Source organism: Sylvia atricapilla, chromosome 4 (assembly GCF_009819655.1).
Source record: "Sylvia atricapilla isolate bSylAtr1 chromosome 4, bSylAtr1.pri, whole genome shotgun sequence".
NCBI classification, from domain to species: Eukaryota; Metazoa; Chordata; class Aves; order Passeriformes; family Sylviidae; genus Sylvia; species Sylvia atricapilla.
This window is the reverse complement of record NC_089143.1, coordinates 32,049,819-32,191,551: the sequence shown is the minus strand read 5'-3', so window position 1 is coordinate 32,191,551 and position 141,733 is coordinate 32,049,819. Positions and strand designations below refer to the sequence as shown.

The following is a 141,733-nucleotide window of genomic DNA, read 5'->3' as shown; positions in this document are numbered from 1 at the left end:
CATTTCCTAACGAGCTGAGCTGGGGCTGGGATTTAATGGGGAACAGGCCAAGGCTCAATGAGCCCTCAGGATCACCCAGGATGAGTGGGATGTCTTGGAAAAGCCTTGGGAAAGGGAAGGGTGGGAAGTGGGAAGGGAAAATCCCATCCTTTGCAGGTCGGGTGTGAGGGCGGGAAAGGAACGGGAAAAGTGGAGTTTTCAGTTTAATTGGCTGGTCTGGGACCAGGCTGGTGAAAATCCCAGGATAGAGTGGAACGGGAGCTGGGCAGGGGTGGGATCCATGGGAGAGGAGCAGGATCTGGGAACATCCCTGATCCATGGAATGGCAGGATTTGGGCACATTCGTGGTTAAGGGATCTGTGCCCATCCCTGATCCATGGAAAAGGAGAATCTGTGCCCATCCCTGCTCCATGGAAAAGCAAGATCTAGGCATGTTCTTGATCCATGAAACAGCAGGATCTGTGCCTGTCCCTGACCCATGGAATAGCAGGATATGACATGTCCCTGATCCATGGAATGTCCAGATCTGTGCCCACCCCTGCCCCAAGGAACAGCAGGATCTGAGAGTGACAGAGGGACAGAATTCCCCCCTTTCCTGCTGCCCAGCTACGGGATCATCCCGGGACTCTCACTCCGTGAATTCCCATGGCTGTGCCGTGCCATCAATCCCGTGATTTGGAAATTCCCCCTTTTCCAGCTGGGAATGTGTCAGCGCCAGGCGGCCCCGCGGGATTCGAGATTTACGAGGTGCTGAAAACCTCCCGATTCCCATTGTCCGGATAATCCATTAAACGTCCCGGCACTCCCAGGGAATTTTGCAGCCTGTCTATATTCCTGCAGGCCAGATGCTTCCCGAGGAATCAAAGGGATGAAGGAAGACATGGAATTTTTTTCCTGGATGGGGTTGAAGTGTCTGGGATGTGGTTTGGATACAAACAGCGAGGGAAAGAAAGGATTTTATAAATGATGGGAAAGAAATTCTTTTTAAGAAGGGAAATTATTCATTCCAAACATTCAAAATTATTTCTTTTTTAGGGATTTTGGAATTTTGTGTGCTGGAGATGTGGGTCCAGGTGTTAAAAATCTGAATGTAAAAGGGAAAATACCAATCTTACTGCAAGAAAAGGGAATTATTTGTTCAGCCACCACCAGTCCAGGATGATCCAGCAGAGCCTGAACTTCTCGCAGGATTTTCCTCTAAAATGAAGAATCTGAAGTGTGTCTGTCTGGGGAATGCACCTCCCATCCAGCCAAAACATCCCAGCCAATCCTGCTTCTCCTGTGACCTCTGCAGCATTTTAATAATCATGGAATGATTTGGGTTCGAAGGGATTTTAAAAATCATCCCATTCCATGGGCAAGGACACATTCCCTGATCCCAGGTGGATCCAGCCTCAACTTGGACATTCCCAGGGATCCAGGGGCAGCCCCAGCAAATCTGGGAATTCCAGCCCAGCCCCTCCCCACCCTCCCAGCCAGCAATTGCTGCCCAAGATCCCAGCCCAATGTCCCCTTTCCCAGTGGGAAGCCATTCCCTGTGTCCTGTCCTTCCAGGCCTTGTCCCCAGCCCCTCTCCAGCTCTCCTGGAGCCCCTTCAGGGACTCTGTGCATTCCCTGGATTTTTCCTTTCTCCAGGGGAACATTCCCAGCTCTCCCAGCCTGGCCCCAAAGCAGAGGGGCTCCAGAATCCTGGAATATTTTTGTGGGAACGGACTCTAAATCCCATCTCATTCCACCCCATCCATTGGCAAGGACACCTTTCCCTATCCCAGGCTGGTCCAAGCCCCAGTGCCCAACCTGACCTTAAATATATCCAGGGATCCAGGGGCAGCCCCAGCAAATCTGGGAATTCCAGCCCAGCCCCTCCCCACCCTCCCAGCCAGGAATTCCTGCCCAAATTCCCATCTATCCTTACTGTCTTTCCATTTAAATGCATTGATCCCAAAAGGAGCCCCTTGGCTCTCTGTGATCTCCTGGCCAGAGCTCCCTGATGGATCCATTTTCCATCATTACCAACCATCCGATATTTTTTAGGAATAACAGTGCTGCAGAATTCTGGGACATCCACCAGCCACAGTTCTCTGAGGGATATTTTGTCACCCTTCAGTGAAGGACTCGCTGTTCCCATGGATTCCTTTGTGGCTCCTTAACTCCTGTGGAATCCAAAGGGATTTGGGAAAAATACGTGTTAGTGAATCCCAGTTTATCCCACTTTTCCAAGCAGAGTCATGTCCTGTTCTGAAGGAAACAGTGGAAGACTTCTCTGGAAAGGGGAGGGAAACTGAGGCATGGATGGACATGGACCAACTCCTCTTGGAGATGCGGGATCCTGTTTTCCCATGGCTCTTGGATTGGATTTCCCAGGAATCCTGGGACATCGCGATGATCCAAGAGTGGGTTCATCTTCATCTCTCCAGATTTCTGGGAGAAACCTCCCTGCTCCCCTGAAATCTGGCGGGAGTTGGAATGGGATTTTTTCCATCCCTTTTATCCAAAACCACTCCATGATTCCCACTAAAACTCTCCTTCTCTGGGAATCATGAAGGGATCCAATCTCCCAAAAAAATGAGAATAATTCATTCCTGTTCCCTTAGGAGCCACAATTCCCTGTGTTCCCAAGCTCCCCCTGTTCTTTAGGATTTCCAGGGATCTCCCATGACAAATTAAAGCTTTTGGATGAAACCAATCCCCCTTTTTTTAAATATTATTTTTTCCTGCTTTTTTTTCCCCCCTGCTAGAACTCAAAGATTTCAAATCCAGCATTTTGGATTTTCCCTTGGAATTTGCTCCCGACCTTTCTGTGCAGAACTTTAGTTTCAGCTTTCTGGGAAGAGAGCTCCAAGGATTAAATCCATCAAGGATTTACCTCCAGTCCCTCAAAAACCCTTGGCAAGACATGGCTGCTTTTGGCCCCCTTTTTCCAATTATTCCTGACTCGGGAATGACTCATCGGAATTGGCAAACAGGAATTACTCCATGGATTTTTCCACTCAGTAGCAATTCCTCCTTAAAATTCCCATTAAAGTATCTCCAAACATTAATTCTCCCCACTTTGGGACTCTTGGTGGTCTCCCCACCTCAGGAAAAAAAGGGATTTTTCTTCATCTTTAAGTCCTTTTTTCCAGGTTTTTTTTAAGGAATTCCTGATTTTGGTGTCTTGACCATCTCCCTTTTATGGGAGGTTTAGGAGTGGCTTTCAAAGACTGGGAAATTCCAGGTGGGAAACAATTCCTTCAGGATACAGTTCCAAGCCCTTCTATGTCTGGAAGAACTGAAAGGGTTTTATTCCAAAATCCCAGAATATTCCTGCAAACTGGAAATGAGCCACTTGAGGATAACACAGAGTGAACCCATCCTGAACCTCATTCCAGGTTTAGAAAAGCTGGGATTAACTTTTCCCGCTCCACGTTTTCCTTCCATCCCAACTCCTTCCATTTTAGGATAACCCCGGACAATCTGTGGGCCAAAATCCTGGAGAAGAAAAACAACAAAATAAGAAACTCATCCCAGAAAACAAAAAACCACCCACAAATGAAGCCTCTTCGCTCCTGGGAATTCCCGGAACAGCTGGAAGCTGATTCACAGGGAATGAAAACCATTGGATTGGAGAAGTTAAACAAACACCACCCAGGTCCTGCTTTGGCTCCAAATCCACGGAAGGAATACAATGGAAGAGTTCATCTTCCCATTTTTTTCTGGCTGTTTACTGAAGTCTAATTGCAGTAAATTGCCCCTTTTCCCCCAGAAATTTGGGATTCTGCTCCATAATAATAAGAGTAAGCATGGATTGGGACCAGGATTTGGATCAGGATCTCGATCTAGACCCGGTGGGAAGCTTCCACTATGGGATCTGGTTGTTGTAGGGTGGAAATCATGTCCAGGCCATTTTTCTGGGACTTCAGGTAAAAAGGGTGCAGGAACTGTGGAGAGGGACTGGGGACAAGGCCTGGAGGGACAGGACACAGGGAATGGCTTCCCACTGGGAAAGGGGACATTGGCTGGGATCTTGGGCAGCAGTTGCTGGGTGGGAGGATGGGGAAGGGCTGGGCTGGAATTCCCAGATTGGCTGGGGCTGGTCCTGGATCCCTGGGAATGTCCAAGGCCAGGTTGGACACTGGGGCTTGGAGCAGCCCCAATAGTGGGAGGTGTCCCCTCCCTTTCTCATCCATGCAACTCCAGGCACAGACCATTTTCCCAAATCCCAAAAATCAGATTCTTCTGCACCAGCTCCAAACAAGGAATTCAAATCCTCTCAAGAGGAGAATCAGGATCAGATCCCTATGGATCAACACCACGGAAACCTGGACAGGGATTCTGGTGACTCCAAGGTTTGGGTTTTCCATCCAAGCTGTGTTCGGAGCAACCTGGGATAGTGGGAAGTGTCCCTGCCCCTGGAACCGGATGGAACCGGATGGAACCAGATGGAACCGGATGGAATTTTTCCCACCCAAACCATTCCATGAATCTCCAGTTCCATGATATTTTTACAGCCAATGGAAAGATGAAAATAACAGGAGAAGAGGACAAAATCCGTGAGGATAAAACCCAAATTAATTCTTTATTATTTCTCTCCAGGTTCTGCTCCATCAGAAATATCCCCTTTGTTCTCCTGGAATCTGGAGGGATGAGGTGAGGTTGAACTCGGGTGGGCGAGAATATCTGGAATAAATATTCCCACTGGGATCATTGTTCCAAAATCGACTTTACCCACGGAGAACAAGGAGCTTTAAGGAGATGAGCTACTTAAAAATCCCCAGAGCCAAGATCTCACTTCCACCTCGTGATCCAACCTCTTCCCACAAATTCTCGGATGCAACAACAGAGCCATCCATCCCTGCTGAAATCCCAGGATTAACGACAACCACACTTGTTTCCAGCGGGGATAAAAACAGCACCAATCTCAAAAAAACCTCCCAAAAATTGGGATGGGTTTCCAGCCTGTGAGTGTTTGCTGGACCTGCTGATCCGAGGGGAAAATCATTCCCAAAATAATGTCCTGCCGCTCCCTGGAGGATTCCTGGGAACAAAGCATCCGATTCATTTGTACTGCAGGGCAGGAATGAGGAGGAGCTGTTCCTCCTGGATAAACACAACTGGAAAACACCGAGGGGGAGATAAATCTGGGGAAAAATAAAATCCATGGGAAGGGAAAGAAATGGAAGGGAGGAAGTGGTCAGGAGTGGGGGAAAAAGATTCCGGAGAGTGGGATTGGACAATGGAGAATGGGACTGGACATTGGAGAGTGGGATTGGGATTGTGGAGAGTGGGATTGGGATTTTGGAGTTTGGGATTGGATTTTGGATAATGGGATTGGGATTTGGAGTTTGGGATTGGATTTTGGATAATGGGATTGGATTTTGGAGAAGTGGGATTGGACATTGGAGTCTGAAATTGCATTTTGGAGAGTGGGATTGGATTTTGGAGTCTGGGATTGGATTCTGGAGAGTGGGATTGGGATTATGGAGAGCAGGATTGGGATTATGGAGAGCAGGATTGGATTTTGGAGAGTGAGATTGGACATTGGAGAGTGGGACTGGAAATTGGAGAATGGGACTGGGATTTTGGATTCTGGGACTGGGTTTTGGAGAACAAACAGGGTCACACTGGGCAGTTCTTATCCCATTAGAATCCAAGGAATCCTGGAACGCATTGGGTGGGAAGGGACTTTAAATCCCATCCCATTCCCACCCCATCCATGGGCAGGGACACCTCCCACTATCCCAGGTGGATCCAAACCCCAATGTCCAACCTGGCCTTGGACACGGCCAAGGATCCAGGGGGAGCCACAGCAAATTTGGGAATATCCGTGACTTTGCTCCACGACATTTTTCTCTCCAGCTCTGCCACACTGAGCCTCTCCTGGCAGCTCCATCTTTATTTTTACCATCCCAAATCTGGTGTTTTTTGGGATTTGCAGCCTTTCTGCTCAGAAAGGCTGGATCCCCACAGCAATATTGGGACATTCCACTGTTTTCCCTCTGTGCCTGATCCAGGCCTTTGATGTGAAATCCCCTTTTCTAATCTCTCCTTTTTATGGGATTTATCCACGTTTCCCTTGGATTCTGCTCAGAACGTCCCATTCTGGAGCCATTCCCAAGCTGACCCTTGGTGCTCCGTGGTTTTTGGCCCCTTTCCTGACTCTTTTAAGTCGCTTCTCCAAAATTCCCGCTATCAGGATTTTGTCACAGACATCACGTTCTTGATGGACATTCCCGACATTTATCAATCCCATCGGGATCAGCTCTTTCCTGGAAGAACCTTGTGAGGCAATTCTGCTTCTAAAGGGACTTTTCTTCATCCCAGAATCCAAGAAAAGCACTGGAAAGAATTTACTTATTGTTGCCTTTACAGATTTGGAGAAACAGAGATGGAGAAGGAATTTTGATCCCGGTTGTACCAAAATGGGGATAAATTCATTTAATTCCAGACAGGAATTTCGAAGAAGAAATTTCGATCCCAGTTCTACCAAAATGGGGATAAATTAATATCATTCAACACAGGAATTTCACCTCCAAAATCTAAACTGGGCTTGGACTTCTTGAAGAAATTCCAGGAGTTTTTGGGACATGGAATTCTCCAGGAACTCCAGCTCTGTTTTCCCCTTTTTTGAACAAAACAAGATTTTTTCCCCAGATTTTTCTCCAATTTGGGATATTTTCCTGGCAATTCAAGATTTTTCCATGAACTGGGAGAGGAGGTGACCCAGGAGGTGACATCCCAAATCCCTCTAGAGGATGATGTCATTAACAGCACCTCTCCCTCCAAACCATCCATGGGAAAACAGTGGGATCACGGGAATGCTGACCCTTCTGATTTCCCAGTCCATCCATTTTGGCTCCGAAATCCAGAGGAGAGCTAAGGTTTTCCTTTCTCCTTTCCTTCTGGAATTACAGGAAAGAGCCCCATTACCTCAGGACTGGGATTTTGTTTGGATACCTCTGACGTGGAAAATCCAGGAGGAGTTGGTGGCTCCCAGGATTTTTCCTTTGCTTCCCACTCCTCCCTCTTTGTTTTGGGATGAGAATTGTCCTGTTTTATCCCTGCCCCAAAATCCTTTGGATTCATGGGATGTGCCTCAGCTTCCCTTCCCCTGTCCCAATTTTCCTGCTGGCTGATGGAATTTCCATAATTTTCTGATTTTAGGGAATGTTGACATGGTCTTGGAGCTCGGGAGCTGCACATGAACATCTCCACTTCCTTTTCCTGCCAAAAAAAGACCAAAAGATCCATTAAATGTGGCTGAATTGTTTGGAAAAAACATGGATTAAACCATTTTCCAGGGTCTGGAAGTTAATAGAAGGTGATTTACAAACTGGGAATTGTTATTTAATTTAATTTTATTTTTCTTTATTTTATATATAATATTTTGATTTATTTTTTAATATTTTAGTATTTAAAATTTAATTTATTTTAGTTTTTGGAATTTTATTTTATCTTCTTTTATTTTGGTTTTGTTTTATTTTATATTTTATATTGTTTCTTTTCATTTTATATTATTAATTTTATTTTATTTTATCTTGTCCTGTATTTTATTTTATTTCTATTTTACTTCTTTTTATTTTATTTTTTAATTTTGTTTTATCAATTTATTTTTTATTTTTATCTTCAAAATATAATATAATTTAATTTGGGGGTTTGTTTTACTTTATTTTATAGTGTATTCTATTATTTTATTTAATTTAAGTTTATTTTATTCATTATTTTATTTTGTTCTGTTCCATTCTGTTCTATTCTATTCTATTTTATCCATGGGAATCACTGAACTCTTCCTTTAGAAAACTACTGCCATCCAAAGAAAAAGAAGTCAAAAAAACCCCAAACCCTTTTACATAATATTCCTTAATATCCATAGGCAGATGGGAATATTTCCCTCCTTAGCACGAGACAGAATTCCAGTAATCCTGATATTCCTGCACCTGGACAGGATATTACTGAGGAAAACAGAGAATCCTGGTTTTCCTTCACCTGGGCCGGATATTCCTGAGGAAAACAGGGATTCTGTTATCCCCATTTCCCATTAGATGACAAGTCACTCTGGAGTCCATTCCCAGAGGATAAGAGAATATTAAACCCCTAAGAATTCCAAAACTGGACAGAATTTCAGATGGATCTAGCCTGAGTTCAGCTCTAGTCATGCTCATCCCCAAAAAAAAAAAAAAAAACAAAACAAAAAAAAACCAAAATGTTTAATTCCCAGAAAAAAATGGTCAGATCTGACCCCAGTTGTTGAAATCCCAAATTAAATCCATTGATTGTTTCCATCCATGAATTTTCCAGCTCCAACCACTGACATTTCCCAACGTTGGTGTTGTCAAATAAACACAGATTTTTGGGGGGAAACCCTTTATTTTGGGGGATTTTTCTTCTAATTTTTGCGGAAGTTTTTGGGGAATTTGGGGGGAATTTTGGGGGAATTTTTGAGGGTGTTTTGGGGATTTTTTTGAGTTTTCTGGGAATTTTGGGGGGAACTTTGGGGGATTTGGGGGGAATTATTTTGGGAATTTTCAAGTAATTTTTGGATATTTAATAGGCCCTCTGGCATCGATCATTCCAAGGGCTGGAAATGCAATTCAAAAGGGTTGAAAATGCAATTCCAGAGCTCCAGCCATGCACTTTTTAGGATATTCTCAGTGGATTAACCCCCCCAACAACTTTTTTTTTTTTTTTTTTTTTACCTGCAAATGAATCCAAACTCAGCCGGGAATTTTTGGGAGCTGGATCGATGATCCCAGCAGATCCATTCCAACCCAGGTTATTCCATTATCCCCAAAAAAATGCAGTTATGGAATTTGAGGCTGTGTTTTGCCAAGAAATCCAGAAATTCCAGGCAAATCCTATTCCATTTTTGGGATCAGAGCAGGGGGTTTTTTTTCCCAGTTAATTGAAGAATAATTGAGATGAGATCCATCAGAGCATCTCCATCAAAAATTCCAGCCCTTTGGGACAAAGAAAGAACATTGGGAGGGTAAAAGGCATCCATAAAAAGATCTGGAGAGGGGGTAAAATAAAACTCCTGGAAATCCATATTGGAATCCATTCCTTTCCCACCATTTTTATGGCTGAACACTTCATTTTTAATAATTCCAACCCAAAATATTCCCAAAAGTTCTTGGAAAAATCACGTTTCCTTCCGCTGGGGATAATGCCACCAGTTTTTCCCCTCTGTTTTAATTCCCAGCTGGAAGCTGGGAGTGAAAATGTGAAGCTCTGTGGGGAACAGAATTTAAAAAAAAAACCCAGTTGGGAATAGCAGGATATTCCTTGTGGATGGCATGGGGTTGTTTGATTTTATTGTGGCGGGAATATTTGGATTTGATACCATCGGATTCGGGCAACCTTGGAGATCTGATTTGGAAAAGATGGGAACATTTCTTTCCACCCAAAACCCACCAGAAAATGAAATATTTAAGGAATTCCTAAAAGTCAAAAAATTCCTACAAAACTAAACAAAAACTGGGAATGAGCCCGTGGGCAACACTAAAAATAAGGGAAAAGTTGGAATGGCGAAGTCAAGGTGGGGAGAGGACATTTGGACAATTTTTTATGCAGAATTTTATGGAAATGGAGGTACACCCACAAAATATTTGGAATTTTTTTGGGGGGGAGACCTCCAGAGCATCCATGGATGTGGAAGTGCTTTGGTTCCTCTTCCAAGACTGGATCTGCCAGCATCTGTGGCATTCTTCTGGATTTCTTTTGGGCATGGCCACAAATTCCAGATAAATCTCATCCATGGGATCTTAATTCCCTTTTTTCTCTGATTTTTCCAGCTTGGAATTGCTGGAGAGCTACAATCACATAGGGATATCATCTGAAAACATGGAAATGTTTTTCCCCCTTTAAATGATATCTATCCATGGATTTGCAGCCATTCGTCATTTCTGGGATGTGAAAATCCAAAATCCAAATTGGCCTTTTTGGAAAAGGTCGGGCCACATGCAGATCCACCTCGGCATAAACTCAGCCTAAGGTGAATTTGTCAGAAATCCCAAATATTGCAACAAATCTGTTTTCACGGGAAGATCCATGTCCCCAACAACTCAAAAGGACGTCACAATTCCCTCCCCTGTTGTTTCCCGATCTTTCCTCAGGTTTGGGAAGAGAAATCTCTCCCTCTTCCCTGCAATTTTTCCCTGGGGATGGATCCGCGACATTGGCACTAGGGAATGTGTTTTGTGTTCGCTTGGAATTCTGCCTGCAGCCACCACAAATCCTCCTGGATCGGGTTCAATCCATGCTCCAGGCGGGGCCTGTCAACAAATCCTTGATTTTGTTGTTGTTATTGTTGTTGTTTTTTTTTTTTTTTTTTTTTTTTAGGAAGGGAAACTTCTGCTCCAGGTCAGGAGGGAGAGGGGCTGGAGAGGGAGTTCTGGGATTTTTCCATCCATTTTGGGGCCATCTTGGCCCTCTCTTTTCCAAGTTTTTCCTGGGTGTAGCACCTCTCATCCCTCCCTCCGGAGTTAGCTTTAGAGTTGTTCCCAAATCCCACACCTCTGCAGAAACCACGATGCAAATCCCTGCCCAAATTCCATGGATAAGGGAATCCCAAGGACAGCAAGACTTTTCTCCAGGTCTTGCTCTTCCCAGCCCAGGAACAGCATCAGGAGCACCAGGATGGTCGGGATCCCATGAAACAGGATTTGGGCCAGACTGATTATCCTGATTCCCACTTTTATTTTAAGAGAATTGTTTTTATTTTCCAGCTGCCAAAACCACTGGAGGATCACGGAATCATGAAATTGTTTGAATGGGAAAGGGACCTTCAACAACATCAGTTCCAGTCAGGGACCCCTTTCCACGATCCCAAGTGGATCCAGCCTCAACTTGGACATTCCCAGGGATCCAGGGCAGCCCCAGCAAATCTGGGAATTCCAGCCCAGCCCCTCCCCACCCTCCCAGCCAGCAATCGCTGCCCAACATCCCAGCCCAATGTCCCCTTTTCCCAGTGGGAAGCCATTCCCTGTGTCCTGTCCCTCCAGGCCTTGTCCCCAGTCCCTCTCCAGCTCTCCTGGAGCCCCTGTAGGGACTCTGAGCATTCCCTGGATTTTTCCCTTCTGCAGGGGAACATTCCCAGCTCTCCCAGCCTGGCTCCAGAACAGAGGGGCTCCAGAATCCTGGAATGGGTTGAGTTGGAAAAGACCTTTAATCCCCTCCCATTCCCCCCCATCCATGTTCAGGGACATCTCCCACTATCCCAGGGGGATCCAAACCCTGATGTCCAACCAGGCCTTGGACACTTTAAGTCACCTTCCTTCTTTCCAGGCTGCCCCTGGATCCCTGGAAGTTTCCAAGTCCAGGTTTTACTTTGGGGCTTGAATCCATCTGGGACATTGGAATATGTCTTTTCCCATGGCAGGGGCGGGAATGGGATCATCCTTGAAGTTCTTCCAACCCAAACCACTCCATAATTCTGTGCCTACCACCAACTCCACAAACTCCAGCCAAGGATGCATCCAACAGCCAGGAAGCACCAGGAAAAAGGGAAACATTGGGAATGCGCCAAGCAGAAGGGTGGGATCTGCAGGGAATACCCAGGGCAGGAGGGCAGACAGAAAAATCTTCCATTCCTTGAGTTATCCTCAATTCCAGCCTGAAATCAAGACAAACTCCTGGATAAAAGTGGGAATCTCACAGGCTGCCATGAAGAGAGACTCCCTTGGCACAAATTCCAGAGTTCCCAGCCAAGACAGGGAAGAGCAGAAACAAGGAAAACAACCAAGAAAGAGCAGGGATACAACCAAAAGTCTTGGAATGAACCCGGGAAGGTCAGGAGGAGATGTGGGATGGAGCATGAAACATTCCCAGCTCCCGCCCTTCCCGTTCCTCAGGGACATGCCACCGGCAGGATCCTGGGAAAGCTTTGATGGAAGTGGTTTCCTTCCCTGCTCCAAAGTTCCCACTCCCATCCAGGCCACCAAAAAAAACCACGGGATAATTGGATGTGTCAATGTCTCCCCCGTCCAGTGATGGAAGATGCTATAAAAAGAAATGCAATAAAAAGCCATAAAACGCTTCAGGATGAAAAAGAGTTGGAGAAGTACGAGGAATGGGAAAGTCCCATTTTCCTGTTGGAGGAATGTCCAGGATTCCGGGGTGCCAAAAGGTTTGGAAGGAGGGATTTCAATAATGATCCCACCTTCATCCAGCACTTCCAGGGGATTTTTTTAGTCTCCATTTCATCATGGAAAGTAAGGAAGATGCACACAGCACCCTGCAAGTGTCTCTTGGAGATGCTGCAGACATGGGGCTCCTCGGTGGTGTCCAGAAATCAGGATGGATCCCAGAGTCATGGAATGGTTGGGATTGGAATGGACCTTAAAACCGATCCCATTTCCACTATCCCAGGTGGATCTTGGCCTTGGACACTTCCAGGGATCCAGAGGCAGATTTTGTGATCAGTGGGATGAAGAATTGCCAGTCCAACACCCAACAGGAGCCTCCAACATTCTCCAGGCCCTGAAAGCATCCCTGGCAGAGCAAAATTCCTGAATCCTGGAATTTTCCCCACCTTTAACCATCCACCAGCAAATCAGGGAGGATGAGAGGCACCAGTGGAGCCTTTTGTGGTCAAGGCACAAACCCCAAACCTACAGAAAACCAGGGATGAAATTCCCAGGTTTTGCACCCCAAATTCCCTTCTTTTCCAGGGCAGAAAAACCACCATGTAGATAGCAGTGTACATCACCTCCAACAAACTCCACGGATTTGCTCCCATGCCCAACCCGTTCCCTCTCCCCACAGCCTTCCTGCGGTCTTGGCTGCCCCAGGAATTTTGGCAGGAGCCGCAAGCATGCTCAGAGATGGAATTGAGCCGTTCCCAGTGCAGCCCCAGGATGACAGGAAAATGCTGGTGGATTTATTGGATAATTAAGGAGCCTGGGCACGTTGGGAAAGGGAGCGGGGAGGTGGCGTCGGTGACTCAATGGGTGGCAGAATTCCATTTCCTGCTGGAATAACGGGAGGGAGAAACAGAAAAGGGGCATTGTCCCAGCTCCAGTGGCTCCACGAGGCACCCGGAGTTCTCCTTTGATTTGTTTCTTTTGCAAGAAAAAGGTGTTGACCTGCTCCTGCACTTCTGTCCTGAGCATTTTCCCACTAGGATTGAGTGGTTTTCTGGCTTTTCTGTGATTTTTGGAGTGGCATTGTGGAGTCTTCATGGAATGTATCTGGTCTGAACAATCCTGACCTACCAGAGCTCCAAGTCACAGAATTTCAGAGGGATTTGGGTTGGAAATCACCTTCCAAAATCTGCCATGGGCTGGGACAGCTCCCACTATCCCAGGTGGATCCAAGTCCATCCTACCTGGCCTTGGACATTCCCAGGGATCCAGGGGCATTCCCAGCAAATCTGGGAATTCCAGCCCAGCCCCTCTCCACCCTCCTAGACAGCAATTCCTGCCCAACATCCCAGCCCAATGTCCCCTTTCCCAGTGGGAAGCCATTCCCTGTGTCCTGTCCCTCCAGGCCTTGTCCCCAGTCTCTCTCCAGGTCGAGGCATTTTTCAGTTTTGAGCTACTCAGGAAATGTTGGTCTGCAATTGGAAACCCAAAATCTCCTCAGCTCACCTTTGGAATTTTGGGTTCCCAGCTGCAACTCCAGAGCTCTGTGAGTGCTGTAGATCCATCCCAAATCTGCTTCTTCAGCCAGGCTGCAGGTCTCCAAGGATTTCCACAATCCTGGAATTCCTGGAATGTTCTGTGATGGATCAGAGAGAAAAAAGACACAGAGGAAGCCCTGGAGAAATTCCTGGATCTGCTCTGCCATGGAGCCAGGCTAGGAGAGGGGGGAATGTTCCCCTGGAGAAGGGAAAAATCCAGAGAATCCTCAGAGTCCCTGAAGGGGCTCCAGGAGAGCTGGAGAGGGACTGGGGACAAGGCCTGGAGGGACAGGACACAGGGAATGGCTTCCCACTGGGAAAGGGGACATTGGGCTGGGATGTTGAGCAGCAGTTGCTGGCTGGGAGGGTGGGGAGGGGCTGGGCTGGAATTCCCAGATTTGCTGGGGCTGCCCCTGGATCCCTGGCAGTGCCCAAGGCCAGGTTGGACATCGGGGATTGGATCCACTTTGGAGTGGTGGGAAGTGTCCCTGGAATTGGAATGGGATGGGATTTAAGGTCCCTTCCCACCTAACCCATTCTACGATTTCACACTCTCTCTGAAGGAGAAAAAGAGGATGGACCTTCCAATGTCCCTTAGGGGACACAGAGGTGCCATCTCTGTCTGGAAACATCCATAAATACTATTTTTTGGGAGGATCAGGCTCTCTTTGGATCAAAACCCTTTTTAGCTTAAAACATAATGTTTGGTTTGGTTTGGTTTTTTTCCTAGAAATGTTCAGCGCTTCCCGGCAATTCCTCGGCTGCCAGGAGCTGAATTCCGGGACTTAATTCCCTGTTTCTCACTCTCCAAACACTTCCCAACTCCCAGCTGTGAAAAGGAGGTGAAGCCACTTCAGTGGCAGCTCTGGGGAAGGTGAGAATTTAGACTTTGGCATCCAGGGAAAGAAATGGATTCTCTCCCAGCAAATCTCTCCACGGAACCTTTTCCATGATGAACGGAGCCTTCAGCAAATCCAGGGATTAATCATCCTGGAGGTGTCCCCTGGGTAAATTCAACTCCAGCCACTACACAAAGAAATAAATTCTCAGTTATTTTTTTGAGTTTGGAGTTTTTAATTCTGCTTCAGGATTCTCTCTATGGTAAAAGGTGGGGAATTTTTCCAATTTTTTTTCCTAAAATATCCTCAAACCTCTGGAGGGCCTGTCCCTGATCCAGTGTGCCTGGCAAAGCTGTGGCTCCCAGAGGATTGGTGAGAAGTGAAGTTTTTTTCCTGATGAGGGTCATGGGGAGACTGTGGAGGAGTAGAGGATTCATCTTGGGAGAGAAAAAATTATCCTGGTTGTTGGGTTGTGCATGGAACAACATCCATGTAATCATGGAATGGATTAGGTGGGAAGGGAGCTGAAAGTTCATCCCAGTTCCGTGAGCAGGGACACATTCCCTGACCCCAGGTGGATCCCAAGCCCCAATGTCTAACCTGACCTTGGGCACTGCCAGGGATCCAGAGGCAGCCCCAGCAAATCTGGGAATTCCAGCCCAGCCCCTCCCCACCCTCCCAGCCAGCAATTGCTGCCCAAGATCCCAGCCCAATGTCCCCTTTCCCAGTGAGAAGCCATTCCCTGTGTCCTGTCCCTCCAGGCTTTGTCCCCAGCCCCTTTCCAGCTCTCCTGGAATCCCTTCAGGGACTCTGAGCATTCCCTGGATTTTCCACTTCTCCAGGGGAACATTCCCAGCTCTCCCAGAGCAGAGGGGCTCCAGAATTCTGGAATGGCTTGGGTGCGAAGCGACCCTAAATCCCATCCCATTTCCACCCCATCCATATTCAGGGACACTTCCCACCAACCCAAGTTTCTCCAAATCCCAATCCTCAGAAACAGGATCCAGGTACAGCCACAGTTTTTCTGGGAATATTAAGGTGCCATCAACATGTTCTTGTCAACCCCTGCCTGGGAAATCTTTTCCTTTAAGGTTTGAGTTTGGAATCCGCCAGGACCCCCCAGATCTCCCGATCCCTGCAGAATGAACGGGGCTGGATCTGATCCTGGCCTTTTTAAAATCCATCCTGGAACAGATTAACCCAACTTTCAGCTCATCAATGAACAGAACGTTGAATTCCTGGATCTTTTCCCAAACAACTGCACACGGGAAGCATCCCTTACTCCCAGACATCCCTGGTTTTGATTTTGTGGGGAAAGGATTGACTGAGATTTCCCAAAAAAACCCCATTTTTCCTTCTCCTGCTGAAACATCCATCCTTCCAACACCCCCCTCTTCCTGCTTTTGATCCCAGCTGGAGCTGGGAAACACTGAAGAAGGCAAAAATGGGAATGAGGAGAGAGGCAGGGAGAAAAGGGAAAAGGGGAATTGGGCTCCTCGGAACCACAGCAGACATTCCTGGGATGAGCTTATTTTATGGATCCATCATGGATGCGCCAGCTGCTCCGTCACCCCAAAGGGCTGGAAGACATCCACGGCTTCCCTTGGAATCTGGAGGAGGAGGGAAGAAAGGATGAAGTCATGGGATAATGAAGGAAATCCTGTCCTGAATTTGGGACTGGAGGAACCTCAGGGATCAAAGCCCCACCCTGGAGTCTCCTCATCTATGATTTCCTGAGCTGCTCCTGCCATTCCCAGAGAATTCCTTCTAAATAAAACAGACTGGCATTATTTCAAACAGGCTTTTCCCATGGATAAAATGGGATTAATGATTTTCCACTTCTTTTCTAGTTGTCCCTTAAGTCTGGATCCTGTGATGGATCCTCATGGAATGTGGAGGTGCCTCAAGCACAAAGGGCTCAGCTCAGGCTCTGCTGTTTTATCCCAAGGAAAACATGGAAAACACCCTTGAGCCACCCTGAGTTCAGGGAGAGCCAGAGGAGAGGTCCCAAAGAAGTCCCACCCTGAATTTTGCGATACCCAGAGATGTCCTGAGCAAAAATTCACCTGAGCAAGCTCAAATGTGGGTTGTCCCACTGGAATTCAGAGCAATTCAATGATTTTCTCATCTCAGTCAGGTGGATTATTCCCAATACGACCTTGGAAAAATCTCTGAGCGCTGATCAAACTCAGCCTGTGGATCATGGAAGGGTTGGGGTTGGAATAGACCTTAAATCCTACCCAGTTCCATCCAGGGACATCTTTCACTGTCCCAGGGGGATCCAACCCGGCCTTGGACATTCCCAGGGATCCAGGGGCAGCCCCAGCAAATCTGGGAATTCCAGCCCAGCCCCTCCCCACCCTCCCAGCCAGCAGCTGCTGCCCAAGATCCCAGCCCAATGTCCCCTTTCCCAGTGGAAAACCATTCCCTGTGTCCTGTCCCTCCAGGCCTTGTCCCCAGCCCCTCTCCAGCTCTCCTGGAAGAGAGAGAGCTTTCTTCCCAACCCTCTCCCTCTGTTGGGTCCTGGAAGGTTTTTATTCCCTTTAGCAGCCACATCTTCCCATGGGAATGGGAATAGGAATGGGAATGGGAATGGGAGTGGGAACATCCCAGCTCTGCTCTCTGGAATCTGGAGAGCAATCCCTCCCTCATCCCTAATTTTACGGGGATGACGTGATCCCACTTCCTGTTATCCCAAACCTCCCAGAGCAGCTTCCCACGTTCCCTGGAGAATTCCCAGCCCTGAGAACTGAGAATGATGAAACTGATTGGAATTGATACCAATCCAATGCTAAACGGTACCCTAAAGATTCCCTGTCTCACATCCCACTTGGCTCTGTTCCCAGCTGATCCCATCCGCAGGCAATTCCCTTTGGAATGAGCGTCTGGAATCCTGGCTGCTTTTCCTGCTCCTCCAGGTCACTTTTCCACATCCTTGGCCACCATTCCCAATTTCCAGGATGCTCCAAATCCTCTGGAATTCCCAGATTTGGGAAGGGTTCATTGTTCCGAATATTCCCTGCTAAGGAAGAGCAGATCTGGGGAGAGCAGCTGAATCTGAAGAGGGGTAAAATGGGTGAAAAATAAAATAATGGAATTGTTGAGGCTGCAAAAGGCCCAAATCTGATCCATGGGTTGGGAAGAGGAAATGTGGGATACTGGGAATGGCTAGGAAGTGTCTCTGGGGCAGGGAAAAGGACATGGAAAAGGAGGAATTTGGGAATTTTGGGAACAGGGATGAGCCAAGGGCTGGAGTGAGGAACTCAGGATCATCTTGAGATGAAGAAAATCGAATAAATCCCCCTGGAAAAAAAGATATTCCTCAGATGGATCCACACTTTGATAAACTTTTGGAAAGGATCAGGAAATCTTTTCTATGGAGCAGGAATTCCAGAGGGAACAGGGAATTCCCAGGGATCCCCCATCAACCATTCCCAAGGAAATTCTTTGGAAAACATTTCAAAAATTTCCATGGAATGGATTTCTCAAATATTTGAGCCAATTGGGAAAATCAACCGGATCCCAATTCCTTCCAATCCCAAAGGAAAAGAGGGATCTCCTCTCCTTTCTTTTCTCTGATCCTTCTTCCCTTTAATTCCTTGGAAAGGGCGAAGCGGAAATTATGGGATGTCTCCACAACGGAAAGGGAATCCCTGGAGAAGCTCTGATGGATCCAAGCACTCAGCATTCCATAGGAACCTGGCAAATCCCTGAGACTGGATCCATGATACCACAACCCAAACTCGACAGGGAACAGGAATTTCTCCTCAGAATCCTCTTGGCTCCTGTTGTGCCATCGGGACAAAATTTTTCCATGATTTTCCAGGATTCTTCTCTCCCATCAGCCTCAGAGCTGTTTTTCCACCCCGGGGGGAGGAAAAAAAAAAAATCCTAGGAATATCCGTGGAGTGGGAATTTTAGAGGGGATACGGAGCAGGGATCCTTGTAGGGGTGGAGGTGGAGGGATTTTCCAGGAATATTGGGATAACAGATTTTTTGGGGAGCATCAGGAAGGGGCTCCAGCTATTCCAGGTGAGATCTGATCCCAGGAAAAAAAAACTTGGAATGGGAGATCCAGGATTTGATGGATTCTGGCCTCATCTGGAATGGAAGAACTCCCTCTGCTGCTGACAGGAATTCCTGCTTTTCCCGTTTTTTCCTCCCCACCTCCCCACACCCCCGCTCTTTTACAGGAAAAAATCACCTTTGCTGCCAGAGAGGGAAGGGCAAAGCTCATCCCAATTCTTTTCACAGAGTCAGGAAAATCCAGTTCCTCCTTGGAATATCCCAAATACCCACAGACACCCCAAGAAAGGCTGAAACCATGAATCCCAAAATCCCAGGGCAAATATTCCTTGGGAAAGCAGGGCAGTGATCCCCACCTCAAAGAATGTTGTGGAATTCCATGCTTGGAGTCCATCCAGGGAATTTTATTCATGCCCAGTGGGATGGAGGCCTGAGTTGGGAAATTTCCCACTACCAAACCCTGTATCCCTTTTTTTTCATCCCAGTCCTTTTCCAACAGGAAACTGGAGTTTTTTCACTCTAGAAAATGAAGGAATTATTTTTTGTGTGTCAAAAATCCAGCCCAAAGAAAATGAAGGAAAAGCTCCAGAGAGGATTTTTAGGATGGGGCTGTTTGAGAGTTTCTTCCATGGCCACAGGATCATCCCCATACCTGTGGATTGAAGAGATTCCTGCCCTCTGAATGAGGAGTTATCCAAGGGTTCTTTTGGGATGCAGAGACAAGAGAAATGCCCAGCAAAATATCATCAAATAAAAAATGTTCTCGGGAGATTCCAGGGAAAACTTGGAGCTTTTTCCAAGGCCTAAAGGGGCTCCAGGAGAGCTGGAGAGGGACTGGGACAGGAGGGAATGTCCTGGAGGGACAGGACACAGGGAATGGCTTCCCACTGGGAAAGGGGACATTGGGCTGGGATCTTGGGCAGCAATTCCTGGCTGGGAGGGTGGGGAGGGTCTGGACTGGAATTCCCAGATTTGCTGGGGCTGCCCCTGGATCCCTGGGAATGTCCAAGTTGAGGCTGGATCCCCCTGGGACAGTGGGAGAAGTCCCTGGATGTAACTGGGCGGGTTTTAAATTCCCTTCCCATCCAAAGCACTCCAGAATTCCACAATTCCCTGAAATATTTTTCCCTCCTGCAGTTCCTGGGATCCCCCTCAGGACAACATTCCTGGTAATTACCCCATTCCCTTCTCTTTAAATCCCAGCCCCATCCATAATCATGGAATTTGTTCTCACCCAGCTCATTTCTCCCTTCCCAGGTAAAACAGGAATCAGAATTTTTCAAAGACCTTTCCATTCCCTGGACCCATCCAGAATTCCAGGTTTTTCCATTTGCCTTTGTAATCAGGAGAGACTTAATTACCCAAAAAAAAAAAAAAAAAAAAAAAAAGGAATAAAAGCTCAAACAAACAAACAACAAAATCCAATGGGAATTCTCAGATTCTCCTTTGCCAGGTCGGTTTTGGGAGGGAAAAAGGAATTTTTCCTTGGGATGGAGCTGCTCCCTTCCCCATCTGGGATGGATCCATCCCAACAGCTGCTCCCTTGGAGCTCCTCTGATTCCTGTGGCTTCCCAGGGCCCCTTTCCCAGCTATTTTAGGAGGGAATGTTTTGCCCAGAATCCCCATGGAGCTTTTCTGGGAAAAGGAGGGAAGAACCTGCGGCTTTGGGTGGATGGAAAAGCAAAGACAGAGGTTGGGATGCATGGAATCGTGGAATGGTTGGGGTGGGAAGGGACCTTAAAGACCTTCTAATTCCAGTTGGATGTGCAGGGACACCTCCCACTGTCCCACGTGGATCCAACCTGGCCTTGGACATTCCCAGGGATCCAGGGGCAGCCCCAGCAAATGTGGGAATTCCAGCCCAGACCCTCCCCACCCTCCCAGCCAGGAATTGCTGCCCAAGATCCCAGCCCAATGTTCCCTCTCCCAGTGGGAAGCCATTCCCTGTGCTCTGTCCCTTCAGGCCCCATCCAGTTGCTTCCAGTTGGATCCCACATCCCAATCCAGTTGAATCCCATCCCAACCCTTGGAGCGTCCTGTCCTCACGGTTAATGGCTCCTGCCTCTGGGAAAACAAAAGGAGCTTTATTCCCACCTGGAATTCTGAACTGGACCTAGCAGAGCACGTTCCTTTTTTATTACCACCTTTCCTACCTGCTCCGGCGAGGCTGAGGCAGGATCTAAACCCAGCCTAAAGCCAGGCCTGACCTCCCAGGGCCTGCCGGGAATGTCCATGACCCGCTCCCTCATTCCTCCTTGGAATGGTCCATCCTGGTTTCAAAGTCGGGGAATTCAAATCCCCACTGGAAAAACCACCCCAGGATTTTCTGGCCACAAAGAGGAAATTTCAAATTTCCCTCATCTGGGAAAGTGGAATTGGGAGTAGGGAATAAACCCATCATTCCTCATTTTTTCTGGATGTTTCATGGATTTCCTTGCTGGTTTTAAGGAAACCCTGGAATACTTGTTTTCTGGCAGAGCACAGGAACAGCTGAGCAGAATTCTCTCAGAATTTCAGGAGATGTTTTCCTGGGATGGAACTGAGAGTAAACAAGCAAAACTCCAGCCCTGGAGCTACCCAGGAATGTTGTCCTGAAATCCACCAGCAGCTGCAGGTCTGGAATGGCTCCTCTGGGATTTTCAGGCAGCAGGTTGGTGCAGATGTTGGGAATTTGGGATTTTTCCTGCCAGAAGCAGGGATACTCCCTGCGAGGTGTGGATGTGACATTTTAGGGAGCTCAATCCCACCTCGGAGCTGGGATTTCCATGGGACTGCAGTGTCTGTGTTTTCTTTGGATGTCCATCAGGGGAGCAACCACCCAAGGTTGGATAAGGCTTGGGTAAATCTGGGACAGTGGGAGGTGTCCCTGAACATGGATAGGGTGGGAATGGGATTTAAGGTCACTTCCAATCCAAACCATTCCAGGATTCTGGAGTGCCTCTGCTCTGGAGCCAGGCTGGGAGAGCTGGGAATGTTCCCCTGGAGAAGGGAAAAATCCAGGAAATGCGCAGAGTTCCTGAAGGGGCTCCAGGAGAGTTGGAGAGGGACTGGGGACAAGGCCTGGAGGGACAGGACACAGGGAATGGCTTCCCACTGGGAAAGGGGACATTGGGCTGGGATCTTGGGCAGCAATTGCTGTCTGGGAGGGTGGGGAGGGGCAGGGCTGGAATTCCCAGATTTGCTGGGGCTGCCCCTGGATCCCTGGGATTTTCCAAGGCCAGGTTGGATCCCCCTGGGAGAGTGGGAATTGTCCGTGGGTGGAACTGGCTGAGCCTTAAATCCATCGCATCTCAAACCTTCCCAGGATTCTGTGAAAACTGGGATATTTTTGCACTCCCACAGCTGCTCCCTGGTGCAGCTGCTCCGAGAGGACAGTTCCGGATCCGTTTCATGCCGGAGGAGCCGCAATTCCCTCCTTGCCCTGCCTCACCTGCCTGAGCCTCCCAAGGGCCTGGAAAGCCTCCTGGAGGGAAAAAAAAAAAAAAAACAAACCCTGAAAACACCACTCCAGGAATTAATTAATTCTGTTCTCCTAATGAGCCGATCTTTATTCCTCAACAATTCCCTAGCTAATTATGCTCTTCCCTCTCTTCCCCAGGCATTGAGGAGCACGTCAGAGGAGCCGCTCTCCCTACGGATCAAGAGGGAAGAACGGGAAGGAACCTCCAATCAAGGACTTTTCATCTCCGCTTCCGTGGGTGTTTTTCAAGGGCTCTCCCGCGTCCCTGGATAGATTTTAATCCCATTTTCATGGGGAAAAAGAAGAGATTCCCGGAAAATCTTGACAGCCCCTGAGCACCTGCCAGTCCCTGAGGGGTTTTTTTTTTGTTGCTCTGTGTGTTTATTCCTGGCCCAAGGAATGAGGTCAGAGAGTTGGAAACGGCTCCAAGTGTTTCTCGCTCCAAAGTTTTCCCTTCCCACTTCCCAGGGATGGGCCTGGATTTTTTGGGGGATAGGATCATGCTGAGGACGTCCCATGGAAAGGCTTTCCCTGATCATCCCAGGATGGGATAATGGTAAGGGATGGGATAGGATTGGATTGAGATGGGGATGGAATGGGAATGGGAATTGGAATGGGATGGAATGGGTTTGAGATGGGATTGGGTGTGGATGGGATAATGGGATGGAATGGGAATGGGATGGGATACTTAGAATAATGGGATAATGGGTTTGGGATGGCATAGGATTGGGATTGGGGTTGGGATGGGATAATGGGATGGATTTGGGATTGGGATGGGAATGAGAACGGGATGGGATGGGATAATGGGATTGGAATGGAATGGGTTGGGTTTGGGATTGGGACAGGATGGAATAATGGGATGGGATGGACAGGTCCTGCTCTGGGGTGTTCACCCAGCTCCAGCTTGGCATGGGAATTCTGGGATTCCCTGGATGTGCTGCTTCCTTTTGGGGAGTTCAGCTGCCAGGGGAATATTTTCCATATCTCTCATAAAAACATGGAATGCTTTGGGTTGGGAAGGGACCTTAAATCCCAACAATTCCACCTCATCCATGTACAGGGACACCTCCCACTATCCCAGGTGGATCCAAACCCCAGTGTCCAACCTGGCCTTGGACATTTCCAGAGATAAGACATCCACAACTTCTCTGGGAATAATCAACCACATATCCCCCCAAAAAACATCTTTTCCCCCAAATCCCTTTTTATCTCCCTCCCTCATTCCAACCCCAAACTTTCCCCAAGAAAACAGGGATCCAAAATATTCCCAGCACCTCCATCCCTTCCACATGGCCACGGGATCTGAGCCGAACAGAAGCCCAGACTGGGAATAACGAGGAAAACAAGGAGTAGGGGGGTGGAATGTGGATTTTTTAGGGAAAACAAATGTTGTTTGTTTACTGTCCCCAGCCAATAAAATTCCCAACATGGAAATAATGAAGGGAAGCTGGGAAATGGAACCAGCTCGGAATCACCGAGCTCATAAAAAATTATGAGCCCAGAAACAGAAGGAAAGGAAAAGAAAAAGTGGGGAGGTTTTTTGTCTTCAGCTGGATTTTTATTTGGGAATTAACAGGGGTCGCGTCAGGGCATGGAAATCCCATAAAGAGGAGCAGAGACAGGAAAACTCTTTCTGAGGAGGAAGCAGAGCTGGATCAGGGGGATGAAAAAAGGAGGAAAAGGTTGTTGGGAATGCTGGGGTTTCATTAAAAAAAAAAAAAAAAATGGAACTCCAGGGAGGAGCAGGGATAGAAAGTGTCCTGGATTTTTTAATCCCAAAATCTGGCAGGAACAGATAAATAACTTTTTGTTCCACGTGGATTTTATCCCGCAGATTCTGAGTTTTCCTAAGGATCCCAAGACTCCTGCCTGTCCTTCCAGGTGATTTTGGGATGAAATCTCCATTTTCCAGTGAAATCTCGATTTTCCAGTGGAATTCCTGCACCTGGAAGTGCAGGAATGAGGATTGGTTGCTGCTGGGAATTCCCTTCTTGGGCCCTAAAATGGGACGTGAATTGATAGCTCCTGGAGGAAAAGCTGGAAAATCCTTGGATTTCCAGCATTTCCATTTAATTTTCATTAGGATTTGGGATTTTTGAAGGTCCTAAAATGGGATGTGGACCCATAAGTCCTGGAGGAAAAGCTGGAAAAGGGGGAAAATTCTTGGACTTCCAATATTTTCACCTCATTTTTTTTTTGTTGGTATTTGGGATTTTTTGGGGAGCTTTTGTATGGGATTTTTTTCCTAAATGCAGAAACATGAAGATCCCAAATCCATTCCAAGCTCCACTGCCGCTCCCAAAAAACCTTTTGCAGCCCAGCTTTTCCCAAGGCTCCTCATGGATGTTTTAGGAGCAAAGATCAGGATTTAGGGTGGCTGTTCAGGAGCTGCTCCAGGGTTTTTTTAGGAGAGATATGATCTGAGAGATGGAGTGCCTCTGCTCTGGAGCCAGGCTGGGAAAGCTGGGAATGTTCCCCTGGAGAAGGGAAAAATCCAGGGAATCATTAGAGTCCTTGAAGGGGCTCCAGGAGAGCTGGAGAGGGGCTGGGGACAAGGCCTGGAGGGACAGGACACAGGGAATGGCTTCCCACTGGGAAAGGGGCCATTGGGCTGGGATCTTGGGCAGCAATTGCTGGCTGGGAGGGTGGGGAGGGGCTGGGCTGGAATTCCCACATTTGCTGGGGCTGCCCCTGGATCCCTGGGAATGTCCAAGTTGGGGCTGGATCCACCTGGGATAGTGGGAATTGTCCCTGGATGAGCTTTTAAGTCCTTCCCATCCCAACTCTTTCCATTATCTATATTTTTTTTCTTTTTTTTTTTTCTTTTCTTTTTCTTCTTCTGGGATGAAAGAACCTCTCCCAAGGTGTGAATATCACCAGGGAGCTGCTCCTGCTCCCAAAATCCAGATTCTCGGGATGACTCTTCCCAATCCTATCAGGGTGAATCCCTCTGCAGGGACTGGAGAAGAACTCAGGGAATGAATTCCCAGTGGGAATCTGATCTATGGATATGGAAAATCTGTGAAACGACCTGAATTTTTGCTGCCTTTTTTTTGGGATAAATTTCCCCAAAACAATCCCTCCCAATATCCCACCCAACTCTGCCCTCCAGCAGTGGGAAGCCATTCCTAATTTCTCTGTCCCTCAGTGGTTGCAATCCCATAAATCATCTTTTTTCCCCATAAAGCTACACATTCTGCCCGAATCTGGACATAAAGATCCTTTCACTCCCCTGGATCACATCCCACCTTCCCAAAAATCTGCCCTTTTTGGGTGCCCCTTTCCCAGTTTTTACACCAGGGGAGCCCCCTCAGAATTCCAGGGTATTTACCCGGCCAAATTTCTGATGTGGGTAAATAAATCTTATCCTGGATTTTCCTCCTGGAGCTCAGAGCTCCATCAGCAATGCCATTTTTCCATGGAAAAAAATCCTGGATTTCTTCTGACTCCCAGAATCCAGCTTCACTTTAAGTGGCTTCCAGCTAAAATCAGGAAGGGGAGAGGTGGATTTTCAATCCCTTTGGGAATAACCCAGCTCCTGCTGGAATTTCTCCCCATCCTTGCTGCAAGAAACAAAGAATTCCCTTCTTTCCCTCCCTCTGGAAGAGCAGCTCAGCCTCCTTTTCCACCACTTCCATTTTTTTTATTTTTTTTCAAGCCTCCGTAAGCCAAGGAGGCCAAGGAATAAAATCCCCGAGCTGAAAAAACGGGAGAGAAGGAGCCAAGCAGACTTTGGGCTTCAATTTAGGCAGGAGAAAAACCCAAAGAAAACAAAACCCTTTGAAAAATTGATTCCAGACCCAGAGCAACCGGGATGAGGGAACAGCTGCCACCATCCCGAGTGCATCCAGATGTGCCACCACCCCACACCCCCTTTCCCTCACACTTCCCACCCTCCCTGTGTTCCCAGAGCCAGGAAAAACCTGGGAATAGCCGTGCTGACAGGATGGATGGGTTGCTGCTGCTGTTGCTGCTTCCCGGCCTCTTGAGAAGGAGGATTTTTTTGGGAGTCGGGAATGTCCCGACAGCTCAGGGTTGTGATGTCACCATCAGCTGATGGATCCAGTCTTCAAGGAGTTCAGGAAGGACGGGCTGGAAAAGGGTTGAAGGAATCTGGGATAGGGGAAGGTGTCCTATGGGATGGAATTTAAGGTCCTTTCCCATCCAAGCCAATCTGGGATTTTGGGATTCGTTGATTTTCCCAAATTTCCTTGCAGATGGTACTGAATGATCCCTGGGAAACCACCTTGGATGGCATCCCCCTGTTCCCTCTGGGAGCACGTGAAGCGCCTTCCAGGTCTGGAATTCTGCACCTGGGAGAGCACTGAATTGGAATTCTGGAATGGTGTTGATGGGAAAGGGACCTTAAATCTCATAGATCACATCAAGTTCAATGGACAGGAACATATTCCCTGATCCCAAGTGGATCCAAGTCCATCCAGCCTGGCCTTGGGCACTGCCAGAGGTCCAGGGCCAGCCCCAGCAAATCTGGGAATTCCAGCCCAGCCCCTCCCCACCCTCCCAGCCAGCAATTGCTGCCCAAGATCCCAGCCCAATGTCCCCTTTCCCAGTGGGAAGCCATTCCCTGTGTCCTGTCCCTCAGGCCTTGTCCCCAGTCCCTCTCCAGCTCTCCTGGAGCCCCTTCAAGGACTCTAATGATTCCTTGGATTTTTTCCCTTCTCCAGGGGAACATTCCCAGCTCTCCCAGCCTGGCCCAGAGCAGAACCCTGGGATGGTTTGGGTGGGAAGGGATCTTAAATCCCATCCCATTCCCACCCCATCAATGGGCAGGGACAATTCCCACTATCCCAGGCTGCTCCAAGCCCCAATGTCCAACCTGGCCTTGGACACTCCCAGGGATGAGACTTCCACAACTTCTCTGAGAATTCCAGCCCCTCACTCACCTCACAGCCAAGAATTCCTTCCTAAATTACAGAATCATTTTTGTCCATTCCATCCCATTTCTCCTAGTTTCGAGGTCCCCCCAGCGGTGCTTTTGGAAGAAGGATCCCCATCCCTATTCCCAGGCAATCCATTCCAGGATGGAAATTAAAACCCACATTTTCCCTCTACAAATCCTGGCTATTCCAATCCTGGAATACTGGATTCTCCATTCCCTCCAGGTGCTGAAGGTTCTGATATTTCTAAAAGGATTTTTTTTCCATTCTCAGGATGTCAGAGTAGAGAATCCATGTTTGACATTCCAATGGGCTTTTTCCATCCCGCATCCCATCATCCATATTTTATTTTTTTTCCCCCAGCTTTTTTTCCTTTTTCAGCATCTATCCCTCAACTCCCTGGATATAAAAAACAAACAGCTGAAACCCAAGCCAAATTCCCGACAAAAGTGGCATTTAATGGACTCCAGAACTCCAGCTGCTCTCCAGCACTTTAATGGGAAGCAGAAAACCTTTGGAACTGGCCAGCCTGGAATGTCTCGTCCACCCGCTGGCGTACCAGGAGTGGAATTCCTGCTCCAGACCCTCTCCAGCCTCGGCTTCTCCTTGGCACAGGGAGCACTTGAACCCATAGGTTTCCGATTTTTCCATGGAGCCCAGAAGTTGGTCCAAGGGGGAATTTTCTCAGCAGTGAGGAGAGGGCAGAAAATTGTCCTCTGAACCATCAGAATATGGGATTTAGTTCTCCATGAACTTGTGGCTTCCCCACCCCTGGAAGTGACTGAGGCTAGGCTGGAATGGATTTGGAGCATCCTGGAATACTGGGAGGTGTCCCTGCCTGGGAATGGGATTTAAGGTCTCTTCTCTGAACCATTCCATGTTTCTGGGAAAACTTGGGAAGACAAAGGCTCATGGAAATATTCCAACCTTGAGGGAATGTTAAGGCCCAACCCAGCTGCTGCTCCCACTGGAATAAAACCTGGGAAGAATCCACAACCTTTTCCTCTCTATTTTATCCCTATATTTCCTTTTCTGTTTTCCTGTTTGGCCAGGATTTATTCCCGGCCGTTTTCTGGTTCTGGATGGGTTCAACAGGCCTGGGAATTCCAATCTCATTCCACACAGAGTCTCCCTTCTCCCAGATATCTCAGCTCTTTTCCCTGTCTTTTTTCCAGCTTTTTTTCCTTGTCCAATTCCCTCCCATCCAGCTCTTCTGTGGGAAGGCTGGAATTTCCCAAAATTAAATATTTGGGGACAAATCCTTGTTTTGAGTAAGTTCCTGGTTGAGATTGGAGATGGGAGAAGCAGGAGAAAGTGAATGATCATCTCCAAGTTAATTCTTTTTAGGATCTAGTTGAGAACTTAAAAATAATTAACATTAAATTATTCTATTAAAATGAATTAATAACTAATTAATTATTCATAAATAATTAATGAAAGTCTTCAATATTCTCGGGATTTCCGGAGCTCAGACCATGAGGGAGATGATCCCAGATATCTCCATCACCCACAAAATTTGGGATTTTTGGTATTTCTTAAAAATAAATATAGTGCTGGAATTGAAGGGAAATTCCATTATCCTACGGGAATATTTTTAGGTCTTTATCCTTGCAAAAGAAATCATGGAATTCCACAATCCCTGATTACTTGGAAAACTGGAAAACAGAAATAAAACAGAAATAAAATCCAACCTGCTTTTGTTTTGTTATCTTTCTATTTGTTTTCCCTCAGATTGCATAATCTCTTTAAAAAAAAAAAAAAAAAAAAAAAAAAAAAAAAAAAAAAAAACACCAGGAATGATTTTGAGGCTCCTGACTCTGATTTATCCTTGTCCCTGGGGAGGAAAAGTGGGATGAGCTCTTCCCGGAATTCCAGCACAGAGACCTCCAAACCCTTTCAGTGACCTCCCTGTCCCTCCTTGGGAAGCTCCAAGGCCATTCCCACCCTTTGGGAAGTGACTCATCCCAGTTGTTCCCTGTTATCCATGGAGGGAGACAATGAATCCAGGCTTTGTTTCCCAGCCACGGAGGATTCTCCCCGCTGTTTTCCTTGGCAAAGAGGGAATTGTAAACCTCTGGCTTTATCCTGGGATTTTCTTCTTCCCGGTTTTCTGTACCCACCAAACCCTGTTTTTGTCTTTACTGCCTTGGGAGAGAAGCACAACCTTCAGAGTCTGCTCCAAAAGGAGGAAAAAATAGGACGGAAGGACGGAAGGATGGAAGGAAGGAAGGAAGGAAGAAAACAGGGATAAAGAAGCTTCTCCCTCCTTCCATCAGCCCCAGGAATTCCATCCAGTTAAAGTGCCCTGGCTCCATGATTTCCATAAATATGGGATTAGGCTGTTTCCAGGGGAAACCTCCTGAAGATCTCAACATCAAGGTGGGAGGATAAATGAATTTCATTCCCAGCAGTTGTGGGAAGAAGGAAGGGAAGAGGGGAAAACGGGCTGGATTTGGGAGAGTTGACACTTCCCTGATTTGTGAGGTTCTAATTCCCATCCCTTCCTGGGATGCTGGACTTGGATGGGTCCTGGAAAAGGCGGAGAGGGTGGAGGGAAAAGTGGGAAAAGACAAACAAACAAAGAAAAAAAGGGGGGAGGTGGGGAAGGAAAGGGAAATGGCACCAGGAGAGGTTTAGGTTGGACATCAGGAAGAATTCCTTCATGGAAAAGGTTGCCAAGCATGGAAAATCCTGATGTTCAGCCCACGGGACAAGGAATGCTGACAGGGATGAAACAGCCAAGGGTCTCCCTGGAATCATCCCAAATTTCAAAGAGGATTTAGAATCAAGAAATCCTGAAAGTTGGGAAAGACCCTCAAATCCAACCTTCAAAATCCTGTTTTCCAGGGAGGTTTGGATTCCCCATCCCTGGACTCATCCAAGGTTTGGAGCAGCCTGGGATGGGGGAAGGTTCTGGATGGGCTTTAAGGTCTGTTCCATCCCAAGTCATTCCATGATCTCCATGATTCAGCCCAAAAATCCCAAATATCCACCAAACCTTTCCCAAAAGTCAGAATTCCACGGCATGAGGTGGGTGGAAGATGAAGGATCATGGATCCCACAGAATGGGAGGGGTTTTAAGGTCCCTTCCCTGAACCATTCTGTGATTCTGGCAAAAGTTTGGGAAGGGGAAGAATCATGGAAAACATTCCAGCCTTGAGGGAAGATCCAGGTCCAACCCAACCAACCCAACCTCCAGCTGGAATAAAACCCTGGATGCATCCAGAGCCTTTTCTTCTCTTTCTCTCTCTTTTTTTTTTTTTTTTTTTTTTTTTTTTTTTTTTTTTTGATAAGGGATAAAAACACCCAGCACATTTCAGGGATAGGTTCTTTGGGAAGGCTGGGATGGGAAACGGGAGAAGCGGATGGGAAACAGGAGAAGCAGATGGGAAAAATTCAACTCAAAATGGGACAAATTAAACTCATTTTCCTCTGGAAGCGGATTTGGGATGGAGAAAAACCCAGAGCAGTTTCATGGGATACTCCCGCAGACCCCCACAAATCATCCCTCAGAGCCGAGGTTTGGGTTTTTCTGGGATAAATATCCGCAACAACACAAGGTTATCCATGGAAAAAGCAGATTTCAGGAATTTCAGGTTTTAACTTTTAAATTTATTTAACCTTAGTATTAAATTATTTTTATGTTTTATTATTATAATTATTTTAATGTTTTAAATTAAATTATTAATTCTATTTTTTAACCTTTAAATCAATTTTAACCTTTAAATTCATTATCACCTTTTCCATGGCTGCATTTTCCAAGGGGGAAATTCCAGCACTGAGAATCCTGGGAAAAGCCTGAAAGGGTCAGGCCTCAAGGCAAGGCTGAAATGCGTCATGTCACTCAAATCCTGGGAAATCTCCAGCTTCCCTTCAGAAAATTCATGGATTTTGGAGGCAGGAGGCCACAGTGGTGTTTTTTAGAGAACATCCCATTGGATCAGCGCTCCCGTTGGATCCGTGTTCCTTGGGAATGGGAGAGGGGGCTTAAACCAACAAATCCAGCTGCCAACAGCTCCCAAAATTTTTTTATGGAAGTGCCTTGACCTGGATCCCACTTCTCATCCTTTTCTCCAGGTACTGCCTCCCTCCTTTTCCAAGCGCTCCGGCAAAATCCAGGATTGTGGGTGGAAAACTATCCCTTTGGAGCGGATAAAAGCAGGCACTGTCTGGAACTTTGTTCTTACTGGGGAGGAAAATCAATCCAGCTCATTCCTGGGGATTTTTGGGGATGGATGCTGGAGATTTTGGGAATTCAGACCCAGTGTGGGATGAAAGTTTTCCAGCTCCTCTAGATCCTGGAAGGAACGGGAATACAATGGGGGTGTTGAGTGTGGATGGTCCCAAAGGAGCTGCCGCACTTCAGAATTCCAGGCTGGAATTACTCCTGGCATCAGGCCGAGGAAATCTGGGATCAGGGAAGAGCTCGAGCAGTGGAACATCAGGAAATTAACTTCCATGCATGGGTAGGGAATCCTGGAACGGGTTGGGATTGAAGGGATCTGAAGGATCATCCCACTCCCACCCCATCCATGCGCAGGGACAGCTCCCACTGTCCCAGGTGGATCCAAGTCCATCCAACCTGGCCTTGGACATTCCCAGGGATCCAGGGGCAGTCCCAGGCAATCTGGGAATTCAGCCCAGCCCCTCCCCACCCTCCCAGCCAGCAATTGCTGCCCAAGATCCCAGCCCAATGTCCCTTTTCCCAGTGGGAAGCCATTCCCTGTGTCCTGTCCCTCCAGGCCTTGTCCCCAGTCCCTCACCAGCTCTCCTGGAGCCCCTTCAGGGACTCTGAGCATTCCCTGGATTTTTCCCTCCTCCACAATCCCAGTTTTCCCATTCCTACATCCATGACGAGCCGTAGTTCCATGCCCACAATGAAAACACTGGAAACGGGAATGTTTCAGAGCATTTCTTCGGGAATCACAGTGCTTCGGGCATTATTGCAGATAAGGCAGGCACGGGTGATCCATGACAAATTCTAGCCAATTCCCTGGAAAACCGGAAGCCACAGGGAATTGTCTCTACACATCCCACCTGGATTTGGAGGAGACACAACCAGGCCCAGAGCTGGATGTGGTTGTTCAGGGAAAAAAAAAAAATAATGGGATGGAGTTGGTTTTTCCAGATGCTACAACCTGAATTCACCCACCGGAATCCCACGGGACCCTCTTGGCATGAAAACTGGGCAGGGAACATGGATTTCCCTCTGGAAATCCCATCTCCATGGAATTGGATGCCCTGGATCCTTCCCTCCTCTCCCTGCTGACCCAGGGGAATTCTGGGAATAAAACCAGGATTTCCTCTGGGAATAAAACCAGGATTTCCTCTGGAAGTGTCTCTGGAGCGAATCCCAAACTTTCAAGCCTGTCCGATTCTAGGCATTCCACAATCCCCGGCGGCTCCAATCCTTATCCAGGCTGGCCTTGGGCATTCCAAAGGTAACCCATGGTGTTCCTGATGGATCCTGATGGGATGGGGGATGAGCATCCCACGTGTAGCATTCCAAGATGGATCACACATCCATTTGGAGCTCTTGGCTCTGGGATTTTGGGTTGGGATCACAGGGAATTACAACAGGATGGAAAATCCTAAAATCTCTGCAAATCTAAGAAATTCTGGACCTGAATTCCTACTGTGTAATCCAGGAGACCACTCAGGGAATTCCAGATTCCCTCTAGCACAGCTGGTGGGAAAAGAGCTGGGACCAATATTCCCACAAAACCCAAATTCCCAATCCCAGCAAAGGCCAAACAGAAGCAACTTCTGTCCTTGGCTCCTCAGATCCTCTGGGATAATAAAACCTCCAGAAAATTGGAGCCACTCCTGGTGATTTGATGGTGGCTATAAACAGGGAATGGGGGTGGGAATGTGGCTGGGGGGATTTTAGGGGGGGAAAAAAATGAAGGAAAACGAAGCATTTAACAACGGAAAACGAAACCTCCGCCCTGGGATGTGAAAATCCGGATCCGATTCCTCCACTCCCAACTTTTTGGGAAAGCGCCACGGATCAGCCAAAGCTCAGCAGCAGGGGATGGGGTTATAAATCCCTATAAATAAACCCTATAAATCCCAAAGCCGTGCACTTTTCCATGCAGAAAACATGGAGAAGGAGCTGCCCCAGGAGCTGTTTCAGTGAGAATCCCAGATTTAATGCCCCATGGATTGCATCCCAATCCAGTAAGAAACTGGGCTGTTTTCCCTATTTTTAAAATTTTAAAATTAAATTTAAATTCCCTAATTTTTTAAGCTTAAAATTAACTTAAAATCTTAGCCAGAGCGGGGCAGGAGTTGCCCTCAGCACAGCTTTTCCCGGGAAATTGATCCCTTGGGATCACTTTTCCCAGAGCAGCCACAGCTCCAAGGAAAACATAGAATCAGGGATAAGTCTCATCCTGCTGAAGGGAGGGTAGGAAGATCTCCAATCAGCAAAGGTGCTGGAGGAGTGGGATATTAATGGATTTTTTTCCAGTGGAAAAATGGGAGTTGATTCCTTGCAGGATGAGAATTTCTCTCACAGCACTGGAAAAGCCTGGGAATCATGGAATTATGGAACCAACTAGGGTGGGAAGGACCTCTGAGTTCAGATCCAACCCTGCCAAGGTCAGCAATCCCCAAATGTCACACCCCACGGGATCATACCTCTCCAGGGACAGGAGGAGGCAAGAGGAAAAGCGGGAATGTCCCAGCATTCCCACAGGAAGCTGAGTAGGCTGTGGATCATGGATTTGTTTGGACAACAAATCCCATCCTGGGATAGATTTTTCACTCTGTTAATGTGAGGACAGGTTCAGGATGTTTTCCATAAGAATATTTGGGAATACCAGGGAAAACGACTTATTTTAAAAGAATAGCAGTGAGGCTCAACCTGGAGAAAAGGAGGATCCAGAGGGACCTTCTGGCTCTCCACAATTCCCTGAAGATTTGGAACCAGGTGGGAACTGGGATATGATCCCAGGGAATAACAGGAAAAGAGGGAACAGCCTCAGGAGAAGTTCAGGTTGGGCAGCAGCAGGAATTTCCTCATGGAAAGGGCTCTCAGGCCTTGGAAGTGCCCAGGGAGGTTTGGAATTCCCATCAGTGGAGGTGTCCATGGAATTCCTGGATGTGGTACTCAGTGCCAAGGTGGAAATTTGATGATCTCAAAGGTCTTTTCCACCCTTAGGGATTCTGGGATTCTGCAAATACTAAAAAGACCAAAAATTCCCCCCAAAACGTGGCTGGGAGACAGCGGGAGAGGAGGAAATCAAAGCCCAGCTGCTCCTGGGATCCCTCTCCCAGCTGGAATGGGAGACCTGTGGGATTGTGGAACAGCTCCATGGGAAAACCAGCTCCAGAATTCCATGGTGAAATGGCAAAGGCTCAAAATCCAAGAGAAACTGGGGTTTTGAGGAGCATCAACTCCAAATCCTGGGTTTTGCACTGCAGCTTTTCTCATTCCCAGGATTTCAGCTTTGGGAAAGCAACATGTCACCCCTGGGATTCTGGTTTTCCAACACATTTTTTCAGAGGTTTACAATAGATAAACAGGATAATACAGGGGGAAAGGGAAACTGAGGATGGATCAGAGAGCAAAAAAAGTGCTTGAGATCCATGGGATTCGCTCAGGCCGGCAAATCCCAAATCCTGCCCTGAGGATTCTCTGCCCATCCCCAATTTATGGATGGAAAAGTCCTTTCCCTGATCCCTCCTGGGATTTTCACCAGAATTTGGGATTTACCAACCAGAGCAGTAGGAAAACTCAAACAAAACACAGGAGGCTGGAAAACCAGGAATATTTTTGGTGGAGGTCTTTGGTTTCGTGATGCTTCCCGGGTGGAATTCCGATGGGGAGCGGAGCCTTTGGCAACAGCTGGAGGCTGGGATAAGGTTGTTCCTTCTCCACTTTCAGAGGCAAAAATTCCTTCCCAAAATTCCCAGGAAGACACAAGGGAGAAGCTTCAGTTGAAAGGTTTCACCAGTTTCATAGCAGCGTAGTTCTGGAAGGATGGAAAAACATGGGAATTGTTGGAAAAATGAGGGAATCGTTGGAGGAATGAGCGAATCATTGAAAAAATGAGGAAACGACTGGAAAAATAACAGAATCATTGGAGAAACGAGGAAATCATTGGGAAAATCCTGCTCCGCCCACTCCCACAGGAAAACATGGGAATCATCAGAAAAATGAGGGAATCATTGGAAAAAAAAGGGAATCATGGAACAATTTAACAAACACAGGGAGTCATTCCTAGATTTTGGTTGCCCTTCTCAAAATTTTATAAGAGAAATTCCCACCTCTTCAAACCCTTGGAATAAATTTGGCCCCTCCCTCCAGCACCATCCCAGTGTCTGGCTGGTGGGAAGAATTCCCAGTTTTCCCTGATTTGCTGGTGCCTCCTCCTCTCTCCTGGATCCCACTACTCCTTCCCATCCTCTGAGATTCCCACAAATCTCGTGGATTCACCACCCCACCCCTGGCCCTGTATCCATCTAGCTCCTTTTTCCACGATCCCACAAAATCCGGGACATCACCCATTCTGCCCCTTTGGAAAGGGGTCCTGGAGCATTCCCAAAGCCACATCAAGATTTTTCTGGAATACAGAATTTTCCATCAGGAAAATGCTTCTCCAGCCCTGCCCCATCCTCATTTATTCTAAGGACAAATCCAGCCAGCATGGAATCCATGGAATTTTGCCAAAGGCAATCAAAGTGGGCCAAGCTATCCCAGATTTTTTTCCCCTCTGCATCCCAGAAAACCTCGGGATCCGTCCCAGTGCCAGGTCATTATGTTGCTGAGGAAACCCCAGGAATGATCTTCCTGTGGGTTTTTTTCTGGGATCTCCACCATTCCTGATATCATGGAATTGCTGAGGTTGGAAAAGAGCCCCAACCCTTGTTCATCATTATCCATGTCCTCAAATGCCACGTCCGGATGTTTTTGGAATAATTCCACAGATGTGGATTCCACCACTGCTCCAGGGCTGGACACCCCTTTCTATGAGGGATTCTCCTTAATATCCATCCTAAAATTCCCTTGGAACAACTTGACGCCATTCCCTCATGTCCCAAATGCAGATCCCAAATCCCAACCTGGCTCCAAACTTTCAGGGAATTGTGGAGAGCCACAAGGTCCCTCCTTGATCCCACTTTTCTGTGGGATGAGCCCCTTTCCCATCTCCCTCAGCTTTTCCTGGTGCTCCACCCCCTTCCCAACTCCATTCCCATGCCTGGACATGCTCCAGCCCCTCCATATTTTTCCCATGAGAATCCCAACCCCTCCCTCACCAAAAAAAGTCCCTTTTTAACCCATTGCATTCCTCAGCATGGAATTTTCTATCCCCCTGAATCCATCCTCCCCCTCAGACCTCAGCCCATCCCTGTGCTCTCCCAGCCGCTCCATACCGGGAAGGCGTAGACAAAGATTCCCAGGAAAAGCAGCAGGATGAAGAGGAGGATGGCCAGGATCAGCACCCACTTGTAGCGGCGCCACAGGATGAACTTGAGGGTCTTGTAGGGGGACGTGAACCACAGGAAGGAGGTCTCAGGACGCCTGGAGACAAGGGAAAGAGGGCGGTCACCTTGGAATTCCATCCTCCTGGATCCCAAATCCCATCTGCCTTGGTGGTACAGACTAGACTCCAAATCCCAGCGGATTGGTGGTCCAGACCAAGCTCCCAGTCCTACTGGATTTGTGATCCAGACCAGACCCTCGATTCCACTGGATTGGTGATCTGGATTGGTGATCCAGACCAGTCTCCCAAATCCCAGTGGATGGGTGGCCAAGACCAGCTTCCAAATCCCAATGGATTCATGGTCCAGACCAGTCTCTCAATCCCACTGGATTGGTCATCCAGGCCAGTTTACCAATCCCACTGGAATGTGTCAGCACTCCATCCCTCTGGGAATGTCCCATCAGTGTCTCCCACATCCCACTGAATTCATGGTCCAGACCAAGCTCCCAATCCCACTGCTCTCAGCTCTTCCATGTTTCTGGGTACATCCCATGAATATCCTCCTTGGTGAACCAGACCGATTTCCCAATCCCACTGGATTCATGGTCCAGACTAGCCTCCCAATCCCTCTGGAATGTGTCAGGTCCTTCATCCCTCTGGGGACTTCCCACCAACATCCTCCTCGGTGATCCAGACCAGTCTCCCAATCCCACCAGACTGGCACTGCAGACCAATTTCCCAATTCCACAGAATTGATCCTCCAGGCGTGTCTCCCAGTCCCCATCAGTTCAAAGTGGACCTCACCAAGTTGCAAACCCATTTCATCCCAGTTCTCTCCAGCTGGAAACCCAGAATTCCCATTGAGACCTCAAGAATTCCATGCCCCAGTGGTTGCTTTTCCGTTGGGGATGTTCTTACTTGGGATCTTCCAGCCTGGGGTTCATGTTTGGCTCATCCCGCCCCATCCCGGCCGGACGCTCCTCGTGCTCCTGCTCCGCCACAATTTCCAAAGTCATCTCCAGCTTGCCCTGGATGGGTCAAACAAAAACAGATTTATTATCCCCAAAAACATGGGGGAAAGGTGAGGAATGAACATGGCATGGGAAATAGGGTTTAGGGGAAGAAAATATCCTTTGGGCACAACCAAACCACTCCCCACAATGGCCATGAGGATCCCAGGGTTCCAGAGATCCCTCACCTGTCACTGGAGATATTCTTGGAAATCCCAGATCCCACTGATACCCAAATACGGGCAGATCACTGAGGCTGAAAAAACCTCTGGGATCGAGTCCAAGCTGTCACCGATCATCCCTAAATGCCACATCCCATCTTTCCATATTTCCTGATTTCCCAGGAACCAGCTCAGGGGTTTTTGGTTGAATGAGGCAATTCCCTTCCTGGATTCCCTTAGCTGCATGGAATGGTCACCAAAATCTGGAAGAGGAATCCAGACACCTTTAAAATTATCACTGAGACAGCTGGAATTTTTTCCCTGGTACACAAGACCATTGGGAATAATCATGATATGGACCAGATTCAGTGGCACATTCCAAAACCCGCAGTGAAAATCCCGAAACACCTGACCATTCCTCTGCACGGCACTGGAAAACTTCCAGCCAACCACAGATGGATCCACAAAACTCTAGATCCACAAAATCTCCAGCTGGAAATGGAATTTTTTTTTGCCCTGATTGAAGCTTCCAGGGAACCCTGGAGCGGTTTTGGATCGGGAAGGAATTTAAGTTCCGCCTCATGCCGTGATGGGCAGAGAAACTTCTGTCATCTCAGGGTGCTCCAATCCTCATCGAACTCTGCCTTGGAGGCTCCCAGGGATGGGAACTGGAGTGGAGGATCCAAGGGAAAACGTGGAGAAGCCACTTTACCGCCAGGATCTTCTGCTTGTCCTGCTCCGCCACACAGGGCCACCAGCCCTTGACGGTTTTCTGCTCAAAGAGGGACACGGAGTGGCCGGAGGACAGGGAATCACCCACGAGATCCAAGGAGCATTTTTCTGCCGTCTTGGCAGGCTTGGGCATCCTGTTGAGATCCATCTGGATGGATCCTGCAAGGGAGAACATTCCAGGGTGAGGCATCTCGGCAGGACAATGCTTAAAACACGGAATGTTCCCTGATCTCATGGAGTTTGGGCCACTCTGACCATCCCAATCCAAATTCCCAATTTCCATTATCCCAGGTGGCTCCAAGCCTCATCCAACCCAGCCTTGGACACTTCCAGGGATGGAGCATCCACAGACAACCTGTGCAGGTGATTCATTTTTTTTTTTCCGTTTTTTTGGGGGGGATGGATCCCCAAAATTCCCAACTTACCCAAATAGTCATCGAAGGAGAACTTGTCGTTGTCCCAGATCTGGAGGATCAGCTGGGGTGGGATCTTGTTTTCTGTCTTGTCCAAGCTCCAGAAGTGTTCCTAAAATCCCACCGAGGAAAGAAACCACAAGAAAATGAAAGATTCATCGGGAAAACTGGGCAGAGCCTGCAAATCCTGGAATTCCCAAGGTGTCCTGCTCTGGACCTGCAGGAGCACAGACTCTGGAAAACTCTTGGATAAGGATAACCAGCGGAAAACACCCTTCTGGAAGGTGTTGGCAATAATTTATGCCTTAATTTAATGAACTAAATTAATGCTATTAATTTTACTTAAATATTTTAATTTAATTTAGGGAAGGCTTCATGGGATCCCAAACAGGATCCTTAGGAGTGATAGAAATTCCCACAATTCTGGTGAGGGAAGGTGAAGAGAGCACTTGTTGTGCCAGCACTGTTGTGCCAGCACTGCCAAACTTTGCCTTCCATTTAATTCATGGAAAAATTATGGGATTGATGCCTAAATCAGAATTTCTGGTAGAGAATTCCCAAGGATAGACTTCCCTTCCAGATCCACCATGGCTCAAATTTGCTCCCAGGTCTGTCACAGGCAGTGGGACAATCAGAGACCATCAAATGCCAGCTCAGGCTCCTGAATTTAATCACAGAACATGGACATGGAAAGGAAGATTCCCTGGAATCCCAGGAATATCACACAGGCTGTTCCAAACCCCAATGTCCAGCCTGGCCTTGGGCATTCCCAGGGATCCAGGGGCAGTCTCAGCAAATCTGGGAATTCCAGCCCAGCCCCTCCCCACCCTCCCAGCCAGCAATTGCTGCCCAAGATCCCAGCCCAATGTCCCCTTTCCCAGTGGGAAGCCATTCCCTGTGTTCTGTCCCTCCAGGCCTTGTCCCCAGTCCCTCTCCAGCCCTCCTTAAGCCCCTTCAGGGACTCTGAGCATTCCCTGGATTTTTTCCCTTCTCCGGGGGAATATTTCCAAGCTATCCATCAGTCCTGCACTCCAGAGTAAGGAATATTCACTTCCTGGGAAGTAGCGTCCGCGCCATTATTCCCATTTGTGAAACCAGGAAATTCTTCCAACAGAGATCCAAATCCCACTGGTGGGATGCTTGGGAGTTAGGACAAAGAATCCCAGAATCCTTGCGGCTGGAAAAGCCCTTTGGGATCAGCAAGTCTGATCTGTGCCCAATCCTCAGCTCAGCATCCTGGAATTTCTTGGATACCTCCAGAGATGGGGACTCCAAACCTCCTTGGGCACTTCCCAAGCTTGACCCTCCTTTCCATTTAAAAAAATTCCTTCCTGACGTCCAAAAAAGAAATGTCGGGATAAAGGAGAAAATTCAAAATCCTGCCCAAAGCCAAGGGATATTTGGGATTGCTATTCCTGGCTCCAGCAAAGAGGAGGAAAATCCCAGTGGGAGTCCCAATACCTGTCCAAAGGGTGTCCCAGCAGCAATTCCTCCTGGAAGTGTCGGAAATGATGGGATTTAATTAAAACCAGGAAACTCCAGCGTTATTCATCCGTCGCTCCATAAATTTAACCTCAAGACTTGGATTTGTTATTCCGTCCAATATTAAATTATAAAAAAAGGAGCAAAAACATTCCATAGGAACATAAATATTCCAGCTGGGAGTCCGTGGGCACTCCAATCCCATTGGATTCACTTTAAGAGACCCCCCTGGACGGTTCTGTTTCCATTTCCGTCCGTTCCCTGCCCGATTTTGGGAAAACCTGCCAGGAGTTTTGCACTGGAGCATTTTATGGACGCATTTGAGATATTGGATAATCTAGAAATCCCAAATGAAGTCCATGGAAAATTCCCTCTCTCCCCTCTGCCGGTTGCAGTGGGTTGGGATGGATGTTTATCCAGGGGAATGTTTATCCCGAGGGATTTTTCCCAGCTTTTACAGCCATTTTAAATTAAAATTGCTAAAAAAGGAGGAGAAGAGCTGATGGAAATTCTTCCCTTTCCCAGAAACTGGGGAAAGAAGGGATCCACAGGGATCCAGGAGCCAGGGCTGGAAAATTCCAAGGTGGTAGAAAATCCATCTCCACCATGTGAACACCATGAGCTCCTTTGGATTGTCCCTTTCTGGAGAAATCCAGATGCCCATCTAAGCTTGGCTTAGAAAAGGGGGAAATATACGGAATTCCAGACTGGTTTGGTGCTGGAAGAGACTCTCAAGGCCATCTTATTTCCCGGCTGGAATATTCCCTGGAAAGGAAACTTTCTCTTTGTCCTCCAGGTGCCTCTTCTTCCCAGAGAATCCCTGGCCCAGGGGTAATTCCCGCATTCCATGGACTGGAATTTCCAATGGAGAACCCGATATCTCATCCAACTTTTCCTTCAGCATCATTATTCTGAGGGACGGACAAAGAACCTGTTGGGATAGGTGGGAGATGACCCCAAGCTGGATGGGATATTGGGAACGAATTCCTGGCTGTGAGGGTGGAGAGGAGCTGGGATGGAATTCCCAGATTTGCCATGGTTGTCCCACCCCTGGAAGTGTCCAAGGTTGGACAGGGCTTGGATATGCCTGGGATAATGGAATTTGTCCCTAGATGGGCTTCAAGATCCTTCCCATCCCAAACCATTCCACAATTTCATGGAACTGGAAAACTGGAAAACTGCTGGCAAACCAAACAGACTTTGGGATCCCACCTTCCCACAGCAACAGCCAAGGAAAAAAGGGAACAAAACCTTGACTCCGCACCCTCTGCATCCCAATCCCTCAGAACAACATCCCGGTATTTCAGGGATAACTCAGGTGGGGTTCAACCTTTTCCAGGTGGGAATTCAATGCTCCATCTCTCAAAATATCCCCCCCTTTTTTTTTTCTTTTAATGGAAAAACACCATAAAATATCATTTGGCTGGAGACAAAACCTCCCTGCTCTGAGCCCTGACAACCCAGAACTCCGCAGGAAAGGTGGGAAAAGGAACAGGGAATTGGGAAGGGGGAATTTGATGCTCAGTGAAGTTTATGGGTCCTTCTCAAGGTGGCGTGAAATTCACGTCCATGATTAAATTGAGCTCTGAACATTCCCTATAAAAACAACCTGGAGCACGAAATTTATATCCCAGCCTTGTCCGAGCCGTGGGGGAAAAAAACCGGCTGGAATTATTGTTTGGGGGTTTGTTTTCCAAGGGAGGGGAGGCTCAGGGATGTTTTATGGATTTGTGTGGGTAAAGCAGCAGGGAAGGCAGAGGGAAAATCAGCTCTGATTCCGAGGAAAGTTGATAGGGTTGCATCTCTCCTGGATTGTGAATGTGCTCCAAAATACAAAGGAGGAAACGGGATTTTGGGGAAAGAGAAGTTTGATCCTGGAAAGTCTTGTCTGAGCCTCACCCTGCATGAATTTGGGAGTCCTGGACTGGCTCCAGACTCCCCTTGGATGTGACAGAATTTCTCAAGTTGGAAAACCCCTCCAGGATCATCCAGTCCAAGCTGTGCCCGATCCCCACCTTGGCACTGAGTGCCATACCCAGGGATTCCTCGGATACCTCCAGGGATAGGGATTCCAAACCTCCCTGGGCACTTCCAAGGCCTGAGCACCCTTTCCATGAGGAAATTCCTGATGATGTCCAACCTGAGATTCTCCTGAGCCCATTCCTTCTTTTCCTGTTATTCTCCGGGATCAGATCCCAACTCCCACCTGGTTCCAGCATTCCAGGGAGTTGTGGAGAGCCAGAACGTTGCCCTAATCCCTGGTTTTTTCCAGCCCGTTTCCCAGCTCTCTCAGCTTTTCTTGGTGGTTCAGTCCCATTCCCACCTCCCTCAGCTGCTCCTCGGGATTTGCATTCATCAACGCATTCCCAACTATCCCTAAAATACTTTTAATTTAACCTTTAATGCCACTTTTCCATTGAGGAATCCTCCCCTCCCACCCAAGGATCCCAGATCTCCCAGGGTTTCAAGGCTCTGTTTTTCCACATAGGGAAAGCTCCAGATGTTCCCCAAATCCCTGAGACATCCTGGCCCCCCTTTCAACCTGGTTCCAGGGAGTTGTGCAGAGCCTGAAGGTCCCTCTGGGTCCTCCTTTTTTCCAGGCTCAGGCCCTTTCCCAGCTCCCTCAGCATTTTTTGGTGCTCCAGCCCCTTTCCTCCTCCATTCCCTTCCTTGGACACGCTCCGGCCCTTCCATGTCCATAAGAATTCCAGAACTGGACACGGCACATCCATGGAGATGCTGTTTCCTCCAGCATTCCATGAAAACCCTTTTCCTGCCCTAAAGAACTTCCCAGATCCAGATTTGCCAGCCCCACCCAGCTGCTGCTGGAATTGGCAAGGGGAAGCTGAACTTTCCAAAAGCAATTCCACGCATTTTCACCCCATGAGATGTGGAAGTTAAGCTCTTCCCTGAGTGGAAAGGAAAAGATCCTGGGAAAACAGGATCCACATCCAGGTGACCTCGGATTGTCCTGATTGTTCCACAACCCATCCAAAACCAGGCACAGACAGGGAATCCAAAGTTGAAACTTTGGATTAAAATTCCAGTTTATGTTGGAATTCGGGGAAAATGTCTCCATGGAAAGGGCTGTCCAGCGGTACGGAGGCTGCCCAATGAAATGATGGAATGTCCATCCCTGGAATGATTTTAAATCCCTCTGAATGCAGCACCCAGGGATGTGGTCAGTGTCTTAGAGGTCTTTTCCATCCTAAATGATTCCATGATCTTCTCATTTTCCATCCCCAGAAACTGTTTTCCTGCAGGACTCAAAAACCCAGGAATGTGCTCTTCCCATGCAGCCAACATGGAGTGAATTTCCCAGAGTTGGGAGAGAAAGATGGCACCAAAAAAAGCAGGAAAAGGGATGGAAATTCCAAAGAAATGCTGAGAAAAGCATTAAAAACCATGTCTGTGTTTTCAGGAGAGCTGTCCTAAAGATGGGAATATTTCTCTTTCATGGAAATACTGTAGAAACTGGGATTGTGAGAAATTCCTCTCTCAGAAGAAGAAAAATATTTATAACATGAATCCAGGCAGCAAAGTTATGGAAAACCATCCCGAAGAGGTGGGAAGGTTCAGAAAAGCAGGAATAAGAGTGGCACCTGGGTTTCCCTGGCTTTTCCATGGTTTTCCCTGGATTTCCCTCGATTTCCCTCGATTTCCCAGGCTCCCAACCACCCCAAGTGTTCACAGACAAAAATATTACGGACATCCTCTTACCCAGGGGCATCCTTGTTTTGTTGGGGGGAGAGTATTTGCAACCTGAGTTGGGATGACCACGGAGCCCTAGCTAGAGGAATTCCAGCTCTGGAATTCCCAGTATAGGAAGGACCTGGAGCTCTTGGAGCGATCCAGAGGAGGCACCAGGTTGGTCAGAGGGATGGAGCAGCTCTACTGTTGGAAAGGCTGGGAGAGGAGTTGGGATTGATGGAATTGGAAGGGAAAAATTCCAGGGAATGCTCAGAGTCCCTGAAGGGCCTCCAGGAGAGCTGGAGAGGGACTGGGGACAAGGCCTGGAGGGACAGCACAAAGGGAATGTCTTCCCACTGGGAAAAGGGACATTGGGCTGGGATCTTGGGCAGCAATTGCTGGCTGGGAGGGTGGGGAGGGGCTGGGCTGGAATTCCCAGATTGGCTGGGGCTGCCCCTGGATCCCTGGGAATGCCCAAGGCCAGGTTGGACACTGGGGCTTGGATCTCCCTAGGATAGAGGAATTTGTCCCCGGATGAGCTTTCGTCTCCCTCCCCACCCAAACCATTCCATAATTCTGTGATTCCAAATCCACCTGGCCACTGTCCCGGGATCTCCAGCATGGAGCAAACAAAGGAAAACCATTGGAAAACTCTTTCCCTCCTGACCCACTTGAGCACAGGTGGTTTTGAGCAGCTCCCAATTCCCCACAGTTGCTCCCGACCTTTTGATTGGAATTCCACCTTCCCAGAGCCAGGATTTTTTACAACCACAGGAACCAAGCCGGAGTTCAAACAGCACATGGCCAGATCAAAAAAAAAATTCCTGGGGCCGGGAATGCCCCACCCGGCTTTTCCCTTCATTATTCCGGCCTTTACAGAGAGCTTTTACAAGGTGTTTATTTTCGGATCCAGCCATGTGGTGGGAAAAGATTCCAGATCGGGCACAGCAGGATGGATTTTCTTTAAAGAGTTTTTTTTAATGGAGGGCTTTTTTTTTTTTTCCAAGTGGGATAATTGGATGTAGTACACCCTGTACTCGGGATTTGTTGGGATATGAAGCGTGAAAACGGGCCCGGCTGCAACACTGTCAATCATTGGAACTGCCCAGGAAAGGCTTTGGAAGCTTTTGGGAGTTGTCTGGGATGGAGGATTCATTAAGTGTCTTCCCGGGCCAGGCACTGGTTCCGTGGGAAATAAGATGGGATGGGGATCTCAGTGGGGTTTTGGGATCACAGGGGTTTCAGGGATTCCTGGGGGATTTTGGGGGGGATCTCTGGGAGTTTTGCAGGGATTTTTGGGGATCACAGTGGGGGTTTTTGGTGCTCAGGGAATTTTGGGGGATCCAAGTGGGTTTCAGGCATTCTGGGGGTTTTGTGGATCCCAGGGAATTTTTGGGGATCACAGTGGGGATCCTGGGGGTTTTGCAGATCCCAGAGGATTTTCGGGGAGGGTTTTGCAGATCCCAGGGGGATTTTTGGGCATCCCAGTGGGTTTCAGGGATCCCCAAGAGTTTTGCAGATCCCAAGGGATTCTTGGGGATCACAATGGGGGGTTTTGATACCCAGGGAATTTTTGGAGATCACAGTGGGTTTCAGGGAACTCTGGGGGATTTTTTTGGATCCCCAGGGGTTTCAGGAATCCTCAGGGAATTTTTGGGGATCACAGTGGGTTTCAGGGATGATCCCGCTGCAAGCAGGAATCTTTGGGCGCCTCATATTCCTTGAATACTGAGGCTGAGCTAGAGCAGGGAGCAGGGACGGTGGGATCATGGATCACTGAGGCTGGAAAATCCTCCAGGATCATTGACTCCACCCTGGGACTGATCCTCACCTTGGCACTGAGTGCCACATCCAGGAATTCCATGGACACCTCCATGGATGGGGACTCCAAACCTCCCTGGGCAATTCCAAGGCCTGACCACCTTTTCCACAAGGAAATTCCTGCTGATGTCCCAAATCCAAGCATCCCCAAGGGATGAAGGCTCAAGATGAGGCGGAGGAAGGACTTTGAGCCTCCAGGGAGGTGCCACAGGAAGTTGGGATTTTCCCTGTTGTCCACAAACCACAAAGAGCCAAAAAAATTCACAGAATCATGGAATGGTTTAGGGTTGGAAGGGACCTTAAAGATGATCCAGTTCCATCTCCTGCCATGGATAGGGAATCTCCCATTGGATTATCGCTCTTAATTCTTTTAATCTCCAGGCGAAGGAAACTTAAATTAATTCATCTCCTCTCTTCTTCAGTGTCAAATTTTTTTCCTAATTCCCATCTTTTCCATCATCCAACTTTCCCCTGTGTTATTCCATGCACCGATCCCAACCCCATTCCTGTTTCATTCTGATGAATTCCACACCAGGAACAGCTGGAGGAACAAGGAGATCAAAATCCCATCCAAAAAACCCCAACTCCCAATCCAATTCTCTCCCTGAAGCCAAAGCTTTTTTCCAGTGGCACATCCCAGCCCATGTTCCCATCAGGAATTTGGAGGCAGCTCCTTTCTTTCCCCATTTTTAGCCTTTTTTTGGGGAAGTTTTGGCATGGCACGACACCTGTTATTCCATGCTGGAAAACAGAGGTTCCCACCAAACCATCCCCATGGAATCACCATCTCCAGCTTTGGAATATCCCTGTTCTCCAAGGGCATTTGGACACTCACTCCAATATTTTTCCTGTTGCAGCCTGGATGGATCCTTGCTGGAAGGAACAGTGCCTCCAAAAAAAACCACCTCTAATCCTGACCCCATTTTGCTTCCAAACATGGGTTTTAGAACAAAATTCCCAAAAAATTTCACTGTCAACACCGTGGAAAGGCCAAGCTTTCCAGGGCTCAGCTTGTGAAGGTGCAAAACTCCCATTACCCCCTGGAATTCCCATGAGGATGCAGAAATTCCACCCAGGACCACTCACCTTCTTGGCCACGTGGCACATCTGCTCTGCCGGGAGATAATCAAAGGGGAAGATGAACCTCCAGTTGAAATTCCCTTCTCCTCCCATGGATCTGTAGTGGACATCTGTCTTCTGCTTGTTCTCCTCGTGCCCCACAAGCCACCTGCCAGTGACAAGCAGAGCCCATGGAAAACCGGGATCACAGCAAGGATTTGGGATCCCACTCAACGTCACAGCAACATCCAGGAGTGGGAAATGGAATGTCCCTGATCCCAGTAGCTGCTGGGGGTGGGGAAAACCTGGAGATGGAAGAGGGAATGCAACAGTCCCAGAGTTCGGAAATCAGTCAGCGCTGAGAGTAGCAACTCCAGAATTCCAGGATTATGGAATGGTTTGGGTGAGAAAATTATAAAGTATCATCCCATTCCACACCTGCCATGGGCAAGGACACCTGCAGCTATCCCAGGTGGATCCAACCTGGCCTTGGGCATTCCCAGGGATCCAGGGGCAGCCCCAGCAAATCTGGGAATTCCAGCCCAGCCCCTCCCCACCCTCCCAGACAGCAATAGCTGCCCAAGATCCCAGCCCAATCTCCCCTTTCCCAGTGGGAAGCCATTCCCTGGGTCCTGTCCCTCCAGCCCTTGTCCCCAGCCCCTCTCCAGCTCTCCTGGAGGCCCTTCAGGGACTCTGAGCATTCCCTGGATATTTCCCTTCTCCAGGGGAACATTCCCAGCTCTCCCAACCTGTAAATCACTTCTTGGCAATCCCTTTCCATTGCTTGACAGCTTTTCCATAAAGAATTTTTCCCTATTATCCAGTCTAGGACAGGCAAGTTCCAGTCCGTGTTCCAGAGGCAGCAATGGATGGAAGGAACAGTCCCCACTGGATTCCCCATCCATAGGGCAGATCCTTAGGCACAAAAAGAATCATTTCATCCCTTCCCAATAGGATTTTTCCTTTGATGAATAGGATGACTTTCCTTTGGGATGGAAGATCTGGAAGCTGAGCAAGGTTTTACTCATTTCAAGCCTCACAGGATTCTCTTGGATATTAAAAATCAGGAAAGGGATCTCAGCAATCTCAGGATGTTCCCACTTTTCCAGCAGCACAACTTTTTAGGATCCCCAAAAGACACGGAACAGCTCAGCTGGAGCTGATAACAACAGAATTAATGGGAATACCAGGAAAGCCGCACAGAATTCTGGATTTACAGGGCGAAAATAGGGATTGTAAACCAGAGATTTACAGTCTGTTCCCAAATCCTGCCTCTTCCTGCCCATAATCCCCAAAAAAAGGAACTCCCTTGGCTGGAATTGCACTCTTTGAAAGAAGGGGAAGGGGAAGGTGCCAAAGGTGCTGTTTTCAGGAATAAACGGAATTCCAAAGAAATCGGCCATGCAAATAATCCAATCAGTGATCATGGAAAAAGTCTGGAGACGACCTCGGAATGAGCAGACAACTAATTCCTCTCACCACGGCCAGGCTGCTCCCACATCTTATCTCACTGTGGGAACGTGCAAGTTGTCCAAGGAAAAATATTGACATGGAGTCATCCCAGAGATCCAAAGGAAAAGGTTGACAGCTCAGCAGAGATGTGTCTTCCAAAAAGCTGTATCTAGAGATGGAGAGGTGTGGATCCATAACTGGAAAGGTGGATCGATAGTTGGAAGGGAGTAGATCTATAGCTGGAAAGGTGTGGATCCATAATTGGAGGGGTGGATCCATAACTGGAAAGATGTGCACCCATAGTTGGAAATTCATGGACCCATGGCTGGAGAAGAGTGGATCCATAGTTGGAAGGGTGTGGATCCACGGCTGGAGAGGTGTGGATCCATGACTGGAGAGACAGATCCATAGTTGGAAACATGCGGATACATAGCTGGAAACATGTGGATCCAGAGATGGAGAGTTGTGGATCCACGGCCGGAGAATTTTGGATCCACAGTTGGAGATGTGAACCACAGTTGGAAATTCATGGATCCGTGATGGTCCCTCCATCCTGGCAGGATCCAAGTCTACCCCAGCAACCCCAATCCAAGGACCACCTTAATTCCTTCCCTGCTGCTCCTGCGCCTCCAGAATAATCAAGAATTACCTGGGAGATTCTGGAGAGGGGTACTCACCCTTTGACGTAGATGTCGCTCATCTTCTCCCCGGTGATGCTGAGATCGTCCAGGATCACATCCTTGGCATTCCAGACGATGCAGCGCAGGTAAAACCTGGGAAATCCCATGAATAAAACCATGAGAAGGTGGAAAACTCATCCAGCTGGAAGCCCGGTTGTCCCACTGATGGATTTCCCTGCAGGAGCCGTTTCCCTGAAGGTGATCCCACATTTGTCCCTCATCCAGATGAGTGAATCCATCCCCACCTGAGGCTTCTGAGCATTCCCAGCTCCTTTCCCAAAGAAAAGGTGTGGAAGAAATGTTACCTCTTGGCTTTGCGCGGAGTGATGTTGAAAGGGGGGCCAGGATGTCCCAGGGATTTGGGGAACAGATCCACCCACATCTGGAGCTTTCCCTATGTGGAAAAACAGAGCATTGAAACCTTGGGAGATTCCAAACTGGAACACCTGAACCTCCCTGGGGAGATCTGGGATTCTTGGGTGGGAAGGGAGGATTCCTCAATGGAAAAGTGGCATTAAAGGTTATATTAAAATTATTTTAGGGATAGTTGGGAATGCATGGATGGATGCAAATCCTGAGGAGCTGCTGAGGGAGGTGGGAAAAGGGGCTGTAGCACCAGGAAAAGATGAGGGCGCTGGGAAAGGGGCCCATCCTGGAAAAAAAACAGGGATTAGGGGTAACCTTTTGGGTCTCCACAATTCCCTGGAATGCTGGAACCAGGTGGGAGTTGGGATCTGCTCCCAAGGAATATCAGGAAAAGAGGGAATGGCCTCAAGCTGTGCCACAGGAGGCTTAGGTTGGACATCAGCAGGAATTTCCTCATGAAAAGCCTTGGGAAGCATTGGAAATGCCCAGGGAGGTTTGGAACCTCCATTCCTGGAAGTGTCCAGGGAATTCCTGGATGTGGCACTCAGTGACAAGGTTGGAGATTGGGACTTGATGACCTTGGAGGGCTTTTCCAACCTCAGTGATCCCAGGATTCTGGGAGAACATTTCTGAATGGGACTTTTAGACCAAAAACATAAAATAAAAAATGAATTAAATGAAAATCAAATAAATTAAATTAAATCAAATTAAATTTGAAAACAGGAGAATATGCCAAAAGGAACGACCACCTCCCCTCCCTGGGAACACCCCGTATCCCAGGGTGGACATTCCCAGCAGGATTCTCCCCCTGGACAGGGCCGTATCAGGAGATGCCTCTCCTGGGCTCATCCTGGCCACGTTCCCGGACCCACCTGCTCGATGTCAGGCTGGAGGGGGCTGAAGAGGCGCCGGGTCTCCACGTGCTCCGGAACCAATCCCTGTTTCCGGAGGGCAGCCAGGGCCAGCCGCTCCTCCACTGGCCCCAGGTGTGGATTCAGGGGTTTTCCATCCTCTGCCAGAGAGAAAAACCCAATGAATCCCACAGGGATGGATTTTGGGCAGGAGGAGCTGGAGCAGCATGGCCTCCGTTCCCAAAGCCACCATCACAAATCTTCCTGGGATACCATTCCCAGTGGGAAAACCTATGGAGGCCCTTGTGCAACCACCTCACAAATCACAGCCAGGGAAAGAGTGCGAGGATCCCATTGGATTCCATAGAGAAGAGAATCCAATGATTGATCCCACTCCTGGATCCAGCTCTCCTAAAGTCCTGGGAATCAGGATTCCCATCAACCTTTTGCCGATGTCCCCACTCCCAAGAGTTCATCCCAGAATTTAAAGATATCCAGGATCTTCAGTTGGGCAGACAGAAATGAGGTCTCAGTGGAATCTTGTTTCTTCTCTGCGGGATTTGGGGTGAAAGATGGGAATTGGAGGAGGAGGAAGGACATGGAGACATCCTCCAGCACAGCCTGGAGAGCCATGATGGTCCCTCCATGCCAGCAGGATCCAGTTCCAAGAGAGAGAATGAGAATCCATGAGAATTCCAAGTTCCTGGAATTCTCAGATATTCTAAGAGGGGCAGAAAACAGGAACAAACTCCTAAATTTTAGGGCAAATTTGTAAATTTCCAAATTCCTACTCCACCCCAAGTCCCTGCTCCAGTCTCACCAGCATATTTGTGGCCCTGGAATTATCTCCTCCTCCTCACCTGCTCCACATTAGCCCCTGATCCTGCCACAAATGGGCCCAGATTCCTCAAAAATGGAATTCCTTCCTTTTCTTCTCATTCAGGATCCATCCATCATCTATCCATCATCCACCATTCATCATCCAACAGCCAACTCCTGCCTCCCCATCCCATTCCTGAGATGGGACACCATGCCCTGTCCTTGGATATCAAGGAAGCGGTGAAGTCCCCACCCCTGGAGGTGTCCAAGAAACGACACTTGGACACAAGGACATGACACATGGACAAGGTGGATTTGATCCTGGGGCTCTTTTCCAACTTGAATTCTGGAATTCCAGGGTCTTAAAAATCTTTTCTAACTTCAAAAATTCCCTTATTCTCTGAGTCAAACTCAAATGACCCCAAAATCCCAGGCTGGGGTTGGTGGACTTCACCTCACTTTGGTCCTGAACATTCCAGGACATTTGAAACACAACATGCTCCATAAATATTATCCCGTAAATATCACTCTATATTTATTATTTTATAAATATTATTCCATAAATATCATTCCAACTCCACCAAATCCTGGTGAGATATCCCAGCTCCTTCCTTGGCAAGAAAATCCTTAACTCCAGCCAGCTGGGCTAATTCCCAACAACTTCCCAAACCCTGGAATTCCGGCATGTGAGCGCACACGTGCAGCTTTACACGCCGGGAAAAGAATGAGCCCCTCTCAGAGAACAACAAAATCTGGGAGTTATGGAATAATGAGCCAGGGGGAAAAGGGGCTTGTAAAATCCCAGCTCTTGTGTTTAACGGCTCCGGTTTATTCCTGGTCTGGCCCCAGAGCTCGCAGCTGGATTCCAGATCTGCTCCGGGTCATGCCTCGGGCTTTGTTCTGCTGTTTGAACTTGGAGAAGGTGACAGCAGGCACTGGCACGGGGTGGGGGGGACACATTTTAACACCTCCCTGGCCCTCCCTGGAAAACTTTTCCATAACAGTTCCTTGCTTCCCTTCTCCTCAGGGGAAAACTGGAATTCCTGAAGGAATTTGTGCTTTGTTTCCCAAGAGCACGGAGAGGGATCGAAACAAAAAAATCCCATCAAAAATCCTTTAAAAATCCCATCAAGATTTAGGGGGGATATTGGAAATTCTTGGCTGTGAGGGTGGGGAGGGGCTGGAAAAAAATTCCCAGAGAAGCAGTGGCTGCCCCTGGATCTCTGGAATTGTCCAGGGCCAGGTTGGATCCACCTGGAATACTGGGAGGTGTCCCTGTCCATGGAGGGGGTGGAACCAGATCATCTTTATGATCCCAATGTAAATCATTCCACGATTCCAAAGTACAGCTCCTGGGCCAGGCCCGGGTGGGATTTCACCTCCTCCTGGGTCTAAAACCCTCTTTTTGCCCCTTAAGGTTGAGTTTTCAAAAAAAGAACCCTCCTGCCCCGAGAATGTTGGGTCAGAGGGAGGTGCCATGGGAGAACAAAATCTCCTCCCTGAAAGTCCAGGAGTTTTCTCCTCTTTGTAGAAGTTGGTTTTGTCTCCCGCTTCCCACAAAATCCCGAAAGAATTCCCAGGTCTGTGTGTGGGACGTTGTCTCCCTCTAGTGACCATTCCCAAAATTCCAGTGGAAGAGCTGCTCTTCTGTCTCTGGCAGCGCCAGAGCATCAGGTTGGAGCTTCTCACTCCCAATCCAGGGGTGCTGGGTTTGGTCCAACTCAAGGTCAACATTCCCTGAAGGAATGTTTGCATTCCTGGGACTGGAGGTCTGGGTACAGCCCCAGGATTTGGGGCACGGCCAAGTTGGGGAATGGTTCAGAGCCAATGGGGAGAGAGAGGAGGAGGAGGATGAGGACAATGCCATCAGCCACTCCTGGCCTCCATGATGTCCCTTCTCATGATGTCTCCATGCACTTGGAACATCAGACTGGAGTTTCCCATAAACTCAAGGCCAACATTCCTGGATTGAAAGTCTGGGTTCAATCCCAGGATTTGGGGCACAGCCAAGTTTGGGAATGGTTCAGAGCCAATGGGGAGAGAGAGGAGGAGTATGGAGACAATGCCATCACTCACCCCTGGCCTTCACAATCACCTTTGTTGTGACATCTCCATGCACAGGGAACACCAGGTTGGAATTCCCAGCCACAATGGAGCTCCCACCTGGGGATGTTGGGTTTGGTCCAACTCAAGGTCAACATTCCTGGATTTGAGGTCTGGATTCAATCTGAGGATTTTAGGTACGGCCAAGTTTGGGAATGGTTCAGAGCCAATGGGGGCAGAGAGGAGGAGGATGGGGACAATGCCATCACTCAGTCCTGGTGATGTCTCCGTGACATCCAGGTCCATCCCTTATCCTTTACCAAGAAATTTCTGCCATCCCAAAGCATCCCTAACACCTTACCCAGCTCAGAGAGGATGTACTCCTGATCCCGGAAGATGATCCGGTCGGATTTGTAGGTGGGAGGTTTGAAGTTGTGCTGCAGGGAGAACAGGTGGAGCAGCTGGGAAGGGCGGAGTTGGTCTCGCCACTGGTTGGGGCCGGAGCTGAAACCAAACAGAACCAGGGGATCATGGAATGGGATGGAGAAAGGTTAAAGTTTGTCCCATGTGGATCCAACCTGGCCTTAGACTCTGCCAGTCTGGCAGAACAGAGGGGCTCCAGAATCCTGGAATGGGTTTGGGTGGGAAGGGGCCTTTAATCTCATCCCATTCCATGCTTTCCATGTTTAGGGACACCTCCCACCATCCCAGGGCGATCCAAGCCTCAATGTCCAATCTGGCCTTGGACACTGCCAGGGATCCAGGTGCAGCCCCAGCAAATCTGGGAATTCCAGCCCAGTCTCTCCCCACCCTCCCAGCCAGGAATTCCTGCCCAAGATCCCACCCCAACCTCCTCTTTTCCTGGGATGGAGCAGCCCCAGCATCCTCCAGGAATGCCCTCAGCACAAGACCACTGTGAGACACCAGGGATGGAACGGAACCTCCTTGGAGGACAACCAGGACTTTGGAAGTGGGGCCCCCAGGACAACCCTCTTGTGATCCTGTGGCCACCCCAGCAGCCTAATCCCGAGATGCACAGGCATTCCAAGCTCAGGGAGGAACCCACATGCAGTAGGTCTGGGGAAGGCCACAGCGGGCCCCGTATTTGGACAGGAAGCGGTTCTCCAGGTCGATGACGGTCTCGCCGATCTTCTCGTCCTTAGACAGCAGGTCGTAGTCATAGAGGGTGACCTTGAGGTCTTTCTCCAGGGGCAGGGTGCAGCTCAGCTCAAACATCCTGGGAACCGGGGAACAGGGAAAAGAGGATCATGCTGACAGAATTCCGTGGAGATGGATCCACATCCCATCTCGACCCCACGGGGGATGGGATGGGTCAGAGTCCCCTGATCCATGTCACCTTGAGCCAGCAGGGCCAAGGCTGTCTTGTGCTGGCTTCATTTATCAAGCAATCATGGAATTATGGAATGGATTGGGTCAGGAGATGCTTCAATGACCTTCTCATTCCACACTTTCCCTGATCCCAGGTGGATCCAAGCCCCAATGTCCAACCTGGTCTTGGACACTGCCAGGGATCCAGGGGCAGCCCCAGCAAATCTGGGAATTCCAGCCCAGGCCCTCCCAGCCAGGAATTCCTTCCCAAAATCCCATTTAAATTCATCTCCCTTTCCATCTTGCTTTGTTGGGAAGGTGTCCCAGCACTGGCAGCCTGGACTGGTGGGAGCAGCCTTAGAAAATCAGATGGATTTTATGGGAAGCAGGATTTGATCCCTGTCCATGCCCCCATTCCCAGATTTTGGCAGCCTGGCGCTCATCCCAAGTGACAGCTCCGATCTCTGGGACAGGATCTAGGGAATGGCTGGAGCTGTGCCAGGGAAGGTTTAGGTTGGATATTGGGAGAAGATTTCTCATCCAAAGGGTACTGGAGCACTGGAACAGCTTCCCAGGGAATGGCCACTTCCCAAAGCTGACAGAGCTCCAGGAGCACTTGGACAACATTCCCAGGGGCAGGGTGAGATTGTTGGTATTGTCCCAGAAAGGAGTTGGATCCATGATTCTTACGGGTCATGTCCAACTGAATTCCATGATTCTCTGATTTTCTGGGAGAACAACACCTTGTGGAGTTGAGCTTTCCTGAGTTTCCCCACTCCTTTTCCACCCTTGCCAAACACCTTTTCCCAGAATAAACCATTATCCTTGGAATTTCATCCCATTTCTGAGGAAAACAACTCAATTATCCACGGATAATCATCTTCCAGAACATTTGGAGGTGTCCCATTCCTCTCCATTTCTCAGGCTTTTCTTTCAGGCATTGGATCAAAGTTCCTGGATGAGAGGAATTTCCCCAAACTCTTCCCCATCAATAGGATGATCTAGATTCCTCCACTGTGGAATTCCAGTTCCAAAATCCCAGGGATTGATGAATGAGAGCCAAGGGAATCATGGAATAGCTTGGGATGGGAGAAACCTTAAAATCCATCCCGTTCCAAATCCCTACTGTGGATTCCATTCCCACTCCAACGTGGAATCAAGTGTTGGAATGGGAAGATCCGGTTGGCCCAGTGCAATTCCCTCAACAGCACACCCAGAAAATTCCACAGATCCCAAACATGGAATCCACACTTACTTCCCAAAGACAGGTTCCAGAGTGCAGGGGAGGTAATTTTCCTGGTCATTTATGGATTTCTTTCCCACGGAAATCTTCACATAGGGATCACACTGGAGGAGGGCATGGAAAGAAACACAAAATTCCTGTGGGACTGTTGGACTGGGAATGACCTTAAAGCTCATCCAGCCCCTCTCTTTTCCACAAGTTGTTCCAAATCCCATCCCTCTCCTAAATGAAATTATTCTGGGAATTCGGCAAGGATTTTGAAAATTTAATTCAAGTTGGGAATTTAATTCAACTTGAATTTTTTGCCAGGAGAAGGAAAAAAATTCAAGGAAAAATCCAATTCCACCTAAAAGATTTTAACTATATCTACAGGGATCCACCATCCCAGTCCCATCCAAGAATTCTCTGGAAAAACATCCAGGACAAATTTTCTCATCACTTCTCCCTGATTTTTCTTTTCCTGCTGAGTTGTTTCTTAAGGAATGGATGGGAAACACCCCTCAGGGAAGAGAATGAGCACCCAGGTATTTCTTGGGTTGGGATCAGCCTCTGGAAAATCCCCACCCCAGGGGAAATTCAGGATCAGATTTGGGTTGGTTTGGGGTTTTAAATGGAAAAACTCCCGTTTTTTCCCCCCTTCTTTTTAATCCTCAGGAATTACTCATGGGAGATTCCTAAGGAATTAAACACTCCCATTCCAAATCCATTTTTAAAAAAAGAGAGAAATTCCAAAGTAGTTGGAATTCCTTCATCTGTTTTCCCATATATTCCATACATATTTCCCATATTCCATATATTTTTCCATATGTTTTCCATATATTGTCATATCTGCTAATTATTTTTCCACAAATTTCCCATGTGTATTTACTATTTTCCCATCCATTTTCCCTATATTTCTCCACATCTTTCCTTTAATTTTCCCCTCTTTTCCAGTGGAACAGAGATATAAAAAGGATTTTTTCCTTCCCTGAGTTTTTGGGTAGTTTTGGACCTACACAGTTCCCATTTTCCCAGAATTTTTCTTCCTGATCAGCAAAACTTTGCAAGAAGAAATTTTGGGAAAAAGTGGGATTTTATTTCCTTCAGCATCAAAGCATCAATAAAAAAAACCCAAAATAAAACCAAACCCAAAACTCATGGAACTAATCCTTCAAAATCCCAGCGGACAAAGGAAGAGTTGGCTCGTGGAATTCCCAGGTATTCCAAGGGAGGCAGAAAACAGGAACAAATCCAAAAAATTTAAGGCAAATTCATAGATTTTGACTCATTTTTGACCTAATTTTAACCCAATTTTGACCAAAAAAATGGGGCTGAGCTGTTCCAAGAACCCACTGCAGGAGCTGACCAGGAGCTTTCCCACCGAGATACCTTCCCGTTGGAATCCTTGGGCTGGAGGTCGAAGGCGCGGATGATGTAAACCCGGACCAGGCATTCCTGGAGTCCCCGGGCCGGGAGCTGCTGGAATTGCCGGGGAGGCGCCGGGATGTGAGGATCGTCGGGAAGAGGGTAAATCCTGAAGGAACCCTGGGAAGGACATGGGAATTCAGGGAGATGGGTCCTGTGGGAGCAGGCTTGGAATGACAGGCATGAATCGTGGAATTATGGAATTGGTTGGGTGGGAAGAGAGATAAAAACTCATCCCAATGCCAGGGGCAGGGAAACATTCCCTGATCCCAGGTAGATCCAAGTGGATCCAAGCTGGCCTTAGACATTCCCAGGGATCCAGGGGCAGCCCCAGCAAATCTGGGAATTCCAGCCCAGCCCCTCCCCACCCTCCCAGACAGCAACTGCTGCCCAAGATCCCAGCCCAATGTCCCCTTTCCCAGTGGGAAGCCATTCCCTGTGTCCTGTCCCTCCAGGCCTTGTCCCCAGTCCCTCTCCAGCTCTCCTGGAGCCCCTTCAAGGACTCTAATGATTCCTTGGATTTTTCCCTTCTCCAGGGGAACATTCCCAGCTCCCCCAGAGCAGAGGGGCTCCAGAATCCTGGAATTGCTTGGGTTTGGAAAAGGCCCTAAATCCCATCCCATTCCCACCCCCTTCCATGTTCAGGGACACCTCCCACTATCCCTGGGTGATCTGAACCCCTTTCAGGCAGCCTTGGACACTTCCATGGACGAGGATTCCACAAGTCTCACAATTCCTGAGCTGGCAGATCAATTTGGGATTGAAAAGGGCTTTGAAGATCCCCCAATACCCACCCCTACGGACACAATCCATGGGGAGAGGGCCCATCCCACCTTGAATTCCCCCACCACTGAGGGGTCATCACTGGAATCCTGGGATCTGCCCCGGAACAGTTTGAAGGTGTGGCAGAAGTCAGAGAGGTGCTCAAATTCCTCGATGTTTTCCAGCTCAGTCTCATAGACCTGAGAAAGAAAAAATGGAGCGGGGGAAAAAAATTCCAACCAAATTCCTCCAATTCCTGGAAAATCCATCCCATGGGGAGGAATTTCTGAGAATTCTCCCCCTGAGGCACTGAGGAGAGGAGAATTTGAGAATCCCATAATAAATTTCAGCCCAACCCAAAACCCAGACAAAGCTAAGGTCTCCTGGTGGGTTTTTCATGGATAGAGATCTTCCAGCTGGGAATATTTTCCTTAAATCCGAGGAAAATCTTCCCTGTTTGGGAGTTCGCGTTAAATTTAGCATTTCTTGTGCCTAAATCTCCCTTTCCCCTGAGAAATCCCTGATTTTCCTCATTTCCAAACCCTTCCCAGGGTGGCAGCTCCCCACTCCCTTCCACCACTTCCCAAGGGAAAATTTCTGGAAGTTTCCTAGAAGGATTTTCCCAAGGAAATGGAATTTTCAACATCTGGGGGAAATGTTTTGGGGGTTTTTTGAACCCAGATGGAAAAAAAAAAAAATCCCAAGGAAAATGCGGAGAGCAGAATTCCAAGGATCCACACCCACTGGAAGCCACTCACCTTCAAGGTGTCAAATCCCTTTTCCAGGTAATATCCACATTTTTCCCTTTCTCCCGTGGAAGCGTAAAATTTGCTCCACCAGTCAATGAATTCCTCCTCCTGCAGCCAGAGATCTCAAAGTTACTAATTTTCCACAACAAAAATCCCAGGAAAATAGCATCAGCAGCTCCCAGATTTGGGAAGTGAATCCTGCATCAACCCCATCCCTGAGTTCCAGGTTTTTTCAGATGCTCCCAGCTGAAATCTGGTCATTACAGCCACTGTGGATATTCCCAAAAAGATTATTCCCCATAGGAAAATTAGGTAGGACTCCAAGAAGAATATTCCAAGAATTTGGAGCATTTTTTACGGATTTTTTTGCCACTCGGAGGGTGGTATTCCTGGGATTTCCATGCAGGGAATGAACCAATTCAACTTGGTTAAACTAATTAATTTGGTTAACCAAATTAACCAATTTTACCAAATTAACCAATTTAATTGAAATGCTCCAGTTTTAGGCTTTCCCTAGAAAATTTTGGGGTTTGGGAGACAGAGACACTTCCTGTACCTCCCAACCTCCTCATCCCAACAAAACATGCACATAAATCAATAAATCCATAAAATTCCCAACTTTCCACCAAAAAAACCCAACGGTGCTCAGGTGTCCAGAAGGACACAACTCCCAGACAAAAAAAAAACAACCTGGGAAAATCCCACAAAAACCTCAGCTCTCACCATCTCCCATTGCCTCATTCCTAGTGCAAACCCTTCCAACTCCAAGGATTCTATTCCAAGAGGAAAAACGGCCATGCTGGCTCAATATTCCATGGATTTTAGAGGAATCTCATGGTTTTTGCTGGCAATCCATGAAAAAATTCCAGGAAAATCCTGGTGTCTCCTTTTAGAAGGCCGCAGAGTTCCAGCTTGGTGACCCCATGGAGGATTCCAAATGTAGTTCTGTTGGATTTACATTTGAAGCCAACAGCACGGGATCTAAGGGATGGACATTGGATTTAATTGGAATATTTTGGAAATTCACTCTGAGGCTTCTGCCACCTCCTTTTTTTCAGGAAAATTCCAATTTTTTGTTTCATCACATCCCATTTTTTTAGTCCAAGGGCTCCATTCAGACATCATGACATTCAACAGGTATCAGGATACAAGGAATACCCTTGGATTCATCCCAAGGACTTACCCAAGGAATCTTCCGCAGCCCAAAAGGGAAAAGAGTTAGATTAGAGATTTTGGTGGATTTTGATGGATATTCCAATGAAAAAACAGGGAAAACATAAAAAGGAAGGAAGGAGAGCGGCTGGAATGTTAATGGTGATGGATATGATTCCATTTGGGAATGGAAAAGCAATGGATGGGCAAAGGATGGGTTGAGGAATTTTGTTTATCTGGGGGATGGATAAAATTCCCTACAGGTATCCCAAACCACCTCCAGGGGTTTATCCATGGCACACACAACCTCTGGGATCTGTGCTCCCTTTCCAGCTTTTTCATGGATCCCACTGGACACAACCCCCAGGGGAGAATCCCTTGTGGATAAATTTAACCACAAGTGACCAAACCCTGAAATTTTCCTGGAAAAGGAGCTTATTCCAGCCTGGAAAGCTGCTGCCATGATTATCCAGAGGTTTCCTGTCTCCCTTTCCTTGTCCCATCCCTCTTCCCTCTCACCACCCTGGAACCCCAACTTTTTTCACAAGAGGGACCCATTACTTGGATATCCTGGGAATAACTGGATCATTTCACCCAATCCCGTCACCCCAGGAGCTGCAGCAGCTCCGGGAACAAAGCACGGCTGGAGGAAGGAGAATTTCTCCTCCATGGAAAAAATTCCTGGCTGGGAGGGTGGGGAGGGGCAGGCTGAAATTCCCAGATTTGCTGGGGCTGCCCCTGGATCCCTGGCAGTGCCCAAGGCCAGGTTGGATGGATTTGGATCCACCTGGGATCAGGGAATGTGTCCCTGCCCATGGCACTAGGATGAGCTTTCAGTTCCCTTCCCACCCAAACCACTCCATGATCCTACAAACCTCAGTTGTGGAATTCCTGAAGTTTTCCCTGGGAACACTTTCCACCCCCCGCCACCCCCCCAGTGGCAGTGCCATGGGCTGGCTCCCAGCTGGGAATATCAGAACCATCAGGAACATTCCAGGAGGAGCTCTGGGATGGGAACCATTCCCAGGAGGAGCCATCTGACACCCAGAGCCCTTCCAAAGAACGGTAACCGGAGAAGCCGTGAAATGGCGGCTTGGATTTGGAAGGAGCAAACGCAGCAAACAACCAATTATCCCAAATAGTTTACAGACATGGACTGGCTGGAATTGGCTCTGCTTGGCTCCATTAGCGTGGCCTGGGATGGGGGATTTGGAAAGGAGCAAGAGCTGGAGTAACGGCTTTGGAGGGATCCTCGGCAGGGAATGGAGGAGTAGAGGGGTCTGAGAGGCCCTCCTGAGCTCCTCTCCTCCAGGAGCTGCCCAGGAATTATGGAATTATGGAATGGGAAGGGAGCTGAAAGCTCATCCTAGTTCCATGCGCAAGGACACATTCCCTGATCCCAGGTAGATCCAAATTCATCCAACCTGGCCTTGGACATTCCCAGGGATCCAGGGGCAGCCCCAGCAAATCTGGGAATTCCAGACCAGCCCCTCCCCACCCTCCCAGACAGCAACTGCTGCCCAAGATCCCAGCCCAGTGTCCCCTTTCCCAGTGGGAAGCCATTCCCTGGGTCCTGTCCCTCCAGGCCTTGTCCCCAGTCCCTCTCCAGCTCTCCTGGAGCCCCTTCAGGGACTCTGAGCATTCCCTAGAATTTTCCCTTCTCCAGGGGAACATTCCCAGCTCTCCCAGCTTTTCCTCCATCCCTCTGATCATCCTGATCCCACCTCTGGATCATTCCCACATTTCCGTGTCCTTCCTGCACTGGAATCCTCAAGGTGGGGGACAGAATTCCTTCAGAATCACCCTCATTGACTTTGGAATGAATGGAAAACCCAAGGACACGCTGGAATTGCCACTTTCCCAAGCATCAATCAGAATTATTCCCAGAAGGAAAATGCCTCCTTCCATCTTTATCCGCATATCCCCGTGGATTCAGGCCATAGATTAAGTAATCAATTAATTAAGCGATTAATTAGCAATTAGAAAGGAAGCGATACCTACATGAGGCGCGGCCCGGGAATCCGGGATGTTAATTAGTGCTGAGCTCGTCAAGCCCTCGGAAAGCTACAAATCAAAACGATCTGTTATCCAAGGAATTCCAGGAACGGGGATGAACACACAGCAGCAAAAGCAACAATTAAAGGGATTAATCCAAACTAATTAATCCAAGTTAATCCAACCCCGGCGTTTCCCGGGATGAGGCAAATCTGGGATGAGGTTTGTTTTTAGGGATGTTTGGCCAACAGCTGAAATGAGGTAGAGGAAAAATGGGATATAAAAGGGGGGAAATGGGATAATTAAGGGGAAAATGTGGAAAAGTCATTAGTAATTCCCAGTGGAGGAGAGGCTTTTCCCTGGATACTGAGGGCTGCAAACTCAGCCAGTTATCCCAGAACCCAGGGAAGGATCTGAGCCAAGGGGATTGGGAATGGGATTGGGAATGGGATTGGGAATGGGATTGGGAATGCTCAGGATCAAGGTCCAGGCCCAAGCCCAGCTCACTCCGGGCAAAGCAAAACCTGGGATCACTCCCATAGGCAAGAAGCTGCAGCTCTGCTCCAGGATTCCAAGGATCCCTTCAGAGGTAGAAAAGGGAACGAGGAATGAGAGGTTCTTCCCAGAAAACAGCCAGGTTTGAGGATCAGCCCCATCCCAACAGCATTCCCAAAAACCCTGCTCTGATCCCACCAGATGCAGACTCATATCCTTGGGCCAAATTCTGCAATTTCCAGCTGTTCCACAGGGAAAAGAATTCCTCGAGGACCATTTTCCACCAGGATTCCCTTGGGGCTTTGCAGGGAAACAGCTCCTTTTCCAGCTGATTTATCCACAAGAAGACAGAACAAATCCCTGCTCATCCCATGGAACCATGGAAATCCTTCCCAAGCCTCTTCCCGTGGAAATGAACCCTTAGAAAACACTGGGAGCAGCGCAGGCAGGACAAGGCCTGATCCAGCAGCCTCTTCAACAAATCCCACATTTCCAAAACCCTGCTCCATGCCTTTCTCCCAAAGAATCAAACTAGACAGGATTAACTGGGGAAAAAAATCACTTTTCCATGTTTTTTTAGGAGGATTTCCCTCACTTTGGGTGACCAGGATGTGATTCCCGTGCACTAAAAACTGGTTTTAAACTCCGGCTGAACTCCTGATCCCACTCAGATGAGATGGATAACGCACTCCCAAAAACCTCATGGCAGAGGGATTTCACCTCTGGTTGTTTTTTCCCCTGATTTTCCAGGGAAAGCAACAAAGGGATCCTTTGTTCCAACCATCCTTCGGAGCAGGGAGCAAAGCCAGGCTTGGCAAGCAGGGAGAAAAAAAAACTCCAGAGCTGCACGAGGAAACGCATCCATGAAAAATCCTGGCTCCTGCCTTCCCAAAGAGCCCTGAGCATGAGCTGCTGGCTCAGGATCCATCCCTTTTCCTGGGAAAAAGCAGAGCAGGATGGTCCCTGTGGGATAGGATTGTTCCTTGACCTCCCAAAATTTGGCCCTGGATGGGCAGAATGATCCCAACGGGTCCATCCACGCCTCCATCCGTGTCCACCTCCAGGAGAGGAGTGGCTTCCAGGGCCAAAATCCCAAGGAGGGAATTTTCGGGTTGGCTTTTTCAGAGAAGAAGCTCCATCCTTTCCCATAGTAATGGGAAAAACAAGGCAAGAAACAAAGGGAGAAGGATGGATTTGGGATCAAACTGAACAACTTCATTGGTGGCAGGGGGATTGTTTGGGAAATGGTATTTTTTCCAGGAAAAAAAATGCCGGAATTTTCCGCTTTGGAATGGTTTTGTCACATCTCTCTCCCTCTTTTCCTGCTGTATAAACTCTTCCCTAAATTTGATGTGAGCTTGAAGACATTTCCAATAAAATTATCCCAGGGAACAAAGCTCCAGGATTCCAAAGCTCCATCTCCTTCCTTCCCCTGGAATCTTCAGGATGGGATCCCAAATTCCCAGGACCAGCTCCCAGAGCTCCAGGGGGTGTAAAGGGAGGTGTGCTCCTATCCAGAGATTTTATTCCCAAAGGAAAAAAAATGGGAGCAGATTTGCCACCAACGGGGTTTTCCAAGAATAAATCATGGAAATCTGAGCAGAGAATTCTAGGGAACAGTGGGCATGGCCAATCCCGCTCTGGGCATTCCAGGGTGTTACCCCCATCCTGACCACTCAGAAAAATGGGACAAACTGGGAATTCCAGCAGTGGGAATGACCAACACCACATTGTCAGAGCACTTCTGGCACTGGATGCTGGGAAATTCTGATTCCAAGATCATAGGAAACCCAGGATTGGGATCACGGCCAATCAGGCTCAAGCTCCACATCCCAAGTTAGGATCCCACAGTGGGTTCAAGCCCCCAGAAAATTTCCACATTATTCCCAAGGTTTTCTCCCAAGTTTCCTCATTCTAGACTAAAAAAGGGGGGTTTTGATACAGAAATTCCTGTTCCCAAATACCATCTTTTCCACAGACATGCTCCCAGTTACTTCCCTGATAAAAGACAAAGCTCAGCTGTAAATTTTAAGGATAAATGCTTAAATGGGAAGGGAAAAGGAGAGAATGAGGCCACTTTCCCAACTTCCCAATGCTCCAATCAGGAGCATTTTCAGGAGCTGCTTTTCCCTTTCCACACTTTCCACCGGAGCCAACTTTTCCCAATTCCACTGACTGGTTCCTAATGAAAGATTTTGGGACAAGATCCCAACAGACCCGTGAATAGGATCTCGGAACGATTTGGGTGGGAAGGATCTTAAATCCCATCCCATTCCACCTTTTCCTTGGGCAGGGACACCTGCCATGATCCCTAGTGGATCCAACCTGGCCTTGGACATTTCCAGGAACGAGGATTTGGAATGAACAGGGTCACATCCACTTTTTGGGGGAATTAGCCAAATTCCTGATCCCCAGCTTGATGTGGGACCAAGCCCGAGCCTGCTTTGGGATACACCACAATTATCCAACAGCACCAGAAAATCCTTGGGAATAGAAAACCCCTGGAACCATCATGGATGTGGATAAAGAGCAGGATCCATGCCCAGGTTGGAGACATCCTGGATTTAGCAGCTCCTCCATCCCTGGAATCGCTCAAGGGCAGGGGAAACTGAGGCAGGAAGCAACCAGAAGGCAGATTCCTCCAGGAAACTCCAGCTTTTCCAACCCTGTGGCATCCAGGAATAGAGGAGAAGGAGAAATTCCAGCCCTTGATATCTCACCCAGGGATGGGAGACCAGGAAAAGCTCCACCAAACATTCCTGATGCCATTCCCAGCTGCTCCAGAGGCACCAGGATCGCCTCCAGATCCAGGCATCCTACACAGAGCTCAGCACTGCTCTATCCCAAAGATTCCTTCTGCTGGAGAAGGAATCTGAGGGCCGTGGATACAGGAAGTTTCTGGAAGAATGGAACCTCCAGTGCAGTGTCCATCCTGATCCATTCCCAAGGCAATGCTGAGATCCTCCAAATTCATTGGAATTGCACTAATTCCCTCCCTCCTTCCATGCCACCAAGGATTTGGGATTCAGGATTCCACAATCCCAGTCCGGTAAAATTCCTGCAAATCAGGAGCCAAATTGGGAAAAGGAGACCCAGCCATTGAGCCTCAGGGAATTTTTGCTTTCCTTGGGAAGAGCCCAGCATGGATTTATCTCCATTGGAAAAGCAAATCCAGCTCCTCATTCTCAGCATTGGGAATGGAGAGGAGTTTGGGGTTGTGCAGGTGAGGAGAGCAAAGGAAAAACCGTGAAAGTGGGAAACGGATGGATCCAACTGGATCTGGCCTTGGATCCACCCTCACCAGACCCACCAGAGCACGGAAAGGATCCGGGGTCTGGGAAGGTCTTCGGGGTCTTCCCGCATTTTCTATACCTGGATGGGGATCAGGGGCTCTTTGTCATCGATGTCAATGAGAACATCATCCCTGGGCGTGAGGCTGACGTCATCTGCAACCGGAGCAGGGTGGCACCATCATGCCAGGATTCAGGAATTCCCAAAGAAAGCCCAAAAACCTTGGGATCGACCTCCAGGAATGATCCCAGCTTCTCTCAGACCCCATCTCTGTGATCCCAATCCCATCCAGACCCTTCCCACCCTTCAAAGTACATATCCATGATCCCAAACTCATCCCAGACCCTTCCCATTATCCAAAGTTGATATCCATGATCCCAACACTTCCCAGACACTTCTCACCACATGAAGTCCACCTCCATGATCCCAACCTCATCCAGACTTTTCACACCACCCAAAGCTCATCTCCAAAATCCCAATCCAGGTCTCCAAGGAGTCAGGAGAGGGACTTGGGACAAGGACACGGAGTGCCAGGACAAGGAATGGATTGAACTGAAGGAAAGGGGAGATTGGGCTGGGATCTTGGGCAGCAATTCCTGACTGGGAGGGTGGGGAGGGGCTGGGCTGGAATTCCCAGATTTGCTGGGGCTGCCCCTGGATCCCTGGCAGTGCCCAAGGCCAGGTTGGACATTGGGGCTTGGATCCACCTGGGACAGTGGGAGGTGTCCCTGCCCATGGATAGGGTGGAACGTGATCTCCTTTAAGTTCCCTCCCACCCCAGCTATCCCATGACAGACACAAATCCCGACACTCCCACATACCTGGCTGCTCCTGGGGTGCCCCTGTGTCCTGCTGGGAGGGATCCCAGTAGAATTCCTGGAGGGAGCGGATGGTGCACTGTCCTACCACGGGCCTCCGGCCAAAGGGGCGGTTGTCAATGATCTTCAGGATGATGGGGGGGCTGTAGAGGCTCTCCTTGGGAAGACGCTGTGGGAACAGGGAAGAGGGAGGATGGAATGAGGCTGGAAAGGGAGGGCAGAGGTCCTGCACCATCCCAAATAAACCCCCAAAATGGCAGAAGAAACTTCACTGGAAGAACCATTTTTATGGAATTTCAAGGCGCTTCAACAGAAGAACTAATTTCATGTCAATTTCATGACACCTCCAGGTCCTTCACCACCTGATTCATTTTTATGGGGTTTTAAGGTCTTCCACCAAATCCATTTTTATGGGATTTTAAGGTCCTTCACCATAAAATCCGTTTTTATAGGACTGTGAGATCTTTTATGGGACCTCCGGATCCTTTAGAACAAGGTGGCTTTTTATGAGTCTTTGAGGTCCTTCACAGGACACATTTTTATGGAAATTCGAGGTCCTTCACCCCAAAATCCACTTTTATGGGACCTCCTGACCCTTTAAAACATCCATTTTTCTGGGGTTTTAAGGTCCTTCGCCAAATCCATTTTTACAGGACTGCAAGGTCCCTCACAAGATCCACTTCTACAGGACTCTGAGGTCCTTCAGCACAGGATCAAATTTTGTCGGATTTTGAGGTCCTTCATCAAGATATCCAATTTTATGGGACTTTGTAGTTCTTCACCCCAATATCCAACTTTTATGGAACCTCCAGATCCTTCAAAAAGCCCCACTTCTATGGGACTTTGAGGCCCTTCACCCCAAGATCTAGTTTTATGGGACCTCCAAGCCCTTCACAAAATCCACTTTTATGGGACTGTGACCTCCTTCACTAGATCCATTTTTATGGGATTTTAAGGCACTTCACCCCTATTTGAGGACCTTCCCATTCCCACTGGGACCTCACCACTTCCATGAAGAGCACGCAGACATCAAAGTTGGGGTTCTTCTTGACGTTCTTGATGACACTGGACTGGACGCACTGACCCCCGCACTCCACCAGGAGGCTGGGCGAGGTCACGCTGGCCAGCTGGAAACTCTTGAGGTTCCTCAGGCCCCAGGCCAGAATCTGTGCAGTGAGGGGACACCAAATCCTTGAGGTTCCTCAGTCCCCAACCCCAGATCTGTGAGATGAGGGGACACCAAATTCTAAAACAAATCCCAGCCCCAGATCTGTGGGATGAGGAGACACCAAATCCTGAAACAGATCCTTGGAGATCCTCATGCCCCCGATCTGTGGGATGAGGAGACACCAAATCCTAAACCAATTCCTGGAGGTTCCTCATCCCTCTGGCCAGGATCTGTGGGATAATGGAACACCAAATCCTGATCCAAAACTCTGCTTCCAGGTTCCCATGGAGCTCCTCAGCAACGGAGGAGAACCTGGAGGTTGAACTGTGTAGGACAAGCAGTGTGGGGAATTATGGAATTGTTGAGGTTGGAAAAGACCTCCAAGGTGATCGAGTTCAATCTATGACCAATCCCCACCTCGCCACCAGGAATTCCTTGGACGCTTCCAAGGATGGGAATTCCAAACCTCACTGGGCACTTCCAATGCCTGAGCACCCTTTCCATGAGGAAATTCCTGCTGATATCCAACCTGAACTTCATCCCCTTGTTTCCTGACCTTCATCCCTATCCCACCCTTGTCCCCTGCCCTTCATCCTTATTCCATCCTTCCTTCTCTGGGAACAAACCAGCCCTTCCCAACCCTTCCAGCTCCACCTTCCTTCAGAGAACTGCAAAGAGCCAGAAGTTCCCTCTGGAGCCTCCTCTTTTCCAGATCCGTGGCTCACCTCGATGGCCGTGCGCTGCAGGACAGGTTTGATTCCCTGTGGGATCATGTAGACATTGGGCTCCCGCTGCGGCGGTGGGTAGGGAAGGTCGGAATCCTCAGACTGCAGGAAAGGAAAATGTTGGGAAGTGGCCGGGATGCGACATCCGACCCCATTCCCATGTCGGATCCACCCGGAATCTCCATCTTTGCCAAACTCATCTCTCCTGGGAAATCCGGGACAGCCGGAGGAGAGAGATGAGGAAGGGCAGGATGGAAAAGCAGTTTTCTCTCTTTAATCCATCCTGGAGAAGATCCAACATTCCCAAGCTTTTCCCAGGGAAATGCAAAGGATCTGCCCTCCAAGGTTGAACATTTTTTAGGGAAAGGCAGGCTGGAACCACTTCTATCCCATCCCCTTTTTTAGCGAATGGTGGGATGGAACCACCTCTATCCCACGTCCTTTTTTTGGGAATGGCGGGATGGTACCACCTCTATCCCATCCTGGGATCACAGCAGGATGAGGAAAGGGATGAAGCAGCAGCAGCAGGTTTGTAGTCGGGCAATTCCCAAAAATTTTAGTGGGAGCAGCAACTGTGGGATGGGGGATTGGCTTCGCCTCTAGATCCGGGAAGGGGCTGTGGTTCATCCCACATTTCATGGATAATCCTGAAATCCACAGAATAGGGCGCAGGTGAAACTACCTGGGAATTCCATTTGGAATCATCCCAAATCTGAGAGGCAGCCGAGGAATTCCCAGTTCTCCTTCCTGGAGGAGGGAAGTGGGAGCCAGAATTCCTGCCCTTTTCTTTCCCAGAATGGGTGGAATGGAAGCAAAACCTCTGGAAATCCATCCCAGGAGCATGGAATTCTCTCCCAGCTGGAATTTTATGGGATTCAATGATGCATGGATGTGTTTTAATGACAGGACTGGGTGAGGGATTGGCTCTCCGAAGGGATTTTCCACGTGGAATCATGTTGGGGTTGGAAAGGACCTTAAGGATCATCCAATTCCAGCTCCCCTTCCCATAAAATTCCTAGCTTTAATTTTCCTTGAGAATGGCTGGTTCCTGAGTCCACCTGCTCATAAGCCAAAGGTTTTTGGGAATTCCATGTGGGAGAAGGTGCCTGGGATTCCCACACAGAGCAGCCACTCCTCCATCCCATGATCCACACACTCCCAGTGCTGGTTAGTGCTGGTGGGGAATGGGAATTTTATCCAGGAAAACCTGAAGAAGAAGGGAGACCTCCAGAGAGTTCCCACAAACCTTGGGAATTACCTCTGGAACTCTAATTCCCAAAAAAAACCCTCACTTCAGGCTGCTCAGGCCCAAAATCATGGAATGGCTTGGGTTGGAAGGGATTTTAGCATTCAATCCTTCATCAAATCCAATGGGAAATCCTTGGGAAAGATCTCCTGCCCCATACATCTCCTCTGGGATCCACTTGGATTTGAATCCTTCATCATTCCAGGGTTTGTTTTTTGGTTTTTTTAAGCCCTTCCTCCTGCTCTCCCAGTGGTTTTCCAGGTGTTCTCCTGGATTCCAGATGAATGTTCCACTAGATGGGCAGGAATGAGTAGGGAACTCCGAGGGTAAGGCAGGAGCAGGGAAGAGATCAGGATGGGAGTGGGAAAAAAGCAATTCCCAGACAAAGCCAGCCGGAGGGAGGAAAATCCATGAAAATCCTGCTGGGAGCCAGGATGGGTCAAACAAGGATAAATCCTAGGGAATCCAGGTGGCAAAGGATCTCTGGAGATCATGGATTCCAATCTGGATTTGGAGCAAAAATCAACATGGATAAGGCCAAAAAAAGATAAAGGCTGGAAAAGATTCCCAGTTTCTATGGAAGTTGGGATGGGACCCAAAGACAAACCTCAGAGTTTGGTGGGAATTTGGCCCCCAGAAGGCAACATTCCCAAGAAAAAAAAAAAAAAAAAAAAAAAAAAAAAAAAAAAAAAAAAAAAAAAAAAAAAAAAAAGATAAGAATGGAGCCAGCCTGGTCCTTCAGGAGCATCCATGAGGCACCAGCACCAATCCTTGGGATGAAGCCTCAGGAATTTTTGTTGGGACGGAGTTCCTGCAATCCTGCTCTCCCTGAAAGGCTCTGCCAGGATTTTCTTGGATTCTGGGAAAAATGGGAAGGAAAGGGAAGAGAGCAATACCCATTGGAGGAGCCCCTCCAAGAACATGGCAGGCATGCAGAGCTGTGGAATTCCCCATCCCAGAATTTCGGCAGTGGGAAGAAACAGAGGGAGAAAAAAGAGGAGAGAGATGATTAAGGACACATGAACAGCAGGATGAGATTCCCAAGGGAAGGTGGCTCGGGTGGGAAAACAAAAAATTCTTGGAAAAATATGTTTACCCCACCCAATCCGACCATTCCTGGGAATTTCAGGTCTTTCCTAGTTCATCCCCCAGATTTTGGGACTAACGGCTCTGAGGGTCACCACAACATTCCAAGGGTTTTTCCTTTTCCTTGCCTGGAGTTTTCCAAGATCCCAATTCCACCTCTTGGTTTAGCCCGGGATTGGCTCCGTGGGATGCACATGGATGGAGCCTTGGGATCCTGGGTGTGGAATCATGGGAAGGATGGAATCACGGGAAGGATAGGATCATAGAATAGTTTCCATTGGGAAAACTCATCCCATTCGACAGGCAGGGAACCCTCCACTATCTCAGGTTGCTCCAAGTCCTATCCAGCCCATCCCTGAACTTTTCCCGGGATGAGGGATGAAAATTTCCTTCTGAACAACCGGAAAAATCCAGCACATCCTCAATTCATGGCAAATTCCCTATGGAAAATTTGGAATTCGGATTTCCCAAGGAAATTCTGGCTCTGCCATGCGCAGTTTGAAAGGATGGGACACCTAATTCCAGAGAGAAAATGGATCCCAACATTTCCAGCCATGAGGAAAAGCCCATCTGTCTGGGACTCCCTCATATTCCCAAAATCCCAATGCTCCGGGCTTGACCCATCCAGGAAAAAGAGGAATTCCCAAGGAAGAAAATGTAAACAATTCAAAGATGAAAAACAAGCAATTGCCAAAGACTCACCTCATCCAGGCTGGAGGAGAGCTCACTCTGGAAAAGAGGAGGAGAGGAAGGAATTAGAGCGATTCTCATCCCAAATCCCATCCCAAGGTTTATAACTGGAGCTGGCAACTGAAGGGAATCATGGAACGGTTTGGGTGGGAAAAATCCTTAAATCCCATCCAGTCCCTCCCCTATTCCAGGTGGATCCAGCCTGGCCTTGGGCACTCCCAGGGATCCAGGGGCAGCCCCAGCCAATCTGGGAATTCCAGCCCAGCCCCTCCCCACCCTCCCAGACAGCAATTCCTGCCCAAGATCCCAGCCCAATGTCCCCTTTCCCAGTGGGAAGCCGTTCCCTGTGTCCTGTCCCTCCAGGCCTTGTCCCCAGTCCCTCTCCAGCTCTCCTGGAGCCCCTTCAGGGACTCTGAGGGTTCCCTGGATTTTTTCCTTCTCCAGGGGAACATTCCCAGCTCTCCCAGCCCGGCTCCAGAGCCTTTGGAGCATCTCCATGGGATCCTCTAGACCCTGGAATGGGATAAATTTGTCCTGCCAGGAAGGAGCTGCCCCATTCCCAGTTTTTCTTATCAGCTGAGGAAAAGTGGAATCTCTACACGGGAATTCCTTCATCCTACAAGAATTCCCCAGGACAGGATGAAGGGATTGCTGCAGGGTTGGAAACAGGCTCCAAATCCTTGGGAAAGCTGGGAATGGTGCTGGATTTGCAAGGAGGAGTCAGGAATTACCTCAAATCCAGGGATGTGATGAACAGCCGGCTGCAGGGAAAGAACACAATTCCCATCAACATTCCTGGTGCTAATTCCCCTTTTTCCCAGCAAGGAAACTTCAGCCCCTTCCCTTCCCAGCTCTAAAAATCCTCATCCCACCAGGAAGCACCAAATCCACCCAGATGATTCCCACTGGGAACAACAGGAGGACATCCTATTCCAAGGCTTTTCATACCCAGATCTGAGGGAACGAGGAGGAGGAAGAGGCCACATGGATATTTGGGGTCTTGTCCCAATGTTTGGGCTGGAAATTCCTGGGAAGAGGGAACTGTGGGATTCCCATTCCCAGATAAAACTCTGGGGGCAGGGAAGGAAGAATGGGATAGAGGGATTGAGCTTCCCGATCCATCCCTTTTACCTGGCACAACATTTGGAAAAGCCAGAGTTACTTCAGCTCTCCTAAACTCTCTCCAGCAGTAACTCCAATGAAAGGGAGTTACTTAGGTATTTGGCGTTTACCCAGTTCCTTAGGTATTTGGCAATTCCCAGATCCCTCGATATCCCTGAGACCCCCTCCAGCACTTGTCCAAGGACAGAAGGATCAATCCAGCTCATCCCACTTGGAATTCTGCAGTTTTTCCAACAGGCCAACCCCAAACCACCTCATTTCCACCTGGAAAAACTACATCCTATGGAACCACCCCTCAAAAAAGGGACAAATCCCAAATCCCTTCTGACTCTTCCAAAGGCACCAATGGATGACTAAACCTGACACCTGGAAAAAGGTGGATCCTGAGGGGAAGAACTGGCATTCCGGAGCATTCCAGGCTCAGGGATGGATCTCACCTTTTCCCTCTGGATGAGCTCAAAGGCAGCCAGGAGCTCCCCAACATTCCTGCCAGATTTGAGGACAGGATACCAGGAAAGGCGGGGCGAGCGCTCCAGGCTGGGCCGGCAGATGCAGCGTCCCATGAATTCATCCGCGCCCTGGAAAGGGAATTCCAGGGAATTGAGATCATCCTTCCCATCCCTTTTCCCAGAGAAATCCATCCCCCCCACCCACCCAAAAATCAGGAATGAGGGATGATCCCATTATGGGATTGGGGCAGGAAAAATTAATGGATTGGTGCCCATAAAGCCTCTGGTTTTCCAGCTCCCCCCTGGAATTCTTAAGGCTGGAAAAATGCTTTTTTAAGGAGTTTTGGCTTAGGAGATGGAATTCTCTATCCCAGGTTTTCCAGAGCAGGAATTCAGAGCCTTCGGCAGCTCCTAGAAATCCCATTCCCCTGCTCCAAGCTGGGATCTTTAGAATCTTTTCTTCTTCCAGCTGGGAAGGAGCAAGAGAGAGGAAAAAAATTCCTGAAATATTCCTGAGGCCTTCGCAAGGTGTATTTCAAGTGTTTTTCAACAGAATTCCCTCTTGTACTTGGTTCTTCCAGGTTTTTCCCAGGTTTTTTCCAGGCTTTTTTTTCCAGCCCAGTTTGTCTAGGAAAAACCTCTAGTTCCTACCACCAACCTCCCAAAATTCCATCATTCCCAGGCCCTTTGGACACAGAAAACATCAGAGGGCATTTCACTACTTCCATGGCTGTTTCCAACTTTATCCCAACGTTCTTCCATGAGGAAACTCCATTGATTTTCCCAGTTTAAATAACAGTGAAGAAGCTCAATGAATGCGACCTCAAGGACACCACATCCAAGGATTTTCCCCGGAAAATTTTCCCCCTCTGTAACGTCCACCTCAAAGCCTGAACCACCCTGAGATGCCGTATTCCAGAGGCCGGGAATTCCCATCGGGAATCTCCACACTCACGTAGGTGTCGTGGTCGTAGATTTCCACTAGGATGTGTGGAGGGGACTCAGCCACGTCCCGAGGATTCCCGAAAATCTCGATCTCGTAGAAGATCAGGGTCTGATCCCAGGTGGGGTTCAGGGTGTTCTTCACCACCACCGTCTTCTGGCTCTGGTGCAGGAAGGACACGATGGCATAGGGATCTGCAAGAACGGGATCCAAAGATTGGGAATTCAGGGATGGACCCAGCAGCTCTGGCTCTTCCCGGAATTCCAAGCTCCGCCCAGAACCGAATTTGGGAATTCTCAGCTCACTCCATCTCATTCTCAGGTCTTGCTTGAGGAGAGAGGAGGTGCCCAGTCCATCCCACCTGGAATTTGGCATTCCAAGCCCAAATTGCGCAACTTTCCAGGTGGTTTTCCAGCTGGAAAGGCTCAGTCTGAGAGTTGGGATTGTTCTAAAAATCCAAGGAAATCTTTGGAGCCAATTCCGGGGCCTAGAGGGGCTTCAGAGAGCTGGAGAGGGATTTGGGATAAGGACAGGACACAGGGAATGGCTTCCCACAGGGAAAGGGGAGATTCGGGTGGGATCTTGGGAGGGAATTTCTGGCTGGGAGGCAAAGGAGCATCCCACAAATCCCTGGATGCGGATTCCAGGAATATCCCGCACATCCCTGGGAGCTTTTGTGGGAGCCAAAGGATGCAGCTCCCAGGATTATTCCACATTCCTGGATTCAGATCCCAGGATTATCCCACAGCCATGGGTTCAGATCCCAGGAAAATGCCATGCATTCCTGGATTCAGGTCCCAGGAACATCCCACAAACCACTGGATTCAGACCCCAGGATTATCCCACATCCCCTGGAAGCAGGACCAGCTGATCCCAGCAGCATTCCCCTTTTTCCCTCATTTTCCAATGAATTGTGGCACCAGGGGCTGGATTTTCCCCTTGATCCACCCTTAACAAACCAGGACATTCCCAATAACCCACTCTGGGAAAAGCCCTTCCCACTTTTCCACAGCCAAATCCATTACAATAAACAAAAAAAACCAAAAAAAAAACAAAAAAAAAAACAAAAAAAAACAAAAAAAAAAAAAACAAAAAAAAAAAAAAAAAAAAAAAAACCTGGATTTGGAGTTGCTTTTCCCTTTTTTTCCCTCCATTTTCCTTCCCTTCTCCTCCTCCTTTTTTTTTTTTTTTTTCCCGATGAAAGCCTCTCTAAAGGCCCTTTGTTGGGAGCAGGGAATGTTTATTTTTCCAACTGCTGAGCCCCTTTAATGAACCCCTTTTATTCCCAGCGGCGGGAATCACAATCCCGCATTGTGGAAACGTCGCTGCCCCGTGTTGTCCTTGGCCGGGATTTTTCCAAAGGAAAACGATCCCAGACTCCCCTCCCTCGGCCATGAGCTCACCTCGCTCCCACCTCCTCATCCCGACAAGGAGCCTTTTGTGGAAATTCCAGGTGGGAGTAGACACCCACAGGAGGATTTTTGGGAGTTTTTTGGATGCTCCAGCGGTGTTTATTCCAAAAAAAATTACATTATTCCATTGGGAAAAACAGGGTTCCCTTGGGATCACGGTCCAGATGCTTCCCCAATTTTGGAGTTGTCCCCGTTTCCCATCATTCCTGGGATGTGTTGTTTAAATCCCAGGATTTGGAGGGAAATCCCAACCAAATCCTTCTGTAAATTCCCATACGAATGGAGCAGGGATAGCCCCAGAGGGATGTTGGATCTCTCCCACCAGTGGACTCTTTTCCAAAGATTTGGGACATTCCACATGATCCCAGCTCTGATCCAGAGGAGGTGACATTCCCTTTTCCCTCTTTTCCAGCTCCAAAGCATTAGTGGGAATACCTGGCTGGGATGGCCCAGCCTCCAGGGATGAAGATTTTCCCAGATTTTCCTGCTGCGGGTTAATTCCAGGCATTCTATCCCCCCTCGACCACATTCCAAAGGGGTGTTCCACCTGCATCCAAGCACCTCCAGCATGGAAATCCCACAGACAAAAAGATTTCTCCTATTCCAACTTCTTTCCCATCCCAAAAAAAAAACCCCAGTGTGGGAAATCCTAACTGCAGCAGCACAATCCTGGGGATTTCAGAAATCCCTGGAGTTGTGCTGGGAATGGGGGGAGCAGCAGGATGTGGAAAACTCCTCCACAAACATCAGTGCCTGTTTTCCACCCAGATTCCCATTTTTCCATGGAAATCCCCTTCCTAAATCCCAAATCCCAGGGGCTGCTGCTAGCCCCCTGTCCAGCTGGGAGAAGGCGGATTCTAGTGAATTATGGAATCATGGAATCCCAAAGTGTTTTGGGATGGAAGAGACTTTAGAGATCATCTGGATCAAACCCCATGGGCTGGGAACTTTCCTGTGGATCAAATCCAACAAGGAGTTTCCTGAAGATGCTGGAGGAAAAGGGGCCCAAGTCCTGATTAAATCCTGTCACCCTCTGGAATTTCCCCTGGTCACATCCCATGCAAGTTTCTCCCTGTGCTCCATCATATCCAGCCTGGAGAAGGGAAAGGCTCCTTGATTCCTTGGAGCCCATTCCAGACCTAAAGGGCTGGAGAGGGACTGGGGACAAGGCCTGGAGGGACAGGACACAGGAAATGGCATCCCACTGGGAAAGGGGACATTGGGCTGGGCTGGAATTCCCAGAGAATCCCTGGGAATGTCCAAGACCAGGTTGGATCCACCTGGGATCATGGGATCTGTCCCTACCCATGGGATGTTCCCTCTCTTCCCGGAATTCTATCCCAGAGCACATCCGGACTCACCGGAGAAGCTGTCCTTGTCCATGGCCATCAGATCCCGAGCCTGGTACAGGTAACAGCGCAGGTGGTATCTGTTCCCGGCTGCCAGAAGAACAGGAAATATAGAAAAAAGATACCAGATTCCCAGTTTCCCATCCGAGGGAATCCCAACTTAATCCCCCCAGGATATCCTGAGCACCGATCTTGGAGCCTGTGGATGTTCCCATAAGCACTGTCCTCCCCACCACCCTTTTTCCTTGTTTCTTTTTCCATCTTTTTTCTGGGAGAAGGATGGGAAACGTCTTTCTCATTCCCCTGGGATCCTCACAGTCAAAAATGCAGGAGATGGTGGGCCTGTTGACTCCGAAACTCAGGGTGGACGCGGATTTTCCATCAGATTTTCCATCGTCGCTCTTGTCGTCTGTCACTCCTCCCTGCAAGGAAAACCAAAGAAAGTTGGGAATGGCAGGATCACCTCTGGGATTCCCTACAGGATGGAATTCTCTAGGATGCCCAAGAGGAGTCTGGACTTCTAGAGTTGCCCAGAATCTTGAAATTTCGATTGGAAAAGCTCCTGGAGATTCCCAAGTTCTCCTAATTCCCCATTGGCTTTGGAATATCAGCAGGAAAAGGAGTGATTTCCAAGGCTGAGAACTCCCATCTGCGGATCCCATGGAAAAAAGGGAATAGGAATAATCCTACCTGGAGCTGGGGTCCCCTAAGATGGGAGTAGCTCATGGAAAACACCACGGAGCCACTTTTATCCCAAATGGATCAACTCCAGATTGGAGGGAAAGCCAGAGCAAGGAAAGAGGGGGGAGAAAAAAAAGCACCAAACAGGAGAAGAAAAAAAAAAATCCATAAAAACACAGAATGGGAGCTTTGTGCTGCCCTGGCTCCCGTGGAATTATTGGAAAAGCAGCAGATTGGGAAACCTAGAGTGTGGAGAAATCTGGGAACAAACAGGGTGGATAAGGGGATAACGGGAAGCAGATAATGAGCAGCCGGGCCAATAACATGTCCAGAGTTGGAAATCTGGGAATGGGAGAAACTATTCCCAGCCTGTTGGAGTCCAGAGCACGGGGAAAACCCCCCAAAATGCCCTGGGGGCTCCGAGATCCCTGCTGGGACCCCAGGAAAGCATTGCCTTTGGCCTCAGCCCGTGGGAAGTACTGCCAACACTTGTGGATGAAATGAGAACAACAAAAATTTAAATTAGATAGTGGCTTAGTTTGTCACAGGGTGAAAATTTGCAGTTGTGGGGTTTTAGAACGGAAGTAGATAGAGGCAAGACGGAGAATTTTGGGCGGTGCCTTAAGTTCTTCTTCTTCGACTCCTCCTGCTGCAACGGTGGCACAGAGACAGCGGTAGAATGTGTTTGATGTAGAGAATTATGTGTCCAGAATGAGTAGTAATTATTGGTACAAAACTGTAAATATACTACGTTCCAAGAGTTAATTTGGTTAGAAACCTTTAAAATACTTTGAAAACCAGATTTTTCAGCGTGCTAAGCCTGGTGTGGGGCAGTGTGCTGACCTTCAGACAAAAACCTCAATAAACACCTTTCAAGACCTTCAGATAAAAAATTTAAAAAACACCTTTCAAGACGAGCTGCGAGTTCCACTCTTCTTTCAAACTCTGGCATGGGACTTTAAAAAGGAAAAAAAAATCCTAATTAGGGGGATCTTGGACTCGAAATACGAGACCTACCAGAGCCCCTTCCAGGGCGAAGACAGCGGCAGGGCCGGCGCGTTCCAGGGGCTCCATTCGGCGTCTCCAGCGGCGCCTGCGGAAGGAGTCGGAGCGGCGTTGCTGGAGGTGGAAGCGCCATCCGAAGAGGGAAGCGTATTCCCAGCCGTCCCCATCCAGCTCCTCCTGCTTGTGCTGCCAGTACAGGGATCACAGGGATCAGGGTTTTTCCAAGGGTTGGACCAAAAGTCAGATTTGGGGTTTATTGGGACGTTGTTCTGCCCCCAGGTTTTGCCTGTGTTTTCCCCCCATGCAGGGTGGGATCATGGAATGGAGTTATGGGATTGTTTACAGAATCATGGGAATGTTCAGGTTGGGAAAGACGTCCAGGGTCAGTTGGATTTAGTTAGGAAAGGCCCTGGAGATCATCATGAATGATGGGATGGAAGTGACTTAAAAGCTTATCCCAGTTCCAGGGACACCTCCCTCTATTCCCAGATGGATCCAAGCCCCAGTGTCCAACCCGGCCTTGGGCACTGCCAGGGATCCAGGGGCAGCCCCAGCAAATCTGGGAATTCCAGCCCAGCCCCTCCCCACCCTCCCAGACAGCAATTCCTGCTCAACATCCCAGCCCAGTGTCCCTTTTCCCAGTGGGAAGCCATTCCCTATGTCCTGTCCCTCCAGGCCTTGTCCCCAGCCCCTCTCCAGCTCTCCTGGAGCCCCTTCAGGGACTCTGAGCATTCCCTGGATTTTTCCCTTCTCTAGGGGAGCATTCCCAGCTCTCCCAGCCTGGCTCCAAAGCAGAGGGCTCCAGAATCCTGGAATGGTTTGGGTTAGAAGGGATCTTAAATCCATTCCATTCCCACCCCATCCCTGTTCAGGGACACCTCCCACTATTCCAGGTTGCTCCAAGCCCCAGTGTCCATCCTAGCCTTGGACACTTCCCAGGATGGAGCTGTAGTCTTCCAGTCCAACCATTAACACTGCTGGATCCACCACTGGGATCGCAGCCCTGGGATGAATCCCACTCGGAGCAGGATCACTGGGTTGGAGCTCCAGCAGCTCCACTTCCCATCCCGCTTTTCCCTTTGCCATCATCCCGACCCCTTCCCATGCTTTGCCACCTCTGGAATTTCTCCCTGGATCATCCACCACAAGCCCTGGAAAAGGTTTTTCACCCACAGTGAATGGGGTGACAGCAGCTACAATTATCCCCGAAATTATTCTGGGAAGGGAGACAAGCCGCCTTGGGAAGCGGTGGGAGGGAGGCTGGGAAGTGACATTCCCTGTACAACGGCACCATCTAGAGGGAAGCGGGATAGGGACAGGCTGGGGACTTCATCCCTCCCCAATTTCTCACACTCTAGAACTTTCCTGGATGTCCCCATCCCACCCCAATCCCACCAGAACCCTCTCCACCCCTGGGAACGTGGCATTTTCCACCAAAAACTGGGAACGACCCCCCGCCAAATCTCCAAGGAAAAGGAGGTCCTGCCAAACCCAGGTGCCCACCGAAAGGGATGGGGCCACATCCCGAACCCATGGGAGCTTTTTCCCAGGGCCCATCCCACCTTTCTCACAGCTTCCATGTGCTCCAGGTCGCGCCGGCGGAGCCGCACCCAGCGCCGGCGCCGGTTGGTGTGGAACATCTTCTCTGCCGGCACCCAGGCCTTGGGCTTGCGCTCTGGAGGGATGGTGATCCCGTATTCCCAACCTTGGGAAGAAGGGAATAAATACCTGCTGGAGGTGGGAGAAGAGCCTTTTCCCTCACTCCCAACTTTGGTTCCCACCAGGAATTTCCAGCAGTGAATGTGTGGCTGAATCCAGCAGAAATTTCCCAGTTGGATTTCCCTTCATTGCATCCCTCTGGAATGCCCAGGGCTGGATCCATGGGGTCCTTGGCTCCAAATCCCATCCTGGGGACTCTTCCCGCCCCCCTTCCAGCCATTCCAATCCCTGGGACCACTCCAGCACTCTCCAGCCTGGTGTTTTCCGTTTCTTTTTCACCAGGATCTTCCCAGATTATCCCATCACTGCCTTTGGGAATTCCCATCCCACAGATGCAGGCAGAGACAAGGGGAAAGGATCTCCCAGAGCTCGATCCCTTCTCCTGATCCAGTTCCCAGAGACATGGCAATGTTTTCATCCATAGACCATGGAAAGAAATCGCAGAATTCCCAAACCCCAGATCCCAGAATTCCCCAGTCTAGGATCTTAAAATCCCCAAACTTCTCAAATCCCAGATCCCAAAATTCCCCAATCCAGGATCCCAAAATTCCCAAATCCCCAGATCCCAAAATTCCCCAATCCAAGATCCCAAAATCCCCAAATTTCCCAAATCCCCAAATCCTATCTTCATTACCTTTCTCATCCACAGCCCTGTTGAGATCCGTGTCCCATTCCACATCTTCCCACTTCCAGCCTGGTGGACACTCAATCTCATCCTTGGGCAGCACCTTCTCCCCATTCTGTGGGACACAGGGAATCCTCACCCAAACCCATCCCCAGATTTCCCCCAGAATTCCAGCCCTTGGCTCCCGGAATTCCTGGTTTTCCCCCTCACCACGTCTGTGTAGGAATCAGTCATGTGGATCCACTGCCCTCCAGGGAGCCGGACCTGGTTCTCAAACACCTCCTCCACGAAGCTCAGGTGCCCGGCATCCACATCATGCAGCAGCCTGAATCCCGGGAATACCCCAAAAATCAGGGATTCTCCATCCCACCTCCCTCCTGAGCACCGTCCTCAGCATTCCTGAATTTCTCCCGCCTCTCCAAGCAAAGTTTTCCCCTCAGAAAAAAAAAATTAAACCAAGATGAAAACCCCATTCCCAAAGCTCCTCAGTTTTGGAACATCATAAAACTTGGATGAGGGGGAAGCACAGACAAGGAACCCCAGGGGCATCCTAGATTTTTTAAATTCCCGGGAATTCACAGTGGAAAAGCCCCACTCACGTCTTTTCAGGGCAGACGAACCAATCCCCGGCCCAGGTCCATCCCGTGGAAGGCCGGAAACTGTCCTTGGGAAGCTTGATCCTGCCAGTGACGTCGGAATACTTGGGATAAGTGAGGCCAGTGGTGCCCCAGTTCCCTACCAGCGCCAGTTTGGTTTGGTTCTCATACTGGGAGAGCCAAAAATAAAAAAAGAAATAGATTTGGAGTTGGAATTACAGAATCCCGTGAATAATCCCACAGAATCCCATTAATAATCCCCTAGAATCCCATTAATAATCCCATAGAATCCTCTGAATAAATCCACTAAATCCCATGAATCCCAGGGAATCCCGTGAATAATTCCACAGAATCCCGTGAATAATCCCACTGAATCCCATGAATAATCCCTGCGGAGGAACAGACTTCCTGGGAAAATCCCAACCCATCCCACGGCACCCTGATTTTCCCACTGTTAGGGACAACACAGCTCCATGGCTCATTCCCAATTTTCCCCTCAGCATTCCAGGCCAACATGATGGAATCAGCTCCTCCTTCCCACACTTTTTAGGGAACAATGAGGTTTTAGGTCCAGCCCATCCCATTTTTCCTGCCAGGACGGGGATCCCTCAGGAATGCTCACAGTTTCAGCGAAGACGGAGAGTTTTCCCTCGGCGAACTGGTTGAATTCCTTCTCATCCACGGCCAACCCGAACCAGAGCCGCACCCGGATCTGTGCCGGGATCCGCGGCCCCATTGCCTCCTCCTGAGGGTACTGCCAAGGGAAAGGTCCCCGGGAAGGGATTAATGGGAATTCTCAGAATTCTGGGATACTGTCAGGAGTGTGTGGAATCATGGGATTGAGGCTGGAAAAGACCTTCAGGGTCACCCCAGTGCCACCATCAATGTCCCTAAAATGTGTCCCCAGCTGAGCTTGGCAAGCTGCAAAATTCCAGTGGTCCTGGACAGGATCAGGGATAAGGATAGAGATAAGGACGAGGACAGGGACAAGGACAGGGACAGGGACACTGAAAAGGACAAGGTCAAGGTCAGGGACAAGGACAGGGACACAGAAAAGGTCAAGGACAGGGAGAGGGACAAGGTAGGGGACAATGACAGGGAGAGGGACATGGACAAGCTAAGGGAAAAGGACATGGACAGAGACAGGCACAAGGTCAGAGATAGGGATAAGGATATGGACAAGGACAGCAACAAGGACAAGGTCAGGGACAAGGTGATGGACAAGGACATGGATGAAGTCAGGGTCAGGGAGAAGGAGAAGGACAAGGACAAGGTCAGGAACACCCTTCCAGGGTCAGGGCACCAAACCCAGCCCACACATTCAGCAAAACCAGGAACAATCTCCAGGATTTTTTCCTCACTGCTCCTTTCCCTCTCTCCCAGACACTTTTTCCCACTCAGAGCTCTGCTGGTTTTCCATCCAAAAATCACAGATAAGGAAAAATCCCAATTTTAAAATTTGAGATAATTTTTTGCGCTGGCTCCGTTTGGGAATCGGGATTTCATTCCATTTGTTTTTATTTCCTTTTTTTTTTTTTTTTTTTTTTAAAAGCACTTTCCATGCTGATTTTCTGCTCCAGATTTTTTCCAGACCTGAAATATCCTCAGAGATGGGAGAAGCTTGGAAAGTGCCTGGGAGAGGAGGCAGCAGCCAAAATTTTCTGGAGTGGCAAAGGCTCGGGAATTTGGAAAATATTTTAAAAATGAAAAAAAAAAAATAAAATAAAATGGATTTTCCTAAAAAAGCACGAACTGGGAAAAATTTTCCCTGCATTAGAATTGCAGGATTGAGGGAGATATCCAAGGAATCTTCTGCAGATCCATGGAGGAGAAGCTGGACTCCACCAGAAGCACTACCTGGAATTTTTCCTGCAGTTTCAACCGGGTGGAATTCCCAGATCTGCTGTGGCTGCTCCATCCCTAGAAGTTTCCAAGGCCAGGTTGGATGGACTTGGATCCACCTGGGATAACGGAAGCTGTCCTGGCCCGCGAATGGGGTAGAATTGTTGGGATTTCAGGTCTCTTCCAACCCAAATATTTCCACAATTACACAAAACTAGGGCTGAATCTTGTGTTGGGATTTGAGCTTTCCCTGCTGGATTTTCCATCTTGTTTTTTATTATTATTTTTTAGAGGAAAAACTGCTTGGAAAAATCAAGATTCCACCCAGACAAAGGCTTCCAAAGGTACCTTGAGGAAGATTGTCTGGAGCTTCCCACAATTCCGGCCGCAGCAGCTGGGGATGTTCCGGGAATACAGGACCTGGTGGGCTGGGACTCGGGCAAAGGCCACGCGTTTGTCCCCCTGGAGCATCCAGATGACGATGTCCGGGAGGCTGTTCTGGGGCTGGAAAACACAAATCCATGGGATCACCTCGGGAAGGATCCATCACAGGAGCGGGAAATCATGGAATGGTTTGAGTTGGCAGGGATCCTAAAGCTCATCCAGCTCCGTGGCAGGGAGATCTTCCATCATCCCAGGTGGATCCAAGTCCATCCAACCTGGCCTTGGAAATTCCCGGGAATCCAGGGGCAGCCCCAGCAAATCTGGGAATTCCAGCCCAGCCCCTCCCCACCCTCCTAGCCAACAACTGCTGCCCAAGATCCCAGCCCAATGTCTCCTTTCCCAGTGGGAAGCCATTCCCTGTGTCCTGTCCCTCCAGGCCTTGTCCCCAGTCCCTCTCCAGCTCTCCTGGAGCCCCTTCAGGGACTCTGAGCATTCCCTGGATTTTTCCCTTCTCCAGATGAACATTCGCAGCATTCCCAGTATGGCTCCAGAGCAGAGGGGCAGAATTCCCTCTTTTCCTGCTGTGGGATCAACCCAGAGCATGCGGAACTTCCTACCCACCAACACTCCAAGTTCCCCCAGGGCTGCTCCCAAACCATGAGTTGGTCTCAACCCATCCACGACCAAGACCAACCTCAACCATCAGAGCCAAACCCAGCACCATGGGAAAATCCACAGATTCGGGAGCCAGAGCCCCCCAATTCCCACAAAAACCACGATGGGAAAAAACGGGAAGAGTCACCTCCTCTGCCATGGCCCGGAGCCGGCACAGCCAATCTTCCGCCTGATCCAGGATTTGAGAGAGGCTGGAATTGTCATGCTTGAGCCTCAGGGCCACCTTCAGGATCTGCTCCAGGTGGGTGCTCCGGAATCGGAACAGGTTCTGGTCCAGGTGGGTGCTGGAGGCCTTCTCCAGGACATTGGGAAGCTTCAGGCTGTGGAGATGGGTGGGAATCAGGGATTGGGTTGGATCAGGATGGACCTCAGAGGTCGTTAAGGGTTGTTTATTGTAACCAATCATCATTAATGGTCACCAAACAACATGGATGGCCGTTAATGGTCATTAATTATCATTAAAGGTCATAAATGGTCAGAAATTATCATCAAAGGTCATTAGTGGTGACCAATCATCATGGATGATTGTTAATGGTCATTAATGATCATTAAGGGTCATTAAAGGTCACCAATCATCATTAATGGTCATTAATGGGCATCAATTACCCATGGATGGTCATTAATTACCATTAAAGGTTGTTAAAGTCACCAATCATCACTATTGGTCATTAGTGATCATTAAAGGCCATTAATGGTCACTGATCATCATTAATGGTCATTAATCCATCCCAAATTCATCTCCAATAGGTCATCCAGCTTCCCGAGGGATTTTCCAGCCTTTTTATATGCTTTTTTTCACATTTTCAGCGAGTTTCCAAGGAACTGAGAAGCCACCAAAGAAATTTGGGAACAGGAAGAGCAAAAGAGCTTTGAGCCACAGCTGGAATTCCCCCTGCAATCAGGATGGGAATAAGCCACACACACATTTTAATATCCATCGATCCAAGCTCCTGGAAAAGTGGATCAGATGCCAAACTGGGAGGTTTTCCTGTAAAACAAGGATTTATGGATCCGCTGCTATAAATGAACTTCCTGCTCCTGAGACGCAAATCAGGATTTCCTCCGGAAAAAATAGACGGACAGAAAAATAAATTTATTTTTAGGCCACAGAGAGGTTTGGAAGGAGGTTTTATAAGGATACATTCCCACCTCGGGAATTTGGATCTGTAAATCCCATTGTTATTGGAGGTAAATAGGGAGAACGTGGAATTATGGAATTGTTTGGGATCTTCCACTATCACAGGTTGCTCCAAGCTCCATCCAGCCTGGATTTGGATATTTCCAGGGACGAGGATTTGGAGTGAGGGAGAGAAAAAAAAGGGAAATAAAGGAAAAAGAAAAAGGAAAAAGGGAAAAATGAAAAAAATGAAAAAATGAAAAAGAAAAAGGGAAAAGGAAAAAAGTAAAAAGAAAAATAGAAAAAAGAAAAAAAATAGGAAAAAAGGGAAAAAAGGAAAAGAAAAAAGAGAAAAAGAAGGAAGAAAGTGCAAAGAAGGCAAAAAAGGGAAAAAAGGGGAGAAAGGGCAAAAAAGGGAAAAAAGGCGACAAAAGGAAAACAGGAAAAAAAGGAAAAAGGAAAAAAAGCGGAAGAGAATAAAAACAGGGGAAGGAAAAACCCAGGAAAAAGAGAAAATGGAAAAAGGGGGATGAGAGGAAAAGGGCAAAAGGAAAAGAAGGGAGAAAAGGAGGAAAACAGAAAATAGGGAAAGGAAAAAATGTAGGGAGAGATGAAAAAGGAAAAAACTGAAAAAAGGGGGAAAAAAAAACGGGGAAGGGAAGTAGCAGAAAAGGGGAAAAAAGCAAAAAGATTAAAAGGGAGAAAGGGGGAGGAAGATGAGGAGAAAAATGGGGAAAAAAGGAAATAGAAAAAAGGGGGAAGGAAGAAAAGAAAAAAGCAAAAAAAGGGAAAGGGGAAAAAAGAGGAAAAAGGAAAAAAAATTAATAAAATGAAACATCAGGAATGGTTTCCCATCCTGAATTCCCGGCGTACCTGCAGTCGGCAATGACATCATCGAGCAGTTGGGATCCCAGGGCTTCCAGCTCCAGGGGAGAGCGGTTGGATTTCAGGGCCACCTGCACCTTCTCCAGGTTTTCTTCCTGCAGGAAAAACAGAGATCAAGAATCCCCTGGAATCCCATCATGCTTCCAGAAAATTCCCAGTAAAGTGGTTGGGAATTGCTCCCCAAATCCAGTCTGGGATATGCATCCAAAGGTTTGGAGCTCCAAGGTAAACCAACAGGGAAATTCAATAGGAAATCCCAGGAGCTGAGGGAGAGTCCCTGGAATTGTCTCCAGGTCAGGCAGGGCTTGGATCTACCTGGGGTTGTGGGAGGTGTCCCTGAACATGGAATGGGATGGGTTTAGAATTCTCCAAATACAGCCCATTCCAGGATTCTGGAGCCCCTCTGTTCTGGGAGAGCTGGGAATGTTCCCCTGGAGAAGGGAAAAATCCAGGGAATGCTCAGAGTCCCTAAAGGGGCTCCAGGAGAGCTGGAGAGGGGCTGGGGACAAGGCCTGGAGGGACAGGACACAGGGAATGGCTTCCCACTGGGAAAGGGGACATTGGGCTGGGATCTTGGGCAGCAGTTGCTGGCTGGGAGGGTGGGGAGGGGCTGGGCTGGAATTCCCAGATTTGCTGGGGCTGCCCCTGGATCCCTGGGAATGTCCAAGGCTGGGTTGGATCCACGTGGGACAGTGGGAAGTGTCCCTGCCCATGGATGGGGTGGGAATGGGATGGGATTTAAATTCCCTTCCCACCCAAACCATTCCAGGATTCCGTGATTCCATGAGGCTCGTCATCCAGCAAATACATAGCTGTGACACTCCCCAGCCCAGAGGTGTCCCCAGGGATGTCCCCAGACACTCCCTAGCCTGGAGGTGTCCCCAGTCACTCACCAGCCGCTGGGCCCCGTGCAGCAGCATGTTCTGGGCATCCATGCGGTGTCCGATGTCCTCCCAGTACGAGGACAGCACCACCACGGGCTTCACGTTCCCCCAGGGCAGGTAATAGTAGTGACAACCTGGGGGACAGCACAGCGTCACCTCGGGGACAACAGGATCCACCCTTCAGGGGCAGGGACGGAGGGGGAAGAGTGGGATTGGGATGGGGATTGGCCTGGGAAGGAGTTTGGGAGGAAGATGGGGATGGTGTCACCCCAAATCCTTGAGATCCCACTGAGATCCAATGGGATCTGAGTCCACAGGTCCAGCAGCAAGGCCAGAAACCAGCTCAAGATTCCTCAAGGGATGAGGATGGGAGGCAGGGAATGGCCAGGGAATGGCCAGGGAAATGTGCTCCCAAAACCAGCTGATGAAGCTGAGAGAAATCCCAGCTTCCCTGCTCTTTCCCAGACACAAACCCCCCATGGCTGAGGTGTGAAAACCCTCCGGAGTTTTCTGGTCCAAGCAAGGAAACCTTCATCAGGATCACCTGGACACGACCTCTGGCTGCCCCTGGATCCCAGGAATTGTCCAAGGGCAGGCTGAACATTGGGGTTTGGATCTACCTGGGATAGTGGAAGGTGTCCTTGAACATGGATAGGGTGGGAATGGGATGGGATTTAAGGTCCCTTCCAACCCAAACCATTCCAGGATTCTGGAGACCCTCTGCTCTGGGAGAGCTGGGAATGTTCCCCTGGAGAAGGGAAAAATCCAGGGAATGCTCAGAGTCCCTGAAGGGGCTCCAGGAGAGATGGAGAGGGGCTGGGGACAAGGCCTGGAGGGACAGGACACAGGGAATGGCTTCCCACTGGGAAAGGAGACATTGGGCTGGGATCTTGGGCAGCAATTGCTGGCTGGGAGGGTGGGGAGGGGCTGGGCTGGAATTCCCAGATTTGCTGGGGCTGCCCCTGGATCCCTGGGAATGTCCAAGGCCAGGTTGGATGGACTTGGATCCACCTGGGATAGCGGAACACATCCCCTACCCACAAAACCATCAAACCCAACCCAACCCATTCCCCAATTCCATGATTCCTTCCCACCCGCCAGGTTTGGATCATCCCGAAGGACGGGAATTCCAAGCTAATTCTGTGCTCACCATCGAAGACGGCCCGGCTGTACTGGGTGGTGGAGGCCAGGGGCAGGCAGGTGGTGTCGAACTTGTTGCCGTAATTCCCGACGCTGACCTCGAACTGCACAGCCCCGTCCACCCCTTGGAGCATCGTGGCCGAGTAGAAGGCAGCGAAGAGGGAATATTTCCGTCGCCGCAGGAATTTCTGGAACACAGATTTTGGGAATTGGATGTGGAGGAGGTGATGGGAATGATCTCCAGGAGTTTAAACCAGAAGAGGCTGGAAGGCAAATCCTAAGGAGAGGCTGAAGGAGCCGGGAAGGGAAAAGCTGAGGAAATTGGGAAGGAACTGGAGAACCAGGAAAAGCCTGAGGGAATTGGAAAAAGGTTGGAGAACCGGGAAAAGCTGCAGGAATTGGGAAGGAGCTGGAGAATCAGGAAAAGCTGAGGGAGTCGGGAAAGGGCTGGAGGACCAGGTAAAGCTGAGGGAGATGGGAAAAGGCTGGAGAACCAGGAAATGCTGAAGGGATTGGAAAGGGGCTGAGCCTGGAGAAAAGGAGGGACCTTCTGGCTCAGCACAACTCCCTGGAATGCTAGAGCCAGGTGAGAGTTGGGATCGGGATCCCAGGGAATATCAGGAAAAGAGGGAACAGCCTCAGGCTGGACCAGGGAAGGCTTAGGTCAGACACCAGCAGGAATTTCCTCATGGAAAGGGTGCTCAGGCCTTGGAAGTGCCATGGGAGGTTTGGAGTCCCCATCCCTGGAGGTGTCCAAGGAATTCCTGGATGTGGCACTCAGTGCCAAGGTGGGGATCAGGCACAGCTTGGATTGGATTATCCTGGAGGGATTTTCCAACCTCAGGGATCCAGGGATGGGAATTTTCTTGCAGGAGAAATAACAAACTTTGCAGCATGGGAATTTTCGGAGGATTTTAGGAAAACCAGATGGAGGCTTCAATTCCTCATGGAAAAAAAGGAGCCAAAGGAGGAAATCTGAAAGAGCAGGAATGAAGGGGAATCTCCCAAAATGTCATGGGAGACCTTGGAGCCTCTTCCAGTGCCTAAAGGGGCTCCAGGAGAGCCGGAGAGGGGCTGGGGACAAGGCCTGGAGGGACAGGACACAGGGAATGGCTTCCCATTAGGAAAGGGGACATTGGGCTGGGATCTTGGGCAGCAATTGCTGGCTGGGAGGGTGGGGAAGGGCTGGGCTGGAATTCCCAGATTTGCTGGGGCTGCCCCTGGATCCCTGGGAATGTCTAGGGCCAGGTGTGGATGGACTTGGATCCACCTGGGATCAGCTTCAAGGTCCATTCCCACCAAAACCATTCCACGATCCCACAAACAATCCCATGCTCACCATGATCAGCTCAGATGCACTGACGTGGACACTTTGGGATGGAATTCCAGCAGGAGACTCCTCCAGGAGCTCACAGACCACGGGACAACCCCTACTCACAGCCAAAATCCCTTCCGTGGCGTCCCACCTGCCCATCCCAGAGATCTTCCTGGAAATTCCAATACCTCCACCCTCAGGATGTCATCGGCAGCAATCTCCTCCACCTTCTGCTCCATGTGCTCCACCAGTTTGGTCTGCAGCTCCACCAGGATCCGGCCCCGGTATGCCACTCCCTCGCCCTTTGGGATAGACCAGGAACAGGCGTCAGGATCCCGGAATTCCCTTCCCAAGGCCTTTCCTTCCCAGAAGCTTCATTGTGGAGAAGGCAAAGAATTCCAGCTGGTGCTTCCAGGGCGGGATTTTGTGAGCAGAGCGGGATCAGGAGGCATTAGCGGGAATAGCCGGGAGCGGGAATCACAGTGCAGGCTCCTGGTGACAAAGCCAGGTTGGGTTAGAGGCAGCTTTTTGGGGTTTTTTTGGGGGGAGCAGAGGAGCCAGAGGGTTATTTTTCTCAGGAAGCAGCCAGTGTCACCTTTCCCAGATTGAGTGTCTCGTAGGGATCGGGGAATCCAGTGAATTCCCGGGGGCTGCCGTACAGGTTGATGTAGCAGGGCCCGAAGGTCGGCAGGAATCCCAGCCCGTCATCCACTGGGAATGGCAGGGAAAAGAGGGATTAGGGATCCCTGGAGGCACATTGGGAATGTGTCATGCTGCTATAGGATGGCAGGGATCGCATAACACCATAACACCAAAATCCTGGAATATCCGCCTGTTTTGAGTCCCGCAACCTCACCTTGGAGTGGGAGGAGGGTGTGGCGCTGAATCCTGGGAATTCCCAATCCCAGGAAAAGTCCCCGTGGGAAAGGGCAAGGTCAGAGAGGGTTTGGACAAGAGTGAGAGTGACAGGAGAGAGGGAAGAGCCTCAGGATGTGCCAAGGGAGGTTTAGGCTGAATTTTTGGGAAAAATTCCTTCCTGGAAATGGCTGTCCCCCATCCCTGGGGAGGGATTGAACATCCCTGTGGATGTGGCACTTGGGGACATGGGTATGGGGTGGCTTTGACAGCCCACGGATCAGAGGGATTTTCCTAATCCTGTGATTCTGCGAGGAGAGCCACTTGTTTTTTATGGAATTTTGCTTGGGAATCCTGGCCTGAGAGCTCCGTGCACATGGCTGGCTCCGGATTCCAGATACATCCCAGAATCCCGGGAATCTCCAAACCATTCCAGAGCCATTCCCTTTTCCCAAGGCATCCAACTCATCCCAGCTGATCCTCCGCCCCAGTCCAGACCAGTAAAACCAGTCCCAGGAGGTGCTAGAGAACCGGGATGTTACTGGGAACGTACGGTCCGAGGGTTTCAGAGGCTTCACGGGAGCAGGAAACTCATCTGAGGCACAAAGAGAGGGAAGAGAGGTTGGGAAAGGTGGGAAGAGGAGCCTGGAAAAGGGACAGGGAGATGGGAATGAGGGTGGAGATTCCCACGGGTTTTAGAGCGGAGAGGCAGAGAGAGAAAGGGAGAGGTTTTTCATGGAATTATGGAGTCCTGGAATCAAAGGACCATGGAGTCATGGAATGGTTGGCACGGGAAGGGAAGTTAAACCCATCCAGGTGCATCCAGGGACACTTGCCGTTATCCCGGGTCGTTCTAAGCCTTGTCCAGCCTGGTCTTGGACAATTCCAGAGGCTGGCAGCAGGATTGGAGCATCCCTGGGTTGCATTCCCAGGCATTTCCTCAGGATCAGGCAGATCCCAGCAGTGAGAAGGGAGATCCCAATCCTGGATCCCCTCATTCCCATCCTCCCTCTCGGCCCCTCTCTCTCTCTCTCTCTCTCTTCAGCCCATCCCAGGATCTGTGGTAGGATTGGGAAAAGGGTGGAGCCCCTGGATCATGTCCTGACCCGTGGAATCATGGAATGGCTTGGAAGGACCTCAAGCTCATCCCATTTCAATGGGAGTGAAATGGGATGAATTTTTTTTCCTTTAATTATTTTAGCTAGCTAAAGCAAAAAAGCTTCCTAAACCGTGTTGGGGATTTTTTTCCCCTTTAAAACTGTTTAAATTTGCTCTAAAGTAAAAACCCCAAAAACCCCCAAAATCTTGCACCTGCAGCTCACCAAAGCCGAAACCTCGGCATTTTCCAGCACCAAAAGAACTAAAACTAATAAAGACTAAGAAAGCTAAACTAGCTCCCAGCAAGGACTTCTCCCCATTTTGCCATCTCTCTTCAAAACAACAAAAAGTTCTATCGCTTCGTATCAATCATTCCTTATGCTCGTAAGCATCTTGTTTGTCAAATAAATGGCTTTTTTCCACTTTTCTCAAAAAAAAGTTCTTTCCCCAAACCAATTAAAAAAAAAAAAAAAAAAAAAAAAAAAAAAAAAAAAACATGTTTAAGTTTACTCTCCAAAAAAAACCCCATTCAGAAGTTTCCTCCCAAATTTACCCGAAACCAAAACAAATATGGATTTTTATTGGTGCCCACCCAATGTGGGGCTCGAACCCATGACCCTGAGATTGGGAGTCTCACGCTTTTCCCGTTGAGATAGCTGGGCAAGATACATCCCACTATCCCAGGGTGCTCCAAGCTTTTTCCAGCCTGGCCATCCCATGTCCCTGCACAAAGCCAGAAGTGGAATTCCTGCTGGGATCGTGGATTCTGTGGAAGTGCCAGCAGCAAGAAAAGCTCATGCAGGTGGAAGCTCCGAGCAGCTCCAAAGCTGTGTCCCAGATCCACAAAATCCTAAATCCAGAGGGGTTGGATCCACCCAGAAAGCGTGCACAGCTTGGAATGACAGCAGGACCCCATCCCGTGTCCCCAAGGCAAGGATGGTGACAGCTGTGACACCGCCAAAAGCCACCATTGACCTCCAGCCATGCCATGCAGCTCCTCCATAGCCTCATTCCCAAGAATCCACCAAATCCTACATCCAGAGGGGTTGGATCCATCCAGAAATGGAGCAGAGCTCAGAGCCATCTCAGGACCCCATCCCATGACCCCAAGGTGGTGACGGTGACAGCTGTGACATCTCCAAAGCCACCATCAACCTCCAGCCACGCCATGGGCCTGCAACTTCCGTCCCCCATTCCCAAGAATCCCCCAAATCCTAAATCTAGAGGGATCCATCCAGAAAGTACGCACAGCTTGGAATGACAGCAGGATGCCATCCCATATCCTCAAGGTGGGGACAGTGACAGCTGTGACATCCCCAAAGCCACCACCGACCTCCAGGTAGGCCATGCAGCTCCTCCAAGGCCATGCATCCCAAATCCCAGCCCACTTCCCACCCTTACCCTCCAGCTCGCCGCCGGGGGCCGAAATCTTGGACATCCCCAGGAAAGCCGTGCCAATGACGTCGTTGTGCGTCAGGCGGTCCCTGCGAGGTGACATTGTCACTTTGGGGACCAGGGTGGGGACCAAGGGATGTCCCCCTGCCAATCCCACCTCTGGGAATTCCCTTCCCGCTCACCAGTCGGTCACACGGATCCTCATCCGCTCGCACATGGACGGGAACTGGGAAAAAAAGGACATGGGGAGAGAAGGGTGGGCGGTGCTGGGGACACCGAGAGGGGACCTTGGGGACACCAGTGCTCACCATCGCCGGCAGAGTCAGGCACTGGTTCCACTGGGGGTTGGCGTTTTTCTCCAGGATCCGTGAGTAGAGCTGGGAGGGAGGAGTGGGGAGAGGGAAAAGTTGGAGTTGGAGCAGTTTGTGGAGTCGGGAAGCCTCAGGTTCCCTAAAGTCCAGCCTAAGATTCCCTAAAATCCAGGAATGTGCCCCTGCCATCCCAATCCCAAATTCCTGGGGACTGTCCTGCTGCCATTCCAGCCTTGAGGACATTCCAGTGAAACCCCAATCCCAAGGACATCCCATCGAAATCCCAATCCCAAAAACTCTGGGAAAGAATGTCCCATTGCCATCCCAATCCTGAATTCCTGGGAACTGTCTTGCTGCCATCCCAATCCTGAGGACATCGCACTGAAATCCCAATCCCAGAGACCCAGGAGGGACTATCCTACTGAAATCCCAATCCCAAGGGCATCCCGCTGCCATTTCCAATCCCAAAGATCTGGGAGGGAATGTCCTGCTGCCATTCCCAATCCCAGGATCATCCTGTTGTTATCCCAGCCACAGGAACACCCCGCTGCTATCCCAGTTTTTAGGACATCTCACTGAAATACCAATCCCAAGGACATCCTGCTGCCTTTTCCAATCCCATGGACCTCCCATTGAAATCCCAATCCCAAAGATGTGGGAGGGAATGTCCCACTGCCATTCCAGCCTCAAGGATATCCCACTGAAATCCCAATCCCAAGGACATCCCACTGACACTCCCAATCCCAAAGACCTTGGTGGGAATGTCCCGCTGCCACCCATCCCAACCCCACATTCCTGGGGACTGTCCTGCTGCCATTCTAGCCTCAAAGACATCCCAGTGCCATCCCAATCCCAAAGATCTGGGTGGGAATGTCCCGCTGCCATTCCAGCCCCAAGAATATCCCACTGAAATCCCAGTCCTGGAGACCCAAGAGAGACTATCCCACTGAAACCCCAATCCCAGGATGATCCCACTGTTACCCCAGCCCCGGGAACACCCCACTGCCATTCCCAGAATCCTGCGGGATCCCACTCCACTGACCGTTTTCCCAGCAAAGCTGACTTCCACGAAAGGATCCACCAGGTTCTTCTTGTTGCTTTCAAAGCCAAAGATCTGCCGGACATTGTCCATTACGGCGTCATCCACTGAGGAAAAGAGGGAAGTGCCAAAATGCAGGAATTCTGGCGGCATCCGGAAGTTCCCAGCTGCCCCACCAGCAGGATGAGCATTCCCACAAAGGAAACACCCTCCGGGAGGGGAAGAAATTCTTCCAGGAGGGTTAAAACCAGTTTAGACCAGTAAAAAACTCCTCCCCTATAAAACCACCCTATATCCTTGGATTAAGACACGGATCTTTCCCTTCTCTGGGCCATAATTCCTGCCAGGAATGTCTCAGTTTCTGAGGGATCTGAAGGGAAAACCTACTCTGGGGCAAATCCTCGGCTTTGAAGATCTTGAGGCAGAACTGGGCAGCCCTGAGGGTGACCCCAGTGGGGCGCAGCAGGTTGGCCTCGATGTCCTCCTTGTCCTCGGCCACCTCCTTCTTCTCCAGCTGCAGGAAAAGTCACCCCAGATTTCAGGAATGAGCAGGAGAATCCCAAAGGAAAGAGGCTGGGTGGGTTTGGCATCCCTAGGAGTGGCCAAGGTGAGGTTAAAGGAGGTTTGGAGCTGCCTGGGATACTGGGAGGTGTCCCTGGACATGGACATTAAAGTTTTAAATCCCTGGACATGGGATTTAAAGTTTCCTCCAAACCAAAATCATTACAGGATTCAGGAGGCCCTCTGTTCTGGGAGAGTTTGGAATGTTCCCTTGGAGAAGGGAAAAATCCAGGGAATCCTCAGAGTCCCTGAAGGGGCTCCAGGAGAGCTGGAGAGGGGCTGGGGACAAGGCCTGGAGGGACAGGACACAGGGAATGGCTTCCCACTGGGAAAGGGGCCATTGGGCTGGGATCTTGGGCAGCAATTGCTGGCTCGGAGGCTGGGGAGGGGCTGGGCTGGAATTCCCAGATTGCCTGGGGCTGCCCCTGCATCCCTGGGAATGTGCAAGGCCAAGTTGGGATGGACTCAGATCCGCCTGGGATAGTGGGAGAGGTCCCTGACTGGGAATGGGATGGGATTTAAGATCCTCCTCCAACCCAAACCATTCCATGATTCCATGAGGAAATGCAGCACTTTTCCCCAAAACCAGAGGAAGATCCAAACTATTGCTTCCCTGGTAAAGGCCATGGGCGTTGGTGACTCTTGGCTGGAATATTCCAGAGCTGGAATATCCCAAAGCTGAAATTTCCTGTGGCTGGAATATCCCAGAACTGGAATTTCCCCCCATTCCCAGCGGGAATACTCACAGGAGCTTCGTCTCCAGGCCCCAGCACACAGGCGCTGACCTTCAGGTATCCTTTGGCTCCGGCGGAAAAATCCTCAGGATCTGAGAGGAGCAGCCACTTCCTGCGGAAAGCATGTTCTGCAGGAAAATGTGGGGAAACTGGGAATTGCGTTCTGCAGGAAAATGTGGACAAATAGGAATTGCATTCTGCGGGAAAATGTGGGAAAATTGGGAATTGTGCTCTGCATGAAAATGTGGGAAACAGGGAATTGTGTTCTGCAGGAAAATGTGGGAAAATGGGAATTGTGTTCTGCGGGAAAATGTAGGAAAACTGGGAATTGTGTTCCGTGGGAAAAGGTGGGAAACTGCAAATTGTTTCTGTGGTAAACTGGGAACTGGATGTGCAGGGATGTCAGGGATGCTCCTGGGTGGGGTTTAAATGAAATTCATGGAATGGAATAAGGGCATGTTTTAGTTCCTTTCCCAGGAAGAGCAAGGGAATAGAATTCTTTGGAATAGAATTCCTAGATTTGCTGTGGATGCTCCATCACTGGAAGGCATCCAAGGCCAGGCTGGACATTGGGGCTGGATCCACCTGGGATAGTGAAATTTATCCCTGGATAGAACCAGATGATCCATAAATTCCCTTCCATCCCAAACCATTCCAGGACTCCATGATCATGGATTCCTCTATGGAAGAGCTGAGATGTGTGGGCTCATTTCCCAAAAAAACAAAAAAACTAAAGGAGTTTCCCAAGTCTCACTTGGCTCGGAGTAAATGGTCTCCACGTCCATCTGTGGGATTAAAGGAAAAGGAAATTCCAGAGTTCATCCAGAGCAGGAAACGCCAGGAATAGGGAGATAGGAATTCCCTTACCCGGAATTCCCCAATCACCGAATCCGTGCGGAATGACCGAGAATCCACGACCTGAAAATGAGGGAAAACGGGTGATCCCACCCAAATCCTGCTGGGATGGAGAATCCTGGGGAACAGGCAGGGTTTCTCTGGGAAGGGCAGAATTCCAGGATTTCCCAGCACTCACCATGAGGAAAATGGGTGCATCGAACAGCTCCGACGGGGACTCGAAGACATTGAAGAAGAAAGTCTGTGGGAAACCAGGATGAGGATGAGGCGTTATCCCAGTTTTTCCCCATTCCCACATCCTGGAATCTCCCAGGAATTTCTGGAGCAGGAATTTTCCTGCTGACCTCATCAAAGAAGGGGCTATTCCCTTTCCGGATCCGCGTTCTCCGGGTCTGTCCAGCCACCGTCACCTTCACCACCGGGCGGATCTGGATCCCAGGAAGCTGCCGGGCCTCGATGATCCTCACCCGGATCTGGGATGGGATGGAGAGCAGGCAATCAGCGGGATCATCCCATAGGATGGAGAATAGGGAATCACCAGGATCCAGGATGGGATGGAGGGCAGTGAATCAGAAGGATGGGAATCAGCAGGATGGGAATCAGAAGGATGGGAATCACCAGGATCATCCCATGGATAGAGGACAGGGAATCACCAGGATCCAGGATAAGATGGAGGGCAGGGATTCACCAGGATCATCCCAAAGGATGGAGAATGAGGAATCATCAGGGTGGGAATCACTGGGATCAGGGATGGAATGGAGAGCAAGGAATCACCGGGATCATCCCATGGGATGGGGAACAGGGAATTACTGGGATCATCCCGTGGGATGGAGGACAGGGAAGCATTGGGATCAAGGATGGGATGGACCACAGGGAATCACCCGGATCCCACAGGATGGGGGACAGGGTATCACCGGGATCATCCCATGGGATGGAGGACAGAGAATCACTGGAGTCATCTCACAGTATGGAGAGCAAAGAATCAACTAGGATTATGCCATGGGATGGAGGACAGGGAATCAATCACCAGGATCTGGGCTGCGATGGGATGGAGGACAAGGAATCACTGCGATCATCCCATGGGATGGGGGACAGGGAATCATCAGGATCTGGGACAGGACAGAGGAAAGGAAATCACCGGCATCTGGGATGGGATGGAGGACAGGAATCACCAGGATCATCCTGCAGGATGGAGGACAAGCCATCACCACAACAACCCACAGGATTTCACAGAACACCTCATCCCACCTGGAAATCCTGCGGTTTGTTGGACAAAGGTTTTTTGGGAGAGTTCCTCCTCCTCCTCTTCAGCCCCTGGATGTGATTCCCGGGTGGTTTCCTTGGGAACGAGGGCGGCTCCGAGCCTGGTGCTCCCGAGGACTCCGCCGAGGGCTCCGTGTCCCCCACGGCCTCCGGATCCTCTGTGTCCTCCTCTCCGGCCGTCTCTGCCCACCGGGGGAAGAGTGAGATTGGGAATGGGTTTGGATCCCGAAAAAAGCGGGACGGGAAGGGGTTATAAATGCACGTTATATAGTTGGCTTTTCATGAATATTAAAATGAATACTGTAGGTATGGTTGTGTTTATTATCTTTACTTAATTAATATTATCTTCTATTAATTATACCTATATTAATATAGGTATGACTGCACTGTGCTATCTTTTATTAATTCTCTATTATTAATAATATTATTGATTCATTACTAATATTAATTAATTGATATTAATTATTAATAAAGGTGATAAATGTCTATTTTCTGATTGTAACAAAGCATTAACAGTAAAAAGACAAGGGTTTTTTTCTCTTTGTATCATCTAAACTGACCAAACCAGAACATCTGGAGGGTCACCCTGCATTCCTGCACAAAGGCTGATGAACTTCTGGTTTTTATCCAAATGAAGATAACCAAAAACCCTCAGGAAAAGAATTTACAAGACCCATGTCACCAGACAGAGTGGAGCCACCCACAGATGGATCTACCAGATGAAATGATTGGAGGGGAGCATCGATACTGATCAAACACAACGAGTTTTGTATATGTACAACATATATCTCTGATCTACTTAAACAATAAACTCTTCCAGCCCTTAGATGTTCTGCCACACTTATATTTAACTCATTGCTAATACTTTCCTCGCCCTTAAATTCTCCCATCCGATCTCATTTCACAATTCTCATCAAATTTCATCTCAGTCTGATGAAACACCAATTAACGTCACGGTTTCGGTTTGAATTTTTTTGGTTAACATACCATTCACACGGCAGTTCTATAGTCATTTAAATTTGTTTACTGATTGGGAGATAATATTTTGGCAGAGGGTCCTCTCTAGAGTTTTTATGCAGACACGCACCCCAAGAAAAGGTCTCTCAACATCATAAATCTGCAACTGCCCGGAATTTTTGCAGATTCTGCGCAGTGTCACCCATATAACAGTTTCCCAAGCTCCTTATGGGCCTCCACATGTTTGGGGCATCATTTTAAGAACGATTTTTCTAGTATAAACCAAGAGTTTCTCTTCTTTTATCTCTAAAACCATCTCTATCTCAGAAGAAATAGAGACCTCCTTATTTTTTTATCCCAGGAGCCGGGGGACGTACTCTATTCAAAATTCTCGATTTAATCTCACGTGTATCAGTACGCATGACCCTTGGGCTCAAACCCACATCCCCCCAAACAGCATTATGATATTATAAAAAAGAAAAATAGTTTGAATCATGCATTAGGGTCTGTTAAATATGTAACTGTTGGGGGTTAAGTTTGTTCCATTTTCACTCTAAAGAATTTTTCCCGATAAGTTACCAAGGAGACCAAGTGTTGGATATTTAAACAAAGAGGAGGCCGAAACCCAGCTGGGGAGATTTTCTCTTTATCTGTTAGGGAAGGAGTACCTGCCTTCTCTGATAACAAGTCAGCTGTTAAAACCGGGTGGAGCAGTGCTGCTTATCAGATGGGGCAGTGTTGCTTATCTCTGTTCATTCTTCCACTGCCCCCACGGGAAATCTGCTGTTAATGGGCCGTCAAGGCCCATGTGATGTAATCTGACAGGACACCTTACATCACCCCAGTGTGAGACGCTCCACCCAGGGAGAAGCCAAACCATCTTCACCCAGATAAAAAGGAGCCACAAGTGTCACCAGATATCCAGTGTTCCCACGGGACTCCCAAAGGAAGAGTGGACCACTCTGGACCCTTGGCTCCACAGGACCATCTCTGCTTCCAGCAGGACCACATCTCCCACTCCAGGAGGGCTTACTTTGGACTGTTCCCAACACCCTGACCGACAGGGTGCCAGGTTGTATTCTGACTCTGTCAGCGTTTTCTAGGATTTCTTATTTGTTTGTTTGCTTGCTTATTCTTCTGTACCACAACATTGTATTTTTAATATCCCTAGTAAAGAACTGCTATACTTATTCCCAAATCTTTACCTGACACCCTTTTAATTGCAATTTATAATAATTTGGAAAAAGGGAATAGAGGGGCTTACATTCCAAGGGAAATTCCAATCTTCCCTGGCAGATACCTGTCTATCTAAACCAAGACAGTAACACAGTGATCCTTAAAATAAGAAATGCGAAAGGTTAAAAGGTGTGCTGCCGCCAGGCACCCTCGGCTGAGAAACTTTTGCTTTTCTGCATCTTAATTGTCCATTTGTCATGCTCATTTTCAGCTTTCTGCCATTTTCATTCTTGGACTGGAGCTTTTTCCACATAAATAAAGACTGATATTTTGTAAACATGTATTCCTTCCAGGGGGAAGGACTAATTATGGACTCCCAAGTTGACCACCGGGGTCAGAGAGGTGTTCCAGGTTGACCACTGGTGCTCCTCTCATCTCCCGAATTTGGAATAATTCCTAATCTTTATATATAACCCCAAATCATAATAAACTCTCTCTTTCTCTTCTCACTTCTCAACTTGACAGGTGAGCCTCCTTCTCATGTCCTAACCACTACATCTATTTTTAATTTAATTAAACTTATAAATTATTCTAATTTATAGAAACCCCTCGTTTTTCACAGGAGGGGTTGTGATTACCGGTGACCGTGTCCAGCTCGGCAGCGGCGGCGGCCGGGGCCGGCTCAGGAGGGGCGGGAGGTGGGAAAAGCGGGATGGAGCCTGGAGGGGGGATGTAGGAGACCTGCAGGAACAGGAACGCCTGGAAAACAGGGAATGAGTGTTGGAGAGGCCAGGATGGGAGAACTGGTATCAAACTGGGAGGGACGGGCTCAAACTGGGGTCAGACTGGGAGGGAAGGGATTCAGACTGGTCCCAGACTGGGAGAGATGTGGCTCAGATTGGGATCAAACTGGGAGGAACAGGCTCAAACTGGGACCAAACCAGGAGGGACAGGCTCAGACTAGGATCAAACTGGGAGGGAAGGGATTCAGACTGGTCTCAAACTGGGAGCTGCCACTGGGAGGGACATTGCTCAGACTGGTCCCAAACTGGGAGCCCCAACTGGTCTCAGACAGGACCCACAACTGGTTCCAGACTGGGAGCCCCCACGGCCATGTCATGGCTCGTACTGGTCCCAAATTGGGACCCCTCTGGTCCCAAACTGGTCCCCGCTCTCACCCCGGTGCTCTCCTTGCGCGAGTCCAGCAGGGGGAGGTTGAACGAGGCCGCCAAGCTGGGAGTGCCCAGAACATCCCGGAGCGGCACCCGGGATTCTCCCAAAAACCTGTGGAAAACAGGGACATCGCTGACCCCAGGGCACCCAAACTATCCCAGAGCCAGGGATGGCAATCCTGAGGAGGTCACAGAGATGGAGCTGGGCTGGGAGAGCTGGGAATGTTCCCCTGGGAAAAGGGAAAAATCCAGGGAATGCTCAGAGTCCCTGAAGGGGCTCCAGGAGAGCTGGAGAGGGACTGGGGACAAGGCCTGGATGGACAGGACACAGGGAATGGCTTCCCACTGGGAAAGGGGACATTGGGCTGGGATCTGGGCAGCAATTGCTGGCTGGGAGGGTGGGGAGGGGCTGGGCTGGAATTCCCAAATTTTCTGGGGCTGTCCCTGGATCCCTGGCAGTGCCCAAGGCCAGGGTGGATGGATTTGGATCGCCCTGGGATGGTGGAGGTGTCAGCTGGAATCTTTCTTCTCCGGGATCCTCCTCCCATTTTCCTGTGGCTATTTAAGGGCACCCAAGAGTTGGAGCAGTCCCAAATTCCAGCTCCTTCAGATTTCAGGCCAGCAGCAATTCCAGCTTCAGCTCCAGCCTCAGAATCAGGATCCTTCCTGTCCAGGCCTCATTCCAAACCTCCTATCCCTAAAACCAAATCCCTTTCTCTATTCTTTTTTTTTTTTTTTCTTTTTCCAAGCACCTCTCCCACCCCAGGTAGACAAGAAAGGCCCAGAATGACTAGAATTCTCTCATTCCTCACCCAGCAGGAGCCCCAATCCATGGGGAACCCTCTGGAATGGGGGAGCAACCGGGATCAGCCCAGGAAGGAAACCGAGGCTCCGCTCCCGCCGCCCTTTCCCAGCACCGGCAGAGCAATTTGGCAGCTCTTCCCAAATCCCAGCCAAGCCTCCAAAATTCCATCCCCAGACAAGGAACACCCCCACCGTGTATTCCCGACCTTCCAACGCTGGAATTTCCACCCCCTCCTCGAATTCCAACCCAAACAATGCGGTGCGCCAGCCTCCCACGGCCACCCCCTGTCCCACAGCTGGAATTACTGAGGAGGTTTGGGAAAAGCCGGGTTTGGATGAATCCAGGGAATGGGAAAAGGGAGAGGGGAGGGATGAAAAATAATTCCCAGCTCAGGATTTTTTTTGCCCCCACCTGTTTCTTCCCACGGTTTCATGGTCCTTAACCACCACGGTGAGCTCGGCATCGGGATCCAGCGGGATTCCCTTCAGATCCCACTCGAATCCCTGGGGGAACAAAAAAAAGAGGAGGGAGAAGTCAGGATTAACACCTGGAATTGGAGAACCAAATCCCAAAACCCTTTGGAATCGCAGCGTTCCCAAAGCAGAATTTCCCAGAAAATCCATTTTGGGAACAAAAGTTTTCCTTGGCCATAAATTACCAGGAAGGAGCAAATCCCAGGAGTTGCTCCAGCCCCAAATTTGTGCCCATTTTCCCACCAAATTCCTTTTTTTTTTTTTTTTTTTTTTAATTTCCGCCCATGGCAGTGCAAGGATGGGGTAGGAAGGAAAAGGTGCTGGAAAAATTCTCATTCCATTAGAATTTCTTGGAATGTTTGTGCCGATTCTGCATAAGACCTTGGTGGAAGGAAAAGATGTTGGAATTCTGTCTGGAATTCCAGAGCAGAAAGGGAACCATCCCAAGTTTTCCATGGAGCAGAATCCTCAGGTCATCACCTGGGCTCAGGCTTGGGAACAGGGATAAATCCAGGGATTGGGAATTCTCACCTCATTCCAGACTGGATTCACATTGTTCTTGATTACCTTTGTCCTTTTCTTGACACCTGGAAGGAGAAAAAACCAGGACTGGGATCTTCCCAGGGATTGGGATCCTGGAATGAAACTCCCATCTCAGCTGGGGCTGAGCTTCCAGAAATTCCCAGAACCTGGATTAGTCTCTGTTCCCTGACCCCAGGTGGAGTTGAACTTCCAGAAATTCCCACAATTCCCAGGATCAGGATCCATTCCCTGCTCCCAAGCGGAGGCTGAGAATGCTGGGATTTGATCCAGAATCCCCACTTGGATCCCAAACCCTTTCCAGGCTGGAAAAAGCACCAGAAAAATCCCCCGGCATCTCTTCCTCGCCATGCCTCAGTTTCCCCAGAAGCATCCAAAGGTTTCCCAGGGAACTGAGGGAATCCGGGGGGCTGGAAGAGAAGATCCCAAACATTCCAAACCTCAGTTTCCCCCACAAATCCAACATTCCCATCCTGGGAATTCTCCATCCCACCCCAAAATTCCCAAAGCCACGCCTCCTCCTCCTCCCCTCATCCCTCTTGGAATGTCGCCGCTGCATCCCAAGGGAGGGACCCCCGCGGGAAGAGGAAAAGGAAAAGGCCAAACAATGGGAGGTGACTCAAATCCCGGGAGACTCACGGGATATTCCAAATATTCCCGGTTTTTTGGGGGGTTTTCCTGCTTTTTTCTTGCCCCCGTTCAGCGATTCCTTCCCTATTTGGGATTGTGAAAAACCGAAATTTCTCGGCTTTGGGAATACGGAAAACTCATCCGCTCATCCCAGAGATTTATTCCCGTCTCATTCTTGATTTTTTTTATTTTTAATTTTTTTTTCCCGGGATTCAGAGCCCTGGAACCGCCCTGGGTTGGGATTTGGAGCTCCCGGGATTCTCCAAAAGGAATCACCACGCCCCTCCCCCGTTCCCAAATGGAAAACCTGGATCGGGAGCCGCTCGTCCTTTTTCCTTAATTTTTGTTAAAAATGGGAATTCTTTTATATTTTTTCCCTCCCATTTTTTTCCAACTCGGGGAAAATCCCAAGGCAGCGCCGTCCCCCAGGGGGAATTTCGGGAATGCAAACCCCTCGGTTTTCCCAGGAAATCCATCCCTCGAGGAATGGGATAACCCCTGGGATTATCCACATCCATCCCAATCCAGAATTATTCACGAATTTAATGGAATTCCCAGCGGGGATTTAAAAAAAAAAAAAATCAAAGCAATAAAAGGTGCAAAGGGAAAGATTTTCCAAGGATTTCGGAGCTTCCCAGATACCAAATTTTGCTCCCGAAGCAGCCAAAAATATTCCAAACCCTCCCAAAAAAACCCGAAAACCCAATAAAATAATAAATCCTCGGGATTCCCTCACCTCGGAACGTCAGGCTGGCCACGGGATCGCTTTGTTTATCCCGCTTTTCCACGTTGGGAAGTTGGGAAGCCCTTTGGAGCAGGCAGCGGAGCATGGCCGGGATTGGGGAAAAAAATCGGGACTGGGGAAAAACCAGGATCGGAAAAACCGGGACTGGGAAAACCGGGATAAGGATCCGCTGCCTTATCCCATTCCCAGCCCCTTTTCCCGGTCCGGCCCTTCCCGGGAACGCCCCCGGGAGGCTGGAATAGAAAAAAAAACCGGGATGGTAGGAAGCAGAGTTTTGGGATTAGAGGAGATGGGAAGGGCGGGAGTTGGGAATAAATTCTCGGATTCAGGGATGCGGGGGGAAAAGAAAGTTTGGAGGATAAATCCTCGGGATTTGGGGAGGCTGCGATTCCCGGGGAGGGTCAAAAAAACGGGATTTGGGAATGATGGGAAGAGCAGAGGTCGGGGATAAATCCCTGGGATTTGGGATTCCCGCGATTCCCAGGGATGGAGAATGAAATCCTGGGGTTTCGGGAAACCTCAAGGAAGCCCAAAAATCAGGATTTGGGAATGCTAGAAACTCCAGGGATGGGGAAAATCCCTGGGATTTGGGAATTTCCCACAATTCCCAGACCTGGGGAATAAAATCATTTGGGAATTCAGGAATTCTTGAAACCCTAGAGGCATCTCAGGAGTGATATTTGGGAAAGCTGAAGCTCCAGCGATTGGGAATAAACCCACGAGATCCATGAATTCTGTAAATCCCAAGGACAGGAAATGAATCCCTGGGATTTGGGAACTTCCCACAATTCCCAGGGATGGGGAATAAAATCATTGGGAATTCAGGAATTCTGCAAACCCCAAGGAAACTCAAATCCTGGGATTTGGGAATCTGGGAATTCAGGGATAGGGAATAAATCCCTGGGATTCAGGAATTCTCCAAGCCCTGAGGATCACCCAGCACTGGGATTTGGGAATGCTGCAATTCCCAGGGATGGAGAATTAAATCCTAGGATTCAGAAATGCTGGAAATCCCAGGAAAACTCAAACACCGGGATTTGGGAACGCTGGAAACCCCAAGAAAATTCAAATTCCTAAGGATTTGGGAATGATGGAACTCCAGGGATGGGGAAATGAATCCCCAGGATTCGGGATCCTGAAATTCCCAGGGATGGGGAATAAATCACTTGAAATTCAGGAATTCTGGAAACCCCAGGGATGGAGAATTAAATCCTGGAATTTCAGGGGTGCTGGAAACCCAAGGAAGCCCAAAAACCGGGATTTGGGAATGCTGGGAACTCCAGGATCAGGAAATTAATCCCTGGGATTTGGGAATTTCCCACAATTCCCAGGGATAGGGAATGAAAACATTGGGATTTCAGGAATGCTGGAAATTCAGAAATCCTGGAAACCCCAGGGATAACCTGGCACTGGGATTTGGGAATTCACGGATGAGAAATGAATCCCTGGGATTCAGCGATGCTCCAAGGCCTGAACATGACACAGCACTGGGATTTTGGGATGGGAACTCCCGGGATTCGGGAATCCAAGAGACACCAAACACACCCCCTCGAAAAAAAAGAAAAAAACTGGGAATTCGGATGGGCGGGAACGCTGGAAATGCCACTCCCATAGCGAGAGAATTCCATGGAAAAACCAGGAGCGCTCCCACATCGGGGAATACCCCCAAAAAGTCCGCTTTTTCCCCAAAAACAGTAATAAAATACAATCCCACCCAATACGTGACGTCATAGCCACTTTTGTCCCCAAGGGGGACACCAGGAAAAGGGACAATTCCCGTTATTCCCAAATTTGGGATCGGTCCCCTTTTCCCCCGCCCCCAATGAGCGGAAAGTCCCAAAATAAACCTCGGCCGGCGGCGCTCGGGGACCAGGGGTGGCTTTAGGGGGGTCCCTAAGTGCCACCAAAGGGGTGGCGACAACGGCGACAACAAGGACCTGCAGCTCTCCCAACTTTGGGGCCAAAATTCCCTCGAATTCCTAAAAAAAAAAATCTCAAAATTCCCTTAAATCCCGATTTTTTCCCCTAAATCCGAATATTTCCCCCCCTAAATCTCGCTTTTCCCCCCCAAATTCCGATTTTCCCCCCTAAATCCTAATATTTTTCCCCCTAAATCCCGATTTATTTTCCCCTAAATCCCGATATTCCTCCCCTCCGGAGCTTGGAGTGGGGAGGGGACACCAAAGGGGTGGCGGCGACAACGGCGACAACGAGGGAGGCCCGCAGCCCCATCCCAACTTTTAGGACCGAGGCGGGCGTGGTCGAACCGCGCCGAAAATCCCAAAAAAATCCCTCCAAAATCCCCAAATTCTCCAAATTTCCCCCAAAATCCCGGGGTTTTTTCCCCACCTTGGAAGGTGGAGGAGCAGTAGGTGTCGCTGATGTCGCTGTCGCCCGTGAGGACATTCTCGGCCCGCAGCACGAAGACGCGGAGCATCGTCCCCTCCCCCACCCCTCTGCATCCCCCTCCCCCTCGTCCCTCCCCCCAAAAATCCCGGGATTTCCCCCCCTCCCCCATCCCAGGCTCCGCCTCCCTTAAAGGGACCCGGCCCCGGGAGTGGGGAGGGGCGGGCTGCGGTGACACCCTCTCCCCCACACTGGGGACATCGGGACGATTTTGGGGTCCCCACCCCCCTTTGGGGACATCGGGAGGATTTTAGGGTCCCAATTCCCCTTTTGTGTCCTGAGGGCGAGTTTGGGGTCCCCAACTCCCCATTGTCCCCAAGGTGGGAGTTTCGGGGTTCCCACCCTCCTTAGGGGACATCGGGGAGATTTGGGGGTCCCTATAGCTCCAGTTGTCCCCGAGAGGGAATTTGGAGTCCCCACCCCTCCTTTGGGGACATGAGAGGGTTTTGGGTCCCCACCCCTCCTTTGGGGACATCAGGGGGATTTTGGGGTCCCTACAGCCCCAAAGTGTCCCCATAAAGGGAATTTTGGGGTCCCCACTCCCTCAGGGTCACCAGAAAGGGAATTTTGGGCTCCTCACCTCCCCTTTTGTGTCCTGAGGGCGATTTTGGGGTCGTCCCCCCCCCCCCCACTGTCCCCAAGAAGGAAATTTTGGGGTCCCAAACCTCCCCTTTGGTGACATCGGGGGATTTTGGGATCCCTATCCCCAGTTTTTCCCAGGATGGGAATTTAGGATTCCCCACCCCATTTCGTGTCCCCAGGGGGATTTTGGGTCCTCACGCCCCGTTTTGGGATCGAGGCACGGGGGTGCCCCCTGCGCTTTCCCAGCGGGAACAGCCGGGCATGGCCCCGCCCCCTCCCGCCCAACCCCCACCCCCGGCTATTTTTGGGAATTCTTTCCAGCCCTGGCCTTTCCCAGAAATCGGCTCTGGGACATCCCGCCCCAAAACCGGGATGGGATCCGGGATCAAGAATCCCCCTTTTCCCTAGTTTTCCCCGGATCCCAACCCCTCATTCTTGTTTTTCCCACTTTGGGTTTATCTGACCCCGTTCCCACCTTTCCCTCTTCGGGTTTATCCAATCCATTCCCATTTTTCCTTCCTTGGTTTTTTTCAACCCCATTTCCATTTATTTGACCCTATTCCCACTTTTGCCTCCTTGGGTTTATCTGACCCCATTCCCATTTATCTGACCCTATTCCCGCTTTTCCCTCTTTGGATCTATCCAACCCCATTCCCATTTTTTCTTCTTTGGGTTTTTTTCCAACCCCATTCCCCTTTACCTTCCTTGGGTTTATCCCATTCCCACTTTTCCCTATTTGGGTTTATCCAACCCCATTCCCGTTTTTCCTCCTTTGGGTTCATCCAGCCCCAAAATCCCTTCCGATGTCCCCCAAAGTGGGGGGGTGAGGACCCCAAAATTCCCACCTTGGGGACAGTGAAGGGGGGGGGGAACCCCAAAATTCCTCCCGATGTCTCCAAAAGTTTTATCCCACTCCCATTTTTCCCTCTTCGGCTTTATCCCGTTCCCATTTTTCCCAAATCCGGGAATCAGTCGTGATCCCAAACCCGAGAGAGTTGGGATTGGGACCGCGGGGGATTTGAGGGAAATTTGGGATTTGGGAGAGGTCAAAGCAGAGGGCACCCACGGGAATGGGGAGGGCCACCGGTGGATGTCCCCAACCCCTGCGAGTGTCCCCAACCCCTGCGAGTGTCCCCAACCCCTGCGAGGTCCCCAGTGCCTGTGCTCTGTGTGTGTCCTCACTGCATGTCCCCAACACCAGTGACTGTCCCTACAGCGTGCACATGTGTGTCCCCAACACCTGTACAGGTTCCCACCACTGGAGTATCCCCATGAAAAGTGCCACATGTGTCCCCAACACCTGTCCCCAACACCTGTAAGTGTCCCCATGCCATGTGCCACATGCATGTCCCCAACACCTGTGAGTGCCCCCATGGGAAGCGCCACCTGTGCATCCCCTCAACGTGTGTCCCACGTGTGTCCCCAACACCTGTGAGTGTCCCCAGCACCTGCGGCTGTCCCCATGGCATGTACCACATGCGTGTCCCCAACACCCGTGACTGTCCCCACTGCCTGTGCCACACGTGCTCCCGGTGCCATCACCCCAGGCCGGTCCCCGGTGTCCCCTCTGTCCCCACGGGGGTCCCGCGGTGTCCCCAGCCGCGCTGCCAGCCCCGTGTCGCCACTCCCGTACCGGTGCCAGCTGTGCCACCCGCCCGCGCTGGCACCGCCACCTCCTCATTAACCTTTCTTGATTAACGCAATTAATTTCAGCTCCTCCTGAGCTCATGGCGGCGTTCGGAGGCCGGGGGAGGTGACAGGAGGTGACACCGCAGCTGGAGGGGACCGGGGGTGGCCTGAGGGGGGTCACGCCTGGAGCATTCCCGGGATTCCAGCGTTGGGAAAGAGCTGGGGCTGGGGGTGGAGATATCACCGCTATGTCCCTCGAGGGGTGGGGACACGAGAGGGGTGACACCGGTGTCACCATCCCGGGCGGGAGGAGGTGACAAATCCCGGGAGTCGCAGCTTTTCCACGAGGTCTTTAATTCCCAATTCGGGTCCCCCCCCGGCCACGCCCTGTGCCACCTCCGCGACGGGGTGGGGAGGACATTGTCCCCAAGGGTCACCCCCCCTTCCTCCCCCAACCCGGGGTGGTGGGAGGGGACACGTGGTGACACCGAGAGGGGACAGACACGGAGGGGAGGGACACGAGCCACCCCCGAGGGGGTAAAAGAGGGAATGTTGGGAATTCTTCCCATTTTATGTACAAAATTCCCGGCTGGGAGAGGGGACAGAGACACCCAGGGACACCCAAGGATCACCCAGGGACTTCCCCCCTCCCTGCAGTCAAAATAATTCTGATAATTAATATTGGTAATAATGGCGATAATTAATGGCAGGGGACAGGGACCGAGGTGTCCCCACCCCCCGGGTGGCACTGGGGCCCTGATCTGGGATCTGGAATTCTGGGATGGGATTCTGGAATTGTGGGTGAGGCTCCAGATGTGGAGCGGGGAGAGAGCCGGGAAAGGTGAGGGGAGCCGAGTCCCACATGGGATGTCTGTCCTGTTCTGGGGTGTCCATCCCACCTGGAGAATCCATCCTACCTTGGAGTATCCATCTCTCCTGGGATCATCCATCCTGTCCCAGATCATCCCATCTGCCTTGGAGGATCCATCCATCCATCCTCCATCTCTCTGTCTGTCCATCCATCATCCATCCATCCCTCCCACCCCAGATCATCCCCCCTGCCCAGGAGCATCTATCTTTTCTGGATTATCCCACTAACCCCCAAATCCATCTTGTTCTGGAGCACCCAGCCCATCCTGGATAATCTCTCTGAGTATCCATCCCACTCCGGATCATCCATTCTATTCTGGAGCATCCATTGTATTCCAGAGCATCCATCCCACATGGGACATCCATCCAACCTTGGATCATCCATCCTTTTCCAGAGCTTTCATCCCACCTTGAAGCTTCTATCCCACCTGAAATATCCATGCTTTTCTGGAGCTTCCATCCCACCTTGGATCATCTCCCACCTTGGATCATCCATTCCATCCCAAAGTATCCATTCCATCCAGATCATCCATCCCATCCTGGAGCATCCATCCAACCTTAGACCATCCATCCTACTTTGGATCATCCATCATATTCCAGAGCTTCTATCCCACCTTGGAACATCCATCCTTTTCCAGAGCTTCCATCCCATCCTGGAGCATCCATCCCACTGCCTCCATCCCGCACCCTCCTCTTCCCCCATTCCCGGCTCTCTCCGCCTCTTCCCGAGGCCAAACCCAGGAATTCTGGCTCATTCCAGGATTTCCCCGAGTCCCCTCTCAGCCAGGCCAGGCCGGGTCACACGGGATGGGGACATGGCAGCGCTGTGTCCCCTCATCCCGCTACACCTGGCGGCTCTGGCACCACCCCAGCTCCAAGGGGAGGGCACAGGGGACAGGGATGCCCCCAATCCTTGTCCCCGCTCCTGTCCCGGCGGGATGGGAAGTCCGGAGCCCCTCCTTAGGAATAGGCCAAGCCCTGGAGCGGTCGCGCCGGAGCGTGGAATTTATCCGAGTCCTCGAAAGCTGGATCTGGGCAAGGCAGGGACAGCGTCAGCCAGGGGACACTGGGGGACACCGGAGGACAGGGACAAAGGTGGCATGGGACAACCCCAGATATGGGCAGGGACATCCGGCAGGGAGTGTGGTGACATTGGGGACCCTCTGTGGGGCAGGAGGACTTGGGATGGGTGTTGGGGACACTGGGGACCTTGGGGACACTGGGGAACAGGGACAAGGGTGGCATGGGACAACCCCAGGTTATGGGCAGGGACATCAGGCAGGGAGTGCAGTGACACTGGGGACCCTCTGTGGGGCAGTGGGGACTCGGGGTGGGTGTTGGGGACACTGAGGACACAGCTGGGACAGGCCCCAGGTGGCACAGGGCAGCCCCAGCCATGCCCATGGGAAGGACATTGGGCAGGTAAGAGGATGACCGTGGCAGGGCCACCCAGGGACAGATGGCATGGACCTTGGGGACAATGGGTGGACAGGGACAAGGGTGGCACAGAGCAGAGCCCTGACTACGCCCAGGCCCAGAGAGCTACAAGGGGCATGGTGACACCAGCGACCCTCCATGGGACAGAGGCCACCCGGGGACCTGGGGACAGTGGGGACCTTGGAGACACTGGCAGAAAGGCACAAGGCTGGCACAAGGCAAACCCAACCACATCCATGTACAGGACATCGGAAGTGTGGTGACATTGGGGACCCTCCGTGGGGTGGAGGGACTTGGGATGAGTGTTGGGGACAGTGGGGACCTTGGTCAGGGACCCTGGGGACAGTGGAGACCTTGGGGACACTGGCAGAGAGGCCCAGGGTGGCACAGGGCACACTCAACCACGCCCACGTACAGGACTGCGGTGACACTGGGGACCCTCCATGGGCAGGGGCCACCCAGGGACAGATGTCAGGGACCCTGGGGACAGATGTCAGGGACCTTGGGGACAGTGGGGACCTTGGGGACACTGGCAGAGAGGCACAGGGCACACCCACATACAGGAGAGTGGTGACACCAGGGCCCCTCCAAGCAGGGCCCGGAGACCTTGGTGCCCTTGGTGGCCCCGGGGCAGTCTCACCTTGCAGGGCGCTGGCGCAGGCGGGCGGCGGGGAGCCCTGTGGCCGCAGCACGGGCGCGAAGGCGCTCTTCTGCTTCACGGCCGAGATCATCGTCACCGGCGAGAAGGAGAAGCCACCGGGAGGGGTGGCCGTGCCCGGCCCGAGGTGACAGTGACCGACGAGGCGCCCAGAGGGGGACTGGCGGCAGGACTGAGGGGACAGCCACGCACACGCGTCAGTTGGGGACAGGAGACAATGCCAGGGGGCAGGAACAAGGACAGCGATGGGGACAGAACCAGGACAGGGGTGGGGACAAGGACGGGACAGGGACGCGGACAGGATGGGACAGGTGATGTGGACAGCGACAGAGACAAGGCGGGGACAGGGATGGGGACAGAGCCGAGACAGTGACGGAGATGGGGACAGAGAGAGAGACGGAGAAAAGCCCAGGGACAAGGACAGGTTTGGTGACACCCCATGACCGTGTCCCCTCCCCACGGGTGTCCCCGCGCGTGTCACTCACTGGCGTAGGGGGAGGTGGCGGTGGTAGCCGTTCAGGAAGCTCGGAGGGGGACCCGGGGACCCCAGGCCGGCCATGGTGGCCCCGCCGAAGCCAGCTGGTGGCCCCGCCGAAGCCCTGCTGGGGGGCCGAGCCCGGGGGGCCGAACCCCCGCGCCGGGGGGTCCCGGGGCTGCGCGAGAACCCTGCGGGGACAGCGACACGGTGGCACCAGCCGCGGAGGGGACACAACCCGCCCCGAGGGCACTGAGCACTTTGGTGACAGCCCTGCGGGGACAGCGACACGGTGACACCGCCCGCCAGGAGGGGCACAACCCACCGAAGTCCTCCGTGCACTTTGGTGACAGCCCTGAGGGGACAGCGACGACGCGGTGACACCAACCGGGGAGGGGACACAACCCCCCCGAGGCCACCCTTATGGGGAGCCCTGAGGGGACAGCGACACGGTGACACCGCCGGGGAGGGGACAAAAACCCTCTCGCCACCCCGAGGGTGACCGCGCACCTTATAGGGAGCCCTGATGTGACAGCGACACGGTGACCAGCCGGGGAGGGGACAAAACCCACCGAGGCCACCTTACGGGGAGACCTGAGGGGACAGGGACAGGTGGCACCTCCTGGGGAGGGGACAAAATCCCTCCCGCCATTCCGAGGCCACCGCGCACCTTGTTCCGAGCCCTGCGGGGAGTCGCCCATGGCGAGGCCGAGCTGTCCCCCGCCAAAGGAGGGGACAGTGACATGCGCGGGGGCCCTGGGGACACTGTAGAGCGCCTCGGCCACGTCGGCTGCCCGCTTCAGCAGCACGTCCTGGGGACACGGAGTGAGGCAGTGTCACTGAGGGAGGGTGGCACCGCTTGGTGGCACGTCGCAGTCTCACCTTGTAGTGTCACCCCGCAGTGTCACCCTCCAGCATGGTGCCACTCCACAGAGTAACCCCTTGGTGGCACCCCCGCAGAGCCACTCTCCACCACAGCGTCACCCTAAAGTGTCACCCCTCAGCGCCACGCCCCGATGGTGCCCCGCAGTGTCACCCCTCGGTGTCACCCTCGCTGTCACCCCACCACCCACAGCGCCTGGGGTGCCCCCGGGATGTCCCGGCTCGTGTCACCGCCAGGGTCACCCACGGGCCATGATGGGCATGGGGAGGGGACAGGGACCTTCCACATATGCCAGGGGGACCCGGGGGGGGTCCCAATGGAGTCCCAGGGGGTTCGAGGGTGTCCCCAAGGGGGGTCCCAGGTTGGGGGTCCCAAGGGTCTCGCCAGTGGGGTCCCGGGGGTGTCCCCAAGGGGGGTCCCAGGGTGGGGGGTCCCAAGGGTCTCGCCAGTGGGTCCCGGGGTGTCCCAAGGGGGTCCCAGGGCATTGTCCCCACCATGGGGGTTATCCCAGGGGTCCAGGAGGGTCCTGGAGAGGGTCCCAGGGGACACTGGGGGGGAGGGCCCGGGGTTGTCCCTAGAAGGAGAGTCCCAGGGGTGTCCCAAGGGTGTCTCCACTCACTTGGTTGCTGTGGGGGACCCCATAGAGCGCCTCCACCAGGTCGGTCTGCACGTTTCAGCAGCACCTCCTGGGGACAGGGAGGGACAGGGGGATCGGGGGGGTGCTGCGCCCCCCAGCCCACCCCCATGGCCCCCATGGCCCCCCTGAACCTCCCATTCTGTTCCCCATGTCCCCGTGTCCAGGCCCATCCATTCTGTGGCCTCCCCATGACCCTCATGTCACCCCCTGTCCCCATGTGTCCTCCCACTGTCACCCCTGATCCCATCCCTAATTCTGTGTCCCCCATGGCTCTCATGTCACCCTCTGTCTCCATTCTGTGTCCCCAATGTCCCCCTTGTTCCCCAACCCCTCCTGCCCCAAGCTCTGCCACCCCCGGGGACACAACAACTGTCACCCCCTCCCTGCCCTTCGCCCCTGCGGCACTGCAGGGGAACCCCCGTGTCCCTGTCCCCTGTCCCCTACCTTGGGCAGGCGCTCGGGGTCCCCGGGGTGTCTCGGGATCACCTTCTGCAGCCGCTGGAAGCCGTAATCGATGGTGGGCTCGTTCAGGGCTGGGGACAGGGGACAACCGCCGTCACTGTCCCCTCCCCGGGGGCGAGGACAATTGTCAACGGGGCTCTGTCCCCTCCCCGGGGGCTGTGTCATTGTCACAGCTGTCACTGGACCCTTCCCGAGGGCTGTATCACTGTCACAGGGGGTTCTGTCCCCTTCTTGGGGTTCGTGTCACCTTTCCTGGGGTCTGGGTCCCCATCCCATGAGTGTGTGCCACAGTGCCAGGTGTCCCCACCCCAATCCCGACGTCCCCGTCCCCATCTCATTCCCGGGTGTCTCCACCCCAATGTCGGATGTCCCCACCCCGCTGTCCCCACTCCAATCCCCATGCCCCCAATCTCTCTGTCCCCACCCTGCTGTCCCACCCCAATCCCCATGTCCCCAATCTCTCTGTCCCCACCCCGCTGTCCCCACTCCAATCCCGATGTCCCCACCCGCGATGTCGATGTCCCCACACGCTGTCCCCACCCCGCTGTCCCCACCCCGCTGTCGCTGTCCCCTCACCGGTGTAGACGAACCGCCCGGGCGCGCCCTTGCAGAAGTGCTTGGCTTTGTAGGACAGTGTCACCTCCACCACGCCCGGGATGTGGCGCGGTGGCGTCTGCACGCGGATGGCGTGCGGGGTGATCAGCTGCGGGGGGACACACGGCCTCAGCCCGTGTCCCCTCGGTGTCCCCTCTGTGTCCCCCGTGTGCCCCCGTGTGCCCGTACCTCGCTCCACACCAGCACGGTGCCGAAGAGCACCTGGAGGCCATCGAAGAAGTTGTCGCCGATGACGATGACGGTGGCCCCGCCCGTGGTCCAGCCTCGCTGGGGCTGATGGCCTTGATGCACGGGGTGGCTGCTGGAGGGGACAGCGACAGCGATGGCGGGGACACCCAGGGGACAGGGACAGCGATGGCGGGGACACCCAGGGGACAGGACAGCGATGGCAGGGACATGGAGGTGACAGGGATGGCAGGGACACAGAAGGAACATAGAGGGGACAGGGACAGCAATGGTGGGGACACAGAGGGGTGGGGAGGGAGGGTTGGGGGCAATAGGGTGAGGACAGGGAAGAGAGGGGACAGGCATGGGGACATGCATGTGGATGGCGATAGGACACTGGGACAAGCATGGGGACTTGGGGACATGGACATGCATGGGGACATGGGGGACATGGATAGCCATGGGACATGGACGGGGACACAGGGATATGTGTGGGGACAGACACAGATATTGACGGGGACACGAGGGCATGGACAGGGACAGACAAGGCCATGATTGGACTCACAGATGGCCACAGGGACATGGGGACATGGACATGGCTGGGGACACACACGTGACCACGGTGACACGGTGGGGACAGAGACACCCCTGGACACCCAACGGACACTTGAGGCAGCAGGGGAGGACACGGGGATCACCCCAGGAGGTGCCAGGCCAGGTTGGCAGGGTCCCCAAGATGTCCCCCAGTGACCACAATGACACAGATGGTGACAGTGACACCCATGGATGGACCCACCAAACATTGGGGACAGCAGGGTGGGGACACAGGGAATCACCATGCAGGTGGGGGATCCCATGGCATCCCGAAGGTGTCCCCAAGATGTCCCCAGGTGACCGTGGTGACACAGATGGGGAGGCACCCATGGACACACAACCACAGACAGACAAGGACACTTGGGGACAGCAGATGTGGGGACACAGGGGTCACCCTGGGGGGTGCCAGGCCATGCTGGGGGCCTCCTAAAACATGTCCCCAAGACATCCCCAAGATGTCCCCAGGTGGCCATGGGGACACGGATGAGGAGGCACCCACGGACGGGCATGGACAATGGGGACACAGGGGTCACCCTGGGGGTGCCAGGCCACGCTGGCAGGGTCTGATGACATGTCCCCAAGATGTCCCCTGACCTTCGGAGGGGTCGAGGCGCCGGGCCCCGCCGGCCATGCTTGGAGTTGTTGTGGACGAACATGTTGTCGGACACGGCCAGGACATGGCCGTCCACGTGCACCGTGGTGGACACTACCACCTGCGGGGACACAGGGACACAAAGGGACACTGTCACCACCCCTGCCATGCCCCCTGCCCTGCCACAGCCCTGCCACACCACATGGATGCTTGTGTGGTGTCCCCACAATGTCCCCATGGCGTCCCCTCCCCTGTCACACCACAGGGGGGCCAGCTGTGGTGTCCCTTTGGTGTCCTTGTGGTGTCCCTATCCCTGTCACAGCCCTGTCACACCACGGGGACGCTGTGGTGTGGTGTCCTCACAATGTCCCAAGGTGTCCCCATCCCTGTCACACCACAGGAGGGACCAGCTGTGGTGTCCACACGGTGTGACAGGGGTGGCCCGAAGGTGTCCCCAACAGCCCCCAGGGGACACCCACATGGCTGAAGTCCTTCCCCAGGTCACCATGGGGACACCCAGACCCCCGAGGAGATGCCAAAACCCCTTGAGGGCCACATCACCCCCAGCCCCCAAATTCCCCTAAAAGGGAACTCTCCCACCCCCCCCTAATCCCCAAACCCCAAACCCCTTTGAGAGCCACCTCCAAACCCCAAAATTTTCCTCAGCAGACCCCAAACTCCTTTAGTGTCACTCCCAGTCCTCCAAATCCACCTCAGGTGACCACAAACTCTTTTAGGGCCACCCCAACCCCCCAGATTCCCCTAAAAGGGGCCTTCCTTAATTCCTCAAATCCCCCCAATCCCACAAAACCCAAACCCCCTTTTAGAGCCACCCCCAGCCCCCCAAATTCCCACCAGGGGACCCCAAACCCTTTTAGGGCCACCTCCAGTTCCCCAAATCCCCAATCTCCCAAAATTCCCCTCAGGAGACCCCAAACCCCTTTTAGGGCCACCCCAACCCCCCCAAATTCCCCTAAAAGGGAACTTCCCCTCTGTCCCCCCCCTAACCCCACAACCGCAAACCCTTCTAGGGCCACCCCCAGCCCCAAAAATTCCCAGCCCCCCAAATTCCCACCAGAGGAACCCAAACCCCTTTTAGGGCCACCCCAAACCCTTTTTAGGGACACCCCCGGTCCCCTAAAATTTCCAACCCCCCAAATTCCCCTATAGGGACCCCTCCTGTTCCCCCTTAATCCCACAAACCCCAAACCCCTTCTAGGGCCACTCCCAGCCCCCCAAATTCCCAGGTCTCCAAGTGCCCCCCAGCTGACCCCAAACCCCTTTTAGAGCCACTCCCAAACCCCAAATTTTCCTCGGGAGACCCCAAACCCCTCTAAGGACCACCCCAAATTCCCCTAAAAAGGACCTTCCTGTCCCCCCCCCGCCCCAATCCCACAAACCCCAAACCTCTTTTAGAGCCACCCCAGCCCCCCAAATTCCCCTATAGGGACCCTCCCTAATCCCCCCAATCCCACAAACCCCAAACCCCCCCAGCCCCGCCCGCCCCGCCGGTGCCGAGATGCAAATTGGGGTCGTTAATCACCGAAATGTCACAATTAACATCTCGTTAAGCCGAGCCCTGATGAACCTCGGGGGGGGGCCAGGACCCAGCTGCGACCGCCGAGGGGGGAGGAGGAGGAGGGGACCAGGTTTTGGGTTTTTTTTTTTTTATAGGGCGGGGGTGGATTTGGGGTCTTTTTTATAGGGCGGGGGTGATTTTTTGGTGGATTTGTTGTTTTGGGGTTTTTTTTCCCCCAAAATAAAAATCATCGTTCGGGGGGAATCTAGTCCCCAAATGCGCCTCGACCCCTTTGAAAATCCCAATCCACCCTATAAGAGGTGACAGTTCCAGGTGGCAGTTGGGGACACCCAAAAAGGGGTGGAGGTGACCCCAAAAAGATTCTCCAAAGGGGTCAAGATGCATTTGGGGACTCGACTGCCCCCCAAAGTCCCCAAATTTCCCTCGACCCCCTTTGAGAAAACCCCAAATCCACCCCCGCCCTATAAAAGGTGACACTTGGGGACCCCAAAAAGGGGTACAGGTGATCCCAAAAGAATGGGAGGAATCAAGTCCCCAAATGCACCTCGACCCCTTTGGAGAATTTTTTTGGGGTCGCCTGCACCCCCCCAGCTTCCTCAAGTGTCCCCAAGTGTCCCAAATGTCACCTGGAAGCGCCGCATGTCCCGTGGGTTCCCAGCGTTTTTTCAGACAGTTCTGGTTGCACTTGAGGAAAAACTTGAGGAAGAACCTGGAAATGTGGGAAATAAAGGGGACAAAAATGTGTCCCCTACCCCGGTGTCCCCATCCCATTCCATTGTCCCTTCTTGTCACCACACCATTGTTTTCCCCATCCCAGTATCCCTTCCTGTCCCCATCCCAGTGTCCCCATTCTGTCCCCATCTCAATGTCGCCATTTTGTCCCTGTTCCACTGTCCCTTCTTGTCACCACCCCATCATTGTCCCCATCCAGTGCTGGTGTCCCCATCCCAGTGTCGCCATTCTGTCCCCATCCTGCTGTCCCCATCCCAGTGTCACCATTTTGTCCGCATTCTGCTGTCCCTTCTTGTCACCATGCCATCACTGTCCCCATCTCACTGTCCGCATCCCACTGTCTCCCTTTTGTCCCCATTCCACTGTTCATTCTTGCCACTACCCCATCATTGTCCCCATCCCACTGTCCCTTCCTGTCCCCATCCCAATGTCCCCATCCCAGTGTCCCCATTTTTTCCCCATCCAACTACCCCTTCTCATCACCATCCCATCATTGTCTCCATCCTACTGTCTCCAACCCAGTGTCCCCATTCTGTCCCCATTCCGTTGTCCCTTCTTGTCACCATCCCATCATTGCCCCCATCCCAGTCCCTTCCTGTCCCCATCCCCTCCCTCTTCCACCATCCCCATCCCACTGTTCCACCCTGTCCCCATCCCCGTGTCCCCATTCTTCTGTGCCCTCCTGTCCCCATCCCTCTGCTCTGTCCCCACCCCATTGTGCCAACCTATCCCCATCCCAGTGTCCTCATTCCCGTCCTATCCTGTCCCAATCCCACAATGGCACCCTGCTCCCATCCCAGTGTTCCTGCCCAAATCCCACTGTTCCCATCCCATCCCTTTGTCCCCTCCCGTCCTCATCCCAGTGCCCCTATCCCACTGTCCCCATTCCTGTGTCCTATCCTGTCCCCAATCCACGATGCCACCCTGTCCCCATCCCATCCCAGTGTCCCCATCCCAATGTCCCCCCTGCCATGGCACTGGTGACACCGTTGGGGACAGTAGGGTGGGGGACACAATGCCACCCCATCCCAGTGTCCCTATCCCACCACAGTGTCCCCATCCCAGTGTCCCCATCCTGCTGGGGATGGTGACACCGGGATCTCTGGGAACATGGGACATGGGGGTCACGTGGGGTTTGGGGACATCTGGGGGACCCCAAGCGGGGTCACGCCCCTGGGTAAGGCTGGGGGGCACGGAGGGGAATCCCAGGAAATGGGAATCCCAAAAAAGGGGGCTACATGAAAAGGGGGTCCTGCAAAAAGGGGATCCTTGGGAATGGCGATCCCACAAAAAAAGGGGGACCCACAAAAAGGGAATCCCACCAAAAAAAGGGGCCCCAGGGGGAAAAAAGGGTCCCAGGGAACAGGGATCCCACAAAAAAAGGGGTCACAGAAAAGAGGATTCCATGGAAAAGGGGCTTCAGGTAGAGGGGATCCCGCCAAAGGGGGATCCCAGAAAAAAGGGGTTACATGGAAAGGGGGTCCCATAAAAAAGGTGATCCCAAAAGAACCCTGGAATCCCAGGGAACGGACATCACACAAAAAAGGGGCCACGTGGAAGGGGGGTCCCGCAAAAAGGGGGATCCCACAAAAAGGGGATCCTACAAAAGGAGAATCCCACCAAAAAAAGGGGCCCCAGGGAAAAAAGATCCCAGGGATCCCACAAAAAAGGGGTTACATGGAAGGGGTATCCCAAGAAAAGGGATCCCATAAAAAAGGAGGTACCAGGAATACTGCAAAAGGGGGATTCCACAAAAATAGGGGTCCCAGAAGAGGGGGATCCCAGAAAAGGGGAGAGAGGATCTCACAAAAAGGCGATCCCTGAAAAAAAAAGGGATCCCAGGGATCCCACAAAAGGAATGGAAAAGGGGATCCCATGGAAAAGGGAGACACAGGGAAAGTTGGTCCTACAGAGAGGGAAAAGAATCCCACAAAAAGGGAGGTCCCATGGAGAGAGTATCCCAGAGAAATGGAGTCATGGGGAAAGGGGTCTTATGGAAAAGAGGAGTCCCAAAAAAAGCGGATCCCAAAAAAAGGAAGACCTCACAAAAAGGGGATCCCAAAAAAGGGTACCCCAGAAAAAGGAGGACCCTACAAAAAGGAGAATCTCGCAAAAAGGAGGATCCCACAAAAAGGGGATCCTAAAAAAGGGGGGATCCCACAAAAAAAGGGTCTCATTCACAGGATCCCATGGAAAAGTGGGATCCCACAGTGAGGCGCTCCCTGTGGAAAAGGGAGATCCCACAAAAAAAGGGGATCCCAAAAAAAGGCAGAACCGCAAAAAGGGGGAACCCACAAACAGGGGATCCTGCAAAAAGGGGTTTCATTTTGGGGACCCTATGGAAAACGAGGACCCCACAAAAAGGGGAACGCACAAAAAGGGGGATCCTGCAAAAAAGGGAATTCCACAAAAATGGGGAAACCCACAACAGGAGATCCACAAAAAGGGATTTAATTTCTAGGACCCCACGGAAAACGGGGACCCCCCACAAAAAGGGGAACCCCACAAAAAGGGGTTTCATTTTTAGGACCTCATGGAAAACGAGGACCCCACAAAAAGAGGAACCCCATAAAAAAGGGAACCCCACAAAAAGAGATCTCATTTCGGGGACCCCATGGAGAACAGGGGACCCCACAAGAAAGGGGACTCCAGGCAAAAGGGATCTCCCACCGAGGGGGTCCCGGCCCCACAGAAAGGGGGTTCCACCCTATGGGACCACACAGGAAAAGGTGGGGGGGGTGTCCCCCAAATTCCCCCATTCCCACAATCCCATTCCCGCCCTGCGGGTGGTAATCAGGGCAAGGAAAGAGATGGAAAACGTCGGGAAACAACCGGGGAAAAAACGGGGGGAAAAAACGGGAGAAAAAACCACGGGAAAACGCCCCCGCCACCCGCAGGACAGCGCGGCCAGGGGGGACACCCCAACCCCCCCCCAAAAAAAAATCCCCAAAAAACCCCCAAATCCCAGCCCCAGGTAAGGGGACCGGCGGGTGAGGCTGGAGCTGAACCTCCCCCCCCGCGAGTTAAAAATACGGGGCCGGCGCATTAATTAGCATGGCTAATTACCATTGAATATGCAAATAGCCCGGCGCCGCTGCCGAGCACCTTCTGCTCTCGGCGCATAAATTTGAATGCGCAATTAGCATAATCGCGGCTAATTAATGAGAAGCGTCAATTTTCGCTGCCGGGTAATTTGATTAACGCCGCGAGAGGGGCACTTAGCGCCGCTCTCAAACCAGCGGGGCTGGCCCGGGGGGGGACACGGGGACACGGGGGACACGGGGCGGGGGGGCTCCGGGGAACAGGTTGGGGATACGGCTGGCACTGGGTGACACCCCGAAAAGGGATGGGAATGGGGGAAAGGGGGTTGGGGGACACCCCAAAAGTCTTGGGTGGCCCCCAAAAGTCCTAGGAGTGGGGACAGGGGATACCCCAAAATCCTGTGGTGGGGAAAGGAGACCAGAGACACCCAAAAGTCCTGGGGCAGGCTGAGGACAAGCCTGGCCCTGCCAGATCCCCCAAAAAGTGATGGGGATGGGGAGAGGGGACCGGGGACACCCCAAAATCCCTTGGGGTGGGTTGGGGACACCTCAAAAGTCTTGGGGCTGGGGGTGACAGATTTGGGACAGGCCTGGCACTGAGTCACCCCCAAAAGGGATGTGGATGAGGACAAGGGGCACCCCAAAAGTCTTGGGGAGGGCTGGAGACATCCCAAAAGTCCTGGGAATGCGGGGGCGGGGGCGGGGGGGGGGGGGGGGGACAAGTTTGGGACACGCCTGGCCCTGCCTGACCCCCGAAAAAGGATGGGGGTGGGGAGAGGGGACTGGGGACACCCCAAAATACCTTGGGTGCACGTTAGGGACACCTCAAAAGTGCTGGGAGTGGGGACGGGGGACTGGCGACACCCCAAAAGTCTTGGGACTGTGGGGACAGGTTGGGGACATGCCTGGCACTAGGTGACACCCTGAAAGTCCTGTGGATGGGGACAGGAGACTGGCGACACCCCAAAAGTGATGGGGATGGGGAGAGGAGACCGAGCACACCCCAAAAGTCCTGGGTGACACCCCAAAAGTCTTGGGACTGGGGGGAAAGGTTGGAGACATGCCTGGCAGTGGGTGACACCCCAAAAGTCTTGGGGATGGGGAGAGGGGAGTGAGAACACCCCAAAAGTCCTGGGGAGGGTTGGGGACACGCCTGGAACTGAGTGACACCTCAAAAAGTTCTGGGGATGGGAACAGGGGACTGGGGACACCTCAAAAATCCTGGGAATAGAGTAGACAAGTTGGGGACATGCCTGGCACTGGGTGACACCCCCAAAAGTCCTGGCAATAGGGACTGGGAACTGGCGACAGCCCGAAAGCCCTGGGCAGGTTGGGGACACCGCAAAAGTGCTGAGAATAGGGGGGGACAGGTTGGGGACACTCCTGGCACTGTGTGACCCCTCGGAAAGTTCTGGGGATGCTGACGGGGGGTTGGGGACACCCCAAAAAGTCCTGGGAATAGGAGAAGGACACTCCTGGCACTGGGTGACACCCCAAAATCCTTAGGTGACCCCCTAAAAGTCCAGAGGCTGAGGAGTGGGGACCCAGGGACACATTTGGGACATTTCGGACACTGCTACCACGTCCCCGGGGTGACACCGGTCCCGGGGGAGGGGAGGGGTGACAGGACCCCAAAAGTCCCATCGCGGGGACACCTGCGGGACAGGGGACACGGGGACAGTGACAAGAGGGCCTGTCCCCACCCCGAGCCTGGCTTGGTGGTACCAGGGAGGGGACAAAGGGACCACAGCGGCCTCAGGGATGGCGACACGACCACCCTGCGATGTCCCCAAGGCGCCGGTGTCACCTCTGTTATCGACGTCACCAACGGGGACAACTGTCACCGCTGACATCCCCCTGGAGACACCCGGAATGCTCCGCGCTGTCCCTCGGCTCATGGGCATCGTGTCCCCAGCCTTGGAGACACCCCGGTGGCTGCCACCCCCTCCGGTCGCCATAAGGTGTTGGGGGGGCCCTGATGTGTCCCCAAAGTCCCTGATGTCCCCAATGTCCCCAAAGTCCCTGATGTTCTCGATGTCCCCAACGTCCCCAAGTGTCCCCAGGTGTCACCTGTCGATGATGACGGGGTCCGAGGGGGTCTCGTTGCGGTTCCCGCAGCTCTTCTTGTCACAGCAGCGGCTGCACACGGGGACAGGAGGTGACATCAGGGGACAGCCAGGGTCGGGGAGGGGGACGCGCCACCTCCCCGTGTCCCACCCTCGGACCGCCCTGTCACCCAGGGGTGGGGACAGAGGGGACACAGGGCGGGGGACACGCGGGGGTGTCGCTTTGCCACCCCTTGATGGGGTTCGGGACAGATTTGGGGGGGTCCCGAGGAGGCTCCGTGTCACCCCCGGGTGGCTCTGAAGGGGTTGGGGTCCCGCCCCTGTCACCCCCGGGTGGCTCTGAAGGGGTTGGGGACCCATCTGTGTCACCCCTGAGTGGCTCTGAAGGGCTTGGGGAGCCACCCCAGGACCCCGTGTAACCCCCTGGGTGACACATCAGGGCCACCCGCCGTCCCCCGGGGGTGGCCTGTCCCTTGTCGCGGCATCTCCCGGCGTTAATTAGCGGCTCATTAACTAGCACAGGGGGCGGGTCTGTAATCACCAGCGGGCACTGCAGGGACCTTGGGGACACTCCGGTCCCCCCTGTCCCCGAGGTGTCCCCAAACCCACCTGCACATGATCTCGTGCGTCAGCAGCACCCGGCACATCTCGGGGTTCTTGTCCTGCCCCTCGTAAATGATGGCCTGCAGGCGACACCGAGGGGACAGCGGCGACACCGGGGGGGGTGACACCAGATGTGGCCGCAGCTACATCCAATGTTCCCCCCGGGGGCGGGATTTGGGGATTTTTTTTTTTTTGGGGGGGGGGGGGGCGGGAAAGGGGGACAGATGGAATTTTTGGAGTCTCGGTACCTGCTTGGACATGGAGTCGATGAGGCGGACGTACAAATCCTGCTCAGTCCGGAGCCCTGGATGGGGGACACCCGAGGGGGTCACCCCGATGTCACCTCCTCCTTGGGGACACCCCCCTAAAAAAACCCCAAAATCTCCCCCCAAATGGCGGCACGCACCGTTGCTGTAGAGCAGCTGCAGGCGGTAATGGATCCCGTTGTTGGTTTTCTCCCCATTCTGCTCCTGCGAGGGGTTGGGGACAAAGTGAGCGGGGACAGGGACAGCTGATGTCCCCTCCTGGTCAGTCGGTGTCCTTTCTGGTCACTCCTGGTCAGTCGGTGCCACCTCATGGTCGTTCCTGGTCACTCCATGTCCCCTCCTGGTCATTCCTGGTCACTCTGTGTCCCCTCCTGGTCACTCCTTGTCTCTCTGTGTCACCTCATGGTCACTCGGCGTCCTCTCGTGGTCACTCCTGGTCACTCGGTGTCGCCTCATGGTCACTCCATGTCCCCTCCTGGTCATTCAGTGTCCCCTCCTGGTCACTCCTGGTCACTCCCTGTCACCTCTGCATCCTCCTGGTCACTCCATGTCCCCTCCTGGTCACTAGGTGTCCCTTCCGCAGCCTCCTGGTCACTCCCTGTCCCCTCTGCACTCAGCGTCTCCTGCCGGTCACTCCCACCCCGCTCCGGCCACTCGTGCCATGAGTTGTGGCCACTCTCCGGCCTCAGCCGCGGCCGCCCCGAGCCCGCGGGGGTTTGGGGTTTTTTTTGGGGTTTTTTTGGGGGGCTTTCTCACCCGCTCCTTCTCCACGAAGTCGATGAAGCAGGTGCGCTCCACCTCCACGGGCTGGCCCTGCCGGTCGTACATGGCGAGCACGAAGTGGAAGAAGTTGGATTTGCGCAGGTTGGCCGGCGGCTGCTTCTCGAAGTGAGCGCGGGCCAGCGACACCCCGCTGCGACAGGCGGGGACAGCGTCAGGGGACAGCATGAGGGGACAGCGGGGACAGTTCCACGCGCGGGACACCCTCCCAGCACCGCGAAGCCTCATCCCTGAGATCCCCAGTCCTGGGGATCCCCAACCCCTGAGAATCCCTGCGATTCCTTATCCTCAAAAAAGCCAGACCTGGGGATCCCCATCCCTAGGGATCCCCATCGCTGAGAACCCCAATCCCAGAGAACTCCAGACCTGGGGAACATCAGCACCAGGAAACTCCAGCACCCCATCCCCAGGACCCCAAATCCCAAGAACCTGAATCCTGAGGATCCCAATCCCCGAAAAATCCAGACCTTAGGATGTGGTCTCGTGACCATCTCCGAGAACCCAAATCCCGAACAATCTCAATGCCTGAGAATCCCAGTCCTGACGATCCCCATCCCTGAAAACTCAAATCTTCAAGAACCCCAGTCCTGGGGATCCCCATCCCCAAGAACCCAAATCCCTAAGAATCCCAGTCCTGGAGATCCCGATCCCTGAGAACCCCAGAACTGAGGCTCCCCATCACTGAGAACTCAAATCCCTGAGAATCCCAGTCCTGAGGATCCCCAATTCTCGACAACCCAAATCCCTGAGAACCTCAGTCGTGCAGGATCCTCACCCCTGAGAACTCCAGACCTGGGGAACACCAGGACCGGGATACTCCAGCACTCCATCCCCAGGACCCCCAATCCCAAGAATCCCAGTCCTGGGGATCCCAATCCCCGAAAAAAACAGATCTTGGGATCCCCATCCCCAAGAACCCAAATCTCTAAGAACCCCAGTCCTGGGGATCCCCAGTCCCTGAGAACCCAAATCCCCGAGAACCTCAATCCTTGGGATCCCCACCCCTGAGAACCCCAGTCCTTGGGAACCTCATCCCTGAGAACCCCAGACCTGGAGATCTTCAGCACCAGAAACCCCCAAAATCCCAATCCAGGGACCCTCAGCACCCCATCTTCAGGACCCCTATCCCTAAGAACCCGAGACCAAGGGACCCTCAGCACCCCATCTCAGAGAGCCCCACACCTGGGGACCCTCAGCACCCCATCCCCAAGAACCTCAGTCCTGGGGATCCCCAGCACCGGAAATCCCCAAAATCTCATCCCGGAGAACCCCAGGACTGGGACCCTCAGTGCCCCATCCCGGGGACCCCCAACACCCATCCCAGGGACACCAGACCTGGGGATCCCCAACACCCTGGCACGGGGACCCCCATCCCCGAGAACCCAAATCCTGGGGACCCCCAGCACTGGGACCCCCACAACCTCCTCTATGGGACACTGGCAAACCCAGCTCCCCCTCCTGGGGATCCCCATCCCGGGAATCCCCATCCCCCAGAACGCCACCCCGGGGACCCCCAGCACCGGGAACCCCCCAGAACGCCACCCTGAGGATCCCCAGCACTCCATTACCAGGAACCCCAAAACCTCCTCCATGGGACACCTCAACACCCCATCCCGGGGATGGGACACCCCATTACCAGGATTCCCATCCCTGAGAACCCCAGGTTTGGGGACCCCCAGCACCGGGAATCCCCAGAACGCCACCCTGGGAATCCCCAGCACCCCATCCCGGGGAACCCAAATACTGGGACCCCCAAAACCTTCTCCATAGGACACCAGGCCCCCAGCCTGGGGACCCCAAACATAAGGACCCCCAAAACCCCATCCCGGGGACTCCCCCATGACCCAAAAACTCAGCACTGGCACCCCCAGAACCTCCTCCATAGGACCCCAGCACCCCTTCCCAGAATCCCAAAATCCAAAACTCCCCAAAATCCCAAAATCCAGCCCTTGGGTCCCCCAGCAGCGCCTCTCCTGTAGGACCCCCAAAACCTGCAGCACCCTGTCCCCAGAGTCACCAGGACCCCGTCCCCAAGGCCACCAGGTTGGCCCCAGAGCCAGCAGGACCCATCCCCAGAGCCACTAGTCTGTCCCCAGGGCCACCAAGACCCTGTCCCCAGAGCCACAAGGCTGTCCCCAAAGCCACCAGGACCCCGTCCCTAGGGCCACCAGCCTGTCCCCAGCACTCCCTCCCTATCCAGGGTTGGGGACACAGATGGGGACACCGCCAGCATCACCTGCCGCTGGCATCGGTGACACGAGGGACAGACGAGGACAAGGCGGGGGACATCCCTGAGCCCTTCCCGCCGTCCCTCAGTGTCGCCTCCGGGGTCGCCGGTGTCACCTGCCGCGACACCCGCGGTGAGGCGACAGCAAAGCCACCTCAGGGACGGTGGCTCCAGCACCGCCGCCGTCACTGTCGCCGTGTCCCCACCCCGCTGTTCCCTCCGTGTCCCCGCGGCAGCAGCGGAGCGGGTCCCCAGTGTCACCTCCCGCCAACGCGGCCCCTGGGGACCTTGGAGACACTCTGGGGACATTTCTCGGTGACGTGACAGGAGGAAAAGCTCCTTCAGCTTCTCCCTGGGGTCCCAAACTGTCCCCAGGGTCACTCGCGGGGTCCCAAACTGTCCCCAGGGCCACCCGCGGGGCCACACCTGGGGAGATGACAACACCAGCGTGCGGCCACCACAAACAGGTCACATCGTGTCCTCAACACCTGCCGTGGCCACCGCGGCGTATCCCTTGTCGCCTCTCCCGTGCTGGTGGCTTTGCTCTCGGTGTCCCACCCCCGCGGGGACACCGCTGTCCCCTCCCTGTCCCCTACAACGGGGGGACAGCAGAATCCGCGGCTCCTTCCAGCCCCCCCAAAATTCCAATTCCCCCTCGGCGCCCCCTCCCCAAATCGCCCGGGTGAGCCAGAGCGGGGTGGCTCTGGCTGTCCCCTCTGTCCCCCGCAGTGTCCCGTCCCCCGTCCCCCCCGCGTGCTGCCAGCCCCGCCCGGCGCGTTAATTAATTATTAAAGGCAATCAAGCATTTCCAAGCAGCCGCGGCCTCGGCGCTTCCAGGAAAGCGGCGGCCCCGGGCACGGCCCTCAAGCGGCTCCCGGGGGGGGTCCGGGGGGTTTGGGGACCCCGCCCCACAGCGGGGACACCGCGGGGTCACCCAGGGACCCCCAGAGCTCGGTGCCAGCCTCTTGGGGACATCGTGGGGGCTGCGGAGACACGCGGGTTTAGAGGGTCCTGGATGTCACCTACGGGTGGGGACCCCCAGAGTTCGGTGTCATTCCCTTGGGGACATCGTGGTGGCCGTGGGGACACGGGGGAGGGGCGGGTTTAAAGGGTCCTGATGTCACCCTACAGCCCACGACCCCGATGCCATCCCCTTGGGGACACTGCGGTGGCCATGGGGACACACGGCAGGGAGACACAGGTGTCCCCACGGGTGTCACTGCCAGCACGGTGGCACCAGGGCGTCACACACAACCCTCGAGCTGCCCAGGACGGCACTCGGTGACACGTCCCTGTCACCGCTGCCAGCCCCGGGTGTGTCCCTCTGTCCCCGGAGAGATTTTGGGGTCACCGGGGACAAGGCCAGCACCTCCCTGGGACCCTAACCCCGCACTGCTGTCCCTCGGGTCCACATTGTCCCCTCCCGGGGCTGGCTGTCACCGAGGGGGTCGGGGTGGAGGGACATTCCCTAAGGTTTTCCAGCATCCCAAAGTTTTGGAGGGTCCCCAGGGAGCCACCACGGCCTCGGTGACCCTTTTAGGGACACCCCTGTCCCAGAGGGGACAGCAGGACAGGAGACAGGGGTGGCACAGGTGGGAGAGAGGGACAGGGGACACTAGGAATGCAAGGGATGTGATTGGAGCCCCAAGAAAGGGCAAGGGAATGGGATTTGAGCTCCTGGGAAAAGCAGGGAATAGGATTTGAGATCCCCAGAAAAGGGCAGGAAATGGGATTTGAAACCCACCCCCAGGAGGGCAGGGAATGGGATCCATGGAGCCCTGAACCCCCTGGAAAAAGCAGGGAATGGGATTTGAGACCCGAAAAGGCAGGGAATGGGATTTGAGACCCGGGAAAAGGGCTGAAAATGGGGTTTGAGTCCCCCAAAAGGGCAGAGAATGGAATTTGAGTCCTCTGGGAAAGGGCTGAAAATGGGATTTGAGCCCCCCCTGTAATAGGGCAGGGAATGGGATCCACGGAGCCTTGATCTCCTTGGAAAAGGCAGGGAATGGGATTTGAGCCCCCTGGGAAAAGCAGGGAATGGGATTTGTGCCCCCTTGTAATAGGGCAGGGAATGGGATCCATGGAGCCCCGAACTCTCTGGAAAAGGGCAGGGAATGGGATTTGAGCCCTCTGAGAAAAGCAGGGAACGGGATTTGAGACTCCTGGAAAAGCAGGGAACCGGCACAAATCCCACTCCAGTTGGCACAACAAATCCATGGAGATCTCGGGGTGCCCAGGACGCCAGGACAGGAACATCCAGAGGCCCGAGGAATGCCAGGAAAAAGTGGGAATGGGGCGGGGGGCACATCCTGGGATCCATGACATCCTTGGAGCCCGGGGCACCCGGGACACTGCAATGCCCACGGAACATGGAATATCCATGGATCCCAGGACACTCCCAAAGCCCAGGATGCCCACAGACCCTGGAATGCCCGCAGTGCCCGGGGAGGGCTGCAGGATGCCCGTGGAATTTGAGGATATCTGTGGAGCCTGGCATGCCCGTGGAATCTGGGGATGCCCATGGAATTTGGGCATGGCACATCCACAGCCCTGGGAACCCCACAGCCTCTGGAATGCCCAGGGAAAAGCTGGGATATCTGAGGAGCCCAGGATGCCGAGCGCCTTGGAACGCCCAGAACCCCCAGGATGCCTACAAGCCTCTGGAATGGCCACAAGCCCCGGGTTACCCATGAAAATCGGGATGCCCAGAACCCCAGAGATACCCAGAGCCCCCAGGATGCCCACAAGCCTCTGGAATGCCCAGAACCCTGGGGATACCCATGAAAACCGGGATGCCCAGAGCCTCTGGAATGCCCAGAACCCCCAGGATGCTCACAAACCTCTGGAATGTCCAGAACCTCCAGGACGCCCATGAAAATTGGGATGCCCAGAACCCCCGGGATACCCAGGAAAACTGGGATGCCCAGAGCCCCTGAAATGCCCAGAGCCCTGAAAATGCCCAGAGCCCCCAGGAAAACCGGGATGGTCAGAGCCCCTGGAATGCCCACAGCCTCCGGGACACCTCCAGCCCTTGGAATTCCGGGATACCCACCGACCTCGGGCCGTCTCGCAGAGCCCCCGTGTTGCCCGCGGAGCTCGGGCAGCATCCATCCCGCAGCTCCCGGAGCCCCCGCGCTCTCCCTAGACTGTCCCCAAGCTGTCCCCGAGCTGTCCCCTTACCTCTGCGCCGCCGTGCTGGCGTCCAGGATGCCGGTGCCCTGCAGCCAGCGGCCGGCGGGGAGCCCCGCGCTCAGCGGCTCCTCCTTCATGGGGACCCCCCCCCGGGGCAGCGCCTCCTGCACCGAGAACATGATCGGGGGGGAGGAGGGGGATCAGGGGGAACCCCCCGGAGCCGCCCCCCCTCCCAAAACCCCGGGATCAGCACCGGGCAGGTGCCGGGGGCCGCCGTCCCGGCCGCCGGGGAAGCGGCATCTGCGGAAGGAGGGAGGGAGAGGGAGGGGAAGGAGAGAGGGGGTTCGGGGGGGGAGAGAGGAGGGGGGCAGAGCCCGAGAAGTTGGAGCTGGAGGAGCCCCGTAGCCAAGTGAGGGGAGGGGAAGGGGGCGGGGGGCGGCGCGGGGGGGGAGGGAGGGGAGGAGTGGAGGGAGGGATGGGGAGGAAGGAGGGAGGGAAGGGAGGAAGGCTCAGAGAGGAGGGGAGGGGATGGAGGGAGGCTCGGAGGAGAAGGAGGAGTGGAGGGATGGAGCGCGGCACCGGAGGGAGGCCCGGAGGGAGGAGTAGAAGGATGGAGGGAGGAGGAGTGGAGGGATGGAAAGGAGGGAGAAGAGGGCTGGAGGAAGGCTCGGAGGAGGAGGAGTGGAGGGATGGAGCGCGGCCCCGGAGGGATGGATGGAGGCAGGCAGGCACGGAGGGAGGGAGGGCCGAGGCGCAGGGGAGGAGGAGTGGAGGCGGCCGAGTTGGGGGGGCCCGGCCGGGGGGGCGGAGGCTCCGTTCCGTTACCGGGCGGGCGGCGGCGGCGGCGCGGGGCGGAGGCAGCAGCGGCGGCGGCGGCAGCGGCAGCAACAGCAGCAACGGGCGGCCGGGGGGCGGCCCGGGGGTCCCGGGAACGCCATCACCGCCTTGTCCCCTCCGCCTCCTCCTCCTCCCCCCGGCCCGGCTCCGGCGGCTCGGCTCGGGCAGCAGCACCATGAGCAGCAGCAGCGCTCGCTGCCGCCGCCCCGCTGCCGCCGCCGCCGCCCCGCCGCCACCGGCCCGGGCCATCCCGGTATCGCCGCCGCCGCCGCCGCCGCCTCCCCGGGGAGGCAGGGCCGGAGCCGCCGGGGGAGGCGGGGGCCGCGGCCGGCCAGGCTGACATCATTCCGGGGAGGAGCGGTCCCTCCCCGCGCCGCGCGGGGGGCGCCGGGCACCCCGAGGGGAGACCCCCGGGAGAGACCGAGGCGCCCGCGGGGAGGACCTCAAGAAGTCCCAGATGGGGCCCGGGAAATCACCCCAATGCGTCCCCCGAGACATCCTGGGAGGACCCCAACCAAGGTCCAGGGACACTCTGGGATGACCCCAAAGAGGCTCTGGACGCATCCCAAAAGAGCCCCAGGGACACCCTGGAGAGGCCCCAAACGGGTGCCAGGGGTGGCACAAAGCGGCTCCAAAGTGTCCCTGGTTTGACCCCAAACCCCTCCCAGGGTATCCCAGGGACACCCCTCTGAATCCCCAGAGGTGACCCCAAATAGGTCCCAGGGGTTCCACCTGTCCGTGCCCCCGTCCACCCCAGTGTCCCTCTGTCCATCCCAGTGTCTATCCATCCTTGGTGTCCATCTCAACATCCACCTGTGCACATCCCCAATCATCCCAGTGTCTGTCTTGGGCGTTCATGCCCCTGTCCATCCTAATGTCCGTGATCTCATCCATCTTGGTGTCTGTCCATCCATCCGTCATCCATCTGCCCGTCATCCATAATCCATCCATCCATCTATCCCTGTATCCATCCTTTCATGCCTCTGTCCATCCCAATGTCCCAATGTCCATCCCCCCATGCACCCATCTGTTCCAGGGTCCATCTGTCCATCCCACTGTGCATGATCTCGTCCATCCTGCTGTCCGTCCATTTGTCCATCCCATTGTTCATTCATACATCCCAGTGTCCTTCTGTCCATGCCCCCATCCATCTTTATATCCATCTAACCATCCTTATGTCCATCCATCCATCCTTATGTCCATCTTTCCATCTGTTCACCCATCCATCCCTCCCTCCATCCTTCCGTGCCTCTGTCCATCCCAATGTCCATCCGTCCATGCTCCCATCTGTTCCAGTGTCCACCCCTCCATCCATGACCCTGTCCATCTCAATGTCCACCTGTACCATCCATTCGTCCATCCCAATGTCCATCCTTTTGTGCCTCTGTCGCTCCCAGTGTCCATCTGTCCATCCATCCATACACCCATCTCTTCCAGGGTCCATCTGTCCATCCCAATGTCCATCTGTCCATCTATGCGCCCATCTGCTCCAGTGTCCATCCCTGCATTACAGCGTCAATCTGTCATGTCCATCCACCCACCTACTCCAGTGTCCATCCATTCCTAGTCCTACCCTTCCCAACATCCATCTCTCCATACCCTTGTCCAATCCCGCTGTCCGTCCATCCATCCCTCCCTCCTTCCATCATCTGCCCACCCCAGTGTCCATCCATTCATCCATCCCCCTGTCCATCCCAGTGCCCATCTCTGTGTCCTACCACCCATTCATCCATCCCAGTGTCCACCCATCCATGCCATCATCCATCCCAGTGGCTATTTGTCCATCCCAGTGCCCATCCATCCATTTGTCCATCCCTGGTATCCATCCCAGCATCCATCTGTGCATATACCCATCCATCCCAGTGTCCATCTTGAGTGTCCATCACTGTCCATCCCTGTGTCCATGATCTCATCCATCCTGGTGTCCATCCATCCCAGCATCCATTTGTCCGTCCATCCCAGCGTCCATCCCAGTGTCCCTTTGTCTATCCCAGTGTCCATCCCACTGTCCCTTTGCCCATCCCAGTGTCCATCCCACTGTCCCTTTGCCCATCCATTCATCTGTCCATTTTTCCATCCCAGTGTCCATCCCAGCATCCATTTGTCCATCCCTGTGTCCATGTGTCCGTCCCAGTGTCCATCCCCCCACTCTGATCCCCCAGGACCGTCCCCATTCCCATTCCAGGCGGGATCCCCTTTGGGATCTGCGCCCTAAAAGTCCCCTAAATGGGGACAGCGGGACTGGGGGGGGGACACCAGGCGACCCCAAATAGCGCTGTAGGGAGGGATTTGGGGTCACCAGTGGGGGACCGGCTTCATCCCGCGGGTTTCCCATCGGGAATGGGGTGGGGGCTCATTCCCCACATTCCCAGGGCCACCCCAAAGCCACCAAACGCCTCCTGGGGGGTGACAGAGGTGACCCGGTGGGGCGAGGGGACTGTGCCACCCTCCCCGGTCCGCTGTCACCTCCCCGGGATCGCGGGGACATCCCGGTATTGGCCGGGTGGCCCGGTAGGGGGCGCCCTGAGCGTGTGGTGACGTCACGTCCACGCCTACATGGTGACGTTGTGGTCACTCCCACTGTGACGTCAGAACCTAGCGGGTGAGGGCAGGGGACGGGAAGGGGGCGACCCCAAAAATGGACACGAAAACCCCAAAGTGGGAACAGAAATCCCAAAGGCCGGGAGCGGTCAGCCCAAAAATGGGAGAATTCACCCCAAAACTGGGCACTGACAGCCTCGAAATGGGCACGGGAACCCCAAAACTGGGCAAATTCACCCCAGTCTGGGCGCTGAAACCCCAAAAACTGGATCCATTCAATCTCAAACTGGGTCCAGTCACCCTAAAACTGAATAAATTCACCCTAAACTGGGCACTGACACCGCAAAACTGGGAAATATCCCTCCAAACTGGGAAAATTCATCCCAAAACTGGATCCAGTCACCCCAAAATTGGTCTAGTCACCCCGAAACTGGATAAATTCTCCCCAAACTGGGAACAGACACTCAAGAACTGGGTTTGGAAACCCAAAAACTGGATCTGATCACCCCAAAAATGGATCCAGCCACTCCAAACTAGGCAAATTCACCCCAAAACTGGGAAAATTAATCCCAAAACTGGATCCAGTCTGCCCCAAACTGGACAAATTTACCCCAAACTGGGAGCAGACACCCAAGAACTGGGTATGGAAACCCAAAAACTGGATCTGGTCACCCCAAACTAGATCGGGTCAGCCCAAAACTGGGCAAATTCAACCTAAAGTGGGAAAATTCACCCCATAAACGGATCCAGCCACCCCAAGCTGGGTCCAGCCACCCCAAAACTGAATAAATACACTCCAAACGGGATCTGGTCACTCCAAACTGGGAAAATTCACCCCAAACTGGGAAAATTCACCCCAAACTGGGAAAATTCACCCCAAATTTGGATCTGATCATCCCAAACTGGATCTAGTCACCCCAAAAATGGATCCAGCCACTCCAAACTGGGCGAAACCTCTCCATCCTGGAGTCTTTGAGGTCCGGGGTCCCCCTGGGAACACCCAGAGCCCCCCGTGGCTTTGGGGACCCTCGAGAGAAACCCCTTCCCCCTCCTGAGTCACCCGCTTACGCAGTTCCCGTTTCCTTCCCCATTCCTGGGGCCCCGTCCCGGATACTGGGGAACGTCTGGCCTGAGTCACCCCCTGAGTGTCACCAACATCCCCCCCCGAGTGTCACCAACACCACCCCGAGGACCCAGAAAGGGAAATTCCATGTGAGAAGGTAAAAAAATCCGGGGAGTTCCAGCCTAAAATTGTGGGTTTGGGGTTTTTTTTCTCCCCCAAACCCAAATCGTTTTGGGATTATGGGATCGATTAAAGGTTTGGTCGATTAATGGTTCTGGAATTCCCATGGGATCGGTGTGGCCACAAAGATTCCCTCGGCAGAGCTCATTCCAGGGATTCCCAACTCTTTTAAGGTTTTTTTCTTCCTTTAAGGAAGAAAAGAGAGGAGCAGGATGGAGCCAGAACCCCCAAAAATTCCAAGGAATTTGGGTTTCTCTGGAAGCTTGGAGCCACCTGGGAATGGGGTTGATGGGATTTGGGGTCTCTTCCCGGCCCAAACTATTCTGGGACTCCAGGAGAAGCTGGAATGACCCTCCCCAGGGTGGGGTTTGGGGTGAGGGAGTTGGATCCCACAGGGATTTCGGGGGTTTCTCTGGGATTTTGGGGTCTAAGGGCGGGAGAAGAGAATTTGGGTCAAAAAGGGGGTTGGGGTGGGACTGTGGGGACAGGAATACAGGGACAGGACACAAGGACAAGTCCAGTGACAGGGACAAGGATGGGGACAGGGTCAAGGACCAGGAAGGTCAAGGTCCGGGACAGGTTAAGGGACAGGGACAGAGTCAGGGACAGGAATGGGGGACAGACAGGGGGACAGACACGGGGACATGGGCCTGTCCAGTGACAGGATCAGGACTGGGGACAGGGACAAGATCAGGGACAGGGAGGTCAGGGAAAGCTTAAAGGACAGGGACAGAGTTAGGGACAAGAACGGGGGACAGGATGGGAGACAGGATCAGGGACAAATGTGAGGACAGACACGGGGACACGGGTCAGTCCAGTGACAAGATCAGGACTGAGGACAGGAACAAGATCAGGGACAGGAACAGAGAGAGTCAGGGACAGGGATGGGGACACGATGGAGGACAGGATCAGGGACAGAGCAACAAGTTCAGTGACAGGGTCAAGGACAGAGAGAGTCAGGGACAAGGATGGGGACCGGGTTGGGGACACACAGTTACAGAGGGACAGGGACCAGTCCAGTGACAGGGTCAGGATCAAATACAGAGTCAGGGACCAGAGTGGGGACAGGGACAAGTTCAGGGATAGGATCAGGAACAGTGAGGGACAATGATGGGCACAAGTCAGGGACAGAGACAAGTTCAGTGACAGTATCAGGGACATAGGGACAAGGATAGGGACAGAGTCGGGGACAGGGTGAAGGACAAGGATCAGGGACAGAGACAGGGACGGAGTCAGGGACAAGGATGGGGAAAGACAGGGACAAAGCCCAGCCCCTCCATCCCCTGCCTGTCCCCCGGGGCCGTGGGGACACGCGTGACGCCCTGCGGGTTGCACCAACGGGGTTCCTGTTCCCTGGCGGGAACAGGGCAGGAAGCGGGCGCAGCACCGTCCCTGTCCCCAGCGTGTCCCCAAGGACCATGACCGAGAGCCCCGACCTGTACGAGACCCTGGAGATCCGGTACCCGCCTCCCCGGCCCCGCGGGGACCCCGGCCCGCCCCGGCCACCGCCAGCGGCGCGGTCCCGGCGGTGTCCCGCGTGTCGCCAGGTGCTGGGCACGGCCGCGCTGCTGCTGCTGGCGGCGGCCACGGCGGCGCTGGGCATCCTCTGTGAGTGGGGACAGAGGGGACAGCGACGGCGCGGGGGGACAGGGGTGGGGAAAGGGTGAGAGAGAGGCTGGAAAAGGGGCTGGGAGTGGGAAAAGGGTTGGGAAAAGGCTGGGAAAGGGGCGGGGGTTTGGGGAGAGATTGGAGAGGGACTGGGAATGGGGTTGGAAGAGGTTGGGGAGGGGTCGGAAAAGGGGCTGGGAGTGGGGATGAGGGTGCGCAGGGGGTGAGAAAGGGGCTGGGAAAGGGGATGAGGGTGCGCAGGGGGTGGGAGAGGGGCCAGGAGTGGGGCTGGGGTTTGAGGAGGGGCTGCACAAGGGCTGGGAGTCGGGAGTGGGATGGGGAGGGGGCTTATGAGGAGGAGGGAAGAGAAACGCTACTGGGAATGGGAAGGGGGCTGGGAGAGAGACAGAGTGGGGCTGGAGAGGGATTGGAAGCAGGGAGGGGACTGGGAAGGGGCTGGGAGTGGGCAGGGGGCCGGAGCAGGTCGGGGGGGCCCGGATAGGGGACGGGAGGGGACAGGGACCCCGGGCAGGGTCGGGGGTCCCGTCCCGGCTCTGTCCCCACCCGTGCCACCGGGCACGGCCAGGGGGTGGTCTCTGGGTTTGGGATCCCGGGCAGGCGACAGGGATCTCGGGCTGGAGACTGGAGGGGACAGGGACCCCGGGCAGAGTACAGGGACCTCGGACGGGGTCAGGAGGGGACAGGGACCCCGGGCTGGGGACAGGGACCCCGGGCTGGGGACAGGGACCCCGGGCTGGGTCGGGGGTCCTGTCACGTCCCTGTCCCTACCCCAGACGTGCAGAGCCGGGGGGAGCTGCAAGCGGCGCGGGCCAAGCTGGCGGCGGCCACCGACCCCCTGTGGCCCGACTCCGATGGTGAGGGACCCCTGGCGCTGGCCTTGTCCCCAACCTGTCCCCAGACCCTGCCTGAAGCCCCCGTTCTGCACCCGCTGTCCCCAAATCCCGTGCACAGCCCCCGTCCCCAAATCCTGTCCTGGCCCCAAATCCTGCACACAGTCCTTGTCTCCAAACTGTCCTCCGCCCACAGTCCCTGAGCGTGTCCCCAAATCTTGTCCCCAGCCCACAGTCCGTGTCCCTAACCTGTCCCAGTCCCTGTCCTCATCTGCAGTCCCTGTCCCTTGTCCCAAACCTTGTCCCATGTCCCCAGACTCTGTTCCCAGCTCCTGTCCCCAAATTCTGTCCCCAATCCTTGTCCCCAACTCCTGTCCCCTTGTCCCCCTACAGGTGACATCCCTTCAGCAGCACAGCGGCGGCAGGACCGGCTCGGTGGGTGACAGGGGACGTGACGATGGAGGTGACAGGCGTGTTACAAAGGCAGTGACAGGGGGAGGTGACAAGGGCGGAGACAGAAGGGTGTGACCGGGGGTGTGACACGGGGGTGTGACAGCGATGTCCCCACGCAGGGCGGTGGCTGTCGGGTACCGGGCTCGGGGAGGTGACAGGGGGTGTGACAGCAGTGTCGCTGTGTCCCCGCGCAGGGCGGTGGCTGCAGGCGCTGGCGCTGGGTTGGCGCTACCACCGGGGCAAGATTTACCTGTTCTCGGGTCAGCGGCAGCCCTGGGCCGCGGCCGAGGCCGCCTGCGCGGTGACACACGCGCACCTGGCTTCTGTCACCAGCGCCGAGGAGCAGGTGAGCCTGGGGACACCGCGGGGGACGGCCACGCCTGTCCCTGTCCTGCTCTGTCCCCTCACAGCTGAGCAGCGTCTGCCTGTGCACCGCTATGGGCCTCTCCCCAAATGCTGGCCTGTCCCCCAATCCCAGGCACAGCTCCTGTCCCCAAACCCTGTCCCGTGCCCCTTCACCTGCCCGTGGTCGTCCCCAACCTTTGTCCCCCACCTCCTCCTACCTGAGCATTCTCCTGCCCCCTCCCGTGTCCCCCCACCTGTCCCCCCGAGTCCCCTCACCTGTCCCCTCCCCTGTTCCCGTGTCCCCTGACCTGTCCCCCCCTTCCCACCCCATCCTACCTGTTCCCTTTGTCTCCATCCCTTCACATGTGTCCCCTCCTGTGTCCCCTCACCTGTCCCTGTGTCCCCTCTTCCACTCCCTGTCCTGCCTGTCCCCTTCCCACCCCATCCCACCTGTTTCGCTTTCCCCTCCCGTGCTCCCTCCTATGTCCCCTCCCCTGTCCCCGTGTCCCCTATCCCATTCCATGTCCCCTCCCGTGTCCCCTCACCTTTCCCGGTGTCCCAGGCGTACTTGGCCCGCGAGGCCCGCGGTGGCACCTACTGGATCGGGCTGGCGGCCACGGGCCCGGGGGGCTCCTGGCGCTGGACAGACGGGACCCCCTACACCCCGGAGGGCAGGTGAGCGGGGCGGGGACACCTGGGGACCCTTGGGGACACGGCTGTCCTCTCCGGCTGACCGCTGTCCCCCCGTTTTCCCGCAGTTTCTGGGCTCCGGGGCAGCCGGACGGCACCGACCACGGGCAGTGGGGCGGGGAGGGCTGTGCCCAGATCCACCCGGTGGGCGCGGGGCTCTGGAACGACCACAACTGCAACTTCAGCTTCCCCTGGGTGTGCCAGAGGGACCTGAGTGTCCCCTGAGGGTCACCGCGGAGGGCCGTGCCCAGGGAGGGGCGCCTGGGGTTAGGGGGGATTGGGAGGGTCTGATAATAGTGGGGTGGTCCCGCTAATCCTAAAGGATGATCCCATTAATCCCGAAGGATGATTCCTGGATCCAGGGCGCTCAGATTCCCTCAAAACAGTGGGATGATCCCTCTAATCACTGGGGGAGGATTCCCAGATCCAGGGGGGCTCAGAACCCAAAACAGTGGGATGATCATCCCTCTTATCCAGTGGGATCATCCCCCCTATTTAAGGATCTCATCCCCTCCCCTCATATCCAGGGACCTCATCCCCCTTATCCAAGAGGATCATGCCCCCCTATTTAGAGATCTCATCCCTCTTAACCAGTGGGATCATCCCCTCAAAACCAGAGGGATCATCCTCCCCATCCAGGGATCTCATGCCCCATATCCAAGAGAATCATCCCCCAAAACCAGCGGGATCATTCCCCATTCCAAAGGGATCATCCTCCCTATTTAGGGAATTCATCCCCCATATCCAGGGACCTCATCCCCCATATCCAGTGGGATCAGGCCCCTTACCCAGGGGTCTCCGCACCCCAAAACCAATGGGATCATCCCTCCCCTATTTAGGGATCTCATCCCCCTTATCCAAGAGGAACATCTCCCATAACCAATGGGATCCCCCCCTTTATCCAGGGATCCCCCAATCCAAGGTGTCCCCAATGTCCCAAATCCCGCTGCCACCCCAAATCTGTCCCTGATTAAAGTGTCCCATCTTCCCCCATCCGATATTTTGGGGTTTTCCAACCCCCCCAAGGGACATTTTGGGGGATGCCCCCTCAAACTAATTACTGAGCAGAGAATAAATTGATTTAAATAATAGAAAAGGCAAAAAAAAAACCCCCAAAACAACCCCCAAAATAGCCCAGAATACACCCAAAAAATCCCCAAATAATCCTCAAATAACCTCCTACCCCCCAAAAATTAAACAAACCCAAATAATACCCAAAATACATAAAAAACCAAAGCCATAAAATACCCAACCCCCTCCACCCAAATAAGCCAAAAATAACCCCCCAAAAAAACCCAAATCTTCACAACTCCTCCAAAATTCCCCCTAAAAAAATCCCAAACCTCCCCCACAAAACCCCCAAAAGTTCCCCATAAAAACCCCAAATAACGCTCAAATAACCCCCCAAAACAACCCAGCCCCCCAAAACCCAATCCAACCCCCAAAATACAAAAAACCCCATAAAATACCCAAAAATTTCCACCCAAATAAGCCCAGAATAATCCTCCCAAAACCCCAAAAATTCTCCCAAAAAACCCACAAAATTCCCCCAAAATCCCAAAAGTTCCCCAAAAAAATCCCAAATAACACTCAAAATAACCCCCAAAAGCCCTCAAAAAACCCCATAAACCCCCCAAAAAACCTAAATTTCCCCTAAAAATATCCCAAATCTCCCCCACAAAAATCCCAAAAGTTCCCCGAAAAAAACCCCAAAAAAACCCCAACACCCCCAAAACCCTCAAAAAAACCCCAAAATTCCCCCACAAAAACCCCAAAACTCCCCCAAAAAATCCCAACACCCCCCCAAAAATATCCCAAATAACGCCCAAAATAACTCCCCCAAAAACCTCAAAAATCAAATCCCCCTAAAAGACAAAAAAAACCCAAAAAACACCCAAAGCCCCACAAAAAAACCCTCCAAAACCAAAACGCATTTAATGAACTTACAAAAAGCTAAAAAAATAAAACAAAAAATCCCTCAAATAACCCAAAAAACCCCAAAAGTTCCCTAAAAAAAATCAACAACTGCCCCAAAAAAATCTCAATTAACCCTCAAAATTTACCCTCAAAAATCCCAAAAAAATCCCCAAAAAACCCTCAAGAAAAAAAACACCAAAACCCCCAACAAACAAATAAATAATAACAATAATAACTATAATTATAATAATAGTAAAGGATTTTCCGGGGCAAAAATTTAATAAAAAGGGGGGAAAGTGAAGGAAAAAGGGACATTAAAAAGGGGAGAAAGAGAATTAAAAAGAGGGGAATAAAAAGGGGGGAAAGAGGGGAGGGAAAAGAGAATTAATAGGTGGAAAAATGGGGGGAAGGGAATAAAAAAAAGTAAAAAGAGGGGAGGAAAATGGAATTAAAAGGAGGGGTAAAAAGGGATTAAAAGGAGAAAAAGAGATTTGGAAAAAGTGAAACTTTAATAGGGGAAAGGCGAGGAAAACAGAATTAAAAGAAGGGGGGAAATGGGAGAAAGGAAATTAAAAGGTAAAAAGGAGGGGAGGAAAATGGAATTAAAAGGAGGAAAAAAGGGGGAGGGAATTAAAAAGGGGGGAAATAGGAGAGGAAAAAGGAAATTTAAAAAGGGGGAATGTGGGGAAAGGGGAATAAAAAGGGGGGAAAGGAGGGGAAAAGGGAATAAAAAGCTTAAAAGGAGGAGAGGGGAAAGGGAATTAAAAGGAGGGAAAAGAGGGGGAAAGGGAATTAGAATGAGAAAAAAAAGGTAAAAAGGGAATTAAAAGGGGGAAAGAAAAGAGGAAAAAGGGGATTAAAAAGGGGAAAGTTGGAGAAAGGGAATAAAATGGAGGGGAAAAAAGAGGAAAGGGGAATTAAAAGGGGGAAATGAGGGGAGGACAAAGAGAATTTAAAAAGGAGAAATGTGGAGAGAAGAGAATTTAAAAGATGGGGAAAAGGGGTATGAAAAAGGGGAAAGAGGGGAGGGAAAAGGGAATAAAAAGAAAAAAGGGGGGAGGTAATTAAAAATCGGAGGAAGAGGAGAGGAAAAGGGAAATTAAAAAGGGGAAAGATGAGGA

The 141,733-nt window shown here is 51.8% G+C and overlaps 3 protein-coding genes across 13 annotated transcripts; 1 reads left to right on the top strand and 2 right to left on the bottom strand.

Annotated features, from left to right (window-relative positions):
* Positions 1-34,386: 34,386 nt before the first annotated feature.
* Positions 34,387-106,178, bottom strand: DYSF (dysferlin). 11 transcript variants are annotated; one of them, XM_066317527.1, is made up of 56 exons: positions 106,085-106,178; positions 102,352-102,407; positions 101,759-101,850; positions 100,549-100,654; positions 100,009-100,129; positions 97,223-97,419; positions 96,319-96,447; positions 96,153-96,215; positions 95,987-96,037; positions 95,874-95,904; positions 95,132-95,247; positions 94,212-94,338; positions 93,828-93,931; positions 92,783-92,851; positions 92,657-92,700; positions 92,481-92,563; positions 90,535-90,576; positions 89,722-89,837; positions 89,315-89,428; positions 87,822-87,999; positions 86,681-86,805; positions 85,776-85,882; positions 83,913-84,105; positions 83,075-83,230; positions 81,507-81,638; positions 80,888-81,054; positions 80,499-80,613; positions 80,298-80,403; positions 79,507-79,649; positions 77,957-78,130; positions 76,575-76,680; positions 76,271-76,348; positions 73,510-73,691; positions 72,543-72,683; positions 71,715-71,744; positions 70,996-71,022; positions 67,962-68,063; positions 67,073-67,234; positions 66,072-66,237; positions 65,332-65,405; positions 61,471-61,533; positions 58,327-58,425; positions 57,640-57,768; positions 56,771-56,926; positions 55,415-55,506; positions 53,897-54,067; positions 53,192-53,334; positions 49,990-50,129; positions 49,057-49,145; positions 48,749-48,844; positions 46,647-46,788; positions 38,580-38,679; positions 38,135-38,313; positions 37,170-37,279; positions 36,202-36,349; positions 34,387-34,799 (listed from the first exon to the last, which is right to left on the bottom strand). In XM_066317527.1, the coding sequence occupies exons 1-56, from the start codon at positions 106,170-106,172 to the stop codon at positions 34,761-34,763; spliced, it is 6,309 nt and encodes a 2,102-aa protein (XP_066173624.1). In that variant the 5' UTR covers positions 106,173-106,178; the 3' UTR covers positions 34,387-34,760. The 11 variants fall into 11 exon arrangements, with proteins under 11 accessions (XP_066173624.1, XP_066173629.1, XP_066173630.1 ...); XM_066317532.1 differs by lacking the exon at positions 106,085-106,178 and adding an exon at positions 103,727-103,903; XM_066317533.1 differs by lacking the exon at positions 61,471-61,533 and having other exon boundaries at positions 70,996-71,005; positions 71,695-71,744.
* A 3,880-nt stretch (positions 106,179-110,058) lies between these two features.
* On the bottom strand, positions 110,059-130,306 carry LOC136360353 (transcription factor COE4-like). The gene is given in 20 exon segments (XM_066317526.1): positions 110,059-110,253; positions 111,300-111,438; positions 111,441-111,489; positions 112,459-112,604; positions 113,295-113,339; positions 113,341-113,361; positions 113,757-113,845; positions 114,351-114,477; positions 114,558-114,655; positions 114,658-114,687; positions 115,743-115,767; positions 115,769-115,861; positions 117,907-117,945; positions 117,947-117,989; positions 123,124-123,192; positions 123,729-123,802; positions 123,971-124,026; positions 124,129-124,192; positions 124,745-124,901; positions 130,176-130,306. Coding segments are annotated over 20 exon segments (1,566 nt in total). The 3' UTR covers positions 110,059-110,182.
* A 4,364-nt stretch (positions 130,307-134,670) lies between these two features.
* On the top strand, positions 134,671-138,935 carry LOC136359932 (C-type lectin domain family 4 member F-like). Its single transcript, XM_066316816.1, has 7 exons — positions 134,671-134,725; positions 136,115-136,356; positions 137,151-137,231; positions 137,601-137,642; positions 137,855-138,006; positions 138,568-138,680; positions 138,764-138,935. Exons 2-7 carry the CDS (start codon positions 136,167-136,169, stop codon positions 138,918-138,920), a joined length of 735 nt encoding a protein of 244 aa, XP_066172913.1. The 5' UTR covers positions 134,671-134,725; positions 136,115-136,166; the 3' UTR covers positions 138,921-138,935.
* The last annotated feature ends 2,798 nt before the right edge of the window (positions 138,936-141,733 follow it).

Excerpts from the sequence above, each read along its gene's own strand:
- DYSF (XM_066317532.1), bottom strand. The coding sequence starts at position 103,820 with ATGCTCCGCTGCCTGCTCCAAAGGGCTTCCCAACTTCCCAACGTGGAA. Across the intron at positions 68,064-70,995 it reads TCTCCTCCAGCCTGGATGAG|TCTGAGGATTCCGACCTTCC; the intron begins GTGAGTCTTTGG and ends CCTTTCCTGCAG. Across the intron at positions 38,314-38,579 it reads CTCCTTCGATGACTATTTGG|GATCCATCCAGATGGATCTC; the intron begins GTAAGTTGGGAA and ends TCTCCCTTGCAG.
- LOC136359932 (XM_066316816.1), top strand. The coding sequence starts at position 136,167 with ATGACCGAGAGCCCCGACCTGTACGAGACCCTGGAGATCCGGTACCCG. Across the intron at positions 136,357-137,150 it reads GGCGGCGCTGGGCATCCTCT|ACGTGCAGAGCCGGGGGGAG; the intron begins GTGAGTGGGGAC and ends TCCCTACCCCAG. Across the intron at positions 138,681-138,763 it reads CCCTACACCCCGGAGGGCAG|TTTCTGGGCTCCGGGGCAGC; the intron begins GTGAGCGGGGCG and ends GTTTTCCCGCAG.